Below are 133720 nucleotides of genomic sequence, written 5' to 3' on the forward strand. Positions count from 1 at the left end.
TGTTAAAATAGATGGAATAACTGAGGAGATTCAGCCATCCAGCAAGAGTCCGCAGTGGGAGGAAGAGACCAGTGGCCATTTCTGAGAATTAGCTGGATTGCTTCCTCTTTTGCATCGTATCTATTGTCTAAAGGAGAAATATGGTTTGTAAAAGCAACACACAAACGTATTGAAAAGATCTATCAGAACAATGAAAGTTGTAGTTGTAGACACCGCAATGGAGTATTGTTGTGTTTCCAAGGCAGTAAGCACTTCCATCAGACTAATCTCTCACAGCAGACTGAACTGAAAGTGCTATGTTATCCTCATTCCTCATTTTGCTTTCTGAGAGTACATTATAAATACAGTTTAAGGGTCAAGTGGGTAATATATGGTCATAGACCCTTATACATATTAGGCTGGAATGCACTTTCTCCTGGACAGTAGAGATTTCCCATTTCCCATACTTATACCAGGATGTCTGTACACACCAGTGCCTCACAATATACAGTCCCCTCCAAAAGTATTGGAACAGTGAGGCCAATTCCTTTCTTTTTCCTGTAGACTGAAAATATATGGGTTTGACATCAAAAGATGAATATGAGACAAGAGATCAACATTTCAGCTTTTATTTCCAGGTATTTACATCTGGATCTGATACACAACTTAGAAGATACACTCTTTTGTTTGAACCCACCCATTGCTCATGTGACCAAAAGTATTGGAACATGTGACTGGCAGGTGTGTTTTGTTGCCCTGGTGTGTCCTATTACATTGATTATTCAAACAATAAATAGCACTGAATGTCTGCGCTCAGTTTCAGATTTTGGTTTTACCTGTGCAGACTGCATTTATAATTAGACGTGTAACCATCATGAAAACCAGAGAGCTGTCTATGGGTGAAAAACAAGCAATTGTGAAGCTGAGAGAAGATGGAAAATCAATCAGAGCCATTGCACAAACATTGGCCATAGCCAGTACAACCATTTGGAATGTCCTGAGAAAGAAAGAAACCACAGGTGTACTAAGTAACAGACCTCGAATGGGTAGACCAAGGAAAACATCAGCAGTTGACGACAGAAACATTGTGAGAGCTGTAAAGAAAGACCCCAAAACAACTGTTAGTGACATCAGCAACAACCTCCAGAGGGCAGGAGTGAAGGTATCACAATCTACTGTTCGCAGAAGACTTCATGAACAAAAGTACAGAGGCTACACCAGAAGATGCAAACCTCTCATTAGCAAGAAGAATAAGAAGGCCAGGCTGGAATTTGCCAAACAGTACAGAGACAAGCCTCAAACATTCTGGGGCAAAGTTTTATGGACTGATGAGACAAAGATTAACCTTTACCTTAACCTTTAAGTGATGGAAAGGCTAAAGTTTGGAGAAAAAAAGGATCTGCTCATGACCCTAAACACACAAGCTCATCTGTGAAACACGGAGGAGGTAATGTCATGGCTTGGGCTTGCATGGCTTCTTCTGGGACGGGCTCATTAATCTTCATTGATGATGTAACACATGATGGCAGCAGCAAAATGAACTCAGAAGTGTACAGAAACATTTTGTCTGCCAATTTACAGAAAGATGCAACCAAACTGATTGGGAGATCCTTCATCATGCAGCAAGACAATGACCCAAAGCACAGTGCCAAAACAACAAAGGAGTTCATCAGGGGCAAGAAGTGGAAGGTTTTAGACTGGCCAAGTCAATCTCCAGACTTAAACCCTATAGAGCATGCATTTTACCTGCTTAAAAAGAGACTGAAGGGAGCAGCCCCCAAAACAAACAACAACTGAAAGAGGCTGCGGTGAAAGCCTGGAAAAGCATTACAAAAGAAGAATGCAAAAGTTTGGTTATGTCAATGTGTCACAGGCTTGATGCAGTAATTGCAAGCAAAGGATTTGCAACTAAATATTAAGTCTTATTCACTTTAATCTATTTTAAGTTAATCTGTTCCAATACTTTTGGTCACTTGAGCAATGGGTGGGTTCAAACAAAAGAGTGTATCTTCTAAGTTTTGTATCAGATCCAGATGTAAATACCTGGAAATAAAAGCTGAAATGTTGATCTCTTGTCTCATATTCATCTTTTGATGTCAAACCCATATATTTTCAGTCTACAGGAAAAAGAAAGGAATTGGCCTCACTGTTCCAATACTTTTGGAGGGGACTGTACATGCATAATGTTTTTTTTTTTTTTTTTTTTTTTTTTTTTTTTTTCATAAAACGATAATCACTCAAATCCTGATTTTCAATCCCTTGGCTCAAGCTGACAGTTTAAATAAAATCACTCCAATCCCACGGGTAGGAGAAATGAAAAGGACAAGGATTAAAAATGGTCAGACCTCTTTCTTCTCTCCTACTCTCCCTGGCTCTGGATTGGATCACGACCCTTCTGTGTGTGCAGCTTAAGAGCAGACGGTGAGCTTTCACTTTTTTTTTTCCTTTTTTTTTTTTTGTGGAGCAGGAATGGGCTTACAGTATTTACTGAGGGACTGGGGGGAGTGTGTGCAACATGGAGCCTTAATTCCATAATCCCACATCATTAGGGTTAATAGGAGACGGGCCCACAGGAAGCAAGAGCACGGAAATATTTTCAGACATGTTGGAAATGTGGTATGGCAGTTGATTTAATATCCTAATATACATGAAGGGAAATTAATATAGTGGAACGAAACAGTGAGGTGCAAAAAAACTTCTTTTAAACATACTTTAACATCTATTATAAAGAAATAAAAGGTCTTGCATTACAGTGATTTTAAAATAGGTAATGGGTAATGGTGATAAAAGAGTATATATATTTTTTAATAAACAATAAAAATAATTATTATGAATAATTTTTATATAATTTATTATTATCATTATTAGTATTATTAGTATTATTGTAATGGTTGGCTGTGTGCAGTTGCCTAGAAACTCAATGCATTAATATATGATGGGTAACAGGTGTGCATTTATGATCATTTTTACAGCACAGCTCACTAAATCAGAATTTAGAGCTGTAATTTAGAACTATATCCATAAGCATGTTTTTCTAAAAAAGTAGGGTGCTTTGGAACTCGCCATAAGCACAAATAAAGCAGTTCACTTATTCCAAGCTCATCTTCAGAAAACGGTATTTGTTTATTTATTCTGTTATTGCAGATCAGTCTAATTAAAAACTTTATCCATAATCTCCAATCCTTATTTACATATTATATAAATAGAGCATTGTCTTAAAGCACTGTCCTCATCAAGACACAATTCAAAACAGCTAAGTCCTTAAGACACAGTATAATTACAGTAAAGGTTAATTAAATGCTTTGCATACTTTAATAATAGACTGCGGGAGAGCTAGTTTACACTGAATTAACACTTAAGTAAACTGCTTGATTTTAAGTCATCGAAGAACAATACATGTATTTTGTAAACCAATGTGCAAAATCTATACCCAAGAAGTCTGAGGCTATGAGCGGATAATCCAGGGAAGTAATAAATGTGCACTTTATATATGTCCTTCATCATAGCATGATTTGTGCTAAAAATGTCAAGGATTAGGGTTAGGGTCCCTTGTGTGTGTGTGTGGGGGGGTCCCAATCTTAGAGACATCTGTCACAATTTGCAACTTGTATGCTTTTTTTCATAAGCTGTTGATTTCTTGCATGACTGCCCAAGAACTATGATGTTAAAATGTAGCCTACATTGCACAGGGCCACCCCTTATGAGACAAGTAATCTTCCCCCTCCCTCTCCTCTTAATGTGAACTTTATCATGGCTGTATGTTGTGGCAAAATCCCTTTCATCGCATCCCCAGATTAAAGCATTATTCAATTTATAGATAATACAGTAAAACAATGAAAAAGCCCCTTCAACACAGGGCAGTGGATGCTTCAGGATCTAAGCCTGTCGCTTGTGAAACTTTCCCAGGACAGTCTCCCAGGACAACCTTATATAGGCCTTCTGACTGGTGTTGCAGTTACTTTCACTAAATTTACGGAAAATATCTGCCTTTTTTATATATTTTATTTATTTTTATATCCACACACACACACACACACACACACACACACACACACACACACACATATATACTATATATAGGGTAGAAACCTATATATAGGAGCCTGATATAAATGTTAATATTAAAGAAGAACGTTAGACGTACTTAGAGGCTTTTGCATCTGAAGTCTTCATATATACTGTATATATACACACACACACATTTTACATACAGATATACATACATATACATATATATATATATATATATATATATATATATATATATATATATATATATATATATATATATATATATATATATACACACACACACACACACACACACACACACAGAAAAATGTTGGGTTAAAAATAACCCAACAAATAACCCAACTATGGGTTGGTATAGCACCTTCCCAACTGTGGGTTATTTTAACCCGATGCATTGGGTTAAACTTTAGTTGGGTTAAAATAACCCAACAGTTGAGTTAAATATTTATTTTTATTTCTAAAAATTACCCAACGATTTAAAAAAATGACCCAGTATTTTTGGAAAATAACCCAACATATTGACCCAATATGTGTAACCCAACGGTTGGGTTAAACAAATAACCCAATGTTTTTTACTGTGTATATATATATATATATCAAAAAACTTGTGATATATAGCCAAAATCTTTGTGATCAACAGTAGGATTTGACTAGGAATTCTATTGTTTTGTAACATTTTTGAAATAAATCTAAAATTTACATTTAAATGATTCTCTAAATTGAATTGGATTCCAAATGATTCATATGACCTCCGTTCACTTAACTGTAAAGCTGCAATGGCAAAAATGTTTTAATACATTAATACCTGTAGCTTGCTACTGTCATGCTACTTAGTCACTACATTTAGTTACTCCCCAAATTTTTTTGCAGGTTACAGAAAAACAACAGAATGACCCAAGAGCAGAGTATAAATGCCTGTGTATTGAAACGATTTGAGATTGCGTGATTATACTGTGAATACGGTAAACACTATCGTCAGACCTTAAGCCTGCTTAGATACAAACATTGCTGAAATCCTTATCTCCGTCTCTCTCGGAATCTGTCTCATGGCCATCTGTTCTTGTTTCTCTGAGAAGGAGCTTGGCGTTCAGAGCATTCATTAGAAAGTAAAAGGCTTTTTCTACTCTAAATCTTCCGCCGTAGCTGGGTACGAGGGTCATGGCTTTAATATCCTCCGCAGTGGCTCCTCTTACTCCTGGGCATATGTTAGGAGTAAGTTAGCATCTGCTTCTTGAGTAAGGATCTGGGATGGCCTTCTGTGCCAAGGATTCTCACATACAGGACTGCCAGTGAAGGCTAAAGTCTGTACGGCAGCAGATAGAGACGCTGGTCAACTTTTTTTTCTGATTTGACAATACAGGTTGTGTGGATTATTATTTCAATATACTTATACAAACATATACACACGCGCTTTGATTTGAAAGCGGAAAGAGATGACACCTTTCTGATCGATCTCGAAGGATTGTAAGGATAAAGCATATCACAAAGGTATCCTGGAGCTAGGCCATTTAGTGATTTAAAAACAAAAAATTCAATCGACAGCCAGTGCAAGGATGTTATGTTCAAATTTACGTCTGCCTGTCAACAGCCATGGCTGCAGCATTCTGAAGCATTTGCTAACGCTCTATAGATGAGTGGTTCATTCCACAGTAGATTGAATTACAGTAATCTAAGCAAGATGAAATGAAGGGATGAATTATTGTTTCAAAGTTCCTCAGGGAGAGGAAAGGTTGGAAAAAACATGATTTGACCACAGCGTTAATTTGTTTATCAAACATAATCTAACTAGAAATGTGTAACAATTTATTACATTACACATTTCAGGTAATATAATCATATTGATTTGAATAGGATAGTCTTGTACCATATTGATTTAAAAATACAAGAGTGCATAGTACATGTCCAAGAGGTTGGGCTGACAAAAAAAACAGAATTAATTTGTGCATTTTAATATGTTTGAAAGACAAAAGCCTCTGAAAGACAGTAATACATGGTTAAATTAGGCAGTGGATTTTGAATAATTTACTGCCATTTTGTCAATAATAAGTGGTGTATCAGAAAACACACCTTTTTTTATTCCATCTGTATCCTTACTCATCATATTCATTTATATACCTAAAATATCAGTTAATCATTAACCTTAACCATTTATCTCACATATGACTATATTAAGTTTTATTCAACATACAGTATATATGCATTCTTGAGTTTGAATGCTTATGCTCCATATATTCCACATTTAACCTTAAGCCTGTGTCTAACACCAGGTTCCCTCTTCTTAAGTTTTACCATGCATTTCTGCTGTTGTTATGAGTGATGACTTGTTAAGAGATGTCAAAACCACATTAGTTCATCAATAAGTTTGTCCTGCACCTTAACATTTCACCGTGACCTTCTAGACATTCGCATGACCTTTAAAAAGTCCCAACAAATTAGCAGGTAATTCCCCGTCATGCAATCTAGCCTATAAAGTAACTTATTGCAAATGAGACTGCTTGCATTCTGCATTCACTTCCTAAGGCACATCTTCTTTTCTTCTTTGAACTTCATCTATTTGAGAAATAAATAGTTAGTCGCTAGTCGCACATCAGAGTTAGTACCATGGAGAAATACATCGACTCACTTATAACTTCCGTTACTTTAATTCGATTTTTTGTTATCTTTCTTTTTTTTTTTTGTCTGCCTGGATCACACTGCATCAATATGTAATCATGTAATCAATTAAAGGTAACTGTAGTCTGATGGTGAGTATTTTAAAATGTAATATAATCTAATTACGAGTACTTATGCTGTATATAGAATAACATGCTTGCAGTTTCCACCTGTTATTTAGTTCACCTTTTAACACCTTAAAGCATAAAGAGTGTGCGGCAAAAGTAAATCCAACAAACATTGCCTTCTGACCCAACCTTGACCTGTCAGCAGCCATTAGCAATGGTCTACAGATGAACCCAGACCTGAGGAAATGCTCTGCAGTGTATGTGAGTCACTGGCAGGAGAAAAAAACAACAAAACAAAACCAAAAACATTATGTTTCTGGGAAGTTCGTCTTCAATAATGCCTTTTCTGAAAGAGACCAGCAAAATGGACCGAATAGAAACAATGATGTTAATTGCTGGCTGACCAGAGATTTAATACCCCAACTTTATTAGAAACCATACTTTAAGTAAAGCTTTTGGAAGACTCAGGCAAAGCAGCTTTGTGCAAATAACAGGCAAACCTTGCATGTCATTGACACAAAGCATTGCTGTTATAGACAGGCTTTGAGCTCAGATGGAAAAATCACATGAAAGAAAACGGCATCTATAATTAATAAGGAAGAACTTAATTATTATGCATGTTTGAGAGAAATAAAAAAATCCATTAGAGACAAAAAGAAAAAAACACAGTTTGAGCTGCTTTTAAAAAGTCTTATTACAAAGACGCGGAGAAGGGGGCACTTGTGCTTTTAGTCTTAATTTAGAGAAGTCTGTTAAGGGTCTGCTCCTTATGTGCAGTACTTTACCATCATTGTTCAATCCTCCATTGCTTTATGCATACATATGAATCCTGCCTGAAAACATAATCTAATTACCATAAATGGCCTTAGATTATGAAGGTCACTTTTCCCCACTATGAGCAAAAAACATTTCACATTTACCTTGCAACAAAGACGTAAGGAATAATAATTCAAAGAGGAGTGAGCGCGCTGTGCTCTTGCCAAGGCCACTCAGGACTTGTTGACTGCAATTAAGTTAGTGTTTTATTCTTCATGGAGTGAATCTCAAAATATATTGCACTTGAGGGTCTTTGGGAGAGAAAAAAAATTAACCTCTATTAAAGTGCTTATCCGGTTTTCTGTGACAAGAGACTGTAGTTTAAAGTGTAACTTTGCCGATTTTCAACCTGCTTCGTAATGTTACAATATCTGTAGTATATGTAAATTAACCGTGTTTACTCATTCTCTGTGTTACCTGGACCGAGAAATTCATGTTTATTTGCCAGCAAAACACGTCATACGGAGGACTTTTGACAGCTCCAGGGCTTTCATGAAAACTACAGATATACCTCCGCATTTTTGTATGCCCGCACACGGACAGTCCGATCGGCAGAGGGTTATTAACAGAACAGTAATTGTAAGAGTACTAGGTTTATTGTCTACTCTTCCAACAGCATTATGGTAAAAATTTTACATTATGGCAACATTTCTTACCTATACACAATGGTGTTTTCTTTCTTATACGCAATGGCATTTTGCTTCGGGCAGAACTGACAGAACGCAGTTTCTTTCAGTTTTTCCCCTCTGATTGGCATAAATGACCACAAACACATAGGTTTTTCATAATTTCCATTGCGGCGTTCTCTCTGTATTTACGATTCTTCGCAGCCTTTAACCACTGACTACAACATGCTGGATCCTTCACTGGAAGTAACTCACTCACGCTAAACGTTTAGTCTTTGAATTCTTGCACCTGGGAACAATACAAGTCGACACCATTATGACAATGTTTGCTAAGAAGTATTTCCTACTAAAGCAAGGTGGTATTTGATTCTGGTAAGCGCATCCATAGCAGACTGGTGGAGTGGCCTTGGACGCAACATGCCCAGTGCATTATGGGTGTTGAAGTTTTCCTACCTACTTGGCAAGAGGGAGGACAACAGCCTTTTTTCTTTGATCATGTAGTACCAATATAAATTTTTTTCACCTTTTTACTGTATAGGCAGCCAAATTTTATCGAAAGCCCATTTTTGCCAGCAGTGAAGTACCCCTTTAAAAACTAACTGATGCGGATTTTTATTTATTTATTGATTCTCACAGTTAGAGTCTTTAACAAAGTGGATCTATTGCTATATTGTCTAATGAAACATCTTGAATGTTTGAATGAAATTTAGAGCAGGGTGTTTTGCACATTAGAATTTAGAGATTCTAAAAAACAAAAAAAACATTATTTACTCACCCTCATGCCATTCCCAACCTGTAGGATTTACTTTATTCTGTGGAACATGAAAAGAAAACATTTGTTAGAATGTTTCAACAAAGTATGAAAGCACATACTTTCAATATATGGACGAAAATACTTTTCCAGACAGTTTGCAGTTACTCAATATCAGGTAATTGTTACAAAGATGGCAGATTTTAAGTCATGGCAGCTTAACATTTTACTTACTTAAATAAATTTAACTCAATAAAACCATGCAAACTGTTGCAGTCATTCTCCAAACCCACATTTTTACAGTGAGGACTGATGTTCTTTCTCTCTCTCTCTCTCTATCCTCCAAAACGAAGAGATTAGTGTGAATAAATAGTGGAGAAAAGGGACTCAGGTGCATGTGGTTTGGGTGATCTCACCCCGTCACACATGAGCACACATGACAAAAGTGCCCGAGTGCTGGCAGGCCATCAGACCTCTTTGTCTTGTGTGTGTGGGAGTGTGTGTTCATGAGACTTTCCAGGCCATGCCAAGTTAAGGAGGTTCGGGCCAACACCTCCTGACAAGGGCAGATCAGCATGGAGAGAAGAGAGTAGATCGGTCTTACTCTGATCTTGCTGCCTTCCAAAGCATCCATGTGGCCTGTTCTGTCAGGACCATTACAGTGACTGCAAATATGCTTTTATTTTTCATTGTATTGTCAACAGGATATTAAATTACTTAAGACAATGTCGTAGCTTCTGAACCAGAAACTTTCTTTTTTTTTTCTTCTTTTTTTTTTTTCAGTAAAGCTGTGCAAATTTGATTTACACACACAATGAAATCAGTTAAAAGTAAAAGGTGTGTAAAATAATCATAGTAATGTTAAAATTAACCTCTTATTTCCTTAGATCTTTTTAATAAGTTTCTCAGACTTAATTGTCCTTAACCACAGAATAAACAAGCATTTTTCAGAAATATGACTGATAACTTAACTGTTTCTGTTTGAAAACAGTGACCCTTAAAAAAAAAAAAATCACATAAAAAAAAAAAATCTAAATAAAATATTTTAATACTAATACTAATTTAAAATAAATTTTTAACTTTTTTCAAATTTATTTATTCATTAATTGTATTGTTATAATACAAATCATTTTATTGTTTTCATCTTAAATGAATTGGTGCGCGTAATCAAGTTGAGATCGGGTTTATGATACGTCCTCATAAGCGTTAAGTATGTTTTGTGAGACATTAAAAGGGTCTTGGGGTCTCCATACAGAACAAGAGGGTCAATTCATCGTGACCTTAAAAAGAGTCCACAGAGAGTGATGTAGCCACAGTCACACTGTGTAAAATTGTCCTGATCACACAACAGGAAGTAGTGGTCTGATCCACCGTCCCAGCTGTCATACAGCTTTCACCCGAGCCAGTCATGTCAATTCTCCCAGCGACCCAAGGAATCCACGTAATGAAGTTATTATACATTTACACGGTTTCACACCCGCATCTGCGCACGCACGCACACACACACACACCAATACAGATGCGCGAAATCACACGACGTATCCTCGCAGGGGTGAGGCTCGAGTTGAAACGCTAAACTAGGGCCGCCCGAAAAAAGCGAACCTGCGAGCCAGGCGGAGTGGTGCACTTTTGATAGACGCTGTGTAGTTGTCAGCCTCTTTGATGTCGTCGGATTGATCTGGCAAGAGCTGGGGGCTCTTTGTTTCTCTCGGCGTCCCCGCGAGCTGTCTGATCCCACAATGCAGTGCGACACTGAATCTCTGGGGTTACCATCATCTGGGCAGGCTGGGCGGCTCGCAAGAGAGAGCCTCGCTGGATTTCTCCCACGTGAGCCGGCTCTCCAGATGGCCTCAAAGAGTCGAGCGAACGGCTCAGCCAACATTTCAGCCCCAACACACACAAAAAGGAAGCAAATGCACTCTAAATATTTTATAGATATTCCACATTCCCTCAATGATGGAATGACAGACATTGCATATCATAAAGCGGAATAAAAGAGAGATTTTGATGAAAGATTAATCACATCTTTTGCCGTGATTTTCAATACTAGCACTGTTTACTTGCTCCTGATGAGTGGAGAGCACTCAGAGAGTATTGTTAGATGAAAGAAGCACCTTGGTTGATTGTTGGAGAGCGCCTTTGGACGGCAATCTGAGAACGAGATCAAATAGTTGCGCATAGTTTGATTTAATGACTTTTGTGACCGTTGGAAAAGGGCCTTGTGAAACGGCGGCTCGATCTGGTCGTTTTCATGGGAATCCGGGCTCTTGAGCGGGTCTGGGTATGTCTTTCGAGGCGTCCAAAGGTATGTCACCGGCATCCTGACTCATCCGACTCTACTGGTGAAACAAACGGAAGCGGTTTCATTTGTAGTCTCGCGATTGGCCTTTTCCGCATCTGATATTTCAGCCGCACGTCAATAGTGGCACCGATGCTCAAAGTAATTGGTGCTTAATTTGTACATAAACAGCAGAGGCAGTTTCCATCACAGCCTGTGTCTTTAGAAATCATTAATCTCTAATTAGGGCCAGTTGGGACCAGCAGTTAGAAGGTTAAAGAGGTTCTGACAGCCCTAATCATTGCTCAGGAAGCTGAAAATATATGCAAAGTCTCAGCAGATGGGGCGAGATCAGCCTCTGCCAAGTGATAACTGTTATTCCTTTGCACCTCCAAAGCTGTCATCCTAATAGGCACATTTTGAATTTATTAATGCTCTAGTTACAGTGTCTGCTCAGTCTCTAATGGTATGTCAGCCGGAGAGTGTAAACCAAACGATTAACTCGTATTACCTGGTAATGATAGAAATGTTTGTCATGATTACACTCCCCTCACACGAATTAGCGCAAGAACGCTCAGACCAAGAGGGAGACCCCTGAACAGCTCTTGAGCCAAATTTGCGTCTTGCTTCATGTTTTTTTTTTCCCCCTTCTTCCCTTCATCTGTTTGTTGTGACACACTGTGACATGCTTATTTATTTTTAACCCGTTCTTTTCCGACAAGAGAAGAACAGCTTGGTGCTAAGTGATAGAACGCTCCGGGCAAAAGAGACCCCGACAAATTAGCGTGCGCACATTCTCCGTCTGCTACAACATCTGATCGTGGTCCGCATTCTCTGTTTTGGCTTTTCAAATGTAGCTAAGATTTTAATATCTAGCTGTTGGTGCCACAGATGTAAATTTAACAATTAACTGGGCAACTAGGAAGAAACAAGCCACTCTTTTCTCCATCAAACAGGTGGCTTTGAGCAATGAGAAATGCGCTAGCTGCACTTAGCATCAGTGCTATCGTTTAGACAACAGCAACACGTGTAGAATACTTTTGATTAGCAAAGTGGCCCAGATGTAGAAAAATGAAAATGCTGGTTGAGTAAAAACAGGTTTTTTAAAAAACAGATCGTTTAAAAAAAAAAAAACTAAAATAAATAAATAAAAACAACAACAACAAAAAAAACATGATTAGATGAGCTAGACTAACTGGTGAGAATAATTGGCATGCTAGTAAGCAGAGTGCATGCAGTGGTAATTATACACTGCAGTTCTCCGTCCACAGAGCAGGTACATTAACTGGCTAGCGGAAAGAGCAAATTACACTGAAAGCTTTCCTCACCTCAGCCAGTGAGGCTTTGAGATAATAACTTCGCTAAAATATATTCCACTCACAAATACTGCCCTCCTTTCATTCACAGTACTGGATGTTGTCTCTAATGAAGTGTATTCATGATGGACAAACATGTAGCATATTCATCATATAATTTTCATTTAGATTTACATAGATGTTAGAATCAGGAGCAATCTTGCTTTTGCAAGACATTAACTGAAGAAATAATTGTTGGAGTTACAATTTTACACAACAAACAAAGAGAACCCTTAAATTGAAAAAGTCTTACAAAAGGGTGCTATGTACAATTATTTTTTATTTATCTAAATTTTATTTTAGTTATGTTCTTTCTTTCTTTTTATATAGGAATCACCAATGGTAGTTGTGGCCTAAACAAGATGAAACATGACCAAATGTATTTTACATTAACATTATTATAACAGATTTAATGTCAGAGTATTCAAATGGTACTTTTTTGTATTAGATTTGCATTTTAATAAGCAAAGCAAAATGACACCTCAGCTTGATAGGCAGTGATAATGCATTTTGTTAAAGAGCAATTTGAACATTTTGTTCCACCAAAAAAAAAAAAAAAAAATCTAAATGTGAATCTAAGGAAGTACAATTACCTGAAATGTAAAGAAAGGGGATTTTTTTTTTTTTTTTTTTTTTTTTTTACTAACATAGCACAGTTAGTATAAAAGTCATTTTTAGGTGTGACATACAAATATATTTGTATTTTAATTCAGATCAAATATTTTTGAAATAAAAATCAACTTTTGTGAACCAGGTGGAAGAACATTCATTTCCCAGAATGCATCAACTCATCAATTCTCTGAATTGCAATTTAGGAAATTCCTTTTTTCAACTTCCTGTTGGGTGTGGCCAATTCCATTCATATTCCAATTTATAAATTGAAAAGGAGGCAGTTGATTACTGACCAAATTTAGATTCTGCCACAGTGTGTTTTACCCAAAATGATACTTAAACGTAATTGTAAAAGACACCCAATAAATTACTATGGAAGTTGCATTCAAAATACATCCAAAATGCTTTTGGTCACAGGTGAAACCAAGGCAAATGTGTCCGTTTAGTAACAGCACACCTGAAGGGTCTTCCTCCTGTTGGTGCGCTCTGAATCTCTCGACCCCTCGTGGGAGGGAGGGCAGCATGAGAAAAGATCTGTAGCTCAGATGAAAGAAGAAGTCTTCTAAGAAGCTCATGTTACATGCCATCACAATAACAAGGAGCTACTGTTTCCCTCCTTCACTTCTTGCGCATTGTCTTGCATTTTGACACCTCTATTGACGATTGAGACAGGATGTGTCCCGTCACAATAGGGTCTATGCTGAAAACGTTGATTATCTTTATTTGAAATCTTGCTTCATGTTACTGTACAGTCCTCGTACGGCTCCTCCGAACAGGCTTGCCCTCGACCCTGACACGCCGGTGACTTTCTCACTCTCTCCACAATGATTAAGAGAACAAAGTCTCACATTATCAGCGCTCAGAGTCTCTGTCACTGAAGGCTTTCACCCGTTTTAATACTTCTGCCCGTGCATGAAGAAACCAAAGTCGACGGCCTTGTCTTCCACTCAACTTGAATGGCCTTTGTTTGGTGGGCTGTTTTTTTTGTGCATGTCCGTCAACCTGTGGCCTCGCCCTGAAGAAACCTTCAGTCAGCGTGTCCTGAGCTCTGAAAGATGGGATTCACATGGAGTAAAATATTTATACATGAGGGGCAGCACTATCAGTTTGACCCTGTGACCCCTTTTCATTAGAGTACAGGTCGGGGCAACTGTAACTAACACTTTTTACCTCCCTCAGCTCAGTTATAATGACACCCTTCACTGGAAAGCATACATAAGCACACACGCACACGCACACGCACATAATTCTGTCATTATTTACAGACCTAAGTATTGTTCCAAACCTGAGTTATCCCTTTAAATTAGAAATATATTTCTGATTATATAGATAATACATTAATCAAAACTCTAACTTTTTTATTTAAAAGCTTATTAAATTAGGCTTAATAAATCACACACACACACACACACACACACACACACACACACACACACACACACACACACACGGTAACACTTTACAATAAGGTCTCATTTGTTAACACTTAATGCTACAACTAACATAAGCTAACAATGAACAATACTGTATATTCTTATAGCAATTTTTGCCCTTTATTAATGTTAATAAATTAAAATGTCCATGTTAGTTCACAGTGCATTAACTAATGTTATCAGATACAACTTTTGATATTAAAAATGTATTAGTAAAAAGCTGAAATGAACATTTAAGATTAATAAATGCTTTAGAAGTATTGTTCACTGTTAAAGTTAACTGTTACCAAATGAAACCTTATTGTAAAGTGTAATATGTGTGTGTGTGTGTGTGTGTGTGTGTGATGTTTCAAAATCAGTTTTAATACATCGTATTTTTTGTCCTGTATCCCTTTATTAATATAGGCATTGATATGGACTTAATTTTCTCTTGTACATATTTCACTCCTTTCATCTTGTTGGCTTAAGAAATCCTAACACCACATTGCTAAAAATCCACAAAATGCGAAAACATAAAAGATTTCTTAGAAAATTCTTTTCAAGGCTTCAAGACAAAGCATCATTGTGTGCTGTTGGCACTAGAGAAATGCATCCATACAAATACTTACAAGGATATGCTTAAGGCATTTTCAAAAGCATCTCTGTTTTGTTTTGATATGCATCATACTTGAGTGTCGTCTTATTTTACGAATAAAAGATTCCAAGGACAGTCTCAAAGGAGCAGAATGAAATGACACATTTCAATTAAATAGCATAACTTTTAATTAACTTCTTTATTCCGGTTCACTTTCTCACATTTTCTCCAGTTTTTAAGATAAGACTTCTGGAAAAATATGCAAAAAACTACTTCATATTAATAGTGAACTGCTGTGTGTGGGAGATTTTGATAAGGCGCTCCAACCTTTCAAGTTTTACCTTACTGACCTTTTATTCTCAAGCTCAACTTCCATCAAACACGGTTGCACTAAAATTGCAGTTTGTTCAACTGAAATAGAAGCTCCTGAACTAAAGCAAGGGTTTGGTGATGCCTCGTAATTTTTACCATAGGAATCCAGATTTTTTTCACCCAAACTTTTTTTCAACTCCAATTTGCTGCATTGTTCCAGATTCCCCCAAGGCAAAGGTAAATGAAGGTTAGCTTTGGCCGATGGCTGAGCAGACAGAGAGAGAGAGAGAGAGAGAGAGCGAAAGAGAGAGCGAGAGAGAGAGAGAGAGACAGAGAGAGAGAGAGAGAGAGAGAGAGAGAGAGAGAGACCTGCTCACTGTGCCTTTGCGATTGTTCTAGCCCTCATCCCAGCATGCGAGAGCTCAGTATGAGTCTGCTACAGCAGGTTTTAAGTTCCACTTCGTGTGTAATTTATCCATCAAACTGTCCACCCCATGTCCCTGTACTTGCCAGTCCACTGAAGGAGACCTGAAACTGTTCAGGGAAACACCAGACGCCTCGTTTTCTCATGTTTTAGATCTTCTCTCTTTTCTTTTTTAGTCCTGACCACCTTCACACTATACCTCAAATTCAAAATGAAGGAGGCAAAGTCATGGAAAGTCATAAAAATAAGTCATTTAGAGCGGAAATAATTAATTTTATAAAAGTAATAATATTACATATTCTGGTAAAACCTCTGTATTCTTTAAGCGAAGTCATTCTTGCCAGTTTTATGGTTGTTTTAGTATCTTTGGCATTACGTTATGGCAACAAAGTAAAATTGGAAACAACTTTATGCAGAAAAAATTTATGAGGATTTTTTTCATACTAAAATCATGTTAGCACACATATTGTTTACAGCTTGTGGCAATATTATTAAAATCTGGAGTCATTTAATTTTATCGATTGTTTCCTTCGTACTTCTATTGTAACCTTACTGTAATTCATTTTTATGCCACAAGTGATTGCTTAAATTGTACTGAACCTGGAATATTCCTTTGTTGACTTGTGTGAATTTGCATTTGTTCGTAATAAAACAAAAGTGTGTGATGAAAATGTAAACAATGAAAATAAAAAGCCTTTTACAATGTGATAGAAAAAAGGCAGTGAAAAATTATGAAAAGTGAATCTATAGGACTGGAAAAGAGCTGTAAGTCATTCTCTATTCTAAAACATGAATTCAATTCATTACATCTTTAATTAACAGGGTATTAAATACCAATATGTGAATGGTCTTTGATACCCCATCCTTTAAACATTCAAAATTGAGTTAGGACTTACAACTTTTGCTGTTATTAAATTAAAATCCATTAGTTATTACAGTGAGAAAAATAAAGCTAGTAAATAACATGACATTTCAATGTCTTTAACCCTCAAAGTCGGTAAGAATGCTAATAGCGCATTTGATTAGAAGAAATGCTAATTCATGGAATGTATATTCATAAGGGGGGTTTATATTAAGCACATTACATACAGTACAAGTGCTTCACGTTTCTTTATGAAAGCATTCTTCCACTTAGAGGATGTGAAAGGTCCTCAGATAGATGCGGAGACAGCAAACGTAGTCCATAGCTAATTAATTCATCATTAGCCTTTCTTTGGTAAACACAAAGCCACAATTGCAGTGCTCCTTTAACCTTGAAGTTCAGGAGTGGCCAACTGTGATAATCTTTCCCACTGTCGTTATTATTATCAAAGGGCTCAAAGAGTGGTGAGCATTTGTGCGAGCGTATACACACACACACACAAAAACAGAGCGGGAGTGTGCGAGTTAGAGGAAATGGAAAAAAGCGAGAGAGACATTTCAGGCTGTCCTTAGCGCGGCCCTTTTGTCACAGCAGAATCAGATCTGCATTACCCGTGCTCATCAGATAGTGAGCGTTTAGAAACAGGAGGGGGATATTGACTTTTCCTTTCTTTTTTTTCTTTTCTTTTTTTTCAAATCACTGGCGAGGCATTTAGTGCCTGCAGGAATGTCAAATCTCCAACCTGCATTTTGATGTCTATGCCCCAGGTTAGGTCTGCTCTGGCATGCTTGGAGCTCCGTTGTTTGTGCTTTAGCATCCATTAAGCGTCCTTGACTCAATGTTACCCAGGGCCTTTATGGTCAGCTCAGGGCGTCATGGCTACAGCAGGTCTGAGAGCAAGGTGCAGGGATCGGGTGGAAAGAAAGAGTTTCCTTTAATAGCGCTGAGCTGAAGCAATTGCTTTTGACTTTTCAGATCTTGCCACAATAAAGATCACTATTAAAGTGAGTATCAAGGGTAAGTGGCGTCAAAAGAATTTGCAGTTTGGCTGAATGGAGGCCGGTGTAATGTGTGCCTTTAATTAATTTTACAGTAACTTCCCAGTGCTAATGCTGTTAAAATATGCAGGATATTTAGTTTAGTAGTATACTGTTGATATTGAAATAGTATTTCATTTAAATTCTCTAAACAGTTCCTATGTATATTAATTTTTATTAAGCTAAAGTCTCTGGTGAAATAATGGACTTTAGGGTAACCTAACTTATTCCATCTGTCACCATATGAATATTTTTGATTAACCTCAAAAACAAACAAAAAAAAGCCTGATGAAGGCGTATTTATCTATCTATCTGTCTGTCTGTCTGTCATTCATCTTTAACTTTATTTAGTGTTTTCTCTTATTGGCCAATGCAAGTGCAGGGAGGGAGAGAGAGAGAGTTTGCAACCATAACTGTAAAAAAAAGCATACAATAAGAACTCACTGTTGATTGGCATTTCCTGCGGACTTGGATGTTTGCCAACTTTTTTTACAGAATCCAAAAAATTAAAAAATTAATCCTCACAGTGGCAACGTGAAAGCTGAATTATCATCATTTATGTATAAACATGAAATCAATATTTCATTTGCTTAACTGTCACAATTATTGTCAATACCGGTATATTGTGCAGTCTAAAGCTGTGTGATACCTATGTGTGAGGTACAGCCATAATTCACTGAAAATATTGCTTGACTGTCATGGTCCCCATTCAATTTAATTGTACGGAAAAGAGCAGCATGAACATTATGTAAAATATCTTGTTTTGTGTTATGCTGAAAAAACTAAAAGAAAAAAAGGGGTTTTGAAAGATATGAAGGTGAGTACTGTAAATGATGGGTGAACTTTGCCCTTAAAGTGTACACAGTTTGGGACAGTTTCGTACAGCAGACTCTCACACTTTGCGACCAGCCAACAGCAGTTATAAGCACTATATGGTCAAGGCAGCGAGACGAAAGTGTGCCATTCCATTATTTTTTCCCACTGCCATTTTCCTCAGTCATTTACAAATACGGCATCCCGTATTTGGTTTTGGCAGACACACCCATATCAGTTTCTGTCTCTATTATCCCTACAACTGTGTATGCATTAGCCCACCGGCCCCGTATTCAAAACCCTCATTATGCCCGACCGCTATCTGATGTTACAAAAACGGTAATGGCACACATCTCTAAAGATGGCAGAGAAGCGGTGGCCACAAAAAAAAATGAAAAGAAATATCCCCGCTAAGATGATGAGAGCGAAATCAAGCCGCCGGAGCATCCTTCTTCCTTTTACCTCAATCATCCGACCCGCGTCCCCGGCGCCCTCTCGGCCCTTACTGCCAACACCCTACCGTCGTCCCCCTTCCATACCAATTTCATGTTGTTTAATGCCACCCTCCTCTTTTGAAGTTTTGAAGCAAGGTTCAAAAGAGCCAGGTGCTGAATCATAATATTAAAGCAGAGGAGGGGGGTGGGGGGGAGGAGGCTTCATAAAAGCAGGAAGATCTGAGCGGGCCAAGGCAACAAACATGGCTTTCAACTGCCTTTCTGTCGGCCCCTTCTGCAGATGTCACCAGTTGTTATCCCCAGCAGAGACTTCAAGCGTGGAGCAGCGCCCCTGGCTCAGTCCGCGCACACGTTTCAAGTGTCAATCACACGGGGGAGGGCTTCCTGGTCACTGTCCTGTGTAAAGTGCCAACATTTTGCCATTGATTTAACTCACTCAATACACAAAGATGGAGCCAGCTATGTGCGTTAGGGGTGGGGGGGGAAAGACCCTTTGGCAAGGTTATTTTACTGAACGGCGGTTTTGCACTCGGTGCTTCTTGGTTTGACTGCCACTTAACAGCCGTCTATGCCTGATCTGAGCGACGGGGAAAAAATGAAAGGGGAAGGAAAATTGTTTGGAGGCAAAAGAACATGCAAACTGAAAGGGAAATCGTGTATTGAGACAGATAGCAACATTGTCTGAGACAACAAAACTTCCTTTTAACCTCGTTTAGCCTCGAAATACCTCCTGGGAGGCCGCATTGTGAAGGTTTCTTTAAACATGTTTAGCACTTCAGTGCCTCGGAAAAATGAAACGAATACTTTGTACACTCGGTCAGCGCTGAGAGAGGTTTTGCTTGTTGATTGTTTGATGTTACTGCTAGGAGAGACATCAAACAGGAAAGCGTCAATAGTCTGACTAACGTCGAGGCAAGTGCCTCAGAATAGATGCTTTTTTCAGGCTGAGCTCGTGGAGCTGCTAGAACAGAAAGAGAAAAAAGGCCAGACAAAAATTCGAAAGCATAAAAAGCTTTTACACATCAGTTAACTGGCTTATTTATTTTTTTGCCATAATCACTAAACACCTGTCAACGCCATTCATGTTCCCACTCCAGTCCCACAGATTTGTCCAGTAACTTTGACCCCCAGGACCTTTAGGATACAAGTAACAATAAGACTTTTTTCTCTTTCTTTCGCGATCGACGAGACCATCTGTTTGGAATGTGTTTTGCTCCCACAAAAGAGGAAGAAAATAAGACCACAGACACATTTGACCTTGGCACGTCCTTTCACCTCCTTGTACCTCCCTCTCCCCCCTCAGGCCCTCAGGGGTCTGGCCATGAGGACACTGTCAGTCTGAATGGGACATCCTGGATACATAATCGTGGGTAGCCGTAATGGATTTCCCCTGTTGCATTATCTTTCAACAGTTTGACTTTGGGAAGAATTACTTCAAGACTCCATTCAGTCTACGGCAGACAAACAAGTTAGCAAAGTCTTGCTGTACTTTTAACCCTTTAGCTGCTGGAAGTTGTTCCGACCCCTGAAATAGCAATGTTCTTGTTATGTACAATCTATGTATATAACAAGAACAAACAATAAATTGTATATAAGCAAATACGTAAATGCATTTTATGTTATTTCAATTCAATTCAGAGAAATAAAGAGGAGCTCCACGCTTGAAGTCCCTGCTGGGGATAACAACTGGTGACATCTGCAGCAATATATTTATCGAGCATATATTTTATTTTATTTTTTATATATACTATGGCCATTGAGAAAAAAAGTATTTATAATAAATATACAATACACTAAATTATAAAATAATAACTGAATAGCTTTATAGACTGTTTATTAATATATATGAAAAAGGCTGTTTAAATCAGTCAGTGATACACAAACAGTATTGATTCTTTCTTGTACACACACACGTACGTTGACTTTCCATAATAAAAATATTTTTATACTGTACAAATTGTATATTCTATCCCCTAACTGTATATTCTATTGCCATCTTTGTCCCCATAATGTAGGGTTTACCAGGCCACACACACACACACACACACACACAGAAAAAAAACCCTCCAAAATTGTATTCCCGTTTCATTTTCAAGGTGGCAATTAAAGAGACAGTGTTATACGTCAAACACATAAATATCTCCTCCACACCCCATCCACCTTTTGAAAACTTTTTTGCAAAGATCAACAAGCCTAATTCTGGAGAGTTAATGTGAATTCCACAGGAAATTAGTTGTTTTCAAAAGGGGTCAAATTAAACTTGGGCAGAGCGACACGTGCTGACAGACACAGGAATATACGTCATTAACCATATTTGGCGATGCCCTTTCAACTTTACGGGTCACAATGGAAGCGTGTTTGTAATGACACTGGACGCCTGTGATGAAACATGTCACAACTATTCATGTGCGAGGTTGACTCTCCAACACTGGCCGAGCACATGAAGGGGTTCCTGTAGATCTCGCGCACCCTCACAAGCGTGCACTTTCCTGAACCCTGTTTGAACCGCGCCAAGCTGCCCAAACACAGAGAAACAGAGCAATCCCATGGGTCCGGATTTTACAGGAGGGCACTTGCTGTGTCACGTACCTCAAACAGAGATGATTGGCCCGAGGAGTGATGCAAAGGATCTTGGGGGCTGCTTCGGGCTTCGCCGTTCTGTAAAATAGCAGGAAGCATATATCTGTCAGTCTCCATTTAAAAGTTCACCTGTAAGGAAATGTTCTGGCCAGCAGTGCTGACACAATCACGGCGCCTAGCAACACATCCTCCTGATCCCTGCCTTTTGTGATATGACATGCTTCTGAACCACAAAGTTTCCTGCTTTGTGCACAGATCGTCTCAACCAAGCCTCTCGCCTTTGTTCGGAACGTAGGAGGAAAAAAAAAAAAAAAAGATAGAACGAGGCAAAAGCGAGAGGCACAACAAGGCAGAGAAAAAAGAATGGAAGAGATGCCGGTGTCCGTCATTGTCCGGCACAGTGTTCTCTTTTTTCACAGTCACATGAGGGATGTCTTCAGAAAATCACATGGCTCTTTTTGTTTGACGGCCAAGAATACTGAAGGTTGTGATATAACGATTCTATTCTTCTGCCAACAGCACATATTGAGTGGCTCCTCTAAACACTGGGAGGACACAGCTAATGCCCTCTCTTTGTTTGCCGAGAGGTAGATTTCAATTACATGGGTGGGAAAAGAACTAGTTGTACAATAATTTTTTTCCCCCCTTCACATAATTTCACGATCAGAAGGCTGTTAATGTCTGACACCAGCGTGTATGGCGCGGGGTTAATACCGCGGGGGTGTAGAGCTGTGTAAGAGTGACAAAATTGTTAGGTGACTTGGGGGCCTTACAGTGTCCAACTGGCTCAGTTTGCTGCCAAAGTTTCTATCACACCTCTGAGATCGCTAAGCCCACCTCCTCACCTCGATCCCCTGGCACATGCCTTGTTTTCGGTGTTGTTTTATTCCCTGTGGAAAGGGTCAGCCAATGAAATGACCTCTATGGTCCTCCAAATCCTAAACCAAACCAGACCGATTTGCATAAAAGACAGGAGAAACCAAAGTTGAAAAAAAGAGGAAGTAAAGGTTTCCCAAACGGGGGTTCATCAACAAAAAGTTGAGATTGTGGTAGAAGTGCTAAAATGTCAAACTAAATGAAATAAAACACATATAGTAATTATAATAATGCAGCTGTAATCATTTCAATAGAAAAAGAGGTTAGTGAACATGCAAAGATGATTTAAAATTCATTATTATTGTTAAAAATATATTTAAAATGTAATATTAAAGGTCATGGGTTTAACTTGGCAAAAAAAAGTTAGGCACTAACAATTGTTTTGCACAAGTGACTTTTGACATGGCAGTAAAACGTATTCCCATTTGTATCCTTGCAAATAATAAGTGTATTTTTAAAGTGTTTGAACTGAGGAAACACCCCTTAAACTGGTTATAAATATCACTAAACACTGCTGTATGAATCAGAGTCATACGGCTCTTTTCGTCTTCTCAACTGACCGTGTATTGTTCATAATGGCAAACGCTCCTTGTGTGTGTGGGTGTGTGAGCGTCTGCATCTGCCTTAACACAATAAGAGTTATTAGGTTGCAAGCCTAGTTCAAACAAAGACTCTTCTGGAGTACCTAAAAACATCTGAGCATACACATTCAAAGCCCGCCGCAATGGATCAAGCAGCCCTTTCTTAAGAACCGCACACAAAGTAATATGAGCTCTGTCCCAAAAAAATGTCTCAGTCCACTCCCTAGTTCACTATGTGGACTATATGTATCAGTAGAGTGTGAACACAAAAGGCCCTGTTCCAAATGGAACCTTTAGCCCTCGCAACCTTCTGCACTTTTGTGACGTAAAGCCACTTTGATCGGCAGGTAGAAGTCTGCTGAGGTGCTCGCAGGCTCGGCAAAAGAACGCATTGAGGGCGCATATCGGCCGCATATTCTGAAACATAATTTACAAAAAAAATCGGACACCCTATGGTCTTGTAAGTGACCCTAAGTGCATATGAAGTGTGCCATTTGGGACGAGGCCAAATTGGAGCACTAGCAAGGGCTTTAATAGACTTAACACTAGATGACCTGCTGTCCTGCGACACGTTTACATGGTCACGCATTAAAACATCACTGTTTTTTATTAACAAAATTGCTATGTAACACACTATGACTTAACCTTTTAGTATAAATTGCTTTTCTAATGCATCTTCTTTGTATCTGTTGAAAAGTGCAGTGCTATCATTAAATATGAGCTGATATTCCATTTTTGTCAGCTTGAACTGGTCTGTGTTGCATTGTGGGTAATTTTAAGAGAACAATTGTTTCAGCACACTGGATCGATGTTGACAACGAGACTGAAATCCTGGGCAGTGCACATACTACTAAACTATGAGTTCCTTCTAAGCAAGCATGTTAACCATTATGAATCTCATAAGTCATTTCGAGCGCTTACCGCTCATGCAGCAGCTTGACTCGACTCAATTTAAATAGTGTTTGCTGTTAGCATGCGTTAGCATGTAAGCTAACGCCGCAATACTTTAGACATAAAAATACTAAGCATACAGAAATAAGCCAATACAAATACAGAGTAAAATGACGACTATTATATATGTATATATATATATGTGCTATGTTTCTATAAACATTTTCTTTTTTAAGTATTGAATGTAAAATATAAGCATTTCAATTATCAACCTTTCTTTCATCTCATCCATCATCTTGGATGGCTTTTTTTTCACTGAGCTATTGCAATTCACTCTTACTTTCACCATGAATCACACATGGGATGCTGCCTTATAATTTGGCTAAAATGAGGCAGCATAATTAAGTTTACTCTTCTTCAGATCAGCTTTCACATTCTGAGCACTGGAGAAGTCTTACTAGATTTTGCAACAATAACATTCAGTAACTTGGACATCTTGATGAGAAAAAAAACGGGCAATTGTCCCTTTAAGTGCCGCATGTATAATGGACAGGACTCCCCTCAGGATCACAGATTTGCTAAACAGCTGACGGTCATGGGCTAAAGGCATGGTGCTGGCTGCATCTGAGTGTGTGAGCTTTTTTTCCTCAGCTGTCATGTCTATTCACCCCCTAAATCATGACAAGCATGTGAGAGGATCTTTACAGCTATTCTTTCAATGATAAGCACTTGTTTTTCTCGTATACGGCCATTCAAGGACTTTAGTTATGGTTTTAATATGATTAAAATGTATACATTATTCTTGTTTTATCAACAAACAAAAAAAAGTTGTTTGCATGTGCAGCAGTAGTCATGACCAAGAAAGCAGGTATTTTTATCTGACTCTAACGCCATCAAGTCATAAATCTCCACCTGGAAAAAAGAAATGAATAAAATCTACAGTAACTATTTTTCCACCTCTCTTACCTCCTTCCTAAAATTTCCTGTTTGGAATCACATGAAAGTTGGAAAAAAGAATCTCCTTTTTTTCCATTCAGGTTTGGGGGGTCAAGGGCAGGTGGTGCAGTGGCACACAGCTGCATCCAAGAGTTGTTTTCCACCTCTGCTTAACTAGAAAAACAGCTCTATTCCATCTCCGTCTCAGATCGGAGATCTGACCTGGATTGATGCACTGCTTACGTATCGGTGGAGATAATTCGGACAAACACAGGACGTGAAATTTGCCATGGTGATCTTAGTTTGATTATAGACTTGATGATATTTTTGGTTTGGCTGAGATGTTTTTTATTTTATTTTTATGCATTGCTTTTATTATACGAAAGAAGCGGCATCAACCAAAACAAAATTAAAAAAAGGACATTTATGATCTCTTGACAAATCATCCTACATTGACCCTCCATTATCTGCTTTTATCTCTGCTTAAGTCCAGCTCATCTCAGGGTATTGTCATTCTCAAGTGTTTAAGATACTCTTCCCAACCCAAATGTACAAAGCAGATGTGAGCGCCATAAGCTCCAGACTCTCTCCCTTCCATCTCTATGCCTGATGTCTTCTGGATGAGTTAGGTATTAAATATGAGAATGTTAACAGCTGGTTGTTCATCCTTACTTGAGTGCATTAACCTCTTTAGCTGCTTTTTGATTCCGGGAGAAGGGACCCTGGAAGCGCCCGGGCTTTGGCAGGGCGACAGGACGCTAAAGTCCAGAGGCAAGAGAACGACAGCGGCGAGGAAGGTAAACACGGGCGAACCCGGATGAGGTGATCGACTTGGGCAGCGGTCACCTGCTTGCTCGCTTGCACAAGAAAAAGCAAAGGTCGGGTTCGTCCAGGCAGAAAAACACAGCACTTTCTTCTGCTTATTTGGCAAGCAGGGTGGCAAAGCCACTTTTGGAAGGGTTCCAGGGACAAACATGGATAAGACACACACATACACACACACACGCGTGCGGAGGATGGGTGATATCATGCCTGCTGTGGCCGGCCGAATCAGGGCTCCGCTGGAGCACTGATGGGTAATGAGGAAGAAAGAGCACATCTGCACAGGGATGCCGTGCCCTTGGAGCTTTTAGTGTATTACCACACCATAAAGACACTGCGCATGTACGACTCTCGCATGAGAATGACAGATGATAATTATGGTTATGGACAGTACATTTGTGATATGCTTCATTTATGATGGAATATCTAGTTTGGATTTCCTGTTGGCCGTGAAAAACGCTGGAATCATCGTATTAGCGTAGGTTATTCTGACACAGATTAAGGGGATAGGTCTGCCTAAAATGAAATTCAGATATTATTCATTCAAGTCATCCAACCCTGTACACTTCTACAAAACTAGAAATGTTCTTTCCATTCAACAACGGCACTTTGAATTGTTCAATATGCGCTATATTCCAAGTCTTCTGGATTCACGATTACGTGACTGAAATTTAAAGGGTTAGTTCGCCAAAAAATGGAAATTCTGTCATAATTTTCTAACCTTTATGTTGTTCCAAATCTATAAGACTTTCATCTATCTTTGAAACACAAATGAAGATTATTTTAATGAAATCTGATTTCTGTTCGTCCATTGAAAATACACACAATCAAAACTTTGATCCTTTAAAACGTTCATAGTAAAAGTAATCCATATGAAACGAGTGATTAAATCCAAGCCATGATATATGATGAACTTTTATTCACATATAAACATTAATCAACTTACACAGAGCACGTCATATATGGTAAACAAATGCCTGCTTGGACTTTCAATGGAGTGGACAGATATCTCAGTAGTGTTTGGAAGATGAATGAAAGTCTTATGAGCTTGGAAGGACATGAGGGTACGTATTTGATGACAGAATTTTAATTTTTGGGTAAACTAGACTCAAATATGATGTGTCAACATGAATGACAATAGCCAAAATATGACACCACATTTTTTAATTGAGTCAAGGTCTTGCAAAGGGGCATATTACTATTTAATTGTCATCTATTCAAAACCATTGTATGGCTTCAGAAAGTATGGTGTGTATAGCTGCACAATTCATTTGGCCCACTTTGATGACCTTTTTAGAGCTTGACAGATATAGTCAGTTGTTGTATGGAAAGATCTGCATAAAGATTTTTCTAAAAAAAATTATATATATATTTGTGTTCACAAAAAAAAAAAAAAAACATTAACAGCATAGTGGATGACAGGACAATATTACAAGACGGTGAGTAAATAATAACCCAATTTTTAAATTTTAAGAGAACTCCTCCTTTATGCCATGCCCTGGGCTAAGTCGCACCCTCACTGTTGTTTCTTTATTTGTTAAAGACAAAGCTAAACTGCGTCCTGGAAATAGGTTTTTATATGTTAGATCCCATCAACATCACAATAACTAATGCTCTAGGCTGAATAAATACAGACAAATATGCAAACCATAGTGGTTCACACAGACGTCAAGCTCCTAAAGGCACTGAGGAAAAAAGGATCTTTTGAATCACCACAGAACAACTCAGCAAAAACACCTGCCAGTCTCAATGTCCTCGGTTTCAAGACCAGGGTTAAAAAGCATGGTCTCTTGAACTTGTTCCTCCTGAGTAAATATTGTCTTATCAACGTGTCCCTAATGGACTATCCCCTGTCTTCCAGTGAGGTAATTGTAAAGAAAACAGGGCTTGAACAGAAAGCTCCTTTGTATTAATATTTCTTTATCTATTGTTTCTATATTGCAGACATTATCATTTGTGGTTAAGTTCTCCCTATTGAATACGACTTGGCAGGTGGTCATGTTTGCCAACATAAGAAAAGTGAGCTTCTGTCTTAAGTGTGTCAACAACCTGAGACTTTTATGAGAACAGACAGGGGGAGGGGGACAGACAGAGAGAGAGAGAGAGAGAGAGTGAGAGAGAGAGAGAGAGAGAGAGAGAGAGAGAGAGAGAGAGAGAGAGAGAGAGAGAGAGAGAAGAGAGAGAGAGAGAGAGAGAGAGAGAGAGAGAGAAAGAGAGAGAGAGAGAGAGACAGAAGAGTTTTACAGATCAGTAATGTGCAGCTCTTTTTTGTTTGAATCTATTAAGTTGTCTATGGAAAGCATGTTTTACATTTCTGAATTATTTGCATTCTTTGCAAAATATCCATGTGGTGTAACAGAATGAAACAAAGAAATAAGTCTAATTAACACTTAAATTTTTTGCCTACACTTTGGCTCAAATAGTTTGACATAATATTGAATTATTATTTTGGTCACACTTTATATAAGGTGTCTTAAACTACAATGTACTTACATAAAAAGAAATTGTGCAATGTAAAAACATGGATGTACACAATAAGTGCATTGTATCAAATAAATTAAAATGCAAGTGCATACTAGTTAAAGACACTACTTTATATATAAATTGGGACCATTGTTTCTTTAAAAATAAGAAGCAGTTTCGTTGTAAAATATGATTATAATTTTATATAAAAATTGTATATTTTATATTTGTAAATCAAATTCACTGACATGCAGCAAGTCATTTTGTCGTCATGTGACCAAAAAAAAACAAAAAAAAAAACCCGGAAATGATCTCACTGAGAGGACCCCTGTAGACTCTCATGACTAAGTGTCAAGGTCAGTAAGTTAACATACATATTCTGACCTTTACATGACCGAATGGAGTAACCCTAATTAAAATTCATGAGCTCTCATTTGAAAATCATTTGAAAACTCTAATCAAATATCAGTTTTTTTTTATAATGATACAGTATTGTGTATTAAAAAAGTGTAATATTGTATCACTTTTTCAGTGATGATTACACCATTACTTTTAAAATCATAATTTTTTTTTTTTTACTGTACCGAGAAAAGAAAAAGAAAAAAAAAAAACTAGAAAAGATTACATTCATAATAATTTGGCACATGCATTGTGAACTAGATTTTTAAGTGATTTCTCCTTTCATCATCTCGGACATCTTTATTTGTCATTGACCCTCACATGTAGAGGGACATCGCGGTATTCTCTTTAAAACATCACTTTTCCCTGTCACTTTACAGACAATGGGCACAAGCTCACAGGGTCGAATCACACCAGGGCCGTTTCACACGGCAACCCAGAGAGAAATTAATTAGTGAAGAGACGTTTACATGACACAATGCCCGCGTGTGACATCCTCGCCACCTTCAACTGAAGCCAGCGGAGCCCGTAGAGACCCCGTCCATGCACGCGCTCTCTCTCCCCCTGCCCCACTGAGAGACACAGCAAACTCGCCCCTTTTCTTTTCACTTTTGCTTTTTTTATCGCAGAAAAGAAAGCACTTTTACAAAAGTGATCCACAATGGAAAAAATGATATTTGGCCAGGAAAACCACATGAATGCAGTTGTCTCGACCCAACCGGCTTTTGATCAGTGCGGCCCTCCGCATCAAGTTTGTCTGCTGGAGACAAGAACGCCTCCAAATTGTTTTCCCCCCTCAATGGCTGGAATTAATACAGCAATGTAAAGAGCTTACGATAAGTGTCTATCTGCCTCCAGCACTTGCACACAGAGGAAGGCTCGCACGCTTCGCCTTAATATGTGTTAATTCATTTGGTCACAGACTGAAATGTGTGAAAGTTGATCCTATGAAAAGGGAAATTACAAAAAGAAAACATTACGAGCGAAAGCACAATGAAGACCCGTACGACTAAAGTCAAGGGTGGGTTTGCCTGAATGCGGCAACATTTCTAAGTGGATGTAATTCCATGGTGATTATAATAAGCGGGTTAAGATAAACCCGGAGGACACTAGCATAATGCACATGCGTCTATTTGTCATGTTTTTCCTTGTATTTATTGTATTCGCAAACTTTAGCAGCACTCTCTTACTTATCAAAAGAATGGCCAAATACGTATTATCCTCGTGATAATTCGTCGAGAAAAAACAGCAAGGATGATGGATGGAGAAAAAATAATATGTCTTTGACATTTTTGTCCCAGAACATCCTCCGCCAATGACCTTCTGTACAAGACACGGTGAAAAGAAATGCTTCTCAAAAGATGAGCTGGCCGTGGAGGAAGAGGAGAGAGGAGGAAACAGAGACTTTTTCACCTCTTGCATGTCGCTGGTTTCCTCATTGGAGAGGCCGGCTCCTCACCAGCTGTCATCCTGTAGGAGAACAGAGAGTCCGGAACACCTCCTTCATAGCTCAGCAGACTCTGCAAGAAAACACACACACACACACACACACACACACACACACACACACACACACACACACACACACACACACACACACACACACACACACACACACACACACACACATAAGAGATTTATTTCAAAACATAAAAAAAAATTCCGACCCCAAACTTTTGAATTGTATGTATAATTTGAAATGTATATATATACACACACACACACATATATATACATATATATACACAAATATACACACACACACACAGACATATAGATACATATACATACATACATATACATACATATATATATATATATATACACACATACATACATACGGATACATACATATATATATATATATATATATATATATATATATATATACATACACATACACACATATATACATACATACATACATACATATATATATATGTGTATGTATGTATGTATGTATGTATGTATGTATATATATATAACTTGGTATTGTAAACGGACAAAGAAGCTCAACTTTTTTACAATACAATCGATTCCTGCCATTCCAGTACTTTTACTCTTTAACACATCACATTACTGAAGTAATATGTCTTGTAGCAACAATTCAAATGGACCTTGGTACTTTATAGAAGTAGTTTTAAAAATACAAACTCAAATGATACATAAATACATTAATAAATATGAAATGTTTGTGACAGTGTAGTCTGCTAATACAAGACAGGACAGAAAAGCCCCTCAAGGAAACTCACGAAGACAGCAGACATTCACAAACTGCTCAGGTATGGTTTAATAATGTTTTTTGAGATTTCAGGGTTAAGGTCTCAATCTCCCTTAGAAAAACTCAATCACAAAATGAACTGATAAAAATGTATAATAAAAAACCCACTTTTTGTCATTTGTAATGGTTTTACAATGAAAGAGCTCTGCAGTGATGACGTATTTTTAGTATCAACCTTGTTCCCTCAACAAAAAACTGTCATGATAATTACACAAATGAGCACAACTTTTATACATTTTGAAGACTAAATACTTAAGTAAAATAAGTAAAATAAGTAATAAGTAAAAAGCTAAACATACATTCAAACTACACCAGGGTTACATGATTTAACATCACCATCACTAAGCTTCCGACAACTCTTTCAATCTTTACTTAAAATCTACAAGTTGGAGAGTTTGAGTTTGGATAGTTTGCAAGTGCGTGAGTATAAACACAATGAAGCTGTAAATGCGAACTAGTAAGTAGACGAGTTTACCTGTTCGATGTGGTGATGTTAAATGTCCCATAGTTCGACAACCACTGTAGTCCCATTTAAGTAAAAGCTTTGAAAAAAAAAAGAATGCTATGAAAATGCTAACTCGTTGTTTCTGGGTTTAGGCCAACACAAATATGTCAACCTTTGCAGCACTTTATAATGTCAATTGCGTCATTTGGGGGCTTTACCCTGCAAATATGTTGATATATTGTATGTGATTAATTGTGATTAATTAAATTTATTAATCACATCATGCATATCATATAGCCTAATTAATTTCATTTTAAATTGACTGACAGCTCTCGATTTTTTATGCTTTAAACCTTTTAGAAGATGAAATAACTGCCTAGCAAACCTGAAAAACAGAAAACACACACCATGATTTGGGTCCAGTAAAAATCAAGTGCAATAACTGACCAAACTTGGCCAGACCAAACTGTCTGGGTGTTCCCTCTCATGAGAGATAGACCAACAGAGATAAAAGAGATTTATATAGAGTATAAAAAAAAGAATGAGAGCGAGTGAGAGAGAGTAGCTGCACTAATCTGTGCAAAATGCTCTTGAGAATGTGAAGCTCGAGGGAAGAAGTCTCAAAACACAAGCTGAGACATATGGCAGCCATCATCTTGATTAAACTCTGGCAGCACTTGCCGTAGGATTACAGTGAAACCCTCACAAGACAACTTAATGGAGTGAGAGACATGCATCAGGATCACTCACCCTTCTCCTGTGAAAATGTGTCACTGCTGTTTAGCATGGAATAATTTAATAATGGACTGTTGAAGGGAATGTATTTGCTAGTAATGTAATGTGAGGTCCATCAGTTTTCAGTGTTACATGATTCTTCAATGATTCTAATACCTTGATTTGGTGCTCAAGAAACCTTTCTTATTATCACAGTTGACATGATTGCACTGTTTAATGAAAAGATAGTCTTTTTACAGGATTCTTTGATGAAAAGAAAGACAGTGTTTATTTTAAATGGAAGCATTTCGTAATATTATAAAAGTCTTTGCAGTCATTTTGATCAATTAATGCATACATGCAGAATAATACAAAAATTAAATCAATTGCCTCCCAAACTTTTGACCCATAGTGTAGCTTAAAATATTTATAATATTTCTATGGTCATGGTGTTACCCAATATCATATAATCTCTGCAACATTTACAGTAATTTAAAAGCATTTCATTCCCATCATTCCCAAAGTCATGGGGTTCGATTCCCAGAGAATGCATGATAAAATATATTCATTAAATGCAATGCAAGTCATTTCAGGTAAAAGCATTGACAGTTACGCACTTACAATGGAAGTCAATGGGATAAATTCACAACAACTACCCTACAGACTTGCACTGTTCCCACAGACACTGATGATCTGTGTTAATACATTATGAAATGCAATTGATTTTTAGCTTTCTTGTGTTGTTTCCATGATATTTACATATGATTCCAAACTGGAGGGCTCGTTTCAATTTCTTTGTGTAAAATTGGTCTTACTCAGTAAAGATGAGCGCTTGTTGTGTCCATCTTGCTGAAGGCAATAGCAGTCTCCTCTGTGTGAATGTTAAGGAGCAGATGCCCACCTGGCCCACAGAGGAGCCTTTTGGACCAAGAGACACCCATATGTTAGAGGAGATGATTCCTGCCGAGGATCACATACTTTGCTGCCACAAATCTTACTGCGAAGAGAGATAGAGAACGAGAGATTATAGAGAAAAAATACATTTATGATAGACTCATTCTGCACTGTATATTCTGTGAATGCACGTTTACTGTTAACCAAACAGCATGACAATAAGGGAAAGCAATTGAAAACAAACAAATAGGAAGCATCCAAGCGATGGGAAAGTCATTTTGCTAATAGGATGTTGAATCTGCATCTACGGGACAGTTGTTTAATCCAGCGAGACATTAATAGGTCACAATTTGTTTTTACAGCACAAAAAGGAGTTCTTGACATCTTAAAAAATGCTGCTGTGAGAACACTTTCCCCCGAGGCCAGATTTCCGAGGAGAAATTGCTGTAGTCTTCAAAACGTCCCTGTTTGCTCATGTCTACCATCAGCAAATGATCTTAGCTTTGACTTACAATTAAAGACATAATGACAGACTTTATGAAAATAAACATGTAAATAGAGGGGCAGAATCTATTTATATCAGCAGATTGCCTTGTAGTGTGGCATCAGCTGAGCAGACAAAACTTAATTCATCGCAACTGGAAATGCAGTTATCTCGGTTTTCTTTGTTTCTTTCTGACAATGATTATTCTGAGCAGCACTTTTACATGTATATAATGCCTTTTTTAACAACACTGGCATAAAACCAGGCCTAGTGAGGGAAAACAGTATCTAAGAACACTATTTTAAATCTCAAAGATGATAAATGATGAGATCATGTAGTCAGGATCTATGATAAACATTCGGCCACACCTTCCCAATAGCAGGTGGATTAGAAATATTTACTGGCCATTAATATTTCTGAACGCTTGAATACACCAGGGGAGAGCGGGACACAACCTAACACTTTTTGACTTTCTCAGTTAGTGTAAATCCACTTGGGGTTATAAGAGTATTTTTTCCCACATTAATTTAACACGTCTAATACAAAGCAGCCTTTTTTTATTATTACAGTGTATACATTTTTCTTTATTTACCCTGAAAGAATGGAAGTAAAATGTGACAACATGCCCCACAGGTGGGGCATATTTTAATATGTTAAGGACAGGTTGTAACATGACCATATGACAGATTAAAATCTAATCTCTTGATCTAATAAAAAATATACAAGACAACAATCTAAAATGTGGGTTTTTTTCCCAATAAAATACAATTTACTTTATAATAGTATTAACATTTTCTATTAATTAAAAATAAACCATTTTTTGAGTTTGACAATTAAAACACTGCAGTTATGCAACACACTGTAGTTCAAAACAATAAGGGCAAATAGATAAAGAAACATACTCGGACATTAAAAATAACACAGAGCTGGAAAAAACACACACCCCTCCCATACCTCCACACACTGCTCTCACAGAATAGGGGACAAATAGACAAGCCAGAATACTTTAAATTTCTTGAAATGATCATTTCTGAACATTGACTTTCAGTTTTAATTCACCTGTTTCTCATGGTTTCTCAATAAAATGTGTAAAAGTAATCTAATAATATAAATATCGCCAACGTCATAGAACAGCATAGTTCTAATAGCACATTGTGCTAAACAGATTGGAGATTAAAATAACAGCAGATTGGTCTCGTTTTAAATAAACGCTAAAAACTGAGATGAAAATTTTACTTTTACTACGGTTAAATAAACGTTCAGTGATATCTTCCAAAGATTTACCTAGTTCTGGCATGAAACTCTAGATGGCACAGGCTGATAGATCATTATCTACATAGCGCAGCTGATTGGTTGCTGTTGCATCAGCGGCCATCGAGCTGCGGCTCAACATTCACATACTGGTAGTAGTGTTGCTGTTAGCAGTCTGCAGTGAGCTTACAGAAACCCTCCACCTACCCTAGCTCCACATGTATAGATCTGCTATGGGGGTTATTTCATGTATGTTACATGTGCAGCAGCAGCATGTCTTACATGCTCACAGCAATGTCTGTGAATGTATTAGCAACAGCGTAGCAGATCTATGACCAAAGACCAAGACCAAATACATTAAAGGGGTGGTTGATTATGATTTCACTTTTCTAACTTTTTAGGTAGTGTGTAATGTTGCTGTCTGAGCATAAACAACATCTGCCAAGTTACAACGCTCAAAGTTCAAAGCAAAGGGAGATATTTGCTTTTTTAAAAATGGCTTTTTAAGGACTAACAAACAGCTGGTAAGGACTACACGACATTCCTCCTAAAATTCATATAAACCCCGCCCCCGTGAACGTGATTTATAGATTATCATGACAGAATATGCTAATCAGTGACTAGAAGATAGACACATAAACTACATAAATTCACCAACTAACCATTCAGAAACATCCTGTTGCTTCTACACGTTGTGACTTCTGCTTGAATCTCTCCATCATTTTCTGACTCCGGTTTGAACATAAAAGGCTAAAAGTTTTTGAAATTTTCAGTGCATGTCTGTGTGAGGTAAAACACAAGCTGATGAAGCTCCGCCCTCTGTGCCGGGAGCAGCAGATAATTTGCATTTAAAGGAACACACAAAAACGGTGCGTTTTTGCTCACCCTCAAAAAGTGACAATTTGAACATGCTATATAAAAATATCTGTGGGGTATTTTGAGCTAAAACTTCACATACACACTCTGGGGACATCAGAGACTTATTTTACATCTTGTGAAAAGGGCATTATACCACTGCTTTAACATTGCCATATTAATTCCCATGCCAATCTCTATTACCATGTCAATCTCCACGAGTTGTCATGACAGAATTTTTCATTTTGGCACTTTAATTTTCTATATAGTGTTGATATGGAAATAGTAAATACACCAAGTTTTGTCATGCTAGCATGTATGGAAATGTTTAAACCATGTGTGTTACAACTAGCCCCACGTTACGTTGTGCCTAGTCTCAGCCTCAGACGCCCACGGACCGTTGGCTGAACGTCTGATGCATATGCCACACTTTTCTGGAAACACTTCAGGAGTTTCGAAGTCGCGATCTGATTGGTTGAATTCTACAGGATGTCCGGGAGACGTGTGTGTCGCATTCTTTATCGGCCCGCCTGGAAACAAATGCTGTGATGCCAAAACCCCTCGTGGAAGAAGAAAGTCGTTTTACAACTGTGACAATGAGCGCTTGCCAGGATCAATTAAACGCTGGATTTTCAAAAAGTATGTGAAGTTCCCGGCTCCATTGTTGCAGTAAACTTGCACAACGTTCTTGAATTAATAATTTAATAGATGCACACCGGTCTGTTATTGTAGGGACGTCGACATTATATTGCCACACCCCTAAACATGACACCGGAACAAAACAAACTGTGATTGGTTGCATTACATGTCAGTCAAACGTCCTCTTGGGCAGTCCTTGGCCAAGAAAAGCTGCGATAGAGTCCAGACCTTCTGCGGTCAGTCTGAAGGTCTGGCTACACGAGACTACGTTGTGTCCCGCTCACCCCTACATGACTTTTGCCCAGATTTGCAGTCTGGACGAGTCAATGTTTCTAAAAGTCAGATTTCACAGAAAACTGCGTAATGTAGGATGATCAAAATACAGAAAAATTTGTTTGTTTTTCATGTTTTCAATCATCATGCTTTGAGCCGGTTTTAGAACACACATTGTTTTATTTGTCATGTGTCTGCTTTCTCTGTGAGTTTTCTGGGTTCGAAAAGACTTGAAAGTCTGGTAGTGTGTGATCCTTAGTCACTCCGTGTATGATTGGCAGTTTTTCTCTGTAATCATTTACTAAGTTGGCAAATGTATGATGCCCAGTGTTTTAAAAGTCATGTAGTATATTCAAGTCTTCCCACTGAAAAAAATTATATTAATTCAATAAATATATAATTATTCTATTATTATTATTATTATTATTATTTATTTTAAAAACAAAAACCCTATACTCCTATAAACAGAATTATTTACGGAAATAATTATTTAAAAAAATTATCCCCCTATATTAGAGCCACCTATCACAAAAAGTTGAAGAAGACCCATCATGATTTCGTTCCTCACACTGTTATTTTATTTTTGACTGAAACTATTTTTTTTCTCATTTAATAGTGTCAAGAAGATCCACTGTGATTTCATTCCTCATAACTTTTTTTTTTTTTTTTTTTTTTAAATAGGTCAATTAAATTTTGCCAAATAGAAAAAAAGGCCAGGATCATTCATTTATGTTAAAGGTGCAACATTATGTTAATGAATGTGTGATTAAACATGTAAAACATTTTAATTTGGTTACTGCACTTCAGATAAACAATGGCGCAAACCTTGTCCGCTAAATCAAAGGGTTTGAAGTGTAACATATTAACCCGTCCCTGCATCGGGATCCCCCATTTTTCCATATGAATATGAAAGGCTTGTATCTGCTCCATGACTCTAATTCCCTCTGTCTGTTTGACTGATCCCTAGAGACAAGTTGTTGACCTGTGGTAACATTGTGATACACGGCCACTAAGCCACGTGGCTCCAGCAGTCTTTCCATACTCACTGGATGATGAGAGACGGGGAAGGCAAAGAGAGAGAGAGAGAGAGAGAGAGAGAGAGAGAGTGAGAAGAGGCTGGGGATAAAGAGGAAGAGAGCGACATCGTTTTATAAGCAAGTTACCATGAAAAATTTGTTAGCAAAATATTTGCACAGGAGTGCGCTCTGTGCTGGGTAGATAACCTATCTGTGTTTGACTTTAGCTTCCCATGCTCTAAATACTCATCTTCTGCCTGTTTGGCTTATTGATTAGTTTGGCAAGAAACTAGGCCTCTCTAGCAGTGACCAAGGTCAAATCACACACACATTTAACTCACTAATTCTCAAACTTCTGTTCTCACACACACACATACACCCACACAAGCAGCATTTTTGCTAACAACACAAAAATAGCTATTTTAAAGCGACATTATCTAGAGCGTTAACGCAGTTCTCAGCACCATCAACTTGATGTCTCCAACTTTGAATCGAATATCTTTCAAACTATCCAGTCCCACCCGATCTGATGGCCTCCCTTTTCTCAAGCCATGCAGACTAATGCGATGTGCAATTAAAAAAGATCTATTGAATCTTTCTGCCGGCGATGGCCTCATCTCATCGCACTGTCCCGCACCCTGAGTGCACCGAGTGGGGAAAAAACATCAACTTCCGACCTCAAACTTCCTTCTGATTGCTCTGGGGCGGTAGCAGAGGGAAGTTAGTGTTGTCGTGTTACCCCGTACACGCTGTTCATGCGATTAGCTGTCTATTCTTTAATTAGTCCTGGTGGAGTATGCGGGCAGAAGGCACTCATTCCTCCCCCTGATCGATGGTATTGAAATCTGAAGGTTATTTCGGGGGCGTCGGGCCTCAGATTGTCGATGTCATTCCCATCACATGTGCATTGCCCCTAAGCCTTGTTCTGGACTGGAAGCGTTAGCGAGCAACAGTGCAACAAAAAGGTCCTTAATTCTAAGCACTTTGATTAACCTCTGCCAGCAAGGACTTGTCCGAACTGACTTGACGTACCCATGTGACGCCCTATTATTAGCCCGTATCGAGCCACAGCACACTCCCAACCCCTCAACTGGCGCTCCCTCCCAACAACCACCCCCCAACCTCTAAGTTTGTCCTTATGTAGATGTATACATATCTGCCTACTTGCAGTAGGGGAGCGGGCACATGACCTCCCATTGTGAGGAATACTTGGCACGTGGCCCCGCTCCTCAGTTAGAAGCATTGTTCTGTTGCAGAGGAGAGTGACACTGCTGGAGAAGATACTCGCTGACATTTTCGACTTTTTAACCACCATCAGCCCATTAATCAATGGCCGCATCTGTTTCAGGGGGAACGGGAGCGAGGGAGAAAGATAGAGGGCGAGAGAAAGAAAGGGAAATGGGGAGAGTGAGAGAGAGATGCCCGTGTAAATACACTAGCGCTAATCCGGCCAGACAAACGTGTGGAGGAGCTGAGAGAGAGAGAGGGTTTGACTTTGACTTGCGCTGAGAGGGGGCTTGTGTCAGTTCCACCTTTGCTTTATCTCATCAGCTCAGTATTAGCACATTGCATTTGCCACTCAAGTGTTTAGCATATATGTAAATTTTATAGCCCTCGACATGTTTGTCCCTGCTGACAGCCATGGAAATGTTTGCCCATGAGTTTGTGTGTCTGTGTGTGTGTGTGTGAGTGTGTGTGTGTTGGACATTCACTTTTTGGGGAAGTGCATCTGAATGATGCTCTGCAAGGTGTGAATGTGCGTGTGCGTACGTGTGTGTCCGCTCTTGGGTGTTAGTTTCCGTATGCGCTCTGATGATAAGCGAATGAGAGCTCCCTACAATAGAACACTTGAGTATCTGAAGAAAAGGGAATTGTGTTGGACACAAGATGGCGTGAACAAAAATCCGAAGACACCTTCTTTTGCTTTGAAAGGAATCTGCATTCATTCAAAGGGTTCTTTCTTCTTTAGGTACAATGGTTTGAAATTTCCTGAGCAAGTAGGCCTCTTCTTTACCCTTCAGTTGTAAAAGCAAGAGTGTTTTGTAGGTGCGAGACACGGGTGACCTTTCTTTGATAGTCGCTGTGATATACGATGGGCCTAAAAGAATAGTCTGTTCCATGCTTTGCATTCAGCTGGCATGAGGGCTTTTTTTCCCTGCTGCAAAAGCCACCTCATAATGTTTTTTAATTCTGTTCTATTTTAAGAGCATTACAACATTCTATTTTAACATTGTCTGAGGATCGCACCACACATTCTCTGTTAATGACCTTCACTGAAAGGCCACAGGAAACATACAACATACAACATACAACATTCTTATCAAACTTATTTCATGTTCACAGTAGATTTGTTAGTGTATACTTAGTAAAATTAATATATAAATAATGCAACTTAAATATATGTGATGATTTGGCTGAGTAACATTTCCAAAGACATACTGTAAAATATTGCCATGTTGTAAAATAATACACCCCTACCCCTCCTCAAAAACACTAATTATTTATAGGATTTGGTCTCCACACTGTTCATACAGTGTAATATGGTCCTGCTGCACAATATGTTTTGCATTAAGCACAGACTTTGACAAAATATCTCTAATCAAGCACTGGAAGCCATGGATGAATTTCCAGCATCCCTGTTACGAAATTTTGTGACATCATGTGCTAGCATTTGTATTGGGGGTAAAATGTATTTGATGGAGATTGTGATGTCATTTTGGGAATATTGATATGACTACTATGATTATGGTTATCTGTCATATGAATCAGTCACTGTGGCATGAATTGATAATCAGCATCTGAGAGTGTGATATATCATGTCCAGCAATTGTGATTGTGTGTAAATATATTTATACTGACTCCAGCATTAAGTTTAAGTTTATGTAAACCAGGGTTTGGGAATATTCAGAATAGAATTGAATGGGTTACACCCCGCAGGAAGTTAAATTACCTCCTGGGAAATTAAGTCTGTTTGTCTGTCTTTCTATCCAACCATTCATCCATCAATCTATTCATCAATATCTAGTTCTCCTGTGTTCTTTTGAATTTTTCCCGTTGAGCCATTTAGTCATCTTATGTCTCTAGAAAACAGAAGAATTTAGCAATGGATAACATAAGTTGATCACTTTGTGGGTCATATATGGTGGAAATAAGGACATCAAGGTCTCTGGAGATGGACTTAAATCCTTGAGATTGTCCATGCTTGACAATCCTCTCTAGCTTCCCAGATTTTGGAAGCATATACAATGTCACAAAGAAACAATGCCTTTTCTTTATTCAGACTAGTTGGATCAGTGATTTTTTTTCTTCTTCTTCATTATAGGCGATTGATTTCTTGGCTTTACATGCACACCAAAGAAAATTCTATGCGGATTATTTTTTTATTTGAACCATTTTCCTTGTAGAAATATCATATTATCAGGAAAAAAATGGCACATGCAAATTAACTACGGACCCCTCAATGCATTGAGCAAAGCTGAAAGAAGGTTTGAGTTTGAAAGTTTGAAAGAAATGGTACTGTAAGAGAAATGTTTCAAAAATTGTTTTGAATGTGACATTCCACTGCTAAATAGCCTGCTTATTACCAACATGCCTGGGATTTGGTGCTTTCTCATAAAGATAGTCAACTAAATGGGTCTCAAGAACACAACACAACTACTGTCCTTGTGAAAATCTGCACAACAACCACTTCAGCATCTTACCAGTTGCAAAATCTCTACTTGCAATTTAATTTATGGGAACATTTTCAGAAAATTTTCAGATTTCCAAACCCATCCTTCATTGGTCAGAGATGCCCTATACTCAAGCCATTGGTTGGTCAGGATGGTTAGGATATTCAAACAAACAGAGAAATGTTTTGATACCGCCACAGTTTACACTTTTTTGAATAGAAAATCAACCTAAATATTTTTTACTTTTAGGTCTCTACATCTTAAGCTTGGATAGGAGAAAGTATTTCAACATTTAAAAAAATAGCTTTTAAAACAAAGTTATGTGTATAAATGTAGAACAGGAATATAAATCACTGTATTAACAGTTACATTTTCTTTGAGGTCCTCTGATGGGGGATGAGCTGGAAGTGTACACAGAAACCTGCAAGCATTGGTTGCTAATACATCATTGCTAATTGCCTAAACCAATCAGTGCCAAACATATTGAATGTAATCAGGCTGAAGCACTCGGATTCAACATCCTCAACAGGCACAGTTATCTGAATTTCTCTTTATAGCCACAAGCTTGACAGCATGTTTGGGTCGTATAGGTGGGAGTTCATTCTTCCTTATTTCTTTTGGAGGTTTAGAACATCATGATCAAGTGGGATAAGGACGAAGAGAAGGAGTGATTACTGGAGATCACAGGCCCCGTTTAAAAGAAGGATTATGGCTCAGAGCAGTTTACACTCTTCTGCTCTCAACTCAATTTCTCAAGGCTCTGCTAATGATTGGACTTACACTCAAGGCCACGCGTTGGCAGTTACACTATCCAAACATACACACAGAGACACGTGCGTGCACACGCCACATTTATTAATAGCCGAAACAGCTGCGGATCCTCTGGCTCACACCCGAGGAGAGGAATTCCCAGTATTCAATGGACAGAAGTGTGTTAATCTGTGATTCTTCACCATAGGCAGAAGACAGATGGATTCCTTCACTCTTTCACTTTTCTCTGCGCGTGCGAGGGGATCAGCTAGCAAGAGGCGCGGGTATCCACCGCTAATTAAAGGTGGTGGGTGGGAATTGGAGGGATCGCTGGACAGATGGACTGCCTTCACCAAGGAGCCAGGGATCTTTGAACCCAGACTATGGAGCATATTTAATTAAAGCTCTCCAACTGTCCCAACGGCATGAAGATTTTTATGTGAACATTGACCTCATTGTCTTTCTCAAGTTTCAGTATGAGCTCAGATGTGTTGACTTCTCTGAATCTGACAAATATGTGACAAAATATTCAAATATTTTTAATAAAAATCGGACATGCAAATAAAACAGGCCTATGCATTAAAGTCTTGCATATGCATATGCAGTCTTTTAACCCTGGGTTAACATCTTTTAAACCCTAGGTTAAGGGTCATTTTAACCATGGGTAAAGCAATATGCATTGAAAGCAGGTTAGCATTACTTTTTGAGATGCTAAACCTGAACTGCGGTGCCAAATGTGCATAATGCAAAAAAAAGAAGAAGAAAAAAACACGTTCACAAGCTTTGTAGCTATGTTTCAGTGTCTAAAAGGATACATGTTAAAGATTTCAAACATCGTCTGTTATTGGAGTGATAAAGAGACAGTCCCTGTTAAAAATTCTCTTCTTAAACTACCCTAAACTGATACACTGGTATAAGATGGTTTTAAGTTTCTTCAATAGTTTAGTTGGGCAGATCGCCAACATGTCCAAACCTCTCTAAAACCAGCCAACAGACAAACCAGCTTAGGTTGGTTTAAAAAAGAAAATCCAGAAAACGTAAGGTTCTCAACCAGAACAGATTTGCAACATATGCTTGTCACATGCTGTATTTGTCCTCTTAATGTTTTAAAAATGATAAGAGTGGGAAATCTCAAAAACTAATTATGGGTATTATAATACAAACACTGTGAAACATATTTATTTGTATTTATTGAAACACATTTATTATGTATTTAAATATAAATGTATTTAAGTTGGGTCTCAATGATACAATGAAGTAAAGATTTGCATCTAGCCAATCACTGCTTGCTAAATGTCCAACTTTTTCATATTTATTATTTTATTCACCTGAAAGTAGGCCTAATTGATAGAAACTTAAAATAAAACATCCCTGAGCAAACAATTCTTCACTGATATTGAAAATATAACAACTTTCACCTGTCCTAACTGGTGTTTGGTTGCACATTAGTAAACCTGCTGAACCTGTTTCTAACTAAGCCCTTTTGTTTACTGCACCACGACTGACAACCAAACACATAACTCTGGTTTCTATTAACTCCATTGTTCAGCTGGTGGAAAGGAAGTGAAAGTTTTCTGCCATGGGGTAAGAGCTTTTCAAACTGACCCCCATTTACTTGCGCTCACACCATTACAGGTGTAGAAAGGGTAAAGAAAAGCAGAACGCCGGGGGTTGACATCCAACCTCTAGATACCAGGCTAATCCATCTATTCCAACCTCATTCTCTCCCTGAATTATCACCTTTTGACATCATTTTTTAAAATCTGCTGTCAAAGGAGTGTGGGCTGTACATTACGGGGAGGATGAGGAGTAGAAGAAGAAGAAAGAGCGAGTGAGAGAGGGAGAAGTGGGTGGGGGAATCTCCTCTTAAGTCCTCAGCCTCAGTTATGATTAATGACCCAATGCACCTCAAAGTTCATAAACTTCCCAACCCGCTGATAGTTTATACAAGCTAAATGATTTATTTCCAGCGCATGCCAGGCTGCTCATTCCATGTGACGGATATTTCCAGAGTCCTTGTATGAGGTTGCATCTTGGTGTTAGACCGCAAACCTTATGAGGGTAATATAGTGATAGAACCCCCCAGTACATCTTTTGTGAGAATTTGTTAGAAGTCAGCACAGATTTCACTTGATGTATGTGACAACACCATGACAAGATGTCACCATGTCACATTTATGTGATATACATAGTAGATGTAAAAATAAAAATATCTTATAACTAGTTATTAACTTTAGGTTGGGTGGCTCCCAACTATCAGAGCTATCTAAAGACTTGGAAATGTCCTATCAGGCCTTACATACCTCACAGATAGCTTGCGGTCCGACTGCCTCTCTCCCATTTAATGACCGGTGGAGGAATCTGGCGTCTTCCCCGCTAAATGCCTCCGATAGCTCCTCTCCACGCTGGAACCTACGCATCTGAGGGATCTCTCGAACACCTGTCACCCCAAACAGCAGCATTTTCTGAGAGCCTTCTCCATCACTGTCACCCTCCCATCACCTGCTTCCTTTACCTTATCCCCCTCTCCTTTCATTCATCAACATTTTAGGTGCTGCCTTTGACAAGGTCACATCTATTGCTTGGATCGTACATCATCTTTATACTAGGGTGCTGACAAACCCTGTGATATTGGACGGCGCTTATTTGTCTATTTACATTCTGAGGTTGTACATGGTCTAAGGAACATTGTTCAAAGGAAAGTGCAGATGTATGAGGTGATTTTAAGGGAGAGTTTTACAGAGTTGAATGACTCTTGAAGGAAAAGGTTAACTGCCTGGTCAGATGTAGTTGTGTTTTGACAGTTTTTGACAGGCAATTGGTGTTTGGAAGTAGACTGACCTTCATTTACTTTTAGGCACAATTATCCAACTATTTTGATTCAACTAACTCTAGGCAATCATTTCACAAGTTGTCCTGGACTCTGAAGTCAGAGTTTGGGGACCGCCCCTCCTGTGGCCGGAGCCCTTTTTCTTTCTTTTTTTTGAGCATGTGAAAAAAAAAAAAAAAAAAAAAACTCATGATTTTCAATGATTTATATGGTTTATACTAATTATTAAACAAATATCTGATTACTATATTTAAACACTAATTGCAAAAGATGTCTGGGGCATGATTTAATGTGACAGGATTTCACTGTATCTTCATGAAAAAGATATGTTATGTACAGTATACTAATATGTTATATGAGTCTTTATTATTAATTATGAAGTGATTTCATCATACAGTTTTGAAAGAAACATGGCAATGTTGCCCTTCTAGTACAGAATGTCCTCAGAGCTGATACACATAAGAATCTCATTAAATAAAAAATTATTTTGCTGAAATCATCTGAAATTACATAACTGGGTTTATTGTATGAAAAGATAACACTTGTCTAAATGATTAATTTTAAATTATTTAAATTTATTTAAAATTGATCACAAATTATCCTACAGCTTTACCTTGGCCATTAAAGTATAATTTTCCTGTCCTGTACTCACTGTACTCACATCTGTTTCCATTAGTTTTTTTGAATATATGCAGATAATACAAATTACATCAAAGGACTTAAAGGTCAAATTCTAACTGTTAGCATTAAAACTATAAAAAGGCCACTCAGTTTAAACTGTTCTCCGGTGTGTTATGCTAAACTTTAAAATTACTTTGAACATAATTTTTCATTGTGTATTACAATTATTTTTACTGATAATACTTTAACTGAAAACTACATATTTGTCATACCTCAGAACGTATGAAAATTCCTAAATTAATTGCAAAACCTGAAGAAACCAGTTACAGCATCTAAAGACAAACACTTTACCTAATACAACTATATATCAATCGACTACAAAAAATAAGACTACAAGGGTGGTCACACTACAGTTTTGATGCATTGACTTCCATTCATAACCATGCAAATGCAGAAGACCAGAAGCTAATGTGAAGAAGTTCTGCATTTTGCTGCATCCCAACAATCAAGATTGGTGAACTCTGAATTTGTATCGTGAAAAAGATGTGACAAATAGATGAATGATATGTCACAGCATGACATCTTAGCCAAAAATAACACAAACTTTAAAGCTGCAGGTTTGGAGAGTTGCAGGAAAATAGAGAAGATTGTATATATAAAAATGTATTGTAAAATGTGCCAGAGCGTGACGTCATATCTCTATCGGTGCAGTGTCCGAAGGAATATCGCATGCTCAAAATCTAGTGTGTCCGTGGCTTAAAAGTTACTGAATGATTTTAAACTAATGCCCATGTGCAGCTGTTTCCTGAAGAGCGACCTGACTATATAAACGCTGTGCACCGACTGGAATAATTAAATTGTAGAATATAATTCTGCTAAATGTTCAGTCCTAACAAAACATTCAATAGCAACATGACATATCAGGGCACTCTTCAATTAATGTCTTAATGAAGTCTCCACTTAAAATAATTGGCTTGGCATGAATCGCTTAGTGCTGATAGCATGAGTCTTTGTCCCAGTTATGATTTCCCTTTTTGTTTTTTGATGAGTGTCAGAGGTCTGTGTGTTAAATAAGATCCTATCATTTGTTCTCTATGGAAAAACCTGTACATATCCCAACTCCGACAATGTCTCGGAAAAACTCCATTGTTATTTTTATGATTATTAATTATATTTTGCCTTTATAGCAGAGTGGAAACAATTGTGACATGACCCAAGCCAGACTTTTCAGCAACAACAACAAAAAAAGTTTGGGGTCTGTAAGATTTTTTGTCTTTCTGAAGGAAGTCTCTTGTGCTCACCAAGGCTACATTTATTTGATCTAAAATACAGTAAAAAACGTAATATGGTGAAATATTATTACAATTTAAAAGAACTGTTTTCTATTTGAATACATTTTAAAATGTATTTTAATCCAGTGATGGTAAAGCTGAATTGTAAGTAGCCATTAGTCTTTAGTCACACGATCCTTCAGAAATCATCCTAATATGCTGATTTGCTGCTCAAAAAACTTTTCTTACTAATACCAATGTTGAAAACATTTGTGCTGCCTTAATATTTTTATGAAAACTGTGATTATTTCAAGATTCTTTGATGAATAGAAAGTTCAAAAACAGAATTAACGTGTAATAATTAGTTACATTTATATAGCGCTTTTCTGGGTACTCAAATCGCTTTCCATGGAACCATCACCAATGTGCAGCATCCACCTGGATGATGCGACGGCAGCCATATTGCGCCAGAACGCCCGCCACACACCAGTGTAGTTACAGGGTCCACCAGCAGGGGCTAACTGGCCCGTTCTAACCAACAAAACCTTGACCCCTAGCAATAGCAAGTAGCAATCATGGGTTAAAGTTGTTATTGGATCTTTAAGTTAAAACACTTCCAAAGACTGTAAAACTACTTTCATACAATATTTTTTGTTGGTGTCCATTTCTTTTGGTCACATTATGACTTAAACAATCTACAAACTTTTCAGTGGCATGGCTAAGCGTTATTTTACAGCATTATTGTGGCTTTGTACGCATACACTACTCGGAGAATCAAGCAGAATCACTCTTTCTTAGAAAACAGGAAGAATCTCAGGTAGGAAAGAGCCATTTTTATTCTCTCCCGGTCATCAAGATCATACCTTTTCACTGTTGCTCTCTAAGACAGTAAATGTTTAAGACAACAACAACAAAAAAAAGACTTACAAGGGTTGCATCAGAATCTGACAAAAATAAAGATAGGATAGAATGTTGAGCAAACGTGTTTATCATCCAACGAAAACACCTACAAGAAACCATTATTTATTTGTTTGCTGTAATAGCATAGCTGGGCTAAGCTGATGGCACGACAGCATGCTAAAGCAAACGGATAGCCTAACAGAAATGTCTCATGGAAATAGTTTTCAGCAGTTGGACTGAACCTTTCGTGTTGGCAGCATCCCAAGCCTAACTGCTGTTTTTTAATCACAGGGGAGTTTTGTCCTCATTGTCAATGACCTGACAGCACACACCCTGAAACAGCAGCCACATCTCAAGAAAGGATGCAGCTGCTTGTGAAGGTATTGCAGGCTTCACTAAACCCAACCCAACCAGTATTTCACTGGAAATCTATCAAGCACAGGACAAACAGAGCTTTACCAGAAGTAGTAGTTCACACTAACAACTAGAAATGATGGTCCAACACTGACTCAAAGATGAATGAGCTGAAAGGGTCTGTATTTATCACCAAGGTTCTCACCTTTTGCCCCTATTGTTCCATAGAGACAATGCTGGATCCAGGGCTCAATCTAGAACTGTTCCGAATGTTTCCACTGAAGAAAACATGGTTCTAGAAAAATCAGCATGGGCCCCTTAAACCTGCTGGTTCCAGACCAGAATAAAGTAACTTCACAATGACCTAACAAGAGCATACATAGCAAGGTCAAAATCTGGCCGCTTAGGCCAACAACAAACTACTGGAGATCACAAAAACAACTGCCTTGGATGAGTGCCTGTGTGAAAGGGTACAGATTTTATTGGTCATCAATTTTGAAGAGAAATAGTGCAGAAACTGGACAAGGATGAAACTCTCTAGAGTGCATGTGTTGAACGCCTGTGTTCATGAACGCTATCAAATGGAATATACTTTTAAAGGCTGTGCGTTCGCATCAAAACTGAAGTACACTTTGGGCTTCATGTTGCCTTCACATGCTATTGGAATTATCTTAACTACAAGTTTCCTTAAACATTGGACATGCCAGCATAGCACCAGCTCCGGCACCAACCTCATTATAGTGTAAAAGTGGTACTTGTATTTCACTGTGATTAGCTATGATGTGATTTAATGTGGGATATTACATCTTGTTAAATGAAGAGCGTATTTACGTACAATGTGAATGAGTGCTCTTGGAGCAGCTGGGGGAGGAGAAGGTGTGATGGTACGGCCCCAGCTGTAGTGACCTGTCTGTGCTGATCGCCTGCAGCAAGCCTGAGGGCGCTGAACGCCTGAAGGAGGTCCTCAATGAACAACAAGTAAATAAAAGATATGAGGGATGTCAGAGCCACAAAGACCATGGCCATCGGGTGGGAAACTGAGACTCCCCTGTGAGACAATACAAGCATCTACGACACAAACCAACAACTCTTTGCTTCATAAAGAGACCTTTTTCTTCTCGCCCATCAAGTATAATGCTGGTTTACAGCTGCACTGTGATACTAGGTAACATTCAGGCAAAAACATCACATATTTATCATTAATTATGATCAAAAGCATATCAAAACGACCTTACCAGCCAGCTGAATGTGTGCTAAAAACTGTAGCAAGTGTTTTGGTTAAATGAGGGATAATGTATAGTTAGCCAGTTAAAAATCCAAAAAGAGTGCTCAAGATTCCGACATGGAGATTAAAAAAAAAAATACATATATATTTTACAACTTCCTATTTCACAGAAAAACTATTCATTACAATATTAAATTATTATATATATATCTCCATTAAAAGTTTTATGCTTGCCATATACCAACCTAGACTCATTGGCAAAACTGCATTACGTTGCTTCTTGCACGTTTCATGACATTTTTCAAAGTGAAATGTCCAGTGAGCGGTGCTAAAAACATGCTCAGTCAGATTTATCTGAAACAGATGAGTGTGAATCTGGCGATGTTTTTATTACACTGGTTGTATTGCTGCAGTTCGTAAATTAAAATGTGCAGTGAGTGGCGCTTAAAGGTTAATGCTGATGAATCGTGCTTGAAAATAACATACCACCTACACTAAATCACATTCTAAACCTAACCGACAGGGCCTATAAAAGCAAACGTGAGATAAAAATGCATTTGTTAAAGCAACCATGCCATTTTAGCTCACTTCTACAAGTCTTTGATCTGTTTTATTGTGATTTGTGTTTGACTCGTAACCAAGCACTCCACATTGCAAGTGCTGTACTGTACCAGGTGAGCTAACAAGCAAGTTTACCACATCAGAATAGCCATACATATGGAGCTGGTTATGTGATGGAACTGTTGAAATGTTTCAGTTTAAAAGTCATACACTATTAGTAAAAGTGTTTTGAGGTCATTAAATAGTATTGTGCCAGGAGCCGTGCAAAAATAAGTCTTTATTAATCGATAAACTAATCATAATTAATGTGAAAGGGAATACAAGATGTTGGTGTTTTACTGCCACTAGTGTTTAGCTTGACACTGCAGTGAATTTTAAAATTCACTTTGCAAAAATGTAGGTAGAGGCATGTTGCAACCAATGAGCAAATGATACATTTATACAGAATATAGCCTACAGTTTTGAGTTGCAAAGCAGTGTAAAAGAAACCATAGAGATCCAGTTAGGGGTAATTCTAGAAGAAGAAAAAAAGGGACCACAACTGACCAATCAAAATCAGGTATTTCAGAGACTCATAATAACAGCCTTTAGTTTGTCATACCAAGATCATTCTCAAAGTGACTAGGGGCAGTGGTCACGTTCTTAGCCATCCCTTAGTGTTCAAAAACAACTTAGCGTATGCGCAGTCGTGCCCTATCATCTCTGATCTATACTGCAAAGGAGCGAGGCGTGAGGTTTTGCATTTACTTGGTCCCTCCCCCATTAACTTCAGTTAAATAACTGCGTCAGTCCTAGCGCCTTAATTACTCTTGTCCTTTACAAATTAACAAACTCATTTCTTTCCCAGCATAATAACCAGATGCCCCGTAAGAGCTTCTGTCACCTCAATTCGGTTCTAATTATCTCAATTTCCCCGTAAATCATTTTTATAGGGGCAGTAAAGCAGTGTAATGCTGTTGGCAAGCCAAGACAAGGCATTTGATGGAACAAATCATGTGAAAGGTGTGTCAGTCCCGGCTCCTGGAAATCAAACTGCTAAATTTTGTTCCAGCTCTAATCAAACACCTGAATGAGCTAGTCAAAAATCTTTGGGTTCACTTGAAAATTACAAGCAGGTGTGTTAGAGCAAAGTTGGAACTAAACTGGGTGTGTCGCAATCATCTCCTTATATCCCAAGTATCATGTACACAAATTCGGGCGATGGCAAAGAGATTATGGACCCTGTCTCTCTACACATTGGGACACAGATGGTGACATGCCAACATCCTCGCAGTGTCACTATTGGTATTTCTGAATAACAGCAGAAATTATTTTATTTTTTTGACATTTTTTTTTATGTTTTATAAGAGTACATTTTGATAAATACTTTGATTGTTACATATACTTGCAACTTTTTTATAAATGACAATTATATCTGCAATAAATTATAAATGTTAGCTAGATTATGTTCAGTAACAGTCTAGCAATATATATGTTTGTTTATTTGGGTCAAATATGGACAAACCCAACCATTGGGTTAACATTTTAAATAAAGATTTAACCTACCGGTTGGGGTTGTCCATATTTGACCCAAATTTGGGTTGAAATTTTTAGTGTGTATAATTACATAGGTTTTTTTTTTTTTTTAAACATCTATTGCGTGCCATTATTTATGGTGGCTCACGTGATTTGTGTTTCATGCTTCAGACTTTCCATTAAGGGAACAAAGTGAGCATCGATGCTTCCAGGTTTTCACGGTGCATTGTGGGACTTTTTAGGGAGCGAACCTTTAAGTGCACTGGAAGGATTTTGCAATTGAGACAGCCCTTAAAATGGCAGAATCCTTAATCAGTGCCCACACTACTGAACTAGGGAGATGATTGAGACTGTAAAGCCGAAAGTATGGGATTATTATCTGCGGCTCCACCATTGGAGAAAGCATAACGACCAACTTGGATCACCTGTGACTTGATAACCAATCACATTACAGCTATAAGGTTATTGCATTTCTGTCAGATCGACATTCAGTTACTGTTTGCAGATACTATAGAAATGGATGAGTAGTGCCGTAAACTGAATCCTAACAGTCACAAAATTGTCTATTACAAAACAGCATTTTTTTTATCGTAAACTCTAAAAATAGATCAATCCAAAACAAATGTTTAATCATTTACGTTATCAGTACAGTCCGCCAATGTCCATGTATTCCATCCGTGTGCAGGCAGATTTTTGTGTCAGCGCGGACTTGTGTGATCTGCACATTCACGAAAGGACCACAAAGTAGTGCGCATGCACCAAATGCGTCCATCCGCTAGACAGAGTGGAATGCAGAACAGGAGTAAAGGCCTACTCTCTGGAATAGGACTGCCATAAGCTGATCATTCATTTTGTTGATTTTAGAAAATAAGTGAGATTTATTGAGAAAAACATTGGGAATTGTGTACTACTGTATGACTGTATTACTTACCTGGGTAGTTGCAAGGGTGCTAAGGCGTTCCAAGGTGTTCTTGGTGGTTGCTACTGTATACGGGTGTCAAAGCGCTTTAATGCTGATTGGTTGATGGAACCACAAGAGCACAGAGATCAATTTTAAGTCAATTTCAAGTTTTTAAGAGCCCACTTAATATTGGAGACTGGTAAAAAAAATATATATATATATACAATAATAAAAAAATACCAATTTATGTATAATTTATATACCATTTAGTCAGAATACCAGCAAAAAAATATAACATATCTCTCTTGGTCTGCCAGATATAGAAAAATGGATTAAAAATATACAGTGCATTCAGCAAGTAAAGTATTCCATCCCCAACATTGCCTTGCATTACAATTCATGAAGAGCATGAAATAAAGTTCCTTCTTTCACCACAGGGAGGTTTCCTGCACTCAACTTAGACTGGGATCCTTCTCGCTATCACTGTAGTAAGTTGTTTCAGTCTCCAGAACATGTAAAACCCCACAGAGCCGATACTCATGAATGCTTGGTCATGTCTGTATGTTTTTCCATGTGTCCATGTAAACGTACCTGTGCTAACACAAAAACTTGTATTTGGCCCTAGAATGTATTTGGACACTTCACTCTTAAAAATATATGAATGTTATAAAAATAAAATAAAAAAACGTTTTTTTTTTTTTTAAATTCACAAGCACAGTACTTTTGAAGCTTCACAATGTGTGCCTTAAGTGTCTTAAAACTTCTTGTGGCCCCTGCACATGCATACTTGCATTTTGGAATTAAAATATACTCTAACCTACAGTAGAACTACAGACTACTTGGAAAAGGGTCAAATTATATTCAGTGTATTGACATCTTTGCATGTCTACCAAATTAAGTTATGCTTCTTTTACCTTAAATGACTTAATTAGTCTGTTTTGCATGAGTGAACGTAAAATCAATAACAGAGTGACAAAGCAAATATAATTGTGTCTGGGTCACTGAGCTGCCCATGTGTACAGGTTGGGGGTTCTTAGATGGAAAAAGGATGAAGACTGCAAATATGAAAATAATAACCATTTGATCAAGCTTATTACGAAAGAGTGCACTGTTTACGTTCATGGAGGGGCCTTCTGTTGTAATTATTAACCTTCTCTCTCTCTCTCTCTCTCTCTCTCAAGACCTTGGGTTGCAGCTCTTCAGCCCCAATTCTCTCTGGTGACCATTTGAACTAATTACAATGGCTTCTTCAGTAAGCATCTCTAAGACATGCTAAGGAGGATCCTCTCGCAGCCCGCAGCACGATGCTCTCTTCCATTCAAATGCTTCAAATGCTTTCTGCAAGTAATTGTCTGTCCTTAGCAATCCCCTAATGACATTAAAAGTCTCATTATATGCCATCTCGAAGGGGCTTTTAGCTGGAAAATCTTAAGCAACAGACAGCTTAGCTCCAGGGCTTTGAATAAGATCCTTATGTGAATCAAGTGTCATTTACTAATCCAAACTGTAATCTCATAAGTATTCTCACATTCCACGCTGGTATTTCCTCATTTCCTTTGTAGGAATTACAAGTTTTGATTGTTCTTGTGTCCTTCTGAGTGCACTTTTTTTTTTTTTTTCTTAAAACAACTTCAAAACACAACTTAACTTGTATTCATAAAGGATTTATTTATTTTCTAAGAAGCTTTATGAAAACTTTCCAGAACACATTCTAATACAGTATATACAATAATTTCCAAAAGATATGAATATTTATATACTGTATTTACTTCATAAACTAAACCTGGGTAAATATATATTTAACAAACAAAATCAGCATGTGTTAAAAAAAGGCCACTTTCACAGAAATTTGCCCAAAATACAAATGCTTTCAATCATAGTTGAGTTTCACCTCAAGCATGAATATACTGTATGTTTTTTTACCTGGATTTTTATTTGCATGTTTCCTTCTTCCATTTGTATGCAACATCCAAAAATTCAGAATGGATGGAAACCTTTAATAAATGCATCTCAATTTATATAAAGATAATCTACCTGCATTGAAATTACACCATGTTGTGCATTCATTTTTTTCTCAAATGAATTGTCCACTGTTCTCTATAACTAACTGTGTAACCACAGTCCTTCAGATTGTAAACAAACTTGTGTCTAATGTTTCCTGCCAAATCGTAACATTCAAAATATGCGAGAGATTCTTTCTAATTTAGGAAGACTCCGAATGACAAGCATTCATGCTGACTTTGAGTGGAATGCTGTTATTAATGAAATCTTTGTTTTTAGTTATAGATTTTTGGTCATATATTTTGAAGGCCACGTACAGACTTAGCCTGCAAGAGCACATCTGACATTGCATGCTTACCTTGACAGGCTTTTTTTAAAAACGTCTTGTCTTTATGACTAATCTATTTTCCATTACATTTCTGAACCATTCACCCAAATGTGGCTGTCCTCGTTTACTATGTCATGTCTGTGTCTACAGAACAGCTTCTTGGTTCAATGACCTGTAGAGGTCAAATCATGTGGTCTATGTACAGATATAAAACTTAACCCTTCTGTGCCAACGTTGTTCTGTCAGTCCAATTTGTCAATCCCAGATGTCCATCAAGTGTCTATCGCTTTTATTTGTGCTGACAACCTCCTAAAAATTAATAAAATACGAACCAAAAAAAAAAAAAAACCTCTAGACATCTCAAGCTTTTTAGCTTTCAGCAGATTAATTCAGATTTGTCTAATCCGTATCTACCTTCTTTTCCACCAGCAGATCAGTCAGATTGACACAATATAATGCACTCCCAGACCTCCCATAGTTTAAGCACACTAAATAGCCGAAGATACCTTCCAATAACAGATTATCTGTCTATCCAGGGCCTTAGTACCCTCTTACTGTACATATTAGTGTTTAGCATGTATTTGAACAGATAATGGAGCCAAGGTCTGTCCTCCCCCACATGATGGAGATAAAAAGAAATGAAGCTGTACTCAGAAAGAGGGCACTGCTCAAGGAGGCCTTTCACATGCAAACATTTGTATTAGTTTTGGCCTTAAATTATGCAAAATGTCCCAATGCCTGTAAGAGGAGATTTATATATCGCCCCTTTTTTAATGGATACAGTACATCACATGGTGCAATACTTTAGAACAGTATACAGTGGCCTCAAAAAGTACTTGGACTTTTAATAAGAATAGTTATTATGGAAATAATATACTTTATAATGAATGCTTAAAGAAATAACTTAAAGAATATGTTTCAATGCCATTGCGGTGTTCTCTTCAGTTTAAGATTCTATGAAGCCTTTAGCCACTGCCTACAACATGCTGGATCCTTCACTGGAAACCAAAAGTAAGTCACTCACGCTAAACTTTTAGTCTTTGAATTCTTGCACCCGGGAACAATACAAATCGACACAATGACACCATTGTGACTAAAAGTTTGCTAAGTAGTATTTCCTACTAAAGCAAGGCGGTATTTGACTCTAGTAAGCGCATCCATAGCAGACTGGTGGGAGTGGCCTTGGGCGGCAACATGCCTAGTGCATTATGGGTGTTAAAGTTTTCCTACCTATTTGGCAAAAGGAAAGACACTTTGTAGTCAACATTTCAAATTGGATGACCACGAACATAGTGCTTTAGGCCAAACGGAGGGGGGAAACTGGAAGAAACTGCCTTTCTGTCAGTTACGCCCAACTTCACAAAGCAAAACGCTGTTGCGTACAAAGTAATAAAACTGTTGCCATATTGTTCCATATTTACCAAAATGCTGTAAAAATAGTAGACCTAAATAATAAAATTTTCAATGATAAACCTACCTTACATACAAAGATGCAGAAGTATCATCTGTAGTTTTGATGAAAGCCTGCAATTTAGTACATTTAAAATATATAAACTTGAAATGTAATATTGAATAACACACTACAGTTAAAATCATAATCAAGTACTTTAAATGTGCTTTAGTATGTTCTAGTATAGTATAGTATAGTATGTTCTAGTATAGTATAGTATGCATTATCATTATTATTATATATAATTATTAGTATTATATATAATAATAATGATAATGCATTTCAAAGTAAAACTTAATGCGAAATTATTGCTTATGTAGTATACTTTTTAAAAAGTTTTTAAGGTTCACAAGTGCTCATTCAATACAATTAAGCACACTTCTTTTTCACAAGGGACAGCTCACTCAAAAATTAATTTCAATTAATCATTGACATGTCTCTTTCTTCAATATTAATTGTGTTAATTACAGTGACAATTAATTAAGAACTCACTATGTGTATAAAGCCTATTAATATATTAACAATGTAGAGACTGCAATTTATTAACCATGAATTAACTATAAACTAATAGTTTGTTAATGATTTGTAGGTACTTTATTACTTATTATAAAGCGTTACAATGTTTAGTTTTGCTTTTGAAAGGTCCAGTGTTGTTGTATTGTATAGACAAAATTGTATTGTATGTAATTGTCATATCCGGTTGTGTCTTGTGTGGCTATGAAAGAGATTACAGTACATTAGTCTTATATTTTCAGGGTTGAGTTAATATTTCTAGTGAGAGATAAAGTGCACAGTAAGTGAATGTTTGGCTTGTCACTCTTCAAAGGGATGTTCCTTTCACAGCTGAGAGCATTTTGTATGTATTTTAACCAAGTGTCTTCATCACTTACAGTATATTAAACTGTGATGAGAGACATTGCAGAGACCAAATTCAGATCGCAGCTTCTCTTCTCCTTCACTTCACTCTCCAATGGAAATTCTTAAGAAAATCTATACTTGTTTTGGAGAGGAAGGGAAGTAGATAAAATCTTCATTGACAACTAAATGACATTGTGTGTCCCTCGATAAGAGATTGCATCTGAGTGATCTAATCGTTTGAAATTCACTGTTGTTAATTATGGGCAAGTAGAACAGAGAGACGTAGGCATGGTATGAAGTAACAAAAAGGTCTTGTTATTGGCCTTTGTTTGAGTAATTTACGGATATTGATCTACAATGACGTCTGCTGGCCAACTTGGACTGCAATTTATCTATGAGTGGATGTTATGGTTCCCTCATCAAGCCATATAAAAAGACACAATTACGGTCCATGCATTCATAAAGTACAATAAACACTTGTGAATTTTGTATTCATGTTATGCAACTGGAATCATCCTGTTTCAATGCGATCAAACCATTGACTACCATGGAAAATGGAAAGCCCTGTTTATGATGATGACGATATATTATTACATTAATTGCACATTCGTCAAGCAGTTAGCCTAATTGACAATAATTAATACTGAGACTGATTCGGGTTTTTTGATTTTGGCATTTTTACATTAGGTACATTAACTGTAAAAATAACTGTGCATTACTGCTGTAACAAATCAGGCGGAATTAGCATTTGCCTCAAATTAGATATTGTTAATGCTTTCACTCAAAGATTCTGCCAATCCTTATGTCGTTCCAAACCATATGACTTTCTCCCTAAATTCAATCTGATCATCATATAAAGCGACCGTGTCTCTTCAGAAAATTTGGACTAAACCGCTCTATTCATATGGATTCATTTTACGATCTCCTTATGAACATTTTGAAGCATCAAAGTGGTTGTTGCATGGACTGCAAGATGAGGGACAGAAAGCTCTCAGATTTCAACAAAAAGATCTTCATTTGTGTTCCAAAGATAAACGAATATGTTACGGGTTTGGAACGACGTGAGGGTGATTAATAGAACGAAGCCTTTAAATGTTTGTTTTTACCTTATATTACCTTATAATTATATAACTTCAAATTATACTGCACAAGTCTATTTTAATGTCATTTTTGTCACCATTCACTTTATAGAGAGGCATGAGCAGCCTGACTAAGATCAACCTTTGTGTTTCGCTGAAGTCATACAGGTTTGGAATGAGAGTAAATGACGAACAATTTACATTTTTGGTGAACTGTCCCTTTAACAGAAAACTCAAAAACATGAACATCAGAGAAAAATGCTGAAGTACCTTTACTAACTCAATAATTATATGAATCCTTTGTTAAATTTAATGCAGTGTTTCTTTATCCTCAGCATTTAAAGATACTAACTACCTCAATCACTCTTTGGCATCACAAAAAAAGAAAGCGAGATGCAAAAACAAGGTGCCAAATGTTGGAATATTAGATAATTTCCTCTCTTCCATCCTAAAAGCACTTGAAAAACTGATCTTTTTTTTCCCGACGGAACACACTTATAAGCGTGGCCATGGTTTATAGCAGTGAGGGGGGGAAAAAATGATGGAAGGGAAAAAAGGAATAGAAAAATGGAACAATCTGTGTTTAAGTAAATAATTGAATAAACTCAATTTGGGAAAGTTGGCAAACTGGGTCTAGGTAATGTTTTCACCCTGGTGCTGAAATAGTTTGAGACTGCATCGCACAACATCAGCCTCATCTTGTCAGCTCTGGAGAGCCCTTGAGCATGTTATTAGCTTGGTGTTCGCCTTGCCATTTTCCACCCGAGGCAGATGGGTAATTACCGAACTAATACTCTGATTGAGAGGAATCAGATGCAGTGGCTCACCCAATTAGATGATACATTAGCTTTCTTTCTTTGTAAGCAGCTAATGTGTGAAGCAAAGTGGCATTTCCAAGGGGGTCAGAGTCTCAAACAAGCGGTGAGTTGCAGATTGCAGCGCTCCTCTCTTTCTCGCTCTCTCTCGGTCTTACTTTCTCTTTCCCTCTCTAACTCTCTCTCTCTCCCTGCCTTTCTCTCTAATGGACTAATAGAGTGAAGTCTTCATCACCCGAAAAGCACACAGAATGCAAATCAGGCCCCCCACTCCCAAACAAAAGGAGGCAGAGGATATTCATGTCTGATGTGTCAGCTACAACATCAATTACACTGGAATACACTGGAGCTAATGAGAGAGACACTATAATTGTAATAATTGTATTCTTTTGTCAAACACATTGCGGTGCTAGTTGTTTTGGACAGTTGAAGACTTCACTCTATTTTTGATCAAGAAAAAAAAAAGTTAGGCGAGTAAAAAAAACAAACATCTGATTTTTCGGTATCATTTCACGAAGTGTCAGACGAGCTCAAAACGCACTTTAAAAACAGAATGTGACGAGTATGTAAAAGCCTCAAAATCTCCAGTCACTCATACAATATGCTGCAAACACATGTGGCACTTTTATGTCCAAAATATTCTCATAACCCTGTTGTAGCAGGAGTTATTAGTGTCTCTGAATGATGCTTGCAGAAGAATTACCACATCTTTATCTTTGTTTTAGCTCGTCTCTGGGTGTAGCCATGCGCTTGATCTCCAGCCAAAACACATTAGAGCACATCTGTCCACTCACGCACGCCACTGCGGCCAACTCTTTCTCGCCATATTTCTGAAGAGCCCTCATTGCTGCCATTGTTCACTTTGTCTGACTATTTGCTCTATTCTCTTCAATTCCCCTCCTGTTGATGCTTGGTGACAGCTTTCAAAAAACAGCATATGAATGCAAAGAGCTAAAAAGCTGCATTTTTTGGGGGTTGTTTTCTCCAGTTGCTAAAACGATTTTGTAGTTTGTCCATTTCAGTCGAGCGAGATGATTTTGTGAAACCGATCTGCATTTGTTATTTGTACTTTTCATCGCTTGAAATGGTACATCCAATCAATGTAATACACCTTTACGGGTATTTTAGAGAATAGTAATAACTGATTCACAGAGGTATCTGCATTGAGGGAGTCATTTCTAAAATGAGGGCAAGAAAAAAATAACTATGTTTTCGAATGTTTGCAGTGTATCGAGTAGTTTTGGAACTTGAATGTGTCTGCAATGATACAGAGATTATGGCATCTGGATCTGGGCAGCAGAGAATGCTCTTACCAGCTATTAGAGAAATAGTTGATTGAATGGTCATTGCTGAGAGCAGTTAGAACCCTTTACCACCTGTCACACTGGATAGTGAGAGCTGAGGTTATTCTAGCATATGCAGATATGGTACATGACACGATACAGGAAAAAGGACAAGATATTTACAAATATTAGCAAAGCTGCAGGCCATCACACACAATTCACCAAAAAATAAGTTTAAATTAAATAGCAAATAACCTAGTAACTGTAAGGCTGTTACTGTTATGTCAAACGTCTGATTGCAAAAATCTCTAGTAGGGGTTTTGTTCACTACCGTTCAAACATTTGGAGGTGGTAAGATCTTTAAATGAAAAATTCTTGAAAGATTTCTGTTATCACCACAAGACTGCATTTATTTGATCAAAAATACAGTTAAAACAGTATATTGTGAAATATTCTTTATAATTTTTCTATTTTAAAAATGTAATTTATTCCTGTGATGGTAAAGCTGAAGTTTCAGCATCATTACTCCAGTCTTCAGTGTCACATGATTCTTCAGAAATTATTCTAATATGCTGATTTAATGCTCAGGAACCATTTCTTATTATTTTCAATGCTGAAAACAGTTGTGCTGCTTAATATTTAGTAGAAACTATGATACTATACATTTTTAATGAGTATAATTATTTGAAATAGAATAACATTAATGTCTTAACTGTCATTTTCAATTTATTGCATCCTTGCTGAATAAATTTCAAAATAATATGTTCATAGTGTTATTTTTATAGCTAGTTTCGTTTATTCTATTGAAGGACTCTTATTTTGATTTCATTCGTTGGTTCCTGTCTTCTTAGTCAGGGCACTGATAAGGGAGTCGGCCATTTTAAAGGGTTAGTTCACCCAAAAATGAAAATTCTGTCATTAATTACTCACCCTCATGTCGTTCCAAACCCCTAAGACCTTTGTTCATCTTTGGTATACAAATTAAGATATTTTTGATGAAATCCGAGAGCTTCGCCCCCCATAGACTGTAACGTAATCACCACTTTCAAGGCCCAGAAAGGTAATAAAGACATTGTTAAAATAGTCACAAAATAGTTTCATTTTTTTGCAAACAAAAAAGTATTCTCGTCGCTTCATAACATAAAGGTTGAACCACTGTAGTCACATGGACTATTTTAAAGATGTCTTTACTACCTTTCTGGGCCTTGAAATTGGCAAATACATTGCAGTCTTCAGGGCGTCAGGAAGCTCTCGGATTTCATCAAAAATATCTTCATTTGTGTTCCGAAGATGAACAAAGGTTTTACAGGTTTGGAACAGAATTTTTATTTTTGGGTGAACTAACCCTTTAAGGGTTGTCTCAATCGCAAAATCCTTTCAGTACACTGAAAGTTTCACACCCTAAAAATTCCCACAAAGCAAGGTGAAAACTAGGGAGCATCGACACTCACTATGTTCCCTTAATGGAAGTTCTGAAGCGCGAAACATAAATCGCGCAAACAATCTCACTATTATATTTCAACATAAACGTACATCACTAGACAAGTACTGAACAATCTAGCTAACATTTATAATTAATTTAACTGAAGTCAAATCCAAAGTATTTATCATAATGTACTTTAAGTAACAATAAAAAATGTCCGAAAATGTCAGTTCTGATGTTGTTCATAAATACCAGAAGTGATGTTGTCATGTCACCATCATTGTCTCAATGTGTAGTGAGCCAGGGTCCTTACATTCTTTACCAGTGCCCAAATTCATGTGCACGATATACTGATTCAAAACCTAGGGAGCTGATTGAGGGTACATTTACACAACAACGATGTACCTTTGTTTTTCACGTGCAGATGACAACGTTGTCAAAGCGATCTCCGTATCTTTGCATGTCATGTATTATGCAGGCCAGTTCAGTAGATGGCAATGCCACTTTGTAAAGAAACTACACGCCTATTGACTGAACATGTTGTTCAATATGTTGTTGTTTATCATCATCCTGTATATATCTACTCCTTGGTTTCTTCAGTTTTCAGTCAGTTATTGTCTTAGGGCAAATTTACACCTGGTCACTTCATGCGTTTTCTCTGATCTGAAAAGACCAGATATTGTTTTGTCTATACATAAAATGACAAAAAAAATAAACAATACCCTGATTGAAAAATATTAATTAGAGCATGATCCAATCGCACATATACAGATTAGATTCCCATTTCCTCAGAGCATCCTTTCAGTGGATAGCTTAAACCGCATGATGCAAAATTTTGCACATTAGTAGATTTATTGGGGTGATTGACACCTCGCAGTGTTAATATCCCATTCCCAGCTTGTGTTCAACAAGGGGTATGTAATACAGTAAATGCCACTCGTCCTAGCATTAGTGAACCTTACTTGCTTTTTAGCATAAAAAATTAACAGGCTCTCAGACACAAAAGGGGTGTAGTTGAGACTTCAAGTGTAAAAAAAAGTTATTAGAGGGAGAAAGTGCATTGGAGGTGTCATTATGTGGCCAAATGGCCTTCGTGGAAAAATGGTTCGACACAAAAGAGAAAAACCCCTGAGGGCATACTCAAATATTGTTACCAAACAATGACCCTGAGTGGCTCCTCGCCATGCAAATGTCAACATTCACACTTGGAAACATATGTGTGTTTTATTCCCGACGTTGAGTGCTACCTAAAGAACAATTATTCGTGTAATCTCGTCTGGCGGGACGGCAAAATGGGACGTATTCCTCCCTGGCGGGTAAAAGGAGCTCTCATTATGAAATACAAAGGCTCTGTTACAGATATAATAGAGGCTTATAAAAAAAAGACGAAGTTGGTTTTGTGTTCCACGGTCATGTTTTATTTTTTCATTAATATGTGTCGCTTTGATAAAGATCACAGTCAATATTTTGCCATAAGAGAGAGAAGCATGAACAGCCGTCTTTTGTTTGGGTAAAATAATCACTCATGGTAATATTGATGTACTCACAGTAGCCTATATCCTTGCATATGCTGTATAATTAAAATACAATATTCATGTTTCTTTACTTCAATGGAACACAGACTAGAATTTATAAGACAAATTTTTTTTATTTTTTTTAAGTGACATACAGTAATTGTATACTTTGTGAAGAATCTATCTGACATCAAAGGCGAGGGGTGCTTACTCATGCTATGACACAGTAGTATTCTGTGTGTCCCCCATGTTCCTGCTGTTTACCTCCTTTTCATTCACAAAACAACCTGAGGTCAGTCTACTCATGTTCGGATCGTACTTCAGCCCAGACAGAAAATCAATAAACACTATTGCCCCCTTTGGCAAAATGTGGTTGTGAAGCATAGGGACACTTCATGTCCGTGAATCAGGGGAAAAAACAACTTGTAAGTGCCTGGTTTGTTGCTATTGATTTTTCTGTTTATTCTCTCACAATAACTTAACTCCTCTTGTGTGATTCCACAATACAGAGACCTGTTACTTCTTTACAGCAATGAGGGCATAATGAACATTTTAAAAACAATCCAAGTGCCAAATAAAAAAAAATGGAGATTTACTTGCTCATGTAATTATATATCTGTATATAAAGTAAAAAGCGGTTGAATTAAGCACTTTAATAGACTGACATTGCAGAAAATCTGAAGCAAATTACTTTGCTACAGAATAATTATTGAATCGCTTTGTTATTAAAACCCAAATTGCGCATCGAGCACAGTTTTGTTGATGCATTTCCCACTGAAACAGAAAGTTGAAGCAGGGCATATTGAATCCATTTGTTTAAAGTTTACATTATTTTTCTTCTGGGGAAGACCAAAAATATTGATGACATCATCTTGCACTCACAGGCGTGTCCAATTTTTTGTTCAATCAAATGACGCTAACTAGAAATAGCAAGTAGCACATCATGTTAATGGATGGGATAAGCTAAAGGCTGTTGGCTGTTTTTTTTAAAAATGCATGTATCTGCTAAAAGTCAATGCTAGCACACAGATGACCTCAGGTTTTGATTGTGAGTTTTCTAAGACACACATGCAGTTAAAAACGACCTTCTGTAAAAGGACCAATGGATGGTGTGCTGATGCTCACATATTGCCCCTCCCCGTTGTCTTTAGCCCCTCCTGCAGTGAGAGGGCAGGGGTGTAATTAGCTGTAGGGGGGCTTCTAGCGACCCTCGTCTCTGTCTCACCTTGTAGAGCTCGCTGCAGGCTATCCTGCATTGACTGCTAATGTCACTAATGAAAGCGTGAAGCCCTGGATTATGACAACATGATCGACTAGCAGGTCTTAACGAGTGGCTGAGGTCTCACCTGAAGTTAACGACTATAATCCTCTATTCAGTCTAGGTTATACAACATAATTATAAAACATATAACTGACCTGCTAACATTCATAGCACTGCTAATCAATGAAAGCCCATATCAAACATGACATTTGTTCTGACAAATTCCATTTGCTGCCAGTCAAATAGTCTGAACGTCTAAAGATTGTCTTTGTTTAGGAGAGAGCAGGGATCATTGCTTTTCAAGGTTTTTTTCTCATTTATTCAGAAAATATTTGGACCAATGATTTGAAATTTTGCCTCAAACATTTTGATGTGTCAGTTACATTTATATCTTATTAGAATCAGATACAAATGAAGGTAGAAGTACGCAGAGACTGATGTTACATTCATAATGCCCATGCTGTATAATTGAAATAGTGGTACATGATAAATGTAGCATTAAATGAAAAGCTATATAATGCACATTTATATGTTTTATACATACACTACCATTCAACAGTTTGGGATGATAAGTTTTTCTTTTCTTTTCTTTTCTTTTAAAATAATGTATTATTCCACAAAGATGTATTAAACTGATCAAAAGTGACAGTAAAGACATTTATAATGTTACAAAAGATTCCTATTTCAATTTTTTTTTTAACTTTCTATTCATCAAAGAATCCTGTACAAATGTGTATCATGGTCTTCACAAAAATATTAAGCGGCACAACTGTTTTCAACATTGATAAATGATAAGAAATATTTCTTGGGCACCAAATCAGCATAATAATGATTTCTAAAGGATCACGTGACACTGAAGATTGGAGAAATTATGCTGAAAATTCAGCTTTGGCATCATGTGAATGTTACATTTTTAAATATATTAACATAGAAAAGAGTTATTGTAAAGAGTTATTTTCACAATGTTACCGTTTTGCCTTATTTTTGATCACATAAATGCAGCCTTGGTGAGCATAAGAGACTTCTTTCAAAAACATATGACTTACTGTAACAAAATCTTACGTCCCTTAACTTTCGAATGGTAGTGTATTAAAATATTTTTAGTCATTAGAAACATACTATACTTAGTACATATAAATACATGTAAACACACAGCAAGCAACAAGCAAATATAATCAAATCCTAAAGAGCACTTTTTAAGTGCATAAATATTGATATTTCAGCTGAATTAGTTTCATTCATACAGACAGGAACAATGATTTGTTAGCAATACTACAAAAATCTGCAGACGCACAAGAACAAATGCAACTTTTGATAGAGAGTTTAAAATGATGTATTTGGTTACAATCACCACGTCTTCATAAACAAGAATAGCAGTGTATATGGCTTGCTTAAAACCCTTAGTTACCTCATCAGTTAAGGCACATGAGGTCAACAAAGACAGAGGGACGTCCTTATTGTCTTAAATGATTATTAATTTGTTTTATTATGTTGATTTTTTATTATAGATTGCAATTATGTCCACTTAATGACTAGAGCATTTTTTGTCCTTTACATCCACCTGTAATGACATCTGCAAAAGACGATAACAGCAGAAAAGAAACGCAAAATTAAGGGGCATATTTATAGAACTTGCTTAATTAAAGAAGTTACTTGGTCTCTTTTGTCCGTCCACATTAGGAAACGGTATTATTTGCATTATTTTCTGCTTCTTGTGATAGATGCAAGGTTGTAAATTAATTAATGACCTCAACTGCGAATTCAAAAGATGGCCATCACAAAAGCTCCTTCCATCGTAAGTGCAGCTCGGGTAACTGAGCATTCTACTCTGCCTGTTGTTTCCCCTTCCATTCAACTGTAAATTGGAAAGCAATGTTCAGAAACTCATGGGGTAGGACGATATAATTGTACATAATTGGTGAAAACTGAGGGCAGAAAAAAGGAAAATATTGAAAAGGAAAAACATTAAATTAAAAAGCAGTGCCCTTGTGATTTGTGCCGCAGAGAGTCTTTTTTCTTCATTCTTCCTCAGAAATGTCTTCTATTGAAATTCTAGAATATACAGGGAGGATTTTTAAATAAAATACGCAGAAAGGACACCGTCAAGCCAAGTGAAGTAGCTGCAGCACAGCAGTACTGACAGATGATGCCAAACCGGCCTAGTTGGAGGTTACAAAAACAAGTCCTTCATAGTGAACATAAATGATTCAAAAAATGTGGCTATATTAATAAAGAAACAGTTCTTTATATATTTAAAAGTAGATCCATTTGGCAGATTCCCCTTCTGACCCTCTTCTCCTCTGTTTCTCGTATTAATGCACTTCATATCTCCGGACAAAAATAAAATGCATCAACAAAAAAGGCCACAAGGCCTATGGTGCTCCAACAATATCCTTTCTTTCCAAACCAAATGCAAATGCATTAGTGATTATTGCCTCAGTCAGGTATCAATGCCCATTGCTCATTGATAATGGAACAGATTGAACAGCACTGAACATCTTGGCACAGTGGCACCGTGTCCCTAAGACCCTGCCTGAGGCGTCACATGACTCCAGAAGGTCAGTACCCCCCCCCCCCCCCCCCCATACCCGTCTACCAACGACTACTGCATGATTCAAGAGCACGCCACGCAATGTGGTACACCACTCGCCGAATCCCCCCAGACTTCACTTGCAAACTTAATCGAAGAGGCAACTTGTAATCCTTCAGCTCTCCGCACACACGGAAGCCCCTTCGCTTGAAAATTACTTACAGCTAGAAAATAATTGGTCTCAAAGGGCATATCTGCGGCTGACTATCAGGTGTGATTCGCTACTGTCACGTCTGCACTGACCCCAGCCCATGTGCCACCGTGCCAAGAAAGCCTCGCATTGTGCGTCTGCGTATAAACAGACAGGAAGCACAAAGAATATGTGGACGGCTATGTTGTATTCAAAGCACATGTGGGTCTGGATGGTCTTGGGTCCTTTGTCTGATCTGAAGTTGAGTGGTTGCCAAGATAAGGAGGCTCCAAGATTTTTCGCCTCTTTGTTCTTCATCTTATTGATACGTTCCAGTATTTTTTCCCCGTTTCCATTTTTTAATGGTCCCTTTGGGAAAGATGTTCCACGCCATGAAGAACAAAAACTGAGCAATGGAAACCACACTGTCCTGTTTGAACGTCATTATAGCTCGAATTATTCGCACCTTGAAAGAAATCTGTTTCTATATTTACAACAATGTCCCTTCTGAAGCACCATTGAGCAGCTCTGACAACTTCGTCATTGTGCACTTGGGAGTGATCCTGAAAGCTCTGGTGTTGGACACTCTCACAGTGCGGAGCAACACAAAGGCCTGAAGGTGTGAGTGACATGGCTCACAAATGTAAATGAGTGATGGAAGCCCTTGAATGACTGTCACTATAGGAGGAACCATTAAGGAGCCAGTCCAAGAGCATCTTCCCAAGTGCCCTCTGTTTTTCTGTGTTAGTTCTCCTTGCATCTTCCAGCGTCCCCTAGCCTCCCCCTAGCCCCATTCCCAATCCTCTCTCATTGTTTGAAGCCCTCCGCCCTCCCCAGACAGAAAGCTCTGAAAGCTTCCCCATAAGACAGTCCCATTCTCCAGTATTCCCATCATTTGCTTATCTAAGTGCCCGTCCTCTGTTTACCAGGAGTGGTGGACAAGTGGTTCTGGGTGCTGGAGGGGGTAGGTGGTAGTGGGTGGGGTTGTTCAAGGAACGTTGTGGAGAAAATGAGTCTGACAAGAAAAAAAACTGGCAACAATGAGCAGACAAGTACTGTGGATGCACGCATACTTCACATATGCAGGTACTTTGTGTACACAGGGCCGCCCATCTTAGTGAGCTGCTCTCTGTTGATTTTATAATACCCCCTCATTTCCTTTCTTGTGTGGAGCACTCTGTTGTTATACCCATTATTCCCTTTCCAAGAGCTTTCTCACATCCTCGCCCATCATTATGGGATTCGAGTGCTGTTTATGCGCTTTCATTTTCAGACGGAGATCTTAATAGATTGAATTGATTATCCCTCACACAGTGTTCATACTCCAGGGCATCATCTACAAATCCAAGACATTATTTGCTCAGAGCTGTGAAGGGTTTTTGATAGAAACTTATCGTGTACTTTTCAAGACACTTTTATCCTTCTCCATTCCCTTTCATTTGCATAAACCTATTTAGTAATCATGCTATTCAACCTAACTTTGGTTGTGTCTTAAAAGAGAATGATGAAAATCATGATTTCTTCTTTACAGCACAAAATGAGGAGTTTGTCACATTTGTTCTTTTCCATACATTAAAAATAAACAGTGACCATGGGCTGTCAAGGTCCAAAAAAAAAAAAAAATTAATCCCACCATAATATCACATAAAAGACTTGAAATATATATCATATAAATACATATATGATTATTTCAGTATATTTCAAGTCTTTTGAAGCTATGTAAAAAGTTACAATTTCATTACATTGTGATTAGAAAGCTAGAAAACTAATCTCAGCCCTAAACCTAACCTTCAGTGGGGCATGAGCAGGTCATACGAAAATGTACCAATGAGATTATACAAAATCATAAGAATTTGCTAAAACATACAATAGTTGTCATAAGACTGTTAGTCAAGCTCCAAAAATGCCAAAGTCAACACCATTGCTGAGTATTTTCTCCTTAAAACTGCAGTGAACCAATACAGTTTTAAAAACGCGGTTTGAAATTGCTGGTGTTTCTGACGTCACAAACTACCTTGTAACCAATCATGTCAACGTGTGATCGTCAACGAGTGGATCTCTGAGCTGGTGCGAGTGAGTGGAGGCGGGGCTAATTTGCATATTCATAGAACCACGTATACTAAATGAGGCAAGGCTGTAGAGTTACATTCAAACTATTTTAAGGCATGAAGAATTTTTTTCAAGGAAACAATGTTTGAGTATGTCATTTTGGTGATCAAAGATGAGTTTTCAGAGATACAGTTATTGACTACAGGGGGACTTTAAGGTCTTTAAAATAACTAGTAAGATATAGTTAACATGTAAGCTATATAGATGCTCTGACAGATAGCCTAGGCCTACATGTGCTGACAGATACTTGCGCTGTTTAATGAGATGTGGTGTTTTCCTCAGTGCATAACTTACATTTCACAGGTATATTCTCCATCTGTAAATATTAGAAGGTCATGCGCGCCAAACAGAAAGAGCAATAGAACAGGAGCGCAATAATTCTGACTAACATACATTTTGCTAAAATATTTGTTGTTGGACAATAATTGTGCCATATGCAGAGTTGTAAACCTACAAGTAAGTCTATTTTTATGTTAGCAGTAACTGTAAAGTGGCCATTGTAATGGGGAAATCAAAAAGCCTAATTAGTCTGTGGTTTAGTTTTTAATATTTATTATCATTTTTAGTTTAGTGAATTTAACCTCTGCTTTAAACGGTATTATTTTAGTTTTTAGATTGTAAAATTACAATGTTAGAATGTAATGTGATTTTAACCCTTTTTATACATAGGCCAATATATCCTTCATAGCCAATATGTTGTTGTTGTTTTTTTAAATCTTTAATTTGTTTTCATAGCCTTCAATAAGAACATTGTTTATAGGACAACATTGGGCATGATGTGAATTTTTAAATAAATACATAAGTTGCTGCATCCCCAATGCACTGGGATCCATAACGCAGAATCATTAAATGTATTCAATATGGAATTGAACAATGAACGCAAATCTTTTTGATCACCACCATGTATCTTTTTTTAAGTGGGTGGACCTGCAAGCGATGCGGGACAACACGTGATCTCATGGCCCATGAATGGGTGAGACAGACCCTGTGTCACCGCCCTGACCCCTCCCTCCTAAGTGGGCAGGGCCATGAACTTTCCAATTACAGCTGGAAATACAAGCGTCTCCGTGTCATTACTTTCTCAGACGGTACACAAACTACATGCCCCTCTTCGACCGTCTCTCCCACCAGAGTAGCAGCGCACAAATCCAGATTTTAAAATTCAAACCCTACAACAGGAATATAGCAAACTCTTCTGTTTGTCTGTGTTTCTCCAAAAGTCTCCTTTGTGAACTTCGCATCAAAGCCCTGACGAACAAAAGCGGCCAGCCGTCTGACAAAGACAAGAGCGGATGGTATGTGGAGCCATCTGTTTTGGAGGACACCCAAAATCTTGTGTATGGGCCATACTTAGCTATCCCACAATTCCATTCCAGGAGTGCACTAGCCTCCTATTCACGCAGTGGGCCATATACTGCCCATCTCTTGGCTGGCATTTTTTTCCCTGTTACAATTAAGTAATTTATTCCTTTCTTCGCCCTCCTTTTTAATGAATCCAAGCCACAAACAAGCCCCAGTTGCTCCTATTCAAGGCTCGTGATTGCATCTGGCAGTAATTGCTGCAAAAGCTGAAGTGGGAGCAGGATGGAAGCACATTGTTTTGGGGGTAATAGGTGAAGACCTGCCTCTCTTGACCTGTAATACATTAGTGTCAGTGAACATTTGGCAGCCCTCAAATGATTAGCAATGAAGATGAATTGAGAGGGGAAAAAAAGAAAAAGAAAAAGAAAAAAAGGTAGAAAATCTGCCTCATCTGAAACACTGGAGCCCCGCATACATTTGCATGCTGATTAGTTGTTCTTTTGTCTGTGCTCCTAATTATTATGACACATAATGTCTTCATCATGCAAGATTCAGATCTGTCTTGTTCAAAATTTATGTAGGGAAGGGGAGGGGGGGAAACGTTTATTGATTCTACATGGAAGTACTTTTTGTTGTGCTTGCTTTTGTTGTGCGTTCTCCTTTTTTTAACGTTTCCCATTAATTGAACACAAATTGGATTGCCTCCGACTAGTGCGTTGCGTTTTAGGGAGAGTTTTGAAAAATCATATTTGTTTTGCTCTTGTTGACAAACACGCAGGTAACCTCCTCACTTCATGCTCGTGTGGATATGCATTTGGCTCCTTTTTTAGCATCTCTGGCATGGGTGGTGAAGCCTAATGCATCCTGGAGCTTCCAAAAGGTGCATAAGGTGTAGCTCAAAACGGGGCAAAAAAGAAATCATCGTCATTTGCTGTCGTGTCTTCATTGACGCACCTTGACGACACATTTTAGATGCATTTATTTTTAGTTTCATTTCCTAATTCTCACAGATCACTCCATTTACAGATATGGGGGATAAATCTCCAGATTAGAGATTACGCTGAGTGCCAGTTTTTGGAATCAGGGTGTTAAGGCTGTATGTCTTCATCTGGCAGGGGTTGATGTAGACACCTAATGTCATTTGCGTCATTAAGTAGAGACTCGGCAACTGTTGTTTTTCTCCCAAAATAACAGCGCCTAAGCAAATATGGCAAGTGTGATGTTGGACTGAGGATTCAACATTAACCCAAATAATTTAAATATACAACATATACAAAATGTTTTTATTGTTTAGAGGTTGCTCAGGAGATGGAGTTTTGCATCATTTAAGTATTAACTTTATCTGAGAAATAATATTTGAAAATATTCGACTTAGTATAAAATGAATGAGGATGCATTGGCTCAGATAATATTGTATATTTATCAATACTGCGCACATCATGGTTTGAGACATTGCTGACAATTCTTCTCAAACTTGAGAATTGCGAGTTTACTGATGTCTGTTTCTCAGGACAAAACATCTGAGAACCAGGAGGCTCAATTTGTTTTCCATTTCATCTCATTTGTTTTTACTGTAGATGAGACGATAGGACACATTAAATACCGCATTTGTGATTGGTCTTTCCTGTCACTTAGAATATGATTAAAGGCTCAGGAGGTCCGACATGCTAAAATAATTAACTCATCAACTTCAGTGCGGGCAGTTCATCTTTGTTTTTAATCATCATATCCAAACGTTCCATCCTCTCCCAGCATGTGGGTTATACTGGACTCTGGAGATCTGACAGCAGAGGGAGCTCAACAGACCAACCTCAGCTTCTCAAACACATGCACACTCTCTCTCTCTCTCTCTCTCTCTCTCTCTCTCTCTCTCTCTCTCTCTCTCTCTCTCTCTCTCTCTCTCTCTCTCTCTCTCTCTCTCTCTCTCTCTCTCTCTATGCATCTTTGATGAAGAGAAAGTTTGTACATATTAGCACCTTTTAGCTTTTGAACCTTAGGGTTTACTCTTTTATGATGAGCTTGTTTTTCAATTCAAAATCATTTATATATTAATATCAACTTATATACTTAATATTTTTGGAGGGGAGACAAAGTAAAAAATAGTCCGTAATACAACTGTCCTGACGTCATTATCATAATGAAGAAAAAAGCCTTAAAAGACAACCGTAAAAAGAAAACCTTATCAAGTAATATGTTGTATTCTTTTTCATTATTATTTCAAAGAAAGAAAACTGTTTCACTGCTTTATAAAAATAAAAAGAGAAAGAATAAAAAATAAATAAATAAACCTTCGCCCACCAAAGCCACGTGGTGCAGAACACATGCACAAAAACAGGAAGTGATTTTTAAGAGGTTAGCTCAGGATGTAAAATATAATGTGGAGTTAAAAACTTGATAGCTACAAATTAAATACCTTTAAAATAAATACAATCTATATAAAGTTTTTGAAAGATTTAATTAACATGTAAAAAAAAAAAAGTGTGTGTGTATATATTTATACACACATACATATATACACATATACATATATATATACACATATACATATACATATATATATACACATATACATATACATATATATATACACATATACATATACATATATATATACACATATACATATACATATATATATACACATATACATATACATATATATACACATATACATATATATATATATACACACATATACATATACATATATATATACACATATATATGTATATGTGTATATATATATGTATATGTGTATACATATACATATATATATACACATATACATATACATATATATATATACACATATACATATACATATATATATATACACATATACATATACATATATATATATACACATATACATATATATATACACATACATATATATATATATATATATATATACACACACATATACAAATTTTTTACACACGTTAATTGATACATTATCCTTACAAGTTTAAGGAGAAAATAGGCCATTACTTTTTACTTGATGGTTACACTGCATGATCTTTTTAAAACATGATAGAACTAGATTTCTCTTCATTTTTCTATAATGGACTCTCTTAAATGTCATTGACCAAGGCTTAAACCTTACATTGGAAGCTGTAATTAAAACTATCTACCCAGCACCTTGAATATACTGCAGCAGATAACAGTTCATATGGTTGAATGGACATGCATCCTAAGACCCACACACTGCCGCTGCTCTGTCCCGGAGGACCAGCGGCCCTCAGACGTGCAGAGGCGCAGAGGAAGCGAGGAGCACTAAGTCTGCAGCTACGTCAGCCAGTTAATTTGTTTACTGCCGGCATTTAGCCATCCGACGCACTCCAGGGGCACCTGAACACTTGGTAAAGACAATAATTATCCGGCCCACTGGAGGACACACACACACACACACACACCCCTGAATGCAGTTCCTTTTATAACTAAGCTTATTAACTGTTCAATAGATTGTTATGCATGTTTTTTTTTTTACAACTTCAAAACCACAGCGTGCCATAGCGTACTCTCAGAGGGCCCGCAGTGCTAACCGAGCGCATACCGCTCCTTGTTCCTCTCATGAAAAGGTCTTGTTGCAGTCGCAGTCCGTGAAATGTGCTTTATTTGATTACTCGTGCTCCACTGTACTCGTTTTTCCATGTGACTCGCTGTACCGTCAAGAGACTGAGCTTTCGCTAACATGTTTCAAACTAATAACCATTGTTTAAAATGTTCACTCTTTTATGAGATTGGCACTTTGTATGAGCAAAGAGAATTTCATAGAGTGAACTGAAACACTAGCACAGCTATGTGTGTCAGTATTTCATTGTTCATCTTTGAGGGGGAAAAAAAAGTGAAATGAAGTTTGAGCTGTAATTTGGACAATTGTGATAATTTAGACAATTACCCTTGCCATTAAAAATCTTACTACAAAGTACAAGTGTGACCCCTTTAATTAGTTATGACAAATTCAAATAGGGTATTTGATAATGTATCAATTTTCACTGAAACAAAAATACCCTTTTTCAAACTTGTAGAGTCTGAAGTCATAAAGGAGTGCTGTTATACGAGTTTGACGAAAAGGGTCTGAAGGAGGTTCTTCATCATTTAAATGAATTAGGATGGATTCCTTGATAGGCAGATTATCACACACACACTTGATCATTTCAATCAATTATCATGTTGATAGTGAGGAGAATGTAAAGGTTTTGCATGACATGACTAGCCTACTTGAAGCCATTTAAATGAGTATATATTAGAACAAATACAATAAATAATCTCAACATTTGTGGTGAATGTTGGCCATTATGTTTGAGAACCTACAATGGCAAAAAAAAAAAGTTATGAAGCTCATAAATCGACATAAATTGGGGTCAGTTCATTATTCAAAATGTTTTTGAAAGTTGCTTATGCTCACCAAGACTGCATTTATTTGATAAAATACATTAACACTCATATTGTGAAATATTATTACAATTTAAAAATAACTGTTTTCTTGTTTAATATATTTTAAAATATATTGTAATTTATCCCAGTGGTTATTGTGCAGTTTAATATTTTTGTGGAAATATTCTTTGATGAATAGAAAGTTCAAGAGAACAGCAAATTACTTTACTGTCAGTTTTGATAAATGCAATGCATCCTTGGATTCCTTGCTGATTAAAACTATTCATTTCATTAAAAAAAAAAAAATCTTACTGACCTCAAACATTTGAAAGGTACATAGTAAGTGTGTTTGAAATCTGAAGTCTAATGAAATCATAAAATAAACCGTGGAATGACATCTAAGACATGAATACATCCAGAGAATATAGAGATTTACATGGAAAGAATACATGTAGCATGCTAAACTGTTGGTCAAAATGCCAGAGTTTATCTTGGGTATCCTTGATGCACAAAGCCAGCATGCAAAGCCTCAGCATGTACTCAGAGCAAATGCATTTCCCAAGGCCTGGTCTCCGTTGACTTCAGCTTTTAAGTGTTCCATATATTATCCCTGCTCAAGCAGCTCACACAACAAACAACATTGGGGCTAACCCTCAGATGCAACAATGACTACATCTGGGGCAAGAGCAAGCACATGGGCTATGATGGAGTGAATGGAGGTATTGAAGTGATGACCATCATCGTTACAGTCACACTAATTGATACAGAAAACTACCAATGTTTTCTAAAATGCTTTCTCAGTTTCGTATGTTGATCCACACAACATATGTGATCATTCAGTTTGGTGCACTGAAAATTTTATTTAAAGCAACAACAATAAAAAATAATGCTAGAGTTTTGACCTTATGGGTAATGTACAATGATCTGACAAGAAAAAAACAGTAAAAAAAAATTGTGGTAACAAAACATTTTTGGTTCACATCGTCAGTGTTGTAAAAGACAATAGCTCACCTTTTTTTATCTTTTTTTTTGTGTGAAGTCTGGTATAATTTTTAATGTACACACATAGTTTTTATGCTATTGAGCTATATGTATTTTTTAAATAAACTTTTTGAGTTTACTTTATCGAATGTAATACGCCAAAAAAACAAAAACAAAAAACGATTTTGACGTTTTGTCTATGCATTTGGCCTCTAAATAAAGTATTTTTGTAAGAAATCTTCCACTATTATGTCGTCTCCTTGTCGAACTTTGATGTATTTAACATTTTAAAACAACATTTTCAGTTTTTGGCACTGATGTTCTACAACCATTTGGCTGTTTTAGCTGTTTTAAACAATTACAAGGAGTAAGTAACAGTAAGTAACATTGACTTAAATGTGAAATCTTTGACGTAAAAAAAAACGGAAATTGTATTTCATTTTATTGTAAAACATAATATTTGATTTATTTACAACTTCGTGAAACTGTTATTGTACGGTTACTGTTTTGTATGAAAGCCCATTTCCGGCACATGAAAAAAAAATTGCTTTGGCAGGGTTTTTCCTGCTATGAAAATATTTTGGCGGCTGCCAAAATGAATCTTGTCCCGCCAAAGATTTATTTGATCATTTAACGTGACGATAATCTACAGTTCTGCAGTACCACTTTAAAACTCTCCCGTGAGTGTTTAAACGTTCTGTGAAGAGTATAAAATGTTTCTTCTTCAGCGTTGAGCTTTAGCCAATCACAGATATCTGTTTGGTGCGTGAACGCAATGGCAAATCAGATGTGTTTAAGATCCGCTCAATACCGCAGAGATTTTATTCAGCGCGAGTTCTTCACAAATCCTTTCATTATAACCGACCAAGTATAAACACATTGTCAATAAGAGATTTATTGCACAGCGTAGACAGCTTCATTGATTATAACGGGAGTTTTATCCCTTAAAACTAATCTTTGATCACCAAAATTACATATTTCAAAGTTTTTTCCTTTAAAAAAAAATTCTTCATGTCTTAAAATAGCTTGAAAGCACCCTTGTTTCATTTAGTACATGTAGATTCATGAATATGCTAATTAGCCCCACCTCCACTCATGCCAGCTCACAGATTCAATGGGCCGTCTTACTGAGGTAAACGCTGCAAATGGTATCGCCGTTTACAACATCGGATACATAACTGTAATTAATATGATTAGCCTTTTGCTTGACTATCAAATAGCTAATAATGTGTTGCTAACGTTACACAAAACATGTTCCCGTTTACATCTCAAAGTCAGACAGCTGCCTTCTAACAATCATCAGAAACGCTTTGAACAACTCAGAACGTCAGTGGAGAAAGGCATATTGTTCATCATAACATCATAATTAACATCATACACCCGCTATATTGTTCAATCAACATATACAGGGATACCCTGGCTTCTCTCGAGACTCCCCTGCTAGTTTGCTGTTAATGATAGGCTAAAGCCCGCCGGCACGTTGACGTGATTGGTTACAAGGTAGTTTGTGACGTCAGAAACACCAGCGATTTCAAAGCGCGTTTTTGAGACTTTTTTTCACTGCAGTTTTAAGGAGAAAATACTCAGCAATGGTGTTGACTTATGAATTTGCACATGGTTTGTCTTAAAGCACATTAAAAACACCACAGACATATAAACAACATTAAAAACTTGATTTTCACCACAGGATTGAATCTGATTGATAGTGATAACCATAAATAGATGGACCAAAAAAATCTGATACTGCATGTCAAATGATCTGTGGAGTGTAAATGCAAAATTATAGACCAGCCACTTTTTCTATATAATGTGTTACTTTGTTGTTAATTGTATTACTAACTTTTAAAATCAGTCACTCAGTTACTTTACTGGGCTAACAGTTCACATGGGTAGGGTATTTTACTGTGTGTGTGGATAGCCGTGTTCATCCTCCACCACCAAAGACCATTTTTGACCTAGGAAAAACCCTGTTTGGTAAATCATGATTATTACCCCCCAAAAAAGCCAACATTATGAAAAAACAGACATAAACAGTCCAATTTTGTATAACTGTATAACTTTTTATCTTGTAATTTTGACTTTTGTCATGATTCCATCTTCTCATAATTGCTTTTGTCAAAATTATGACTTCTCTCATAACTTTTACCTTATTACGTATACAATTTTTGCTTTATGTCATAATTACACATTTCCAAAGCATTTTATTTATTTATTTATGTGGCAGAAATGGATTTTAGAGAGTTCTGCAATATAAAAGATCCATAAAAATAATTAAAAAACACAAAAGTTAATTAAGTGATATGCTTTTCCTCTGGTATTATAAAAAAATATCCTTTACAATTAAAAAAAAAAAAAAATGTGGAAAAACTTTCTTTCCTGTTTCAATCCTTTGCCAACATTAGTACAAGGTATTATAAACAGAAAGTCAGATAATTCTCAAGAGAAAAAAAAATGCTTAAAAGTTACAAAACATTCTCACAGTTAAAAGTACCATGGGAGAGTGTGTTCTCTTTGAGTCTCACGTCTCCTCTTGCACCTCCAAGGCAGCGTAATTTGAGGTTAAGGAAGGTGGAGCGTAAAACATGGAAGCTGCCCATTTTCCTCAGGATGATGAAAATTGATCCAACATTTCATATCATAACTGTCATATTATTTTCATTATTCCTGCCTGCAAGAATGTGGTATTAACACTAATGCAAACTCAGGTAAGGTAATTGCCACTAATGGATGTGAAGGACTCTAAAATTGGATGTCATTAAAGCCGTCAACACATTCTCTGGATAGTTCAATTGTGTGGCTATGCACTAAGAGAGGAAGAGGGTGGTAGAGAGACAGAGAGAGAGAGACAGACAGTGTGAGTATTAAACATATGGCAGTATGGAGAAAAGAGGTCAGAACAAGCAAATTGAGGTTATGCATGTAAGAAACTTTCAGGCACAAATCACACGTAATAAGATTCTTACTCTCAGCTCTAATCTATGTGTTTCAAGGCAATTTGATGAGGTTTTTTTGCACTTTCCAGAGAGAAGTAACCACACTGTTATATACTGTTAGCAAAGCCAACAGAATGGAGGAAAACAGATGATATTCACGTTGTTTAGACTTATTTTTCTCTTTAAAAAGAAAATCTAGTACAACCACACTGTAATTTGTGTTAAGACTTCAAAAATGCAACAGTAAAATATTCATTGGCAAACTGTAAGTTACCTTATGCTGTGAAAAATTCTAATTAAAATACTTAAATGGTTTATCACATTAATTTCATTTAATTCATTTTAAAGTAAAACAGTCAAATTTATAGTTTTTGCAAGTAAAAACTTTTACCATATAATTTACAAAAAACAAACAAACAAACATGTAAAAGAACATTTCCAGAAGGACCTGGGTGACATGATTATATTTGATTTTATAATTTATGTTTTAGTAATGTACATTAGAATGTTTTGTGGTTTCTGTTTTTTAATGTTTATTTACTGTTTTCTGTTACCAATATATACAATATATATATATATATATATCACTTGATGAAATATTCAGTTGTACTGAATTTCTGGCAATCACAGCTGCCATTTTTTACCTTAAATTTAACAGGGTATTTTTTACAGTTTAGATTGAGTATATGCTGTTTGTAGATGCATTTTATTAAAATGTACAATCAAAAAAAGGGCAACAAACTAAACTATTTTGTGTTATTTTAGTTTTTTCCATGTTCTGCAGCAGAAAGAAAGTCACATGGGTTTGGAAAGACATAAGAATGAATAAATGATAGCAATTTTCAGTTTTGGATGAACTGTTACTTAAAAAAAAAAGTTATTTGAACATTCATGTTCGCATTTGCATTCCAATTATTAAACATATCACTGCCAGACATTCAATGGAGGATGACATAAAAACTACATATATTAAGTGAAACTGATATCTTATCATGAAACAATGAACAGGGATTATACAACTGGTTAAACCATCTCAGTGTAATTAACAATCTAAGCGTTTTGATTAGCGCCACACCAATGTCATATATCTCCCAATTAAACTTCCCACGATCCCATGGGTCATGCTAATGTCATTTCTTACATGTATTTTACTTCAGCACACATAAAAGACAAGACAGTGATCCCAAGTTTTGCTCTGCCTCTTTCAAATCACAGTATGACAGCTATAAATTAAAGCATCATCCTGAAAGAGAGAGAGGACCATAAACAATGATTTCCAGTCGCATTTGCACAATTTTTTCCCGTTGCTTAAAAAACAAGGATGAGGTAAATGGCAGAGGAGTGAGAGTTAACCAGAGACCTCTCCGACTGCTCCTCAGAAGCGACTGGTGAAGGGAGATAATTGATGAGAGTGAAAGAATGGATCTGTACTCTTAAATAACAGGATTTGCGGTAGCCTGCACATTAAGGTGTTCACAGCCAGTTAGCTGCTGATGACAAAAGGGACAGGAGGCGAGTATTCTACCCTGTCAGGAAGAGGCCACTGCAAAGTGTGCTCCGAGATGTCTCCTATTCATCTGCGGTGGGTAATTACTTCAAACCCTATATTACCATGGTAATGAGACGCTACAGCACTGTCAACCCCTGCCAAGCAAAAAACAAGGCGATCTAGAAGAACTTCAGACCGATCTTTTGTCTGTTGGCAGAGATGAGCTGTCTAGTCTCAGATAAGTGGATTTGGGAAGAAATCAGATTCCTTCCTTTAATTGTTGAGATACTTTGTGCACAAATAACCATTTTGACACTGTTTCAAATGTGACCTCTTTTTCTTGGTCTGTTTATCATGCACCGTGATAGTCTACTCATTGGAACAATTGTATTTGTATTGTAATGAAAGGATTCTTGTGGTGTTTTGGAACATGTTATGAGTTCATGAAGATTCTATATATTCCAGTACTTGTACTTAAGTAGGCTACTTAATAACGTCTAACACAGTGGTTCTAAGTTCTAGCTGGTTAGCAAGGCCCAGTTAACCCCTGCTGGTATTGCATATGCACACTCTGTAAACCTTCTTTATTGATGATATTGCAATATATTTTGACATAAACAATATGCTTGCAAGCTATGATCAATAGAATATTGTGAGCAAGCCATGTGACTATTTTATGATACTTTTATGATGTTGTTACAATCACTTCTCATCCATCTTTCATTGATGAAAAATATAAATGATTTTTTTTATTCATTATTTTTTTATATACTTACACACTATGTGGCAGTTGCATGCTTGATTCTGATTGGCTGACAAACATTCTAAGGAGTGAAATTATTCCCAGGGAAACGCACAGCTAAAGTAGTTCCAGGCAGGTTTGCCTGCATTACAGTTCTATATATTACCTTGGCAAATAATTAAAGGGATAGTTCAGGATTTTAGACATGAATCTCTATAGCTTCCCCATAAGCAGTGTGGTGCATTGACCATGACTTACCCCCGACAGCGTCCTGTGAGCCGAGCTCCGGTTCAGTTTTGGTCAAGATGAAATTAGTCCGGCAAGTTTGCTGGGGTCACGGCAATAAAGCTTTTTTCTTCTCAAATCAATATGTGTTCAAAAGAGTGATATATTTGCATCACAAAACCGCTGTCTATGGAGAGGTCAGACCTCGTAATGGCTTGGCACTATTTTCTCCCCCGTCATATCACTGCGCGCTGCCGCTACCTACAGCCAGCTGGGAGCCGCGCACGTGTCACTTTGTTTACAGCTCGTAAAGAGAACGATAACATGTCTGACTACAGCAGCGACGATGACAACATTGACTTCGACACACAGCCAAAAGGATATCTTTTGGGATATCAAAAGGATAGCTTCTTTATCTTCGCCAGTTTGGAGTTCACATTGAAGCCCAGAGCAATGAGCCAAAGTCGCCTCAGAGCAACATCTGCCACAGGAAATCTTTGAAATGTGTGAGGAGAAAGCGCCACATCTTTGTTTGTACAGTCCGGATAGTCACAATTCCGCACCATTTTCTACAAAGCTTGTACAAACTGATCGCTCTTGGTGAGTAGCTATGTTAGCTCGTTCGTGTAGCTGTTCTGAGCACGTAAACACTGCTGTAAACACTGCCGAACAACTGAAAAAGTGGTGTGCGCCTGCGCAGCTCGCAGCTGGCTGTAGATAGCGGCAGCGCGCAGTGTTATGACAGGGGAGAAAATAGTGCCAAGCCATTACGAGGTCTGACCTCTCCATAGACAACGTTTTAGTGACGCAAATATATCACTCTTTTGAACACATATTGATTTGAGAAGAAAAAAGCTTTATTGCCGTGACCCCAGCAAACTTGCCGGACTAATTTCATCTTGACCAAAACTGGACCGGAGCTCGGCTCACAGGACGCTGTCGGGGGTAAGTCATGGTCAATGCACCACACTGCTTATGGGGAAGCTATAGAGATTCATGTCTAAAATCCTGAACTATCCCTTTAAGTTATTTCAGACTACAACAGCAAAAGAACCAAAAACCACAACGACACTGACCAAGCAAATAAATATAAAGTAAACAATAGGATAAAATCAACAAATTATTTCCATGTTTTTTGCCACAAAATTACATTTTATTATGTACGGAAAGCACTCTCTTTCTCCAGCGCCGCTCTGACGAATTTATCAGTAAATAGTTTAACAAATGAAAAGCTACATGAATTTTTTCCCTAGGTAATAACGGCCCTGTTCTTGAAGCAGATAAAGTTACAGATTCGCTATTAGTAGGGACGCTGCTGCCGAACACTTGATCAATCTCTCTCTTTCTCTCTCTCTCTAAAACTGCATTAATAACTGCATTAGACTGCTATCAGTGGCTGAAGCCTCCGTTACTTGCTCTAGAATGACATTTTGGAATTAGCAATGCTTGGAATGCGATGCGTAAGAAATTAGTCCTACAAACAAGAGCGTTTTAAGGACAAAAACCTGACAAATATCTTGAAATACATCATCTGAGCAATGTTTTGAGGTGTGGTAACCTTAGTATAAGCGGAATAATTGACTCCGGGGCTTTGAATTATAAAAAAAAAAAAAAAAATGCACATCCGAGGTGTAACATATTATTTTTCTAATAATTTGACGGCCTGACGTCAATTATTCCTTACTATCCTATTATTACGGGGATGCTTGATTCTGATTGGTTGACAAATGTTCTAAGGTGTGCAATTTTCCAAGAAACGCAGTTTTAGTTGTTCCACGTAAAAAATGTTGAACGCACTACTGAAAGTAGTTCCAGTCAGTTTAATCACCATATTAAATGAATGCACCCTCATTGAAGCACACACACACACACATACAGACAGATTGTGCAGTGCACACACAGAAACATTCAAGACTGAGGAGCACAGAAACACTGCCCTGCGACTTGTATTAATAAAATAGCTTTGCTACTGAAAAACTGCATTAGTGCAGTTAATGTTCAATAAAAAAAAGATTTCATTAAAATACATTTAAAAAAATAAATAAAAAAGGGTTAACATCTAATATTGATTGCTCCTTTATTGCTTGTTTTTCCCCCCACTCATTTTTAAGGGCCAACATTCGAAAACTGAACCGTTACTCCATCAAATGATCTGTATCAAAGATTTATTTCTGAAGGACTGTGCTCAACATTAATGACCATTGTCATTCAAATTCTCCTAATAAAAAAGAGAGAGGCGTGACAAGTTGGAGGGCATTGAATCTCAAGTTACAAGTTGGTCCAATAAACAATTCAAATATCAAAACATCAGCTTCTCCAAGCTCTGACCCTTTTCTAAGTGTGTGTATTATTCAGTCAGTTAGGGATCGGTGTCCGCATCACAAGCAGACCGGCATTTGTTGTGTGACAGGTATAACCTGTCCCAGACGTACAGTATGTGTCTGACTGCCTCCTCACTTTCAAATGAATAAATCTTTGTTTGTGATGCGTGTTCAATATTAAGGTCCAAATCAAAATTTTATCACAATAGTTATTCCTGCCACAAAAAAAAAAAAAAAAAACATTGTTTGCCTGTTGCGAATGCAAACGATGTTTTGATATCCAAACTAAGACAACTGTAATACAATTTTCATTTAATTCTGAATGAATGGACTGTCAGTCATTTAGTTGAAGGTGTAATTTTGTTATTAAAAAAACACTTTTGCAACTTTTAATTTGTTCTAGGTGGCGCAGAAAGTATATTGATCCATTTGAAATCCCGTTCATTATTAGCATGAACAGATCAAGCTTTAGATGTGACATACCCAGAATTGTTTCACACAAGATGGCTTACAATAGCTAAACGTGTATTTTAAAAACCTGTCCTTTGTGTGTCCTTTTCACACACATATAATGACATGAAAAGACGTGTACCAGGTGAAGGTTAAATAAAGAATTAGATGGAAAAAAACACTGTGTATAATTACTGGCCCCAGTTAATTTCTGGAGCACTAATGGAAGCACATGGAGGGGTGAAATGTCTTGGTTGCATCATTTTATCTGCTTTATTTTCACTGAATCTCTCCGTCTCTTTGTCAAAAACAACCCACTCTGTCCTGCCGATTGTATCTCGTAATTATCCCTTATTGTTGATGACATTCTACATAGCATAAGTTCAGGTCTAGAACGAGACAAAGCGCAGCCATTGAACCCATCAGGCTGAAAGTGGTTAAATTGTGACATCATCCAAGCTGCACAAATTTTGAGAAACAGGAAATCAAATAATATTGAACAAACACATTTTAATTTAACGGGTGTTAAAAGTTTATAGCCAAAAAAAAAAAAAGAAAAAAAAAAAAAAATCATGTCATGAAACCCAAAAGAACATTTTAAGATGTCTAAACTGCTCTTTTCCAACAAAAGCGGATGAGGATTTCAACTCAGACTTAAACTTATACCAATATTCCAACCCAATCTCACGGCAATTCGTACGTATTTTACAAGGAGGCTAATTTGTACGAATTCATACAAATTACCATACCCCTGACCCCGCCCCTAAACCTTCCCATCACTGGGGCTTAGACAAATCGTACGAGTGAGGTCGTACGAATTAGCCACCTCATACTACGAATTAGTCGTGAAATAGCGTTGAATAATCTACCCATTTGAATATTCTGCCATAGCTATAATTAAATGGATTGGTCATGTGACATACAAACTGTGTTATTTTACTATTATTTATATACTATTTTCATATTTATTCACATTTTGAAAGACCTTTTATTTTTTATCAGTTTTAGTCATTTTTTATATTTCTATTTAGCTTTTTTATTTCAGTTTTAGTAATTTTAGCACTCAAACTTAGACTATTTCAATTACTTTCCAAGGCATTTCTACATTCTTTAAGTTTAAGGTTAAGGTTTTCATCTATTATATTGTATTTGATTAAAAAATAGTATTTTTTTTAATATAGTTTTTTTTAGTTAATAACAACACTACACACAAGAACCAAATGTTGTTTTCAGTAAATGGTGCCAAATGTGATGCTACTAATATATTAGTTTTGCATGTAAAGCAAGAAGATGCTATGGAGAGATACATCCAATACTCCCTTTACATATGTGCACAGACTCTCATTCACACACACACACACACACACACACACACACACAACCAGCTTAGGCTAAAGCAGTTCGCCTCTCTGTGTCCACACTGGACTGTCCCTAGACAGGAATCCAATTAAGCAGCACTGGTTTATCCTCATCCGATCCTTTTTTCTCCAGCACAAGTGAGGGGAGCGAGGGGCCACTGAAGCAGGTTTTCTTACAGCAGGAGTGGGACACAGGCCCATCAGCTCGAGGTCTGTGATCTCAATGCACAGGGCTGCCATGGGCACACTGAGAGTGGGGGAAACTGATACAGACATCACATTGCAACCCTGCATTAGTAGTGCGCTTATGCATGAATGCACGCATTTGCAGATATTATTACAAAGGGGTCGCAGTGTTCACTGACCTCAGCATCTCGTGTCTCTCAAACCTCACCTTCCCATGCTGGCATGTCTGCCCTACACTACCCCCACATCCCGCTCTCAGCAGGAGACCTTCATTCCTGAGCTCAGCAGAACCTACAACAGGACCTTCTCAGTTCAGTGGGCCAAGGGAGGCAAAACAACAGGGTGCCAGTTTGCTTCATCTCTATCTCAGATGAAATGGACAGGGAGAGCAGCTATAGATGTCATCTCACAGTGTCCTAGTTCATGCTTGAAGAACTTGTAAAGGAATATTCTGCGTTCAATACTAGTTAAGCTCAGTAGGCAGTATGTGTGGCATAATGTTGATTACCTCAAAAAATTATTTCCTTGTATCTCCTATATATATATATATGAACTTGAGGCACACACAATGGATGTAAATAGGGCCGGTTTGCAATTTTAAAATACTCACTTAGATAAATGTGTGCTAACATGAATATTGTAATGTGAATTTAATATTTTTGTGAAAAAAAACATACTAACCATTTCTGTGAAGTAGTTATATCCAATTTTACAACTTCACTGCCATGACAACGTACTGCCTAAAACAACTGCCTAACCCCCTAACCGTAAAAAAAATAAAAAAAATATTAGATTTAAACTTTAAATACATAAGTTGCAAAACTAAATGGAAGTGCTTTTATGGAATCAAATTATCAGCATCACATTTATTTTATTAAAACCTCCAAAATTGCCCCATTTACTTCTATTATAAATGCTTCAACGTAACCTTGGTTTTGTCTTCTTTTTTTCTAAGAAAACAAAGGGGGGTCAAAATTTTTGTGGAAATCAAAATTATGCCACAAATGCTGTTGAAATCAACTTGTACTGAAAATAGAGTACTACACATGTACAGTTGGCTAGAAGTAAGACTCATCAATTGTGATTTAAAAACACATTCACACTGAAATATATATTTTTTTCTGTGTGGAAAGACAATTGTAAATGAACTCTTACGCAAATGTTCATGAAGAGCTTGTTTATCTAATCCTGTCAATCATATCACAAGGGTATATGAGCAGACGCTAGCCTCATCCCCCTAACATCTCTTCCGGATTCCCTCCTCCACCCCATCCTCACCGTTATTCTAATATCCATTAAGTACTTATTCATTAATTAAATGGTCCAGGAGAAGCTTAGAGCCTGAATCTTGCGCTCAATTCTCTGCGTTACGGACAGTAAGCCAAATCTGTTTACTCACATCACATAAGGATTATATGGACAGGAATGAAACATTTTATGAAATAAAATCCCAGACTCCTTTGTCTTGATTATGTATAATAGAATATAAATAATAGAAAAGAAAGAAAGAAAGAAAGAAAGAAAGAAAGAAAGAAAGAAAGAAAGAAAGAAAGAAAAGAAAGAAAGAAATCTGTTTAAAGTTTATAGTAGAAAAAAAAAAAATCTACACTTGGAATATAAACGTGCCCAAATGTGAAGAAGCACATCTGTATCAAATAGGAATAGGATGAAATTAATTGAAAATTAATAGAAAAAGATCTCACTAAGTAATGTCGCTATATATTCCAGAGCGTTGCCAACTTGGTGGACATCTTAAATCATCTCTAATTTACTATAATATGTAACCCATAGGAGATCCTGTCAAGCATCAGAAAAATGCAAGGAGTGAGTAAATAAATTATCCTGAAAGAATGAGCACACAACAGCAACCATGTACAGACTCCATGGAATCTTTACAAATATTTGTAAAGAGTGAGCTGTTAGAAGTAGAATAAATGGTGTGTTTTTTTGTTTGTTTTTTTGTAGCCAGTGCGGCTCGCAAAGGTTTAAATCCACCCCTGGATCTTTGTAGAAAGGTGAATATTGTCATGTTTTTCTTATCCTTTATGCTCAGGCCAAGAAAAAAAGTGACTTTGAAAAGGAAAAACAAGCAGCAAGATGCTAAAAACCCACCCCCTTTCTAACTATTCTCGTCTCACCTTGAGCTGCGTCCACACAGACCATTTCCCCCGAATCTTTCCCTGACAAACGAACGCGAGCCTCTGCGGTCCCCCTCTCCGCCACGGCACAAACAAGAGCTGTCCACACATCACTCATTAACGTGCCCCCCCCCCCACATCAGCCTCCATTAAAAATAACCCGCCCTGACAGCCTCAGAAAGGACGGCGTACCTCCCGAACACCTTTTAGTCTCTCTCTCCGCCTGCACCCCCTGCCCCTCCTTTCATTAGGCCTGTTTTGGAGTGCGCTGTGGTATCTACACCATAACTAAGGCTGTTAGCATCTGTTTTACTCCAAGCAAAGTCAAAAGGTGCAGGGCTTTGAGGAGCAACCCCCTCTCCCGCAAGGATTCCCTCTCTGGCGCCCCCACCTCCCCTCCCTCCCTTCCTATTACTTTGCATACCCAGAAATGTCACCTTACTCCAGCAAGCTGTTACCATGCTGCCTCCATGCCAAAACAGCCAGCCTCAAAGGACACTGATGGATCCTGCATTTTTCAGTGATGGCTCTTAAAAGGCATTAGACGCCCGAGGCACCTCAGGCTTGGGCAACAGAAGAAGATGTGATATAATGGCGCTGGAACGAAGGACTGTGCCTCAAAGTCAAACCCAGCATGTGACACTGAGGGAGGTTTGGAGGGGTTGGAGAAAAAATGATTCCTGACTGCTGATATCTTGGCTGCGTCCGTGAGCCGGTTTGGACAATCGTGGAACAAGCACAAGCTTTCATAAGGGAAGCATTTATTGCAGCACATGGAAGAAGATAGATCATGCTGCTTTATAACTCTCAAGCATTAAGTGCAACTTTGATATTAAAAGCATGACATATTTTGATGCTGGCTTGGAACACCGAGTCAAGATTCACCTTGATGACCACCAGAATTAAAATAATTAGCTAACTTTCATCAATGACCACTTATCAATGTGCATGATACATTACATGTATACTACATTTAGTTGTATATATGATAATAATGATCAGAAACAATAAGCTCAAGGTCATGGCTTAATATGGAGACAAAACCAGAAAATGTTTACAAGCATGTCAAGTTCAACAGACTCTGCTCAAGTGGAAAAAATAGAGAGGTCTCAACTAGCACACAACAAGCATATTTGTTTCAGTTAGAGACCAAACTATACCAAGTATTTGTATGAAAAAGCACTGCCGACGCACATGTAAACAGTACACCCGATGCTTTTGCGCCACATCTTGGTTTGTAACTTCGAGAAACATTACTAAACCATAGTAGATCGCATATCTTTGTTTAGAGCGTTCTCGAATGAGCCCAAACACAACATAAGGTCATGCGTAATCACGGAGTGACATGGCATTTTGCTTGGCTAAAGCTATAGAACTTCAGGGATCTGATCGCTTCACGATCATGACGCAGTGTTTTCCAACGACATTTGAAAGCTCAACCAATAGAAACTGGATCTCGGGTATGGTGGGGGTGGGTATAGTGGGGAGGGACGATGTGGGGTTAGGGCCAATTGGACACTGTACGGGCTTGTTTACCAGCTTGTCTGGCATTTATGTGTTAGTATGTCAAAATTAAGTAAAGTAGTATAGTAACAAACACAGTGGTTCCCAACCCTGGTCCAGGAGTACCCCTGACAGTACACATTTTGGATGTCTCTCTAATCTGACACAACCATTTCAGGTCTTGAAGTCTCTACTAACAAGCTGATGAGTTGAATTAGGTGTGTTTAATTAGGGAGACATATAAAATGTGCAGAGTTAGGGGTACTGCAGGACCAGGGTTGGGAACCACTGTAGTAACAGACTCCAACCTGATTTTTTAACCATCATAAAGTGTGGTTTGTGGTTTGCGAGTTTGAAAATGGTGGACCCAGTGACAAGACCCGGCAAGGAGTTTGAATCTGATGATCAGTGTATGAAGGTCATATTCTTAAGGGACAGGAGGAAATCCAGTGAAGTACTTGTGCAGCATTTAGTAGCCTATGTCTTCCATTTTCAGGATATAGGCCTAGTCTTCAACTGTGAGAAGCAGCTAAAAAAAGAAACCAACATGGAAAGCGGCAACAAGTGGCACAGAGTCCTGTCAAGCTGTAGGCTGTACCTACAGTACCTTGTTAGTTGTACCTAAATGCAACTTTAATGACTCAATCAGAAAAGTGAAGAAAAGTTCATAAGAACAACACTGACACGTAAACATGCACCCTCATAACGCGATTATTATGAGATTTAGGCAATATTGCGATTAAACTTGACCTCATGTAAACACAAAACTTTTATCAAAATGATGTGATTAAGCTCATAAACATAGTAACTAAACATAATAATATAAAAATATGTAGCATGCTTATTTTAAAGGGATAGTTCACCCAAAAATGAAAATTATGTCAGTAATTACTCACCCTCATGTTGTTCCAACCCCGTAAGACATTCGTTCATCTTCGGAACACAAATTAAGATATTTTTGATTAAATCTGAGAGTTGTCTCACTCCTCCATAGGCTTCTAAGGGACTGAAACTTGCTGGCCCAGAAAATGTATTAAAGACATCGTTAATATAGTCCAAGTGACTCCAGTGGCTCAATCTTAAGTTTATAAAGCGACGAGAATACTTTTTGTGCGCAAAAACAAACAAAAATAACGACTTTATTCCACTTTTCATTTCCTTCTCTCTGGGCCTCGGGTCTTTTCACGTAGTGTTTAAGCGTAGCGCGTCTGTGTTGTACGTCACCACGTATCACACATGACCAGCGTCGGCCAATAGTGAGCCTACGTGGTGACGTACAACACAGATGCGCTACGCTTAAACACTACGTGAAAAGACCCGAGGCCCAGAGAGAAGGAAATGAAAAGTGGAATAAAGTCGTTATTTTTGTTTGTTTTTGCGCACAAAAAGTATTCTCGTCGCTTTATAAACTTAAGATTGAGCCACTGGAGTCACTTGGACTATATTAACGATGTCTTTAATACATTTTCTGGGCCAGCAAGTTTCAGTCCCTTAGAAGCCTATGGAGGAGTGAGACAACTCTCAGATTTAATCAAAAATATCTTAATTTGTGTTCCGAAGATGAACGAAGGTCTTACGGGGTTGGAACAACATGAGGGTGAGTAATTACTGACAGAATTTTCATTTTTGGGTGAACTATCCCTTTACATCGCAATAAACAGGCATGTAAACACTCTAATCTCATCTATCACTCTGACCAAAGTGTGCATGTGCTAGTAATGGCTACACCGATAACGTCGTCTTGCACAGATTCGTAAACATAGCAGTAAAGAAGGCATCACATTTTTTGGGGTACTGAGTACATGTTGACAATGTTGGGTGGCACGAATATAATGCAGTATATTGATGGCCGAAAACAGAGAAATAAATATCCAATACATCCATAGAAATGTGTTTTGCATTTGACGCAAGTAGATTGAAACAGTGGCCGGTAACACACCCATTGTATGCGAGTTCATCATGTGCTGTGCATTGGGGTATGTGAATAATATCCCATTATATAATAATCACAATTCTTAGTGAATAATCAGAATAATGAAAGCTGCATGTAAACGGGAGTGAAGTGGTATGCTCTTGCCATGTAAACATCTTACTGTGATTAAGTCCTTGTGATTATTGGAAATAATCACATTATTGGTGCACATGTAAACAACCTCAATGATTCTTATCTTCAGCCATTTGTAAAGCAGTGAGGCTTCAATTCAATCAATGATGGAGGTCACAAATTAATTCTGAAAAGCATAAACAGTAGGGCTGCACGATATTAAAGAAAATGCGATATGCGATAACTCATTAAATAACGCGATATTCGATATGCGATACGATAATGCTTAAAGTGTGTAAAATGAACTTAAATTATCTTTAAAATATATTTAAAATTATATAACCTACATACATGTTTCACATTCTTTTTTTGACAAGAAAACATCCCTACAAATTCTGAAAGTGAACAGCAGTGTTTTACTGTAGCATAAGAAGTGTTATTTTAACATCAGTGTAAACCACAGGGTTTAGGGTTTCAGGTAGGCCTACATTAGGTTTATTTAACAACAGAAACTGAATAATCAAATGTAAAAATAAACACTGCTTAGTTTTCGCTGTATGAATTAAATATATAGCCTAGGCTATACTGATTCTTATTAAAGCTACAAAAGTTATTCAGCCAAGAGCAGTGAGTGATTTTCTCTTTGTCTTTTGTTCATGACCCCAGTTATTGCAAGCCGTTGCGATATGCATATTGCGATATACATTTGCGATATTTCGATATATTGTAGAGCCCTGTGAAACAGTCTTTGATTCATCATGTCCCACATTCTTCAAATGATCTTACTCAGGCAGGCCTATTGGAGCAGATCTGCAGGTCACATCACAGCCATGACCTCAACATAAATTAAGCTGTGTGGAATCACTCGGATGGCAAAAGTTGACGTGTAACAATTAGTGTTGTCAAAAGTACCGATTTCGGTACCAAGTCGGTACTGAAATTAACAAAATGTAAATGTGAAATTGAGCTACTTGACATTGCATCTTAAAAAAGGCGTGAGATGCAGAAAAACAAAAAACAGCGAGATGCGATGCAACAGACCTACAGTATATGTACAGTACATAGATCAAGTATTTTTTTAGACCTAGCCCTTTATAAAACCACAGTTTGCGTTTAACGAAGTCCCTTAAAACATAAAGAGTAGGCCTACCTTAATATTTTCCAAAAAAGCCTTTCACGTCATGCTACTAAAGCTTAACATTTTAAGACAAAGATGAAGCAACGCATTTGTTCCATCACTTCATCAATTACAGCTACAGAACAATGGCCGGCAAAATAACGGCATGTTATATTGTTTGGCTAAAGCCTCTTGTCGCTGCATAATGGTGGAGAGTAGCGTGTGTGGGAGTTTCCTGAAGTACTGGAGGACTCTCATGCACAAACGGCGCTTCAGGCCGGCTAGAGGACTCTTTCAAAGTGAACAATCTGTCTCCTCACTAAAGGTCTCCCTCGCAGTAAACAGTATGTGATACTGTAGTGAAGGACGGTCACGGAGTGGCTAATCGGATGGACACAGCGAGTCTCCACTGGCGGAGCGAGAACAATGCAGCTGCGGCTGCTTAAGAGCAGCAGGTCCTGAGGCGCGACGCTGAACTGCGACCTTGCTCGTATAGACCAGTCCCTGCCACTACCTCTTTGACAAAACTTATGATTCATATAGCCCTAGTGCACTCTTTCCCTCCATCCATTTCTCTCTTTCTCACTCTCTTTCTCTCATTGCATGACCTTTACATCAGATTGCTGATAGTTATACTTTCCCTCCGCCCCTCGGATGTCCTACATATCACAATAGCCTTGCCTTAAGTGAGAGCAAAACTCTTTATGACTCTCTCGCAATCGCATGTGAAAAAAAAAAAAATGGCTCGCATTGTCTCCAACCTCTGGCAATGCCTTAATTAGAACACACTAAGGCTCCTCTTCGGTGTCTCTCTTTCTTTTTAGCAGTATAATTAGATTAGTGTCGGAGACCTGGTGTAATCGCTCCGAGGGAAGATGAAGGAGTGGGAGCGATGAAGGGAGACAGGTGGCCCCTCTTCGCTCTTATTTCCCCCTCTCGTGCTCCGCTGCAGGACAATACGTGGAGACAAGGCGAGGTACGTCCCTGACCCCCCTCTCTCCCCTCCCCTTGACAGGTGCTCCTTAAGTGCAGGTGTTTTGTGAGAGCCGGTCCGGCTTCAATATGTGTGCGTGGGTGCACAAGTGTGATCTCCACCCAACGCGTACTGCTCGTGTTCAGACGACACATAAGAATGCACCAAGTTATTTTAAAACCTCAACCATCTCACCTGTTTTCTGAGAGCATCTGAAATAAAGAAATTGGTGTGCTTTATAAGATTTTATGATATTATTTTTTCAATATGTTGCACAAATGTGTCTAAATAAGGATTTTTTGTGTATGTCGTCGATACACTTATAATGTGTCGACCCCAAACCCCTCAAGAGATATATGACCCTTTTCCCGCTCTTTTTACTTTTCTGAAGGTATCTTAAAATCTGACATTACAGTCCAAATCTCATTTTGCCTCCAGAACTCAAAGCTATTCAAGAGACCATTAAGATATATAAAATAGGATGGGCTGGAGATATGTGACCTCTGGGATGAATCCAGTTTTCTAAAAGATTGCCTAAAGTGGAATGAGGAATTTCACTTTGGTGGGTGACGTCTTAAATCATGAGCTGATTTGACCAGTGAAGGTATAAAATCCGATCTATCCAAATGAGCACTGCATTTTAGAAAGATTGCGCGTCAGATTGTTAAATAGTATCTGATAAGTGTATTATTGATTATCAAAGCTATGAGTTCAGAAACAGTGAAGATGTGTGGTTTCCATTTGGGCCGCAAATGTTGTCAGTTAAGGTTTCCAATAAGACTAAACGATTTTTTCGTCAAGTAAGGCCATTTAACAGCTCAGAAAGCCAAATCTTCCATCAAGCCACATTCTCAGAAAGTTTTTTTGTCTTATTGGAGATAAAGGTACACTAGAAAATAAGTGTTTACATCCATTCAAGTAAATAATTAAGTAAATTCAAAAATCATTCAACCACCAATGATGTGAATTTGTGGTGGGACAATCAGTTTGCACAACCAATGACAGACAGAGGAATTGTTTGGAAAACCTGTTTGAATATTCATTAGTTTTGCATCCTGTAAGGTGGTGCAAGTGTAAAAATAAAAACACTTCACCTTTATTTAATAATTATATAAATGATATAATAATATATATTATTTTTTTAAAGTACATGTATAGCCTAGATACAAATTAATTTATATGTATATATTCATTTAATTTTAATCTAAATATTTAATTATTAATAATATTAACATTTAAAATGTTATTTTAAACTGGGCTGACAAGCTCCACCATTACATACTGAATTTATTGTTATTGCCTTGTTTATTTAATATTTAGTTTGTTTGTTCATTGGTTTGCCTTTCTGTTTTATAGGCTATAGCAGTCGCAAATGAGCCAATGCAAATGTCTAAATTCCGCATTGGTGCACTCAAATGATCTTTCTGTGTAAACGTAAGAGGGACTAAATTAATAAAAAGAAGCAAACATCCAAAAACACACTCAGGGTCACCATAAATAACCTATTACTGACGCTCATGTCACAGGGCTGATGAAGTCAACCATTAGGGGCACTCGAGAGAATATGTGTTGAAGATTGGCTTGCTTGTGGCAACAACAACTGCCCAAGCCAAGTGCTCTGCTCGACCACAGTGAACCAAGAGGAGATGATACTATTCGAGTGCTCTTGTTGAATGGACAGAGCACCCTAGTGGCCATGTTCCAGGCCAAAAATTAGACTCAAAACCAGAACCAAAAAGCAGTGTTAATCGGAACACGTGAACTTACATATCAAAGACCAAATATGTCTGCTAGACTGACCTAATGCACTGATATTATCAGTCCTAAACTTTTACTCTACAAGACAGACTTTAAAACTTAAAACACAATCTTAATGTGCCCTGTAACCTGATCGGTTTACACTCAACACATCTGATATGATACCAAGCAGATGTCAACACTACTCATAAAGAACAGGAGAGTTTGTTTTCTCATGTGTTGGGTGACATGACAGTAAGACAGTCATTGGGTATTTACTCAAGGCTCTAAGGCCATTGTTGTCCCTCAGCCTCTCCCTAAGGTCACAGGCATCAACTTAATTAAAGCTGACACACTGAAACATCATCCCTACAGCTGGTTCAACAAACCTGTCAAAACACAACAGCACCCATACAGGTTTAAGAAATATAGATCTGATGAACAATTTCCTTGATCAGAGAGGAGAAGACTGCTTGAACCTAAGAGACAACTGACTGCTAATGTGGCTCCTACATTTAAATAATATAGGCTACTAAAACTATGTAGGCTATGACACTCATACAAAACGTAGCCCTATATAATAAAATGATAGTTTATTGCAAATGCTGATTGTGCATGCACATTTTAAATAGTTTTCTGCTGAATTAGCAAGGCCACACTGCTACTCAAATCTGTATTGCACATTTAACCTATTATGACAACAACCATAACAATAACACTGATAATAGTGAGAAACCCACATGATGAATCAAAGTTCAACATAGCTTTTCCACAAGCTGAGGTAGCCTAAATACTAACATATGGAAGGTGCTCAGGTGTGTCATGCACACAACTACAAAACAACATAATGGTAACACACGTTAAAATCATTAAAAATTAATTTAACAACATAAGATGTAACAAAACCTAATGTACATAACTGAAAAAAACATAAGATAACATTGATTATCTTCACTGCATGTATAACAAAACAAAATAAAACACAACCCTGCCTCTTTTCATTTACATATTAAAAATATTAAACATTAATATGTGGTTCAGGCAATATGCACTCAGATTAAGTAAAAGGTATAAGAAGCTATACAATAAGAAATAAAGCAAACAATTCAGTCAAACGTACAAAGTCAGCGCTCTCGTAGGCTACAACGGTAAAGTTAAATAGCCTAAACATATAAAGTTATGAAACTTCACTTTGCCCTCAGCCAAAACGATTTGCCAGGGAATAAATTATAGATTCATGAGACCAAAAGTCGCCAGTTAGATACAAAAGTCTAATTATATTTCATGTTTAACCACTACAGAGACCACGAGTTTAACCACGAGTCTGCGGCAAACGTCAGAAGGACTAGCCAAGGTAAGGCTGTTCCAGGCGGGGTTAAAGAGCGCTGAGCACCCAGTGATCGACTGGATCGCACAACTCCGAAAACGTCAGATCAAATTTTCAAATAGGTGCTATCTTTATAAATAAACCACAGATTTGAGCTTTAAACAAATACATTGTCGTCTGAAAAACTCTTAAAACTACATTTCGCACAATAACAGAAGCCTATTATTTTTTAAATTATGCAGGGTTTCTCCTCCGCTACTGCTTGCCAATTGTTGCGAGATGTATTCTGGGATACCTGGCTGTCTCAAGTCCTCACAAGTCACCTCTCGATGGATCCTCTATAAAAGGGGCGAATCAAGAACACATCCGGGGATTTGAACTGTACTTGGCTAGATGTGAACTTTGAATTGGAACAGGACTTGAGCAGCGACTGATGACATTTCACAAGTCCACAAGTACAGACAAGAATGCATATTGTAGAACGGCCACTGTTACGTGTGTCCTTCGTGTCCTTCAAAACGCCTACAATCCTTTGCACACATTACAATTCACGAAAAAGAAATGACGGAATACATACATGTTATTTTTGTTTTGGTGTACATTTATCACTTGACACTAAACTGCTAATGTGAGACACTACAGACGGTGGCCATTCACTGTATTGCATTAATAGAAGCCGTTTACTATAAAGATATTTATCACAAAGTATTTTTTCCAAAATTACATTTTAATAGTATTTTCGTGTCATGACCTTGGGGGCGGGAACATGTGTGACCTAGCCATGCATCTCTTTCTAGTGTTTGGAGGATTCAAGCCCACAAGGCTCCGTAGAAGTAGCTACTGGACTAGGAGGGAGGAAACCGCCTCACTAGTATGCAGCCTTTCACTTGAGAAGCAACCCATGAGTGAGTTATTGAATCATTCATTCAACTTTCAGTCAACGCACAGACACAGTTGACTCCGATATTTGCATTTCAATTAGGTCTAATATTAGGCCTAAATTCTAGCTTCCTGAACTGTTTCTCATGTGGTACTGCCGCTATGACGCCAAACTGTTCATCATTACATTAAAAATAATCGATTCAAAATGAATAGGACTATAGGAAATCTCTCGTCACAGTTCCTTATGTTACAGTTGTAGCTACTAGGCGATTGACACGTCAAAAACACAAACAGACGCAAAACCACCAACAAAAACACGTCACAACACTGAATGCTGAACGCTAGCCTTGTTTAAACCCCATTGTAAGCAATGGACAAGTTAGAAAACTCGCAGAAAGGCACTTACCAGTGGTTGTTTGGGATTAAATCAAGCCCGCGTATTGTATACCTGACTGTAAATACATTTCAAAAACACGACGCAGAACAACGCGATGTTCACTCTCGCTTGAAGGCCTCAGACTACACCCACATAACATTTTCATTGGCGGATGAAAATGACCATCTGTAATTAGATTATAATAATTTGTACTGTATAGGGATTCACAACATATTCTGTTTTGCTTGTAAATGTCAAAGAAAAAATTCTGATTGGATAATGCTATTTATTTTGAGGTGGCAAAAGGTAATTCTGGATCTGGCATTTCATGAATTTGCTTAATAAAATTATATGTTGTTAATAATTCATATATTAATTTATTAAAATAGTAGTACTTATTGAAACATTAATATTATTAAAATATGAATCATATATCAGTGTTTTCTCTCACTCCAGGATCAATAGGATATGTAGGATGCTGTATGCTGTGTATCATGTCAAACTAAAGTTTTTAGCTGTGACTTTATTTGCAATATTTCCTTTTATACATAATTTGAATAATGAGTGAATCAACTTGCAATATAATTTTAAAATGAAATGCAATGCAATACAATACTAGCCTATATGAAATAATTAGATATTAATAATATTGAAGTAGCCTAATTAAAAGACAGGTGAGTTTGAAATGGTTTGCATGTATGTAATAGACTGTAATATAAATAGGATTCAATATATGCCATTTCATAAAGAATTGAATGTATGTAAATGATGACATCAAATACCCTATCCCTAAAAATAATTCTTGTTTTCTTCTCATTCACCTTGTAGTCACATTCACAAATCAGTTGGGCAACTGGGCAGACATTGCCCCATGGAGTTGCCTGCTTAAGTGCGTATGAAAATAAGTGTCACTCTGGGCTACATTCAAAGGCATTTTCCACACATACAAAAAATGTCAGTCTTTCAAATGGATATCAGCATGACACCCTGCAGTGAAGTTTAAAATATTTGGGAGGGGGAGAAGAAAAAATTACTTTTGTTTTACCCCTCCTATTACAGAAACGAGCACACACACAGAGAGAGAGACAGCGAGAGAGATAGAGAGAGAGATAAAGAAGAGCGAGAGAAGCCTTTTAATTAAGATTTTATGTATTAAGATGACTCCCCCCTCCAAGCAATCATTATAATTGTGTTTTACTGGCCTTGAAACTTGTTTAGGCAAGGATCTTGGCTTTATTACAATATTTTTCCAGAGTCTTTCAAGCAAAGACTGTTTTGATGACATGCTTTCACCCTACACACGACTCTTTTGAGAGCATTCTAATGCTTGTTAATGAGAGAGTCCAACTTTCATTTGAACACAGCTTTCATTAGTTAAATGCCTGCTCCTTGGGGGACGCAATATTTGAATTACCAAGAGGCCATTCATAATTTTGACTGCTTTGAGAAGCATGCTTGGAATTTTCTCTGCCAGGTTTCAATTGTTTTGTCTTCATTCTTCCCGTTTTTGAGGAATTCAACTTCTCAAAAATTAATTTGAAAGAGCAGCTTTTCAAGGCTGTGCTTAGTGGATAAATCAGTGTATATACATGAAGACGGCACATTTAAAGTTAGACCACATGTTGTCTTTGAAAAAGTATTTTATATATGTTTCTATTCAAACAGTAAAAATATCAAAAACCAGCATACACTAATCATTAATGTGCTTGCAGGATTACATCTCATACTCTTTTGTTTTCATCTTAATTTAACAAAGACAATCTTTTGCATGTGCTCAAATACTTTTGTGTGGTAACAATTACAACTCAACAGACATATCATGCTCAGCCAGGAGTAGCACTAGCTCGTGGTGAGATCCTCTGACAAGTAGTGCAGTGACTCCAGGCACTGGCTGGGAAATTACTCCTAGCCGTTAGCTCCCGATGCTAATTGTTTGTATTAAACAGTGTCTGACAGGAAAGGAAGTGTGCAGAGGCGCTGAGAGCAGCGACAGGTCGTGTTAGCGTAGTGACAGTTGACTGGGCAGCCTGGAGCGGAGCTGGAGAAAGACTCTAATCTGCCCTGCTCGTTACTCTTGTAGCCCATGGCACCTCTGAGACCTCTTGTTCTGTGTAAGAAACCCACTGCTGCTACATCACAGCCACATTCTCTAAGAGAACATGTTAAATAACAATATGACTTATGCTCCAGGAAAGGACACTCACATCAAAACATTTCTCACTTCCTTTTGTTATTTCTTACTGTAACCATACACCATAAGCAAGTGGAGTCATTGTTTATTCTAAACTCGTAGGACTTTCTTATATATATATAAATCAGACGGGTCAGATTCTCGAGTTAGACTTCTCGAGTTAGACTCATTATTATTTAAGAATTATGTACAACTGTAATATAGCTTCAAAAGTCTTTATTGTCTTTATGCTATATATATATATATATATATATATATATATATATATATATATACACTCACCTAAAGGATTATTAGGAACACCATACTAATACTGTGTTTGACCATCTTTCGCCTTCAGAACTGCCTTAATTCTACGTGGCATTGATTCAACAAGGTGCTGAAAGCATTCTTTAGAAATGTTGGCCCATATTGATAGGATAGCATCTTGCAGTTGATGGAGATTTGTGGGATGCACATCCAAGGCACGAACTTCGAAGCTCCTGTTCCACCACATCCCAAAGATGCTCTATTGGGTTGAGATCTGGTGACTGTGGGGGCCATTTTAGTACAGTGAACTCATTGTCATGTTCAAGAAACCAATTTGAAATGATTCGAGCTTTGTGACATGGTGCATTATCCTGCTGGAAGTAGCCATCAGTGGATGGGTACATGGTGGTCATAAAGGGATGGACATGGTAAGAAACAATGCTCAGGTAGGCCGTGGCATTTAAACGATGCCCAATTGGCACTAAGGGGCCTAAAGTGTGCCAAGAAAACATCCCCCACACCATTACACCACCACCACCAGCCTGCACAGTGGTAACAAGGCATGATGGATCCATGTTCTCATTCTGTTTACGCCAAATTCTGACTCTACCATCTGAATGTCTCAACAGAAATCGAGACTCATCAGACCAGGCAACATTTTTCCAGTCTTCAACTGTCCAATTTTGGTGAGCTTGTGCAAATTGTAGCCTCTTTTTCCTATTTGTAGTGGAGATGAGTGGTACCCGGTGGGGTCTTCTGCTGTTGTAGCCCATCCGCCTCAAGGTTGTGCGTGTTGTGGCTTCACAAATGCTTTGCTGCATACCTCGGTTGTAACGAGTGGTTATTTCAGTCAAAGTTGCTCTTCTATCAGCTTGAATCAGTCGGCCCATTCTCCTCTGACCTCTAGCATCAACAAGGCATTTTCGCCCACAGGACTGCCGCATACTGGATGTTTTTCCCTTTTCACACCATTCTTTGTAAACCCTAGAAATGGTTGTGCGTGAAAATCCCAGTAACTGAGCAGATTGTGAAATACTCAGACCGGCCCGTCTGGCACCAACAACCATGCCACGCTCAAAATTGCTTAAATCACCTTTCTTTCCCATTCTGACATTCAGTTTGGAGTTCAGGAGATTGTCTTAACCAGGACCACACCCCTAAATGCATTGAAGCAACTGCCATGTGATTGGTTGATTAGATAATTGCATTAATGAGAAATTGAACAGGTGTTCCTAATAATCCTTTAGGTGAGTGTATATACATACATATACATACATTATATATATATATATATGTGTATATATGTATGTGTATGTATGCATGTATGTGTATGTATGTTTTATTTGTGCCCTTTTTGAATGTAAAAGTTCCAGCCCCCAATTAAAATTTAACTGTAATTGAATGGAAAAGACAACATTTCTATCATTTTGTACTCAGAATTCAAATGGATATGAAACACCATGATGTTGAGTAAATATCATTTTTTGGTTGAACTATTCCTTTAAAATGAGATCTCTCTTCAATTATTGTAAGAAGCTTTCTGAATTTGTCATTGTTTCATTTTGAATTGTTTAACAATTTTTGGTGGCTATTACCAATATATGAGTAGAATACTCAAGGACTAGTGCCTAAAACAAAGACCCTCGCAGTGGAATGAAGGGAGAGAAAAAAAACGACGAAAATCAGTGCTGAGGAGTGGGGAAATCTCCTAAGTGATTTTCTAGGCTGTTACACCCGCTGTGCGACGGGTATTGAATGATTCCCAGAGGTAGTTAAGTTTGCTTTAGGCTATTTTAGGCTCATCTTAAGGAGATGGAAACACGACTCTGTAAATGTTTGTTCAACTGTCTGTGTCTGGGGGGAGATGGAAGCTCCTTGAAGCGATTACAGCAAATCAAACACGAACATTTTATTGCTATAAACGCCATTTTACATGTGTAACTACTTGGGGATTGGTTTGGAGATAAATGAAGAACATATGGAACATGAGCGTTAGCCTTTTGCAGGCTGCATTAAGTGTGTCCACTGTAGCTCCAGGCTGAGACAAGAGAAGAACAGAGTAACGGGCACTGACCCTCTCAGGCCTCTTGCCCCAGCAGATGGAGGAGAAGGCAGAGCGGGCACAAAGTGCTGGCACTGCCCATTTTGGCACCACTGGAAAGTGCCAAAGCAAAGCAGAAAGCCAAGATGTGAATCCTTTGTCTGTCTTCATAAATACAGTCTCCCCACACCCATTGGCAACTGTATTTTCTCTCCCGTTAGTCATTTTTTGTTAAAGATAAAAATGTTTGGCCTAAATTAAATTCCTGACAGAAGATTTTTTTTTTTTTAATAGATTATTTAAACCAAAGCCAGGAAGAATAATTATAACAGGAAGCTAGAATTATCAGGTAATACAGCTATAAATATTTGCATAAAGGAGTATTATGGGTTCAGTACAAGTTAAGCACTTGTGGCGTAATGCTGATTACCACAATTATTTTTGCTTTTCTATAACAAATGAAAAATCTGGTTTACTGTGAGGCACTTACAATGGAAGTGAATGGGTCCAATCCGCAAAGGTTAAAATACTCACTGTTTCAAAAGTAAACCCATAAGATGTAAATGTAAAGTTAAATCCAATTTTACAACTTCATTGCCATGAGAAGCATAATGCCTAAAACCATAAAGCAACTGTAAAAATTATGATTTACAGCTTTACAGCTCAAATAATACATAACCTTCACATTTCTGCTATTATATCCTAATATTGGCCCCATTCACTTGCATTAAGTACCTTGTAACCTCATATTTTGCATTTTTTTAAATGGACGCGTCTAAATTATTTTAATGTAAAAATCATCATTATTCCATAAATGCAGTTAATTGTGCCAAACTTGTACTGAACCCAGAATATTCCTTTAAAGAAGATGCTTATGTACTATTTCACCACTTTTTTACATTTTGGACGTCAAATAATCATTAAGACACGAGTTAAATGTGCTGTATGTCATATGAAAAGCACTCACAGTGCCCAATTAACTAATTAGCATGTCTCAGTTGACTCATTATAGTTTTTCAATCCTTCCACCATTTTTGAACATATGTAACACATATGCTCACCAATCACAACTCCCTCTGAAACGCAGCTCCACTTTATAACAAAACTAGCAGCACAAGAAAGAAAGAGAGGGAACGGCAGACAGAAGAGAGGGGTTTTTTCAGACCGCGCCGGCTCCTTTGGAAGGAGCTTCTTGCCAGGCCACCTGTCTGTGCTCATGCCAGCTGTACGTTTGCGCTGAGGAGTGTCACAAACGCTCCACGCTTCCAGCAGCACATTAGCTGCACTTGGCACTTCTTCCTCATGTGAAGGAAGAAGCGGCGAGAATCAGATGGATACATTTTGCCTGGGGTTGGGGGGGTGGTTCTGAAGGAGGGGGTTGTGAAGGTTGAGTGGCTGTCGGGTTTTTCCTTCATTTCTTTTTTCCTCTTTTGGTTCGGTTCAAGAGAAGGAGTGCCAGTGGGAAGCGGAGACACCTGGTGTTGCCTTCAAGCAGTAGCTAAGTGGAAGGGAGCAACTTGGAAAGAGGTATTGTTTCACACACCTTACCTCCACTACAGTAAGTCCGCCTTCTCTGAGAAGCGTTCAGACGGCGAAATGGTGCCCAAACTTCAATCTAAATCGTTAGATTGCGTCCAAGCGTTAAATGCAGAAGGCCAAGTAAAGACAGCGCTAAGGGGGGCCAGTCGATGGCGAGCTTTCAGTGAAGTTTCTCTGAAGGTTTCTAAAGAAACTCAAGTGTTTTTATTTGTTTATATTCTTTTCATTTGGACGGAAATTGACTTTTGGAAGCTTTGTTGTCGGGGTAAACACAATCCGTAGGGTTTAAAAGAAATAATTGTTACTAAATAAAACTGGCATTCTTTTAGAGCTGAGATTAAAATGATTATCCTTCGCTCTTTTCCGTCCCATCTCCTCCTTACCGGTCTACGGTAAGGCCTACTGCACTCACACGGGTAAATTAGCAGCAATCAGCTCCCCTCCCTAAGGAATCCGAGTTGTCAAGATAATTGCAGCAACATTTGCCAACAACTCTGACACAACCTGACATTTCCAGGAAAGGTAAATGGCTAAGGCACAACGCTGGGAAGGAGAGATGAGCTGATGAAAAGCCATTATGGACACAATAATTGGATAAATGGCCATCGAAGTTTAAGAGTAAGATGGATGACGGTGGATATTGAAAAAACAAATATTGGTGAAGCTTTTTAACACATGCACAAGTGTGTAATGCATAATTGGAATAATGAGCTGGTTAATTTTTGGATGATTTTCATGTAATACATCAGTTTTCAATAAGCTATAAGTATTGGTACATCTTGTCAAGGCAGTTCATTAGTTACAGTAATAATGTTACTTTTGGGAAGGAAGATGGTTCTCCTTTAGATAAACAAGGATTCATTTAATATCCAATGCATTTATAATGTCAAAATTGGAAATCATTATAAATGTGCATACATTATTTGAGTTTTGCATGACTGAATCATAGTTTTGGCTACATGATTAAATTCCCTTGGGATTTTAGATTTTGTTGTTAGCCACCGTTTAAAAAAACAAAACAATTCCAGTTCAAATTATCAGATGTAAAACAGCATAACATATTTAAAATAATAATAATGAAAACATCAGATAGAAAAGGAGAAAAAAGTGTTATAATAATATTGACTGGAACTATGGGAAACATGAGGAACCGAAAATAAACTGAAATAAACTGCTCTCAGTTACATTGAAGATCAATATGAACAGTATTACAACTGGCTTCCGTACAGTTTTCCCACCCTCCAATGTTCTTCCAGCACCTGAAAACAAGATCTGTAGTGCTGTTATCTGCTCTGTGAGAGAACAGATGTGTTTGCTAGAGCGCTTCATATCATTCCATGAGGCAAGAGGAAACACTGTAATGACAAAGTGTGTTGTTGTACCCTGGTTTTTCCTTTCAAATAAACACAGACAAAGCAGTTTGATGGGAACTCAGCTCATACATTATCTTTATCTCTTTATCTTTCTCTGCCGCTATACCTGTACCTGAGCTCATTATCAAGAGCAAAAACAACGTGTTCTGTTTTAGTTTCGTTTCGTTTCATTTTGTTTTTGTTTCGTTTGTTTTTGTTTTGTTATAGTTTGTTTTGGCTGTTGTTTTGTATAGCTTTGTGTGTGTTTGTTTGTTTGTTTTGATTTAGTTTGGTTTGTTTTTTGTTTGAATAGCTTTGTGTATTTTTCTTTTAATTTGTTTGTTGTTTTGTTTTAGTTTGTTTTTTGTTTGTATAGCTTTGTGTGTTTTTCTTTTAATTTGTTTGTTGTTTTGTTTTAGTTTTGTATAGCTTTGTGTATTTTTCTTTTGATTTGTTTGTTGTATTGTTTTGTACCCCCGTGTTCTGTTTTAAAAGACCTTTTAGTAGCTCTCATTTCACATTTACACCCCAGGTATAAAACTACCATGAATAATTGGGCTTTGGATTAAACAGAGAAACATATTTATTTAAAAAATTATACATGCAGCATAAATAACGTTCAACAGAACATTAGGGTTAATTATCTACAGTATATTCAAGATGTTTAATTTGTTCAAATTTAGAATTCTTTAAGTGTCAATCATAATGGTGATAGATTGGTTGCCACCATCTGCGTGACCTATTGTGCTGCAAATTAATTCCCACACTGACTGGTGAAAAGAAAAGAAACGGTGTCTCTAAAGAATTCTTAATAAGTTCCTCTTTCTTCTTTGTTATAAAATAACTGCTCTAATGTGGCAAAACAGAAGTAGCCTTCCTATTACAAAGCAAAGCAACACAAGGCTTTTTTCCCACTACCCTGCCCCCTCACTCCACTCACTCCACACCGCCACCCTCTTTTGTGTCTCTCTCTGTTTTTCTCAGTCTCTCTTTTCCTCACCTCTTCATCCTGCATTTTATTTCGCAGAGGTGAAATTGAGTCCTGGAGTCTGTCAGGTCTCGTCCGACTCTCTCAAGGTGAGAGGACATGCCTCCCCTGGCCCGGTGCCGGTGGGTTCTCCCATCTCGCAGAACCGTTTAGGGAGATGGGACGGACAGTGAGAGTGACAAGGAGGTCAGCTTCACGGCTTCCGGGGAGAGCAGATGGCCCTCGGTGTGGGCTTTTTTGTCCATCATTGTTTTTCCTTTTTTCCAGGGGAATGTGCTGAGAACACAATGGCCTGGAGTGAGTGAGTTAGAGCTCCTGGCAGGGAGAAGGCCAGCACTGAGCTCTGGATGTTGGGTCTAAATCCCCTTTACCTCAGGGAGGGACTAACAGCTCTCTTCCAGCCAAGGTTACTAAAGACCCATCCAGCCATTGTACTGTTTAACCCAAAGAGAAAGTAACGACCTGGCGTACCATACCATGCAACATTCAAGGGTATCTTGTCCTTAACTTGCTATTTTAATTATATATTTAACGGGATAGTTCATTGAAAAAAGCTAATTCAGTCATCATTTATTTACCCTCATGTCATTCCAAACCTCTATGACTTACGTTTTTTACGTGGAACACAAAATAAGACATTTTGAAGAATGTTTGGATCACTTTTGTCAATACAGTGAAATTTAATAGGGTCCGAAACAACAACATTGGACCCCATTGACTTTTTTTGTGTGTTCCACAGGAGAAAGTAAGTTATAGGTTTGAAATGACATTGGCGTGAGTAAAGGATGATGCATTTTCATTTTTCTGTTAACTGTTCACAATTTCAGCTTTTCAAGCATTATAATATCTCATGTCGCAAAATCGCAGTGAAAAATGCTTTATGATTTTTTTCTTTTATTCATAGCCTTTTCCTAGAATTCAATAAAGTGCGTGTGATTTCATTTGATTTACTTGTTTTATATATGCATTGCGCATAATATTTATAATAGCTGTGAGTATTTTTTACACTATCTGATAGCAGAAGACAGGTGCAGTCACTTCCCAGGAAACTGCTGGGTGTGTCTTTCTCCCAAAGTGACATCTGCTGATGCTGTTAAACTCTAAAATAACAAACATCGAATATAACAGCGTCTACAAATAATACAGCCTGGGGCACATTTAAACCTGTTGTTTATGCTGACACAAAAGTGTCTCTGGCAGGCTTGAAGTGTGTGTTTTTATTTTGAAGATGATAAGAGGCCATTAAACTGAAGTAAGACATCACTGGAACTCTGAACATGCCTCAGACCCCCAGGCAATTACGCTCAGGACATGGAGAAAGTCGTTTCCCTTTGTCAGGGACAACACACTGTGGCGTTGCATTTTAAAGGAAGTTCTAGGTAATTGAAAGAAGGAAATTCGAGAAGTGTCTGTGAAGGGCTTTTGTGATGATTGTTCAGCTCTTCTTCTTTCATGCATGAAAGAGTTCCCCTTTGCTCTTTTAAGACTGTGGAGAGGAATAAGAACGGGCAAACTTCTCCGAGAAGTATTATCGGTTTGATATACGCTTCTCCAAAAATGACCCTTGAGCTATTGCTTAACATAACCTCAAACTGTTTGCATTAGTAAGGCAGGTAGAATGCTTTTTTTTCTGATGAACGTACAGTATGAAACTTCAATTTATTATTTGTAATTTATAAATGTAAGACTTTTTGTGTATAATATTACACATACAAATGCAAAAAATATGAAAGTTAGTGGGTTTCAGTGTTTTAGACCACACTGACTTTCTTTCAATGGATAAAAACAGTTGAAACCTTCAAAATATTTTCTTTAGTCTTCCACAGGTTTTTGTAATCACCCATTTTTGGGTGAACTATCCCTTTAAGTGTGGTGAGGAAAATGCAGGAAAAAAAAACATATCTTGTCACAGGTCATAAACTAATGAATTCTGAAACTGGTGTTGCTATTGAACATATTAATGTTAATGAAGCAAATGATACTGTAATTTTTCCATTGATGGCATTGTGAACGTTTCCCTGGGGATTAACATCACTCGACAATTAGACGCACAGCAGTGCATGACAATCACAAGGGGGCCGCCATCATAAAAGAGATGGTCATTTTACACTCAAAGAGACAGATCGTGTCTCTCATGAGATTGATCACATATGTAGACACTTGTACAAATTCTCGTCTGTCCGAGTGCCACATCTGGAACTGCACAATTGCATTGTACAAAGGTACTTTGCCCCCATTTTAAGAGTCTTCAACACAATGTATATGATAGACCAAAGACGGGGGTAAAAAACACTTTGCACTTTAAACTTTACAATGTGTTGCAGGGGTGTCATGAGCCTTTTGTATTTATGTATTTATGCCCATTTCTGCCCAGTTCTCAAAATTTTAACTCTATATCTCTCAGTTATGACTTTATAGTTGTGTCCCAAATGACGCACTATATACTATGCACTATGTACTCAACCGTGTAGTGTATGAACTTTATAGGGTTATTTTGTCATTCAACATCGGAATCTGATAGCCCCTCCCCCTCCGCTACGTAATTAAAGCTGCGACAGTCGAGTGCATGACATGTCCGGGGGGTGGGGTGGGGTTTGGGGGGTATACCTTTTTTACTACTTAAAGGTATAGTCCATCCTAAAATAAAAATACTGTCATCATTTACGCAACCTCATATCATTCAAAACCTGTATGCATTTTTTCTTTTGCTAAACACAAAGAAGATATTTTGAAGTTTCGTTTCCCATTGACTTCCATTGTATTTTTTGACCACACAATGGAAGTCAATGAGAACCAAAACTGTTTAGTTACCGACATTCTTCAAAATACCCAATATCCAAAATATTGTTTTCAGTAGAAGAATGCATACTGGTTTGGAACGACATGAGAAGTAAATGATGAAAGAATTTCCATTTTTGGCTGGACTATACCTTTAATATAGTCCATTGGACTATACCTTTAATAGTCCATCGATCTATCCATTCTCTGCAGGGTCGCGGGCCTTTTAATTGCATTTTTTTTATTAGCATAAAAGGTGGCCATAACGTAAAGTTGTTTTTAAGATGCAAGTTATATTTTTGGCAACTTATTTTAAAATGAACAAGCTCAAAAATCTGCAGGTGCATGTTTGAACTGACATGACACTTGATGTAAAGGATCAGGGAGTGGACGTGAGTAACCTCTATGTCTTGTTAGAGAGAGAGTGATTGGGGGATGTCACTGCTCCTTCAACAGGGGCTCAGGTGTGGCCAAATATGCCCAGCGCTGCTGCTTCCTCATGCACGCAGCCTTCATTACACACTCTCTTTGAAACTTGAGGCCAATTCATCTCTGCCCGCACGTTTTTTCCGCTTTCCGACATTATACTCAGACATGCGAGCGTCACACACACACTTGTTTAAAGCATAAACCACCATAAATGAAGTCCCAATGATGCATTCGCTCACAATAGCACCTTTTTCATGATTGCTCTGGTTTGCAACCCCCTCTCCCAGGTCGCCACGTGCAGATAAGTGGACAGTCAGTCAAACAAAAAGGGACATGCATTTTGAATACATATTCACACAAAAGGCAAGTCATGGATGTGAGACACACACTTGTCACACTGTCGTCCCTCGTGGAAACACAAAAGAGCACACCAGAGCGAGTGAAAGACAGCAAACCGGCGGTCCTGGGGTCTCTCGTGTCACTCAAAAGTTGTTTGGTGTTTTTGGGATGGAAACATGTTGTTTTCACTGGTTGTTATTTAAGGACTCAAGATAAAAAGGGGGGGGGGCTTGTTTTGGCATGAACTCGCAAAGCTGTCAGCACAAATGAAGCTATTAGTGGAACCTTTTTTCTTCTTCCTTGTGCTCAGAAAAACACCAAAGAACGTCCAAAATGAGGAATAGTTGATGAGGTGATAAGAGCCCCTATTGGGGGGCAGGCAGGTGGGGGTAAATCTGCTAACTGCTCCCCTGAGGGTATAGGGCTGGGCCGGGGAGGGGTCAGCCTGATGAAATAGAAGCTAATGACCCCATAACCCCTGATTAAAGGGCAGGAGATTAGAATGCAAACCAGAGCCTATAATGGAAATCAAAAACCTGGAAATTAAATGAAGATTTAATTAATGCAAAATCTGCTTCTTAATGAGACACTGAAAGCAGCTTCCTTTTATAAGCACTTGCGTCCTCTCTAGGGAGTGATACATATATATTGTATTTACATTTATGCGTGTCCACACACACTACACATGCTACCAGCAGACGTACATTTCCTTGTATGTACGTTTATTAAAACACTTCTAGTAAATCACTTTGGTTAAGTGTTGCAACAAGAAAAAAATGATTTGTATATAATATGATGCATAATATATACGTTCACACTGCAGTTCAAAAGTTCGGGGTCAGCAATTTTTTATTTTTTTATTTAAAATAAAAATAATTAAATTTCAATTTCAAATAAATGCTGTTTCTATTCATCAAAGAATTCAGAAAAATTCACAATTTCAACTGTTGTTAATGTTGATCATAATAAGAAATGTTTCTTTAGCACCAAATCGGCATATAAGAATGAAATCTGAAGGATCATGTGACACTGACTGCTGGAGTAATGATGCTGAATAAGGAATAAATTACATTTTAAAATACATTAAAATAGAAAACAATTATTTTATCAGTGACATAGAAGAGTTTTAAAATGTATATAAAGCAGTGAACTGTGCCTTAAAGAGTTTCCTGAAGAGTGTTTCTTGCATAATATATTGTTATTATTAATATTAATAATGATATATTATTTCTTAAGCAGTGAACTGTGTGAAGAGTGTTGCTAAACTGTTAATGTCCAGCAAGAAATTGGTAGTTGATGAATAAGTAAAAAAATATATAATAATAAGATAAGGTAACTGACATTCATTTTAAAATCACCTTTTAGCTTTTCGTAGTTCACTTAAATTGTCCTGCAGTTTGACAAATGAATTTTAATAGTCCTAATACTTCATGTAACCACTCAGTTAATATGAGGTCATAAAAACGGCATGTATAATTATACAAGTATTTTAAAAATAGTTTTAAATGAAGTGTGTAGCATGTCACGCTGCAGGTTAAGAACCCAAATTCAAATTTCAATCAGCGTTATTGAATGTATTTTTAAAGACTTTGTTTTACATTTAGAAACATCATAACCCATCTTGTTGTCTTCGTGCCAAAATGTGTCCTGCTGCAGGGAGTGATAATGCCCCCTACGCCACTGTTTGCTTATTCGATAGAGTGGATCAGTGTGTGTGAATCAGCACTTCAAACACAGAGAGATAATCGGACATGTACACACACAGTCAGAACCATCACTATACACACTGCCAAACTGCAAAGTCTGTCTAAAACAGTCAAAGTTTTGCGACCCTTATACCGTCAAGCAAATATATGCCTTTGGAGAGGTGGGAAACAATCCCAATGATCTGTTTCTTAGGAATTACATTGACATTCTTCTGCTGGTCTGTATTAGTGTAGGGCAGGTGAAAAAGTTGAAGGTGAAGGCAGGTAGTAACCCGTGCTCTCTGTCTGACTTTGGCATTTAATGGAGCTTCTAAACTGTGTCTTGTTTTGACAGATAGGAGCAAAATTAGCACTTGACCTATCTGATGTGACATTCCACCCCACCCTTTCCCTTACGCACGGCACAAACGGTTTATGAGGGTGGTATCCTTCTCTCTCCACAGGCCTTTATTTCTAAAAGAAAAGAGGGGATGAGAGAGGAGAGCAGAAGGGGGGAGAGGTGAGAATAGATTATGGTGTGTGGGTGTTCGGTTCAGTACACACAGCACATGTCTCCCCCTGCTGGTGAAGGCACGCCATTGAAGAGAACTACAGTACAGTCTTTCAAGACCTCTAAATTGATTTAAAGCAACCAAATTATATGTAAAAATAAATATCCACCTTACTTTTAAGGTAAGAGCGGTAAGAGGTCTTCTGTAGCTTTAATGTGCAAGGCTTTTGGTCTTCCGCTTCCAGTTCTGTGTACAAAAAGTCTGTTATGCTGCTTGATACTGCATATTGGTATTTGATCCATTTACTGCACTTTGTCATTCTTCTTGTTATTTGCCTATAGTGGCTAATTTAGTGGAAGTCTCACACTTCTTACACCTGCATTGAAAAATATGGTGGGTACCAATGTCCAGTGTCAACAAAATAAATAAATAATAAATCTATTAATTTATTTTTTTCCTAATATCAAGTTTTCATCCTTCCTGAATGTAAAGCAATTTGTTAGTTCGGCCCTTTGCGTAAGGAACCCTGGTTGATAAGTTTACACGAGACCGCTTTCAACTAAAAACTGAAAACTTTGTATGCGTTTTGGCCGTTCATTTACACGACAGCAGGGTTGTAGGGGTCTGAAAATGCAAACTTTTGAAAACGATTCTGTTAAAGTCTTCAACAATTACAACAACGTGAGTTTATGAAAACAGTGAAGCCATGCGCGTGCGTATTACGTGTTCAGTTTATAGGCGCGTGTTTCTTTACAAAGTGACGTCGCCAACTACTGGCCTGGCTGCATAATACTGTGTTTTTAGTTGTTTTCGCGGATTGCGGAAGAACGTTGTCGTCTGTACGTGAAAAACGCAAAGAAAAACCTTTTCCATTTTTAGTACGTTGTTGTTGTTGTTGTTTAAACGTACCCACAGTATCTAGATTTCTTCTGTCATATTCAAATCCCATGCCAGATGCATTTGACCTTAAGTCTTTTATATCTGATTTAAACAACCTATTTGCTCAGATTGGTCTCACACCTTGTCTAGGTGTGACCCGAAATAAAGGTAGGCCTACTGAAATGAAGCGTTTAAAATAAAATCAGGTCCACAATCAGAGCTTTACATAATTCACAAGGAATTTAAAGAAGAAATCAGTGTTCGATGTGATAATGCTGGCATCATGCAGTTTTAAGCAGACCGCACTGCTTATATTTGTTAGAAAGTTCTCCATAATGCAGTGAATGATTGAATGCTCATGATTCGAGATGCAATAGCCTGCCATTCCCTGGGTTATGCAGGAGATTAGTGCTCTAACTGCTGTTTCAGCCTTGTAGTACTTTTCCCCCTTGACCTCAGATGTCTTAGTAAGACTCTACCATATGTCTGAGTGTCTTTATTAAATGCCCACACAATTTCAACATGCTTTACAGCTTAAGGCCAGTCATATTTTTTAAATCGTGCTTTCAACTTAATAAAATGACATACGTTTAGCCGTCACGGCAATCTCCTTAGCTCGACTTGAAGATTTTTGTAAGCGTCTCTGACCACCGAAACAAAGTCATTTCATCACTGCAAGCAATCCCAAAAGTGCTTCTTTTAGATGATTGGAAAATCCATTGTCTCCATGTCTCATGATTAAACTAGTTTTAGTGAAATTAGGACAATGTAGACTTGCCCTCACACTAAGATTCTTCTTCATTTTACTGATAAATTTGATCAAAGAAAAAGCACAGGCGGAGGATTTGAAAAATCTGAGTGACAATATTCATTTGCCGAGATGATCGGCGAATACCTCGCTCGATTTAGATAAAGTAGTCAATGTGTAATCTGTGTTGGAATCAGGACAAGCATCTTAACCAGAAGAGACCGACTGGAAAATCACTGGGGAAACTGTGTGATGCAGGTTTGAGGAAGTTTAAAGCAGAAGTGAGAGGGGAAGTGAAAAAGCAGGGATGCAAAATCACAAGTGAGATTTACTTAGAAATATAGCTTCACCAGAGAAAAATCCACTGGTTATCTTATACGTTTGGAAGCCTGTTGCACCTCAGAGTAAGAAGATATTAGATATAGAGTAAGAAATATTATATCTTTACTTTACTTGTAACCTACAATATTACTTTATATCTTGCAATGTGACTTTAAATCTCTCAATTGCAAATTTGTTTCTCACAATATTGCTTTAAATCTCGCAATGTGTCTTTGAATCTCATAATTGCAACTCCCCCCCCCCCCCATAATTATGACTATAACAGCTGCTTTTAGATATTTTTTAAAATATTTGTAAAACTATATCACAATTTAAAGTCAGAGATTTCATTGTGAACTCATAAAATTCCTTTAACAATCTGGGTCATGATATCCACGTTTTCATCATTTTATAGTTCTATGATCTTGCTGCGTGTCACCAGTTGTCTCATTTGTGGCTATTTTAATTTCTCCCTAGGAATTTCAGCAGAAACATCTGTTGAAACACGACTGAGATATGGAAAAGCAACCTCTGAGCGACAACACTTTCCTCTGGAAACCGGAATGCAGAGAACAGAACCTGAGTTCAGCAGGAGCCAGGCGGCTGTGAGGTCGGAGAGGTGCATTATTTAGTGGGACAGAAGGAGTTTGCGGGCTGGAGGAGCGAGTGTGTTCACAGGACAGGAGGAGAGATGCGGGTGGAGGGGTGAGTGTCTCAGGTGCGAGTCAGGAGTTTCAGCTCAGCGGCTCTCTGATCAGCCAACAAGCACATCACGCCGCGTTAGCACTGGGTAGGTGAACAGACTGTCGCATCGTGTAAAGGAACGGACACTGTTTCCTGTGGTTCTAATGCCAGAACTGAGTGGGGGTGCAGGAGTGCGAGCGAGAGAGATAGATGGAGAGAGAGAGGGGAGTTAAGCATGAGCAGACAGATGGAAATTACCCTGGCAAGGTATCAGAGAGAAGCTGCAACAAAGACCTTTGTCTAGTTGCTTTAGAATCCCATGTTTTTTTTCGCAAACCATAAGATGACGGCCATGCATATTCATTCGCTCATTTTGCATGCAAACTTCTGGTCCTGTCCAGATTTGCATTACATTTTTAAAATGCTGTTTCATGTTGCGAGTAAAGAGGACTACCTTAGGCAGTTTCGAGCATCTTTTCAATTAAACACGCGACAAAAGTCCTTCTTTTCAACAAAACACTCTCGAGCCTGATGTCTGAACAGCTCTTGCGCAGAAGCACGCACATCAGCCGTTCTGGCAAATACGAACATTTGAATGCGCCGCTTGTAAGCGCGTGCGAATACGCAGTCATATCAGAAGAACGATGTCGTGCTTTTTACTCGAAAACAATCTTCTTGCCTCCAGGGTTGTGCAATGTAAAGGCAGGCCCAGTGTACATGGCAAAACACAACAAGCTCTTTCACACTACCAATTAGCAATTGTAACATGCTGGCTCTCAAAGCCCCATTAAAATCGCCTGTGGCGTAGGGTACGTCCTCCGTTTTAATAGCTTCTGAAACCCTTTCTGTTGCAGTAGAATGAGCCATTGAAACCTCGAACAGCAGAAAGATGGACAGGATGTTGCGCCGTTCTGTGCTGTACACTTGGACATCTGGTCAGTGGGACGTTTGAGAGCAAGGCTGGACCACAGAAGCAGGACACCTAGACTTCTGTCCAAAGTCAAATGAGTACTCAGAGAGGCTTAATAGGAGGGTTAAAATGGCTGACTTCACTCTAATATGGCCTGCTTTGTCAAGTACCGAGAGTCGGAAGTTTGTGACATTAGAGGAAATTGAACTGGCAAAGGAACAAGGCTTTGTACGCAGTAATTTTAACCATTTCTTTTTGTGGCCCAAACACATTTTGTCTAGTGTGTAATTTAAATTTGATCTTTTCCTTTTTAATTTTAGACTATATCTATACAGAATATATAGTGTATGTATTATGTGTGTGTGTTTATGGGGACATAAAGTGCATCATGACATAGGTATTACAACGTAAACATGGTTTATGAGGGCACTGCCATCATAAACCAAATGGCTTAAAAACATACTAAATTGTGGGTTTTTTTTTAAATTCCAAAAATGCAGAAAGTTTTCTGTGATGGGTAGGGTTAGTAAGGGGATAAAATATACAGTTTGTACAATATTAAAAACATTAGCATGCAACAGCGTGTGTGTGTGTGTGTGTTATTAAAAAAAGACTCCATAGTAGTGATGCACAATATATATTGCTACCATAATTGTTGTTGGTCAGTATGAGAGATTTTGTTAATTTTATCGGTAGTATCGTCATCGTATATTTGATTTATTACCACTATTTTTTTTATTTACCACCATTTATTTATTATATTTATAACTATTTTTTATTACTACTATTATTATCAATATCATTGTGCAGCGTTTTGGATGTCATCGTTGGTTAATAAGAATTAGTTTAGAGGGAAATGAGGTTGTCAAATGTAATAGTTCATCACAGCACTACATTTATAGACAAAATCCACCAAAACTTGTTTGTCTATCTTATAGTTTATGTATAAAACCTTTTAAGTTTTAAAATGATACATTTACTGCTGAACTAGAAATGTCCTGTTTCATTTCAGAGCTCTTAGATGTATTATAAAACATAATGACACCAATATAAATGTGGGTATCCACCTGAATTTGTTCGTATTAGGGATATTTTAGAAAAGTAAAAGCAAGTGGTAAACAATCTCTCTAACTAAATGTACATGTAAATATATTCTGCAGTCATTGAATAAAAACCTAGGTGACATAATATAACACATGTTTGTGAATAACTAATGTGCTCAACTATGATGGGGAAAAACTTTAAAGAGCTTTTGATTTCTCACTTTCTGCCGCTCCATTTCACCATGTTTTTCTCCAATACACACTTCCTGTTACAGTACAAAAATGTGATCACAGGCAAGTGTCCATTTTAAAACAAAACAAAACACACATGCACACACACCCACAGGAAAAATATACACCGTTTTCTCCATGCATATCCAGTAGAACTGAACTGTAATTATTCCTTTGTAGCTAAAAACAGTATCATTAAGAATAATGGCATCATTAAGTACTAGAAGCTATTACTGTGGGTGAATTTGCTGCATTGATAATGAGGCTTCAGACAGGAAATGAAGATACTAATTATGGGATAAAACACCTACTCAGTTAATTGGAAGCAAAGAGCGAAGTGAAAAGAAAAGCATTTGCACAGAAAGGAAAAAAGAAAACTGTACAAGATCAGTTCTTGACCTTATCTAGCATGGAGTAATGGTACAGTACAGTTCACAGGCCATGATTCAGCTCTGCTCCGCAGCATCACGGGGTGACGACCTCATGTTATGCTTTTAAAATGGCACTGAACAGTAATAAGATGTAAGTTTGTCTTCTTTATAATCACTTAAAGAACACAAGGTAAAGAATCTCAATATTGCTGTTTTGTCATTGGGACATAAATTCAGAATTTACTGTTTTAAGGCATGTTAGTGGTCATATTTTGAATGGTTAATTGGTGTGATGTTATGCAACATATAGGCAATTTTAGGCTACAATTTGTTATTGGATAATGTTAACCAATAACCAATAGCTATTTAGGCTTAATTTTAGCAACGGTCTGGTTTATCGGTACGGCTTCCATTCACAATCCATCAGACAATCTTCCAGAAATATTTTTTTGTCGCACAAGACTTTATAAAAACTTTTTAACTTTATATAAGGTTGTGCATTTTTTATATATATATGTATATATATATATTTCAATTAAATATTTTTTTGGTTTATTATTGAAATTAAAACAAAATGCATTACTACACAAGACAAGACACTGTAAAGGACTCAGGGATTCTGTCTGTATTTTATCTTTGCATATTTCTGCTATCCAGGAGGAACTGTTCCTGAGACAATATCTCCAGAAACCAATGACAGGTCTTCAGTTCCCATCTGTGTCCCAGCCTCTTTAAGGTGTCAGGCGCTTCAAGCAATTGTCACTGCCCAAGATGAAGAACTCCTAACCTCACCTGTTATGCCTCCTCTCTTCTTCTATGTCACTCAAGAGAGGTGTCCAGCGGTGACACATGCCAGAGGGCATCAGTGTTCTACTTAGACTTCATTTTTTTTGCCTCTGTAAAATACGCAAGAATGTCCTTACAGTCGACAGATTATGTCCTTTCAGCCGACAGCCTCAAAGATTACCGTTAATGCAATGCCCCGTATTTAAAGTTACTGTAGCAATCAATAGATGCACTGCTCAAAATTTAGACAAAAAAGTTTTCGGATACTTTTTGGTTTTCAGTCTTTTCTGTTTAATAATTCAGACCCTTCTGATTGAGGGTTATCAGAATAACACATAATCATATCAGTCTCTCTCATTCAACGCTTCAAAAGGCAATTTTGCGAGCAAGAACTCCGCAGTAAATAAAAATAGTTAGCACCGTTCCAAACTCGCCCCAGACCGATGCAAAACATGGCATGTGAAATGGAATGTAAAAAAACAAAATGAGAGAAGGTCAGCCAGGAATTCAAATGGAAGACATTTGCAGTTCCAACAAGACCGGGAGTGTGAGCACACATCTGAACCTCAGTCCTTGCTGGAATAATTGCGGGAGCACATCTGGTGCACTTTGAAAATGAATTGGCCCAGCACTGCTATGATAATGACTGCACGGTAGTCTAATAAGTTAGGGAATGCTGCATTCCAAATGTCACCCTGGGTCGGTCCAGCACTTACTTAGTTCATTTACTTGCATAGAGTTTGATTCCAGCTCCCTTTGCTACAAACTCCATTCCCTGTTGCATTTGTTTTGCCATTAAATGTAACAAAACACTTATTTTGCCGTCTTTTTTTCCTCGAGTTTGTTTAAACTCTCAATACTCTTACAATAAGGTCCCATTAGATAACATTTATTAATGCAGTAACTAACAATGGGCAATACATTTGTTGCAATATTTATCCATGTTTGTTAACGTTAGTAAATAAACATTAACATTAATTAGATTAAGAAATGCTTTAGAATTATTTTTAATTTGTTTGTTCATGTTCAACTAATATAGTAAACTGATATGAACAAATGGAACTTGATTGTAAAGTGTTACCGTAGTAATTTTATTCAAAATAATTAAATATATTTTGAAATGGAAAAAAAGTCTTATGTTCATGCATTTATTTGAGGAAAAACAGTAATATTGTGGAATATTGTTACAATTTGAAATAACTTTTTTCTATTTAATATCATTTATATTGTCATTTATTCAGTGATTTATAATATATATTGCTCAACACAACAACAGCATTGGCTCAAACAATGGTGTGAGATCTGTTTTTCCGACAGTGGCAGACAGATTTTTGAAACTTTCGAAATTTGTTAAAGTCCTTATTATCAAGTGGCGAATATACTCTAATACAAAATAGGGTTGTCACTTAAATTCATGTGGACAGAGACACATTTTTTTTGGATGGATTTGTTTCTTTAGGATCCAAATAGTAGGCTATTCCAAAAAGTACTTTTGGTCTGATGGCGACCCTGCTTAAAGAGTTACGCATCCACCATTTGCTCCTAGTCAATCGTAAATTCTTCACATCTCTTTCATAGTCTCTTCGCCAGAGCGAGTGAAATACAGAGGGTTCTATTTTCTAAGGCCTGCAGTGAGGGCCCATTTTGGCTGTTGATCTACTGTGGACTGGTTACGCTGTGGCGGATGGCCTAAAGGCAGCCACAGTCCCAGTGAGTCCCACCAGTCTGGTGCTGCTCGGCAAGCATCTTCAGCTCACTCATTATCTCATCCACTGATTTAGGTATTCTTGCAAGAAATCTTGTCAGGCTGTTACTTGCCATCCAATTAGACAGCTCATCTGCGCTTGCTCACCAAGCAGAAACGGTCAACAAGGCCCACGTGCATGTAAGTGAGATTGCGCATGTTTGCGCGCATGTGATAATAACGACCTGCGGCGCCACCTGCTGTAGGGAGCAGTAGTCCTGTGTCACAATGCCTTCTCTTGACAACATCTGGCGGAGCCCAAGGCGCTGGGAGAAGAGAGCAACAGAGCGGAATAAGGAGAAAGAGGGTCCCCTCGTAGCCGTTCGCAGGCCTGGGCAAGAACCCCTTCTGTCAGATAGCGCTGCCATTGATGTGCCATTCCCCTTGTTGCCTCCTCGTTAGTCCATGCAGTAAATTAATACAATTAAGCACAGTTTTTCTCCAGGCCCACGTGGGTATTGTTCTGAGTGTGTGCTCACTGAAACCTCAATCCCCCAAGCTCATGTGTGACAAGGAGAGAGCGAGTAAGAGAGAATGGGGGATAAGGTTAGCTGAGGAGGCCAGCCGTTCGTTTTCAATGTGACACAGATGCGTTCATTTGTAAGATGAGCATTAAGTGCTCACTAATTTATCTACGTTCGGGTACATCTGGCAGACATCAAGCAAGGTAAATTAAACAGCACAAAGTTGCACTCGCAAACTTAGCAAAATGCTCACGCTTCGCCTCGTGCAAAATTGTCCACCGGTGAGCCGAATGAGCCGTCGTTACGGAAAGAATTTTCACCTTGACCTTCTCGCACCACTTTTGGAGTCATTTGCCGAGCTACATGACAGTCGAGGGGCGTGATGTTGTGTTATCGGCGTGTAAATCTGGCTATGGGAACTTTGTCTACAGTGCTTTGTAAGACGCGCCACCCGATCAATGAGGAATGACAGCACCTGAGCCTTTTTTCCCTTGATCGAGTCGATATCGTTGGCCGCCACTCCCTGGGTACTTAGCAGATGTAAACTATCCCACGGTCAGGCTCACGCTAGCCTTAACCTTCATTTGCTCAGTGTGTATTTAAGTGTGTCTTTTTCACCCCGCCAAGAGCAATGGAAAGCGATAGCAGTCAACAAAAGACACAAACAGTGTGAAGCACTTAAAACAAGCGCTCCTTTCCAGGCGTGCGCTACTTCCCCTTTGGCTAAAAGCTGCCAGGACACTGGAAGTACCAGGAGAAAGTGGTGTAAATAAAAGCCACCCCCTGAAGCCTGCAGCTTGGATCATACTGTGTCAGCTCTCTCCAAGTATAATAGAAGTGGAAACCCAACAGCAGCCGAGACCATGATGCCACGTAAAGTGCTTTGTGAACAAACAAGCCGTGTAGAAGTGCAAAAACAGAGGCTGTTTAATACGGTTAAACCGCCTTGCCGTATCGCGAGGTCCTCGGAGACGATGTTGCCGTGCGGCGGCTAAGCGTTGTCGGGTCTCGCGGTTGGGGAGGATGGTCTTTTTTGTCCCCGCCACCCCCTCTCCGCTGCTTCCTCTGCCCCTGACAGAGAACAAAAAGGTCAGTTGTACCCTCGGCTGCCTTTGGAGCACGCTGCGCGCCGTGTTTATCAAGCACGCTAATCTATTCTTGTTACTCTCCACTTCAGAGGCAGGCACTCATCTGCGCCCTCCCTCCGCCCCAGCCTCCACCGGTCCCCCAGGGGCGGCGCTGATGGCATCTGGCCGGCGTCCAGCCAGCGCGGGAAAGATGGCACGGAGCTGCCATTAAAATCAATTACATGGGTCAATGTTTTTATTAGAGGATTTCTACTCAAACTAAGTCATCAGGATGGCAACGCGACTGCTGTTTCCCCCATCACAAAGCCCCTCCTCACCCCATGACCTTTCTGTACCCACCGCTAAATACTTGCTGAAGTGAACGCAGGAGGAGGATCTGAGGCCATGAAGGTTGTGGCATTATTTTTTTCTATTGTTGTCATCTATGTGTTGCTCTGACTATAAAGCAGTGCGTGCCGATGTCATTATCATGTCTGGACTAGAGCTTGTGTCTTAAAGATATCATCCCACCTTGAGGATGAAAGAATATGATTATCCCTTTTGCTGACCTTGCATATTGTTAGATGATATTCTGCACATCAAAACATCTGTTGTTGTTTTTAACCTCCACCTTCAAGTAAAATATGGTACATCAAACACCATTAAATAAACTGCACGCAATGTGTTAGCAGGGCAGCAGCAGGGCCTTGAATTAAATGTTTTACTGTTATTATAGCAACAACTCTTTTTTTTCTTCTTTTTCACATACGGATGTTGAAAGCCAATTACTCGCCGTAGAGTTTCAAGAGGGTTCGCGATCACCTTCCTATTGTTCTAGACACATTCACAGAAGCACACACACATACGTGCCTGGTAGGTGTGAATCCAAAGAGGCGTTTTGACCAAAAGAACACTCATGGACTATTGTGGTCTGTCTCTCTCATGTTCTTGTCCCTGAAGTACTTCTGTTGAGCAGGGACACAGGTAACGCCGCTACCAGCGCCTGGATCCAAACCACAATTATTCTTCTCTTATGTGCGTACCCATAAAGCACGATCCACAAAAAAGATCAACTAGACATGTTCTTCCTCACCAATGTGATATAATTGTTCTGTTATTAGTTTCCTTTCAGCCCTTTGTAGAGCTGTTCAGTTTATAGTCTGGGAAAGAATTAGCATTTTTGCTAAAATGTGTGGCTTTCAGTTTTTGAGTAAAAAAGGTCTGTGGTTTGCATTACTTGAAGAGACTTTTGCATTTTGTTTGACTATATAATTTATACAAAGTCTTGTGAAGTTTGAAGCTGGTGTGTTTTTGGACAACTGTTGTAGTTCTTATGCTAACTTGTTAGCAATTTTGTGTTTTTCAAACTGATTCCTCAGAAATCTATTTTGATTTGAGATTGTGCTAAAATGTCAAAATGTGAATATCTCTTCAAGAAATAAAGCACCTTATTTTACTCATAAATCAAAAAAACATTATTTCGAAACCCATTTGAAATTCCTGAAGACGCCCGTGTTGAATTAGCTTTCCGAGTTGGTTTACAGATGTGGCAGACGCCATGACTCCACTGGTATTTCTTACCAAAATCATACACTTTAATTCTGGCTAAAGGTACAATTTGAAAGTGTTTCTTGCTGAGATCTTGTGTGGCTTTAACTGGACACCCAAAATGGGGGGTATCGGGATGAGGTCAAGGATTTAAAATAAATGGCCCTCTTCGGGTCTTCCAAAGTCATCAGGGCCAACAGCCGGGGGTGCAGGAGCGTTCCCTTTCCCTGTGGAGATCACCCCTCCTGTGCTCTGCAGAAGGCCATGCTTCAAACAGACCCACTCAGAGCCCTGACCTTTGAGAGAGAGTGAGCGAGAGCAAAAAAGGGAGCACAGGAAGTTGAGAAAGATGGGCTGATATGTGAAGAGAGGGAGAGAGGATGGACAAAAGTGGGAAAGGAGGTTAACACCATATGAGATTTCGCAGCAGTGACAAAATTTGTCAATAACTCAACATGATAACTCTACATTCTTCCCCGAGGCACTGATAATGGCAATTTCGAAAGTAAATACATTTAGAAGAGTCCGATACACAGACTCAGACATATTTTGTTCAAAAGACCTTTGCAAGCAGTGTAAAGGGCCGTACACACCGGGACGAATATCGGCGCGCGTTATTCGCCAGCGTTTTTCAACGCGTTTTTTGTGTTCACACCCAAGCGATTTTCGCTGACGATGAGCCGAGTGAACATGCAAATTCATTCCCTGACATTAGATGGCGCTTAATGTAAAACTGAAATACCGCGGTACACAAGGTGCATACCACTCCATAACAGTTCTCTTTTATCAAGATTTTTGTAGTTGCTGTCACGTTTGTCACGAGACCAGCAGCTCTACATCATCTTGCCTTGCATCTTCCTCATCTTATTTCTTCCCGGAAATAAGACACTACTTGGTGTATATCTTCTTCGCCGTTACGTATGTGTGCTCGGCAAGACCGTCTTGTGTTTGAGCGCCCCCACGTTGTGTTTTACTGTAACTTCAGAAGCTCCAGACACGTGAACAAAAGCGCCAAACTCATTGGTAGGATAGTTTTTGACGCAGCGCGTCAAACCAAAAAAACGAACTCGAGGCGTTTTTTAAAAAATGATGCTTTTACGCGTGCCGTTTTTCGCGCTGGTGTGCACACTCACATTGGCGCCCTTTGTTTAGTCACGAGGCGTTAAACGTCTGCGAATATCACGGGCGAAATTCGTCCCGGTGTGAACAGGCCTTAAGATGTAGGAAGGCATGTCCGATCAAATGTTTGTAGAGGCTCCATATGTGAGTTTGATTGTGCATTTTATTGTTGATGATTTGATCCATTCCTAGATTGTTCTGTTCCAAACTCATCTCAGAGTTGCATCAGATCTGTTTGCAAAAATTGTAATTAGTGCAGTTTTTTTTCAAGATTAGATGCATAAGAAAAGTGGACCTAACTCTAAAGAAATTTATCATGATTTTTTCTGTCCATGTAAAAATCCAAGCTTTTAAAGAGAGCTGCGTCACAAGGAGCATTCAATTATATGCTAAGTTCATCTAAGTACATCAACAACTTTGAGAAGAAAAAAAAAAAAACGTAAAATCTGTTGACATGCAAGTTAATTAAATTAGGTAATTAAGAATAATGTACAAATACTGTTTCAGCTCTTTCTTTCTAGTTTTTCTTTGCTTTTGTAAATTCCAGAAACTCTTCAGTGTTATAAATAGTTTATTGAATTGTCACTAAATATCAAGATCATATTTAACATAAATATATGTATTTATAATTGATATACATATTTATTTTTATTTTCTATTGTTAGAAAAGTTATACATTCATTTTTAAAAATATGTTATAAAAATTACTAACAGTAAAAAATACTAACTGTATGAGAGAGTGAAGAAACTTTAAAGGGGTTTAAGGGAGTCTTCTTATTTATGAATGTCAATTGTTTACAAAGTAAATTTATTGTTGGACTTTCTTTACAAAGAAGTCACTCAATATTTTCTTGATTTTCTTCGGAGGTATCCTTACCTAAGGACTGGGCTGTGCTGCATAATCGAGGCCTTCCTTCAGTCTTTCTGAAGATACGACCGTTAAACCATGTCTCCATCCTTGGCCCGTCCCAATCTTTCACCCAACCCGTCGGGCTGCTTACAGCATATGCGACTTTCTCCACTCTCCGCATCTGGCCCCTGACCCACTCTGTCTCTCTTTTTTTGACTCCTCTAAACAGGTGTTCACTAAATGATTATAAATTGGTGGCTGAGTAAACATTCATCGTGGATCCATGCAGGGCCTGGGCTAATATAATTAGAACCCAAACATCAGGACAGTGAGGCCTCCCCATCTGTCCATTTTGTCCTCCGCCATGCAACTTTAAGGAAAAACGGATGAAGGGATGGAGAAAAAAGATGAGCGCCCGTCCCCTGTCGCCCTCTGCCAAGGCATTGAACAGCACGCTCGATTTGTGAGACGTGGCAGCTGGCCTATACCTGCGAGCATCTTGAGAAAGGACGGTAATTGTCTGGAAGAGTGTATTCGTGAGCGCCTGCATGTGTGTGTGTGTGTGTGTGTGTGTGTGTGTGTGTGTGTGTGTGTGAGTGAGTGGTGCGTTTCCAGAGGATGGGCAAGGAGATGGCAGGTTCCTAAGGGATGAGGAGGAGATCTGTCTCAAGGACACACAGCGTTCATCTCTCTCTAGCTCACCCTCCGTTTATCCCTCGCTTCCCTCCCTCATCTCAACCTCACCTTGCCTGCATTAAATTACACTCTGTCAAAAACTTATTTTGGGCCCCGTTTCCCAAAAGTGCTTGGCTTCGGAAGTCACTTTCACAACATGAGGGAATATAATTCGAACCCATCAAGCCAAATTCAATTCTCGCTTAATTGTTTGGATAAGGGCAATAAAACAGGGCATTGATAAATTAATGTTGAAAATGAAAATGAAAATAAAAGCCTTGATAGACTGGTTCAGCGAAAGACCAGCTTAATATTACTTGCTGTATAGCTTAATATTACTTTATACTAATTTGCTAGTCTTAGCTGGTCTCCCAGGCTGGTCTGGTTTCCCAGTTTAAGTGAGGTTTTGGACACTTGCTAGCTTAACCATGCTGGGAGATTAGCTAGACCAGGAAAAACCAGCAAACCATCTTAGGCTGGTTTAGTGTTTTTTTTTTTTTTTTTTTTTTTTTTTTTTTTCAGCATGATGAGTTGTGCCTTTAAACACCTGTAACCATTGGTAAATAAATAAATACTGTAATGTGTAGCCTTAACTGGCTAATTTACATTAGAAGTGTACAATTTACAAAATTAATCAGAGTAATTTCTACGTACAATAAGATATTTTTACTTTAGAAACAAGTAAAACAAACAACTTTCTGGAAACTGGAAAACAAGACAAATGTACTAATTGACAAAATTTGCAGTGTTGCTTTTATAAAACAAAAGCCACAGCAATATGATTAAAGGCAGCAATGTTTGATAAATTAATAAAAATGAAATGATTTATAATAATAATCCGAATAATATTTTTTTCTGACTAATAACATACAACAATTATATTTAATAAAGTCTAACATGTTTTATAGTTGCCAAGCAACATAGCCACTTGGTGCATTAGAATTTGCAGTCATAGATTTACAGTGATCTAATATGTTTAACATGAGTTTTATTTTTTTTATTGGTTTTAATATTGCTGCAATTCAGTGTGTATCAGACCTGCATAAATCCAGTTAAGACAGTGCTGGAAAACAAGATGGGTTTGTGCAGGAATAAACATTTATTTATTTTCATCAGCAAAGTTTTTCGTGTATTACATACAGTTGCATTAAAGATGATACAGACCAGCATAGTTTTTTCCCTACAAAACAGCACTTTGATCTTCTGAAGGCATTTTCAATATCTATTTCACCCTCTGTTTCTTTTTGTCTGTCTCTCTTTCTCGCGCCAGAAGAAGCTCTTCTGCACTGCTGAGTCTTCCTCTGAAACACTCAGGCAGAAAAAAGTTGGGAAATGAACACCAGTCTGACCAGCGGAGGCCTGAAGGTCTGCCATCTGCCACCATGCCTGTGTCGCGGCGGCGGCCACCTTCAGAACATATGCATCAAAGCCCTGGGTGAGTGGACTGAAGGAGTCCTGCAGAAAGCCAGCAGAAGTCCCGCCCCAGGGCTGAGGACCGAAACCAGGCGGCCCAGCAGAAGAGGAGCTGACGGCCATTTTTGCCATCTCTTTTCTTCAGCGAGGCCCACCAAGGTCAGAAGGACAGCATGCCGGTGAGGGCCTGCCAGCAAAAGGAGGAAGAGAGCTTGGCAGTGACTGTTCTCCTGCTCTCGCTCTGTCCCTCTCTGTGTCTGTCAGGGCCTCAGGCGTTCTCCTTAACAAAAAGCTCACAGAGGGGAAAAACACTGCAACTCTTTTAGCTCGCTTTCTCTTTCTCCTGCTAACAGAATGTCGGAGGTGGTACTGGGCATGCCATGACAGCAGTGGGTCCATTTGTTTAAATTACAAAGGGATTCTGTTATTTGTTGTTAAAGGGATAGTTCACCCAAAAATTTGAATTATTTACTCACCCTCATGTCATTCCAAACCTGTATGCTGCCATTTATTTATTTATTTATTGTAGTACAGGTGCATTTTGACAGGTCTTCACACAGTTATTTTCTATAAAACAATCATAGTTCATAGTGACCATGTCTGTCAAACTCCCAAAACGACCCCCAAAGTGTTTCATACAACTTGTGAACTACATTCCATGTTTTCTAAAATAATACCTATATATCTATGTGAGGAACTAAATTTCTACCTATAAAGCCTGACATTTAAAAATAATAGTCAAAAAACAATTAAACTTTTAGATCAACATTTTTAAAAGAGATAAATATATCATTCAATATATTATATAAAATATATATTATAATAATTATATATTGTTCTGTATATAATATTATATGAAGTGTAACATTTTTGTCCATTTATTTTTATTTTTTTCACTTTCACTGTACTGCTGTCGATCTTTTTGTTAAATCCCCCCCCCCCCTTCTCTTTAATGTATTTTCAATGTCAAATTTTGTTTCACTGTTAATACTTTAAATTAGCGAGCACCTTTCCGACATTATAATTTCCCTAGGGATTAATAAAGTTGTATCTAATATGATCTAATCTATTATAATTTTGTGTTTTGGATATCATACACAAAATAATAATAATAATAATAATAATAATATTTATTTGCTTTGTCGTAGTCAAAAACATGCCAAAATAGGGCCATATTATAAATATTATATATAAATATAAATGTGAGTTCAAATCAAGATATCAAGTTTATAAAATTCATATAAACATCAGTCCCTACTCTAAATATATATGATATATACAGTACATATGGCTTTATAGAGTTAAGTCCTTATTCACTGATAAGGTATTCACTGAGACTGTTAACTGGATTGAGTCGGTGAGTTGAACCCGAAAACCAGATCTGCAAACAAATCTTTCTTTTGAATTGGTTCTTTTCTAGGAATAAGTTGATCTGGCTCACGCATCGAACTGATGTGGGCTGTTTCCAAGCATCGTAAGCATGAGTAGAAGTAGATCTTTGAAACCATTGTGGTCAATTTATAGTCTACTAATATAGTACTAAAAGTTGTTAAAAACAACATTCCTGTACACATTTAAGTGTAGTCTATTTGTAAAAAAAAAAAAAAAAACGTATATTGTAGATCACAGTATACTACTAGAAAACACCAGTTTCAACGTGTCATATATCCTGACAGATTTTCTGTGTAAAATGGTACTGGAGCGTCTCCTCAGAGACAGATGGGGTTTGTGGGTGGCAGGGCTGTGGGCAGTCCTTCCTGACTTAAGGGTTAATAGCCAGTCCACAGGGCTGATCCACCTGCTTTTTAATTAGTGTTTTCAGTGCTCACTCGCCCATGCCTGTGTGGCAGGTTTGTGCTAGTATTACAGGTTCAGCAGTCAAGATTAAGTTATAGGCTAAATCAGTGTGACAGCTGAAAATGCTAAATAAACAAATAAAAGACAATAATCAAATATGAAAATACTCATCATTGTGGAGCACAATGAAACAGAGTGGCATAGGTCATGTAGCTCGAACCCTGCTGCCATGATTTTATTTATGCTAATCACAGTACATTAATTATGCCAAAGCATAAATTCACAGCTACATGCTTAATGCAGTGATAAAAAAATAAATCATTTTCAGCTATTAAAAACATATTTTCTCATTTTACTGCTAGGTAAACTGTTTTGCCAATAAATGTTTGTCAACAATTATGTATCATTTATTTATTTATTTACTTCTTTATTTATTCTAGCTAATTTAATAATAAATAATAACAATTTAATATTTTATTTATATAATTTAATGAAATTTTATTAATCTAGCATTTTATTACATTCATTGTAATTGATTTTGTGTTAATGTATTCATCACTAAATATGTACAACTTTACTTCCATAACAATAATTGTGCAGATGTAGCCTCTGTGTAAATGCATTCATGTCAAATCTGTGCAGCAATAATGCACAATTTTGGAATAAAAATGCAACTTCTATATCTATTCTATCTAGAGCTATACACACACACACACACATATATATATATATATATATATATACAGCTCTATATTCTGTACCACTTTTACTTGTACAGAGCAGAACAGCTAACAACTGCCTGTGTTTAACTGCTTCCATTAATCACAGGAACAAGTTGAATATTTTATTACAATATTGTACATTATTGTAGCCTAAATATACAAATTATAACCAGTTAAAATAAATGGGTTTGTATATTAAAGTTTTCTTGAGTATTTTTTCAACATCAAACCATCCTCATCACACAATACCGTACCTTTTCATTCTGTAGCACCATCCTTACAAACAGGATTTTTGTTTCATTTTTTTTCTTTCTTTCTGCAGAGTGCCAGAGGGGTACAGGTGAAACGCTTGCCCTATGTGGCACTAAATAAATCAGCACAACCTTTGGCTTGACCTTTTTTCATCCTGCGAACTTTTCCTGACCTTACAAGACATGCTTGGATTAAAGGCTCTTTTCTTCTAGCTCACCGGTGACCCAGCACCTCCGCCCGTCCGCACCCTACATATCTCCCATCTGACTTCACTGCCTTCCCTCCCCTGTAGGCAGATGAAGTTCAATCCATCCCTACTTTTGTTTCATATCCTTAAGATCTATCACTTCAAAAGCCGTGGCTCACTGCGGCCACCACTGAACGCCGCGAGAGGCCACTCAAGAATCAACTCCATCAACGCTGTCAGGACCCTGAAGACCTTCAGCTCCACACTGGGGGCCCCTCCGTCTTCCTCAGGGGGCCCCCTAAGCCCTGTGGCACCCGGGGGCCCTGTAAAGGATATCAAAGATGAAACATCAATGGGAGCCACTTGAAGGATGCGCAACAGAACTGGAGAAAAGGCCACACCAGAAAATATGACGCCAGAAAACTCACCGGAAACCGAAGCGAGAGGAGGCGTTCTTCTTTTCAAAAACCCATCATAATGCATTAGAAAAATCACTTGTTAAAACAGCTTAATGCTTGCGTTATGTCAAATAAGTTATTGAGTCAATAAGAATTTTTTATTAAGAAATTGATACTTTATTCAACAAGGACACGTACAATTTATCAAAAGAGAGAGTAAAGACATTTATAATGTTAAGGTTTCTAAATAAATTGTGTTCTTTTTAACTTTCTGTCCTTCACAGAATCCTGAAAAATATATCTGTTTCCAGAAGAAGAAAAAAAATTATAATAATATGATGATAATAATAAGAAATGTTTCTTGAGCATCAAATCAGCAGATTAGAATGATTTCTGAAGGATCATGTGACACTGAAGACTGAAGAAAATTCAGCTTTGTCATCACAGGAATAAATTACATTTAAAAATATTTCACGATAACTGTATTTTGATTCTTTCACGATTTAGTATTTTTATATTTTCTTTCAAAGATATTGCAGCTGAGTATGTGAAATATAAAACTTAATTTCATATAGTAACCCGCAGGATTTTGAACAATTATGATTTACAAGATACATTAGTTTAATAAGTATAGTGCAAATTAAAATGAACTTAATATTAGGGCTGTCAATTGATGCAAATCAAATGAATTATGCAAAGTAATCAGAATTCATCGCAAATATCAATATTTACTTAGTAAAATTCACAAAATATACAATAATTCAACAACATGTATGTGGCAGAAGAAAGCACAAATACACATTACAAAATGTCACTGGCCGTCTGTCCATTCTGCACAGCATGAGTTTTTATATATTTCATATTTTCTTTTTTCTTTGGTGGTTTACATATGCAGATGGGCTGTCGAGTCACATCTTATATCATGACAATTACACGTTATTACATAGGTGTCAAGAGGCACCATTAATTGTAATATATACATCACACTAAATTATGAATTTAATTGGAAATCATTTTATTTATTTTTATCTATTATTTTAATTTTACAGTTGAATCCAATTGAAATATTTTATTTGTTTATTAAAGCTGCAGTCCGTAGTTTTTCCTCTTTGTCGCCATCTCTGTTCGAAATCTGCAATTGCAGTTATTCGCGGAATTATCAACTTTATGTGCGTTTTGCCTCGGCACGGCACAGCGCGGATGAATCCAATGTGCTGTCAATAACCGCGCCGGTGTGGATACTGTCATTCGCAATCACAGATTCGACTTTTTGGAAGTATGACCAACATAAGAAATTTCACTGAAAAATGTCATCTGAACAAGTAAGTAACATCCACTTTTGTTCTGACCAACTAAGGGGAAAAAAGCATTGAAGTAAATCGCGCCGATTAAATCTAACGATCGCTTATTATATCACGTCAAACCGGGCAAATTATACTTTGTTCTCAAATTGTTAACAACAACAGCATTGCGTGACTACATTTAACGCCCTTCCGATATTATCCTTGTTTTCGCATGGGCCCGGGTGCAGTCTCTTTTTTTCTGTGGCCACTCCGAAGTCCGAACGAAGTCTTTTGCATTCTACAACGGGTGAATCTTCAGTTGTCACTGGTGATTGTCATTTGAACCTTTCTGGATCCGCCATCAGATTGATAAGCTTAATTATATCAAGTGCTGTCAGAAAAGGCTATAAATCTCCACCTCCAACATCCTCACACGCAACATAGCCTACTAGCCGCAACGCCTTCTTTATGTGTACAGATGTGACGTAATGGCGCAAAGACATACTCAAATTTCCCGCGGAAACGAATTAAAAACATTATTACAAGCTTACCGTTTTGAATCGAGCTAAGGCAAGCAGATAGTTTTGAACACTGGCTGGTTATGTACTTGCTCAAATTTATTTTGGATAATTTTTAACCCAAAAAAGTTACGGACTGCAGCTTTAATAAAAAAAAAATATATATTTTTATTGCAGACTTGTATTTTGTTTACAGAAGAACAAGACGAAAACCATCCGTCACATAAAAATGAAAGAAAATAAAACAAAGAAAACCAGTCAATAAGTGATTCTAAACATGGATTACATCTTCCGGAGAAAACAGGCGACAGCTCTGTTCTGAAAAGGCAATCCTCTCAGTCTTTTGTGATGGCCTAGTTTATCTGAAAGTTGTCCCCAAGCAGCGGCTAAAGGAGTCTGTCCGAGCGATTGGAAAGCGACTAAAGGATCAGGGGCGCCTGATTATGATCCTCTGCACTATTCACTATTCTGCACTCCAGCCTTCTGGGCCGCACTGCTTACTTCCTTTTTTGCATTTAGGCAAGTGAACAAAGCACAGATCTGGCATTATGGATTAGCAATGTACCTTTTTTTTACCTGACTTGGAAGCTCGTAGCGGAGAATGTTTTATCTGACAGCGCTATCCCATTAATATGGCTTCTTTTGTTTCTGTCCTATTTAAACCGGAAGGCCCGGACGATCTGCTTGGCCGGTCGCTGCACCTCCCCACAATCCTTTGGAGGGTGCAGGAGGATCACCACAGAAATACACTGATTAGCCGATTGCTAACACCTTCAGGGGTGTCGGAGAGTCTCTCTGAGAGCGCCTGAGAGAAAATCTTCTACGTTGTCTGCTGCCGTCGTGATAACATTGTTAGCCGCTCTGAATGTGTCAATAAAAGCGTTGCTCCAAATTTGCAGATCGCTCGAATGCTCTCAGCATTGCTCCTCAAAAGCAGCTCATGATTTAGAGAAGGAGGGTGGAGGGCGGGCAAGTGAGCGGGCCATGTGTTTGCGAGAGGAGATGGCTCCCTTCGCGCCGCCACACACACACACACAGACACACTAGCCAGCCTGCACTGGCCAGGATGAGCGGCTTTTTTGGAGCCAACGGAGAAAACATGGCACAATATGCTGCGAAGTCTGGAGGTGACGGGAGAGCGAGCTGATAAAGGATGACCCGTGAAATCCTGCATTTGCAAACAAACACACGGCTGTTTGATAAAGCTTAGTGAAACACAGCAGGCGGGGAGAGGGAAAACAGATATTACGATCAGGCCTCTTTTTCAGTATCTCTCTTGTGATGCAGAGATAAAGCTGTGCTTCTGATACCATGCCCAAACTTCCAGCCAATGAGAGCAGAGCATAGTTTTACACGCTGAAATTGAATCTTCTTCATTAATTGTGACATATCAATTGTCGTCGGTGCGCGCTTGTGTGGGTCAGGTTTGGCCTACAAGGAAAACAGCCTCATAAACATATTAAATAATGTCTTCATTTAAAATCTGAAACTGCAAAAAGAGTTAGGTTTAGGGATACGTTTAGGACACAGAAAATATAATTAGCTCATTACGAAAAACAATAGAATTTAATGATAAGTCAGCACTATGATGGAAAAATATACAGTGATGCACCAAAATTTTGACAACCAAAAATATTCTGCCAAACCGAAACAAGTTTTGGCCGAAACAATGACGTTTAATTAGTGCTTCTCCAATTATGCATTTTAGTGTGCCGCCTCCATTTTAAAACCCACCAGCCGCCACTAGTAGCAATAACTGTATATTGGCGGCTCATTGCCGAAGAACTTTATCACAAATGGTTTAATTTCTCACCTATAGTACACACCACCCTGAACAGCAGTCTGAGTTTAGATACCCAGTTACCCGAAATTCATTGCTGAAACTTTATTTTCAGTTTCGGTTATCGGTTTTCACCTAAATGCAAACTTTTGGTGCATCACCAAAAATAAATGTGTTTCTGCAAATAAAATGTGACAGGAAGACCCCATTGTCTTTCAGATAATGTACAGTACCCACTACTCCCAAATTGTAAATTTTGCTGAAAGGACTACATATCCATAACCCTGAAATGTAAAATCCAAGCAGTGCCAACGGTATCATTCCTCCTCATTCCTCTGGCTGCCTGGTACCTCAGCCAACATGGCTGCCATTCAGAACGGGCATGAAAGAGTAGCAATATTAGCATTCTATTACAGACAGACGACCATCAGATGAGTGTGTGTG

General features: G+C 37.9%; 1 long non-coding RNA gene across 1 annotated transcript; it reads right to left on the minus strand.

Moving 5' to 3' along the window:
* Window positions 1-13390: 13390 nt before the first annotated feature.
* Window positions 13391-97484, minus strand: LOC307148693. The gene is made up of 5 exons (XR_013819477.1): window positions 97414-97484; window positions 32883-33064; window positions 30041-30147; window positions 21669-21737; window positions 13391-14217 (listed from the first exon to the last, which is right to left on the minus strand). It is a non-coding gene; the product is annotated as an uncharacterized lncRNA (long non-coding RNA).
* Window positions 97485-133720: the final 36236 nt, after the last annotated feature.

This window comes from Squalius cephalus (assembly GCF_949319135.1).
Source record: "Squalius cephalus genome assembly, chromosome: 20".
NCBI classification, from domain to species: domain Eukaryota; kingdom Metazoa; phylum Chordata; class Actinopteri; order Cypriniformes; family Leuciscidae; genus Squalius; species Squalius cephalus.